Source organism: Taudactylus pleione, unplaced genomic scaffold, assembly GCF_031769625.1.
Source record: "Taudactylus pleione unplaced genomic scaffold, aTauple2 ptg000170l, whole genome shotgun sequence".
NCBI classification, from domain to species: Eukaryota; Metazoa; Chordata; class Amphibia; order Anura; family Myobatrachidae; genus Taudactylus; species Taudactylus pleione.
Genome location: NW_028284572.1, coordinates 8,278,971 through 8,423,149, shown reverse-complemented (window position 1 = coordinate 8,423,149; position 144,179 = coordinate 8,278,971). Strand labels below are relative to the sequence as shown.

Below are 144,179 nucleotides of genomic sequence, written 5' to 3'. Positions count from 1 at the left end.
TGCAGAGTCAGAGTAGTGATGTCAGATGCAGAGTCACAGTAGTGATGTCAGATGCAGAGTCACAGTAGTGATGTCAGATACAGAGTCGGAGTAGTGATGTCAGATGCAGAGTCACAGTAGTGATGTCAGATGCAGAGTCACAGTAGTGATGTCAGATGCAGAGTCACAGTAGTGATGTCAGATACAGAGTCGGAGTAGTGATGTCAGATGCAGAGTCACAGTAGTGATGTCAGATGCAGAGTCATAGTAGTGATGTCAGGATCAGAGTCGGAGTAATGATGACAGATGCAGAGTCACAGTGGTGATGTCAGATGCAGAGTCGGAGTAGTGATGTCAGATGCAGAGTCAGAGTAGTGATGTCAGATGCAGAGTCACAGTAGTAATGGAGCCCACACTTACACAGAGATTCTGCGCCTAGCATGGGGCTGGTACAAGTTTTAATGCACCAAGATGCACTAAGCAAGGTTGCAGTGTCTGAGGGTGCGCTAAATAGTGGTTCCCAGCCTTGCACAGTCATACACACAGGTGTACACCAGGGAAAGTGCTTGTAGCGGCATTAGCATAAAGTCACAGATGTGCTACTGGCAAAAGATGCTACGTCCGACTCAGAATCAGCCCTTTACAAAAGTCTCAAGTGCTTTGTGATAGTGAATATAGGGCCTGATTTGCTATGGATCGCTATTGCGATTGCGGCTGTGATTACGTACGATGGTCTGCTGTGTAAATATGCTAATGAATGCAATCGCAATGCAGAACTAGCACTATCTCACATCTGTAATACCTTGCAGTCCTTCGTATACATCGGGAACATCAAGTAACATCGGCAGGGCACGCACAATTACAGCAGGTCTGACCTTGCTCAGAAATTGCTAACCTCATCACACACAGTGAGTACTCAAGCTGCGTATGCCGTTGCAGTGGCTAATTTATGCACGTCCCTGTAATGGCTTTCAAGCAGACCGGCACATCTGCGTTTCTTCGACCACCCCCCCAAACTCTGACTACCTGTCCCTCACTCTGCGTGATCGCAATGCTGCCGTCATGCCCTGCGGTGCATACACATACAACAATCGGCCATCTGCATATGCTGTTGCAGTTGCGCTCTGTGCTGAATCAGGCCAATAGATCTTTACTCACTATTATTGAACCTGGTCAGATGTGCCCTCCATAGACACAGCTCTCCTTCAGAAGTTGGGGCAGATTTCCCCACTGCGGCTGACACATCCATTACGGAGTTGGCAGGCAACCCTGGCTTGGGGGGCCCCTGAGCAGTGGCGTAACTAGGGGGGGGTCGGGCAGGGTGCGTGCCCTGAGCACCGTGGGACCGGCAGTGCGGGGGGGCGCCGCCGGCCACGGTCTGGCCTGCCCTAGTTAGCCACCAGTGTAGCGCCGACTGCAATGAGTGCGGTCAGCGCTACACATTTAGACAGGACCGGCGCTAGTCTTCCAGCGCCGGTCCTGTGCTGCACGCCTGAGCCCATTCCCTCCCCATGAGCGCTTGCCCAATAGCATAAAACAAAGGGGAGGGGACTGCGCTCTACCACTGTAGTCAGGTAAAATATTGGTAGCTGCTGTGTGTGGTGAGGGCACTACGTACCCCACTTAAAATATGCACCAGTGAAAACCTAAACACTCAGCGCTTACCTTTACCTGATTTCTGTACCTATACAACCGTAGATAGTGTGTATGTCTACAGTTCTGTATGTAACCAAATGTAATTGTAATATATAGGAAATAAAAATAATAATAATAAGTATAAAACCAATGATATAATATATAGGATGTCAAGCAATAAGAATTTATGCAAGATAAACCAGCATACAATATATGGAAAAAACTAAATATAAACCATGTATCTGATAAAGGACAAATTTATTGAAGTTTATCAAGTAAACAGAAAAAATATTAAAAAATCCCAAGCATGCAAGGGAATGGAGTCTGTAGCGACAACTATTTCTAATCACAATTATGGAATAGAAATAATAAGGGAAAGTCCCTTAGTATAGGAGTATTCTATAGAGGGTATAAAATAGGGGGGGATCTGACGTAATTTAAATGTCTGTGCAATCCAAAAGACCAGACTATACTGGTACTAAAAACATAACATATAACATATAACATAGACGTATAGAAGACACTGTTAGTCAGTGCAAAGGGGGATACGCTGAGTAGCGTTTTACTCGCCCTGTAGTAAATATTTACATATACACAGTGAAGAGTTCCAATTGTGTCCAACAGGAGGATAAAGTCCTGTAATGTCTGTGGGGGAATGCCCCTTCAAAGCCAAACCCTGGGGTCTGTAGAGTGTGAAGTGGGGATGCGGATATGATCAGGGTCCTGATCTGCGTGTCCGCTATGGATCCTGGGTAAATTACCTTTCGTTTTGCTCGTGGATGTCTCTCCTGGACTCCGGAAATAAACCAAGGTCCCGAAGTTCTGGGGGTCTGCCGGCAGACTACCAGGACGGCCACGATGTGCACTGAGCGGCTCGTGCTGGGATCGATGATTCTGCAATCTACGCATTTCGCCTGATGGCTTCCTCAGGATAGCAGATAACATGATCCTCCAGCCTGGGCTCTATTTATGCAGTCTTACTATGATGCCATTTCGGACATTTTAAAAATGGGCTATTATAGCGTGGTTAGCCCTTCTCATGTTTGTTCTTATAGCAGTGTTGTACAGGTCGTTTTAACCAGGTGTTAAAGGCTTTATCTTCTTAGTTAGGAGAGTGCATGTATACATATATATATATAAAAATAGAAGACATAACTATACAAAGAGGACATTACATAAAATATAGAATGTGTTTAGCACAGAAATAATACATCAATATATTTAAAATATTATGCTATAAAATATTGGTCAGATTTTTTAAAAAACATCTCATAGAATACGCTCCTAGGGCTAATGAAATAATATATGAAAACTTTGTAGAGAGTACATCCTCCAATCTACAGGGAGGAGGGGGGGGGGTAATAGTGCTACTCTTAGCTCTATTGGTGGTCTAAAATATTGGTCTAGATCCTTAGGATGGGAGATGACCAACTCCCTGTTGGTGACTAGGATATGTCTAAATCACTGAACCCAAAGGGGGGGGGAAGGGGGTTATGATGTATATACGTATAATGTCTATGTGCATGTATTGGATGGTAATGGCATATCATAGTGCACACACTGACTGTGGAGTAAGTTATATGGAATATGGCAAGTGGGAGGTGGATAATGAAAAGGTTTGAAGTGAAGGGACCTATAGCAAATAGTATTACCTAAGAAATGGTGCAATTTCCATATCAATATTCAAGCCTCTTGGGGTGAGGGTTCCCATTTCGTATATGGTTCTAGTTTCTTCTCTACTGAGAACTTCATCTATATTCCCTCCTCTCCATGGTGGCACTATCTTCTTCAATCCAACAAATTGTAAATCTTTTGGGTTGCTATTATGCTTTTCTTTGAAATGTAATGGGACGCTGTGATTATCCTTTTTGTTTTGAATATTGCATAAGTGCTCCTGTATTCGGACATGTAACTTTCTTTTTGTTTTGCCCACATACTGTAGGCCACATGGGCATGTGAGCACATATATAACTCCTGTAGTTTGGCAATTGATCCTCTCCTTAATGTTGAAGATTTTATTATTGTGAAAGGATTTAATTTGTTTCGTAATCTGTGTGTTGTTCCACTTTGTCTTCTTGCATGCCGTACACATTCCGCATCTTGAAAAGCCCGTAGTTATAGGGGTCTTTCTAGAACCCGTCTCTTTTAGATGACTCTTGACAAGTGAGGATTTGATGGTGGGGGCTCTCCTATAAATTATCCTAGGGTATTCCAGTAGATGTTTTTCTAGGTCCTCTTCTGCTCGTAATATATGCCAGTGTTTTTTTATACTTTTTTCCAGTAAGGAACTCTGTGCGGAATAATTGCAGATAAACATGAGATCTTGTGGATTTTTTCTGGGTAAATCTTTGTGCGTGAGGAGATCTTCCCTATTAATGGCCGTGGTTTTCAACCTTTCTTCATCCAGATGTTGGCATTTGTTTTTTTTATCAACAAAATTTTGCATTAATGTTTCCGATTGTACTTCGAAATCTTCTTTTTTTGAACAATTTCGCCTGATTCTCCTCAATTGACCTCCTGGGATGTTTGACAACCATGTTTTATGGTGGTTGCTAGTGGCCTCCAGGTAGCTGTTACAGTCTGTGGGCTTGATGTATGTTTTCGTGTGAATTTGTCCGTCCTCTATATAAATCGTAAGGTCTAAAAAATTTATGGTGTCCTCACTAATCATACTTGTAAACTCCAAATTGACTGTGTTCTGGTTAATCTTCTGTATGAATAATTCCAAGTCTTCTTTCTGTCCCTTCCATATAATAATCACATCGTCGATGTACCTCACCCATAGTTTTAGCTGTATTCCGTAACTTTCATCATTCCAAATATTTTCTTCTTCCCACTGGGACAGGAAGAGGTTGGCGTATGATGGCGCAAATTTGGTACCCATTGCTGTCCCTTTGCATTGTATAAAGAATGTATCTCCATACCAAAAAAAATTATGACATAAAATAAAATTAATCGCTTCTATAATGAAATCAATTTGTAATATTAAGCCCTGAATCCTTTTCCATATGTTTTCTCACATTTGCACACCCTTTTTCATGCTCAATGCACGTATATAAAGCTTTAATGTCACATGTCGCTAAAATGCAATCTTTTACCCAAGTGATGTTCTTCAAGATATTCAGGATGTGGGTGGTATCCCTAATGTGTCCTTGTTGTTGTATAACTAAAGGCTGTAAACATTTGTCCATGTATCCGGATAAATTTGCTGTAAGTGACCCTATCCCTGCCACTATGGGTCTACCTGGTGGTTTCTTTGTATCTTTATGCACCTTAGGTAGGTGGTAATATACGGGAATAATTGGGCCTTCTTTTTTGAGAAATTGATATTCCTTGGTGTTTAGAATTCCTGAATCCAGACCTTTTTTAAGGAGTATTCCCAGTTCTTTTTTATATTCGGTAGTGGGATCTTTTTTGAGTGGTTCATAGGTTGATGTATCACGTAGTTGGTTCAGGGCTTCGTCATCATACATTGTCCTATCCATAACGACGATACCTCCACCTTTGTCCGCAGGTTTAATCACTAACTCATGGTTTTCCTTTAAAGATTTTAAGGCTTCTGTTTCCTTCTTTGTTAAGTTTCTTCTCTTCTTCTTTATTTTATTGGTCATGCTCTCTATGTCTTGTTCTACTAATCTTTGAAAGGTTTTTACAAGTGGTCCTTTCAAATATTGAGGATAGAACGTAGATTTTGGTTGTAGTTCTGTGTGCTTGAATATATCCCCTCGTTCTTCTTGTGGGGTATTCGGGGGTTTGTTAGACATCTGGTTTTGGTTAAAATATTTCTTTAAGGTGAGTTTACGTATGAACCTGTGTAGGTCGATAAAGGTGTCAAATTTATTAAGACTATTAGCTGGTGCATACTTCAGTCCTTTTTGTAAGATGTAAGATGTAAGATGTTTATTTCTGTCTCGTTCAGTGTCCGTTGGCTTAAGTTGAATATGCCTTTTGATGCTTTTTCTTTGATTCCCTCCTGTTGTTGTTCCTTCTTTTTGCTCTTAGTTCCTCCTCGCTTTCCTCGCTTGTATTTGAACTTGTTCTTTTTTTCCTTTTCCCCTTGTTCCTCTGTCCCTGGGAACTTTTTGGGATTGCTCCAGCTTGTTTATGTGTTCTGTTGTTGCTCTGTACCAGGTCTAAAAAAGCATCCATATATCCTTCTGCTTCATCTTCTTCATTTTCTTCATTCGAGGGCTGATCCCTCCGTGAGTGGAGACTGATGTTTTTTCCATTTAAGCGATTCATTAGTGTATGTTCTGACATCAATGATTCTTCTTCCACATTCCTTTTTCCTTGGTTGAAGCTATTAATGAGTTGTTGTTCACTTGGGTATCTACGTTCTTCCTCTCTCTGTTGTTTGTACATATGCCTGGTGGGATGTCCTTGTTCTACTTGGTGGTTTCTAAAAACTCTTGATTGTGTACTATGGTTGTATTGCCTGCTTCCTTCTTTTAAGTATGCCTCCCTATTGGTATATGGGCATTGTTGTTCCCTTCTTTTTTGGGGTTGATGTTGCTCCATATTTGGGTGATGGGGGTATCCATATTCCGCATATCTGGTTTTAAATGTTGGTCTTGTACCCTCTTTTTCCCAATTTCGCCAGTAAGTACAAGTGGATTAGGGTTTCTTTTCTCCATATTCCAATTCCTGTAATCTTTTTTGTAGTCCTCTACATCCCTTGCAAATTTCCTCTTCTTTTGTTCAATTACATCTTCTTCAATTTTCCTTAATTTGTTCTTTGTTAAGGCCTCTAATTTTTTGAAATCCTCAAGTTTTTTCAGAGGTTCCACTTTCTTGTTGATTCTTTCAATTTCTTTTCCCAGTATTTTCAGAGATTGTTCTCTGTCTTCTATAATTAACCTCATTAAATTGTGGGAACATACATCCAGAGTATCATTCCACCTTCTTTGAAAGTCCTCATTATTCGAGTGGAAGGTGGGTTTTTTAATTATTCTTAATCCCCTATGAATCATATTTTGTTCAAAATATCTGCTAAGGGTGGTACTTTCCCACCATTGTTTTATTTTGGTGGTTTCTAATCTTTCTAACATCAAATACAAACTGCAGAAATTCTCTTCTGATATTTGTGCATTATCTCTATGTGTTTGTATGTTTGATGGGATAAAAGATTCCAGGTGTTTATATCTTTCTTCTCTATTTAAGCCCATTCTACATTCTATCCTCAATATTTGTAAGGACCACTTGTAAAAACCTTTCAAAGATTAGTGAACAAGACATAGAGAGCATGACCAATAAAATAAAGAAGAAGAGAAGAAACTTAACAAAGAAGGAAACAGAAGCCTTAAAATCTTTAAAGGAAAACCATGAGTTAGTGATTAAACCTGCGGACAAAGGTGGAGGTATCGTCGTTATGGATAGGACAATGTATGATGACGAAGCCCTGAACCAACTACGCGATACATCAACCTATGAACCTCTCAAAAAAGATCCCACTACCGAATATAAAAAAGAACTGGGAATACTCCTTAAAAAAGGTCTGGATTCAGGAATTCTAAACACCAAGGAATATCAATTTCTCAAAAAAGAAGGCCCAATTATTCCCATATATTACCACCTACCTAAGGTGCATAAAGATACAAAGAAGCCACCAGGTAGACCCATAGTGGCAGGGATAGGGTCACTTACAGCAAATTTATCCGGATACGTGGACAAATTTTTACAGCCTTTAGGTATACAACAGCAAGGACACATTAGGGATACCACCCACATCCTGAATATCTTGAAGAACATCACTTGGGAAAAAGATTGCATTTTAGCGACATGTGACATTAAAGATTTATATACGTGCATTGAGCATGAAAAAGGGTGTGAAAATGTGAGAAAACATATGGAAAAGGATTCAGGGCTTAATATATTACAAATTGATTTCATTATAGAAGCGATTAATTTTATTTTATGTCATAATTTTTTTTGGTATGGAGATACATTCTTTATACAACGCAAAGGGACAGCGATGGGTACCAAATTTGCGCCATCATATGCCAACCTCTTCCTGTCCCAGTGGGAAGAAGAAAATATTTGGAACGACGAAAGTTACGGAATACAGCTAAAACTATGGGCGAGGTACATTGACGATGTGATTATTATATGGTAGGGACAGAAAGAAGACTTGGAATTATTCATACAGAAGATTAACCAGAACACGGTCAATTTGGAGTTTACAAGTATGATTAGTGAGGCCACCATCAATTTTTTAGACCTTACGATTTATATAGAGGTCGGACAAATTCACACGAAAACATACATCAAGCCCACAGACTGTAACAGCTACCTGGAGGCCACTAGCAACCACCATAAAACATGGTTGTCAAACATCCCAGGAGGTCAATTGAGGAGAATCAGGCGAAATTGTTCAAAAAAAGAAGATTTCGAAGTACAATCGGAAACATTAATGCAAAACTTTGTTGATAAAAAATACAAACGCCAACATCTGGATGAAGAAAGGTTGAAAACCATGGCCATTAATAGGGAAGATCTCCTCACGCACAAAGATTTACCCAGAAAAAATCCACAAGATCTCATGTTTATCTGCAATTATTTCAGACAGAGTTCCTTACTGGAAAAAAGTATAAAAAAACACTGGCATATATTACGAGCAGAAGAGGACCTAGAAAAACATCTACTGGAATACCCTAGGATAATTTATAGGAGAGCCCCCACCATCAAATCCTCACTTGTCAAGAGTCATCTAAAAGAGACGGGTTCTAGAAAGACCCCTATAACTACGGGCTTTTCAAGATGCGGAATGTGTACGGCATGCAAGAAGACAAAGTGGAACAACACACAGATTACGAAACAAATTAAATCCTTTCACAATAATAAAATCTTCAACATTAAGGAGAGGATCAATTGCCAAACTACAGTAGTTATATATGTGCTCACATGCCCATGTGGCCTACAGTATGTGGGCAAAACAAAAAGATAGTTACATTTCCGAATACAGGAGCACTTATGCAATATTCAAAACAAAAAGGATAATCACAGTGTCCCATTACATTTCAAAGAAAAGCATAATAGCAACCCAAAAGATTTACAATTTGTTGGATTGAAGAAGATAGTGCCACCATGGATAGGAGGGAATATAGATGAAGTTCTCAGTAGAGAAGAACCTAGAACCATATACGAAATGGGAACCCTCACCCCAAGAGGCTTGAATATTGATATGGAAATTGCACCATTTCTTAGGTAATACTATTTGCTATAGGTCCCTTCACTTCGAACCTTTTCATTATCCACCTCCCACTTGCCCTATTCCATATAACTTACTCCACAGTCAGTGTGTGCACTATGATATGCCATTACCATCCAATACATGCACATAGACATTATACGTATATACATCATAACCCCCTTCCCCCCCCCTTTGGGTTCAGTGATTTAGACATATCCTAGTCACCAACAGGGAGTTGGTCATCTCCCATCCTAAGGATCTAGATCAATATTTTAGACCACCTATAGAGCTAAGAGTAGTACTATTATCCCCCCCCCCTCCTCCCTGTAGATTTAAGGATGTACTCTCTACAAAGTTTTCATATATTATTTAATTAGCGCTAGGAGCGTATTCTATGAGATGTTTTTTTAAAAATCTGACCAATATTTTATAGCATAATATGTTAAATATATTGATGTTTTATTTCTGTGCTAAACACATTCTATGTTTTATGTAATGTTCTCTTTGTATAGTTATGTCTTCTATTTTTATATATATATATCTATGTATACATGCACTCTCCTAACTAAGAAGATAAAGCCTTTAACACCTGGTTAAAACGACCTGTACAACACTGCTATAAGAACAAACATGAGAAGGGCTAACCACGCTATAATAGCCCATTTTCAAAATGGCCGAAATGGCATCATAGCAAGACTGCATAAAAAGAGCCCAGGCTGGAGGATCATGTTATCTGCTATCCTGAGGAAGCCATCAGGTGAAATGCGTAGATTGCAGAATCATCGATCCCAGCACGAGCCGCTCAGTGCACATCACGGCCGTCCTGGTAGTCTGCCGGCAGACCCCCAGCACTTCGGGACCTTGGTTTATTTCCGGAGTCCAGGAGAGACATCCACGAGCAAAACAAAAGGTAATTTACCCAGGATCCATAGCGGACACGCAGATCAGGACCCTGATCATACCCACATCCCCACTTCACACTCTACGGACCCCAGGGTTTGGCTTTGAAGGGGCATTCCCCCACAGACATTACAGGACTTTATCCACCTGTTGGACACAATTGAACCTCTTCACTGTGTATATGTAAATATTTACTACAGGGCGAGTAAAACGCTACTCAGCGTATCCCCCTGTGCACTGACTAACAGTGTCTTCTATACGTCTATGTTATATGTTATATGTTATGTTTTTAGTACCAGTATAGTCTGGTCTTTTGGATTGCACAGACATTTAAATTAGGTCAGATCCCCCCCCTATTTTATACCCTCTATAGAATACTCCTAAACTAAGGGACATTCCCTTATTATTTCTATTCCATAATTGTGATTAGAAATAGTTGTCGCTACAGACCCCATTCCCTTGCATGCTTGGGATTTTTTAATATTTTTTCTGTTTACTTGATAAACTTCAATAAATTTGTCCTTTATCAGATACATGGTTTATATTTAGTTTTTTCCATATATCGTATACTGGTTTATCTTACATAAATTCTTATTGCTTGACATCCTATATATTATATCATTGGTTTTATACTTATTATTATTATTTTTATTTCCTATATATTACAATTACATTTGGTTACTTACAGAACTGTAGACATACACACTATCTACGGTTGTATAGGTACAGAAATCAGGTAAAGGTAAGCGCTGAGTGTTTAGATTTTCGCTTGCCCAATAGCGCCAGGAGGCGGGCTCAGGCTGTGCATAACACACGCATTGCCGCCAGCGCTGGCGGCGATGCATGTGTTAAACAGCAGCCAATGAGTGTCAGATAGACTCTCATTGACTGCTGCAGCACCCACTGCAAGAGCCGGACTTCCGTCCGGCTCCTGCAGTGGGTAATGGGACAGACGTCATGACATCATGACGTCTGTCCCATTATGCTGAGCGCACCAGCCCGGGAGGCGGCGGGAGCGGCGTCGCGGACTGGAGTAGCAGCAGCAGCGTGGATTCAGGTAAGTATGTTTTTATATATATTTTTTTAAAAACCTGTCAGCACTACTGGGGGCACAACGGGGGTGGCTACCACTGGGGGGACCGCTACTGGGGTGGGGGCACAACTGGGGGGGGCTACTACTGGGGACACCCTTATTAGGAGGACCTCTACTGGGGGGGCTATTACTGGGGGCACCATTATTAGGAGGACATCTACTGGGGGGGCTGTTACTGGGGGCACCATTATTAGGAGGACCTCTACTGGGGGGGGCTATTACTGGGGGCACCATTATTAGGAGGACCTCTACTGGGGGGGGCTACTACTGGGGGCACCATTTTTAGGAGGACCTCTACTGGGGGGGGCTATTACTGGGGGCACCATTATTAGGAGGACCTCTACTGGGGGGGCTATTACTGGGGGCACCATTATTAGGAGGACCTCTACTGGGGGGGGCTATTACTGGGGGCTCCATTATTGGGAGGACCTCTACTGGGGGGGCTATTACAGGGGGCACTTAATCGGGAGGGGGAACCTCAACTAGGGACCACTACTTGGGGGGGGGAACTACTACTGGGGGCATTATAAAAGGGGCCTACTACTAGGGGCACTGCACTGGGGGGACCACAACTGGGGGCAATAACAGGAAGGACCACTTCAGGGACCACTGGATAGGGGGGGTCACTACTCGGAGCCTGCATCAGGGGGACCACTACTGGGGGCACTGCATGGGGGTGGGACTACTGCTGGGGGCACTATATAAGGGGCTTACTGCTAGGGGCACTGTGGGGACCACTACAGGGGGCACTAGATAGGGGGGATCACTACTGGGTGCCTGCATGGGGGGGGACTACTGCTGGGGGCACTATATAAAGGGCACTGCATAGGGGGGGACTACTACTGGGGGCACTATATAAAGGGCACTGCATAAGGGGATACCACTACTAGGTGCACTGCATTGTGGGGACTGCTACTGAGGGTACTGCATAAGGGGGAACACTACATAGGGCACTGCAGCATTTGGGGGGACCACTACTGGGGGCACTGAGTAAGGGGAACTAATTGTGGGCTGTATAATGGGGACCACTACTGGGGATACTGTATAAGGGGCACTACTATGGGCCTGCATAAGAAGAACCACAACTGCATACTGGGGGTACTGTATAAGGGGTACTACTGGGGTTAAGGTACATATGGATAGGAATGTTCAGCGTGAAAATAAAGGGGTGTGTCATGTTGACACGCCCCATTTTTAAGTGACCACGCCCATTTTTTTTCTGCACGCGTCTTCGGCGCACGCACATATCGGGGTGGTGGTGGTGGGGGGGCTCCCTTTTCAAATTTGCCCTGGGCTCCAAATACCCTAGTTACACCACTGCCCCTGAGAGAGGGGTAAGGGGCAATTTAACAGCATTCAAGCTGACTGCAGTTGCAGCAGGGATCCCCGAACTTCACAGAACTGCTCCCGGGGTTAGGCTCTGCCCCCTGCATTAGGCAGGCAAGGTGCAATGCCTAGGCTAGTACTGGTCGTGGGAGGGCATGGGGCACTTCCACAGGCTGGGCAGCAACCCCTCCCCCTTTCCTGATTGTTGGCTGATAAGACCTGCCCCTCTCAAAAAGGGGAATGATCTCAAACCAGTGGGGCCCACCGGGGAATTACCTGACTCCCCAGCTGCCCAGTCCAAGCCTGAGTGGGATGCAGCAATGCATCAAGCCCTAGAATGCTATACATTCAGTGGATAACGCCATCTTCAGACGGTGTTGCCCCATAGAAGGCTATGGACTTCCATCTCCGATGACCCACCTGGCGGAGCAGTGTGACAAGTGCACATGCATGACCTACAGGTCACGAATGCGCACAAGAGCCCCAACAGAAGGAGACGGTTGCGAGCCCCAAGCGGGAGCTGGCGAATGCTCCCTCACTCATGCTCCAAAAATATTGTATTTTTGGAGCTTGATGAATTCTGTCCCCATCTGGGTCGTAACTAGGGTAGTGCGACCTGTGCCATGGCACAGGGCGCCGCAGGGCAGGGGACGCTGTTTATAATCATTCTCACTTGTAGCTTCCTCTTCTTCTTTTATCCCCAGCATCTCCTGGCCTCCCCTATCTCTTCCCTGGTCCTTCCCCATGAGGCCATGGCCCTTTTTTTGGGTGTTTTGTCTTATGTCTATATTTGAAAAATAGGAAGGGGGGCGCCAATGCTCTTTCTGGCACAGGGCACCAAAAAGTTAAGTTACGACTCTGGTCCCCATACTAGTGTATGGGGACAGCGGGCCATTCTGCAACAGGAAGGTAAGTAGGAGATATCTGTGATATCTCCTGCTTTACCTTCTTGATGAATAATCTGATAATTTAATTTCTACAAAAGCAGTTGAAAATTAACATGTTCACCTGCTTTTGTAGAAATTAAGTGATGATGAATAGGCCCCTTAGTATCAAAATTAATTTTCACAAAAGCAGGTGAAAATGCACATTTTCACCTGCAATTGTAAAAATGAAGTTATCAGGCCATTCATCAAGAAGGCAAAGCAGGAGATATAACAGATATCTCCTACTTACCTTCCTCTTGCGGAATGGCCTGCTATCCCCATACACTAGTATAGGGACCAGAGTCGTAACTATACTCTTTGGTGCCCTGTGCCAGCAAGAGCATTGGCGCCCCCCCCCCCGCCTATTTTTCATTTTCCATTCGGACCCCGATAATTAACATAACATTAAGGGCCTGATCTGCATTGATCGAAATTGCAACAGCGTATGCTGATCAGCCGTTTGTTGCGTACTGTGCCTGCATACGCACCATACGCAATGTTCACTAATTTCTCCTCTCCTATAGGAAGCGCTCTCTCTTCTAATTGTGGTCTGGACTGTCAGTCCCAATGGGAGAAAACACCTCTCCCGGGCAGTGGCATAACTAGGACATTTGGAGCCCAGGGCAAGATGAAAAACGTCCCCCCCCCCACTATGTACGTGCGCCAACAAAGTGTGTGTGGTCACATGTCTCAAGGGGGGTGGGCACTGAAAAATAGGGGTGTGTCATTTCTCGTCACTCTGGAAACATTCTTTTCCATTCCATATGCATCTTAATGCCCCCAGTAGTAGTGCCCCTTATGCAATGCCACCAGTAGTAGTGTCTCTTATGCAATACCCCTAGTAGTAGTGCCCCTCATGCAATGTCCACTGTAGCAGTGCCCCTTATGCAATGCCCCCTGTATTAGTGGACCCTTATGCAGTGCCCCTTATGGAATGCCCCCTATTGTAGTACACATTATGCAGTGCCCCCAGTAGCGCCACTTGTGCAGTGGCCCCAGTAGTGCTCCTTATACAGTGCCCCCAGTAGTGCCCCTTATGCAGTGCCCCCAGTAGTGCCCCTTATAGTGCCCCTTATACAGTACACCCAGTAGTGCCACTTATACAGTGCCCCCAGTATTGCCCTTTTACAGTGCCCCAGTAGTGCTCCTTATACAGTGCCCCCAGTAGTACCCCTTATGCAATGCCCCCAGTAGTGCCCATTATACAGTGCCCCCAGTAGTGCCCATTATACAGTAGTATATCAAGAAGATTATGTATTCATTTGTTCTGACACTTTTTAGGATAGGTACAGATGTGTACACATACAGCTATCCTCAAATTGCTATAAATAGCCTAGTTCAGCGCCATGAAAAATGTGACTAAGCCAAACCATTCTTCTTTTATATATACTGAATATGCATTTTGCACTGCTAGTGCGATTAAAGCAAGGGTTAAAGTGGGCCAGAATGTGGCGGAACTGTGTTCCGTCAGTTCTATTTGGGGACGGAACCAGTTCCGCCTCCACCAGCCCACCTAACCCGGCCTGTCAGCCTGGCACCGCTGGGAGTTGCTAGGCGCCCGCTGAGGTTTTGTTACCAGTAGGCATCTGGCTCCTTCCCTACAGCAGCAGCAGGAAGCTGGAGTCCACTCTTGAGCTCTGGATTCCAGCTCCTGCGTCATGACGTCTCTCCCATAGTTCAGAGGAGCGGGCGGGTTGAAAGACAGCAGCAGATGCAAGAGCTGGTCTTAAGGTAAGTATTGTTTTTTTGTGTAAGGGGCATCATTACTGGGGGCATTACTACTGGGGCATTACTACAGGGGGCACTTCTACAGGGGGGCATTACTACTGGGGGAACTACTACTGGGGGCACTAGGGGGCATTACTACAGGGGCATTACTACTGGGGGCACTACCACTGGGGGCATTACTACTGGATTCATTACTACAGGGGGCACTACTACTGGGAACACTACTACTGGGGGCATTACTACTGTGGGCACTATGGAGCATTACTACTGGGTTCATTACTTCAGGGGGCACTACTACTGGGAGCACTACTACTGTAGGCATTACTACAGGGGACATTACTACTGGGGTGCACTAGGGGGCATTACTACTAGGGACTTTACTACTGGGAGCATTTCTAATGAGGGCACTACTACAGGGGGTACTAGGGGGCATTACTATGGGGGCATTACTACTGGTAGCACTACTACTGGGGTCATTAGTGGGCATTACTACTGGGAGCATTAATCCTGGGGCACTAGTACTGGATTAATTACTACAAGAGGCACTTCTATTGGGAACACTACTACTGGGGGCATTACTACTGTGGGCACCATGGGGCATTACTACTGGGGGCACTACTGCAGGGGGCACTAGGGGGCCATTACTACTGGGTTCATTACTATGGGGGGTACTACTACTGGGAGCACTACTACTGGAGGCATTACTACTGAGGACTTTACTACTGGGGGCATTTATACTGAGGGCACTACTAGAGGGGGCACTAGGGGGCATTACTACTGGGGGCACTACTATTGGGGTCACTAGGGGGCATTACTACTGGGGACATTAATCCTGGGGGCACTACCACTGGTGACACAACTAATGGGGGAACAACTAATGGGGGCATTACCACTGGGAGCACTACTAATTGGAGTATTATCACTGTGGGCACTGCATAAGGGGCTCCACTCCTGGAGGGAACTGCATAAGGGGCACCATTACAGTAGGAACTACTGCTGTGGGCATTGTATAAGGGGCATTACTACTGTGGGCATTGTGTATAAGGGGCACTAATGTGTGTCATAACATGAATAAGAGACACTACTATGTGGTGTAATGTGAATCAGGGGCACTATGTGTGGTGTAATTGAATAAGATTGTGCTACTGTGCGGTGTAATTTGAATTGGGGATACTATTGTGTGACCATGCCCCTTTCTTTCGAGACCATGCCCCTTTATTAAGATGGCACCGAAGATGGAGGGTGAGTTCCACCACCTCTCTAGGACCACTTTAAGGACTGGATAAAAGCACAAGTTACATGTACCGTGTACGCTACTAGTGGTATTTTGTGCTATAGCAGTGCGAAAAAGAAGGTAATCTGAGAAAAAAGGCAGGAGCCTGGGGACTGATAAAATTTAGCCGTGCCATGCATCTCGCCATGCAACTTCATGAGAATTTATACTGCCATGTTTGTGAGAAAACTACAAATTATAATCCCTCAATGCACTACAATCCTGTTTGTGACCAGCTGCAATGCGAAAAAGACACTAAAATGTGAAAGTCCAAAACTAACTATCCATGAGGCAACATCTATATCTGGCCTTGTGCCTCATGTCACACGGAGCAAAAACTCTAGTCCATTAAGGTAAGTACTACTCATGAGAAAAATGAGGCAAGCTTCTTGCCCAAGAAGCTGATTAATGAGATCACCGTCTTGGATATTCCCATACATTTTTTCATAGTTACAACTTTAAAGTGATTAGGATCACTGTTGTAATAAGAAGTGTTTGGCCACAATGCTTAGAGTCCTGAAACATTATATCTTTCAAATTATTGGATATCTGACCCCCTAATTAGTAACTTGGTGATCAGTACAATGACCAGCAACTATCCACCTACTGTCACACTGCGGGTACACAGACTCTCTTACCTCACCTGGCTCTGCCGATTCACTGGCTGGAAGGTCTCCAAAGGCAATTCATTACATTCATTATTGCAGCCATTCACAAGAGGATTACTTCTTACATGAATCACATTAAGGTGTCCAATATAAATGTTTTGCAGACACCTGTGCTTTGACACTAGTCCAATTCATCCTCAAGCTACTCCTGTATCTGCAGCTCCAATTTTCAATCTTTTGCTGTTTCCTCACTGCAAGCATCCACTGCCCCATTCTGCAATTTCTTGTGGTTTCCTCACTGCAAGCATCCAGTGCTCCATTCTGCAATCTCTTGTGGTTTCCTCACTGAAAGCATCCACTGCTCCATTCTGCAATCTCTTGTGGTGTCCTCACTGCAAGCATCCACTGCTCCATTCTGCAATCTCTTGTGGTTTCCACACTGCAAGCATCCACTGCTCCATTCTGCAATCTTTTGTAGTTTCCTCACTGAAAGCATCCACTGCTCCATTCTGCAATCTCTTGTGGTGTCCTCACTGCAAGCATCCACTGCTTCATTCTGGAACCTCTTGTGGTTTCCTCACTGCAAACATCCACAGCTCCATTCTGCAATCTCTTGTGGTGTCCTCACTGCAAGCATCCACTGCCCCGTTCTGTAACCTCTTGTGGTTTCCACACTGCAAGCATCAACTGCTCCATTCTGCAATATCTTGTGGTTTCCTCACTGCAAGCATCCAAAGCTCCAATCTGCAATCTCTTGTGGTTTCCTCACTGCAAGCATCCACAGCTCCATTCTGCAATTTCTTGTGGTTTCCACACTGCAAGCATCCAAAGCTCCAATCTGCAATCTCTTGTGGTTTCCTCACTGCAAGCATCCACTGCCCCATTCTGCAATCTCGTGGTGTCCTCACTGGAAGCATCCACTGCTCCATTCTGCAATCTCTTTTGGTGTCCTCACTGCAAGCATCCACTGCTCCATTCTGCAATCTCTTGTGGTTTCCTCACTGCAAGCATCGACTGCTCCAATCTGTAATCTCTTGTAGTTTCCACACTGCAAGCATCCAAAGCTCCAATCTGCAATCTCTTGTGGTGTCCTCACTGCAAGCATCCACTGCTCCATTCTGCAATCTCTTGTGGTTTCCACACTGCAAGCATCCACTGCTCCATTCTGCAATCTCTTGTGGTTTCCTCACTGCAAACATCCACAGCTCCATTCTGCAATCTCTTGTGGTGTCCACACTGCAAGTATCCACTGCCCCATTCTGTAACCTCTTGTGGTTTCCACACTGCAAGCATCCACTGCTCCATTCTGCAATATCTTGTGGTTTCCTCACTTCAAGCATCCAAAGCTCCAATCTGCAATCTCCTGTGGCTTCCTCACTGCAAGCATCCACAGCTCCATTCTGCAATCTCTTGTGGTTTCCACACTGCAAGCATCCAAAGCTCCAATCTGCAATCTCTTGTGGTTTCCTCACTGCAAGCATCCACTGCCCCATTCTGCAATCTCGTGGTGTCCTCACTGGAAGCATCCACTGCTCCATTCTGCAATCTCTTTTGGTGTCCTCACTGCAAGCATCCACTGCTCCATTCTGCAATCTCTTGTGATTTCCTCACTGCAAGCATCGACTACTCCAATCTGTAATCTCTTGTGGTTTCCACACTGCAAGCATCCAAAGCTCCAATCTGCAATCTCTTGTGGTTTCCTCACTGCAAGCATCCACTGCCCCATTCTGCAATCTCGTGGTGTCCTCACTGGAAGCATCCACTGCTCCATTCTGCAATCTCTTTTGGTGTCCTCACTGCAAGCATCCACTGCTCCATTCTGCAATCTCTTGTGATTTCCTCACTGCAAGCATCGACTACTCCAATCTGTAATCTCTTGTGGTTTCCACACTGCAAGCATCCAAAGCTCCAATTTGCAATCTCTTGTGGTGTCCTCACTGCAAGCATCCACTGCTCCAATCTGTAATCTCTTGTGGTTTCCACACTGCAAGCATCCAAAACTCCAATCTGCAATCTCTTGTGGTGTCCTCACTGCAAGCATCCACTGCTCCAATCTGTAATCTCTTGTGGTTTCCACACTGAAAGCATCCCAAGCTCCAATCTGCAATCTCTTGTGGTGTCCTCACTGCAAGCATCCACTGCTCCATTCTGCAATCTCTTGTGGTGTCCTCACTGCAAGCATCCACTGCTCCATTCTGCAATCTCTTGTGGTTTCCACACTGCAAGCATCCACTACCCCTTTATGCAACTTCTTGTGGTTTCCTCACTGCAAGCATCAACTGCTCCATTCTGCAACCTCTTGTGGTTTCCTCACTGCAAGCATCCACTGCTCCATTCTGCAATCTCTTGTGGTTTCCACACTGCAAGCATCCACTGCTCCATTCTGCAATCTCTTGTGGTTTCCACACTGCAAGCATCCAAAGCTCCAATCTGCAATCTCTTGTGGTTTCCTCACTGCAAGCATCCACTGCCCCATTCTGCAATCTCGTGGTGTCCTCACTGGAAGCATCCACTGCTCCATTCTGCAATCTCTTTTGGTGTCCTCACTGCAAGCATCCACTGCTCCATTCTGCAATCTCTTGTGGTTTCCTCACTGCAAGCATCGACTGCTCCAATCTGTAATCTCTTGTGGTTTCCACACTGCAAGCATCCAAAGCTCCAATCTGCAATCTCTTATGGTGTGCTCACTGCAAGCATCCACTGCTCCATTCTGCAATCTCTTGTGGTTTCCACACTGCAAGCATCCAAAGCTCCAATCTGCAATCTCGTGTGGTGTCCTCACTGCAAGCATCCACTGCTCCAATCTGTAATCTCTTGTGGTTTCCACACTGCAAGCATCCAAAGCTCCAATCTGCAATCTCTTGTGGTGTCCTCACTGCAAGCATCCAAAGCTCCAATCTGCAATCTCTTGTGGTTTCCACACTGAAAGCATCCACTGCTCCAATCTGCAATCTCTTGTGGTGTCCTCACTGCAAGCATCCACTGCTCCATTCTGCAATCTCTTGTGATGTCCTCACTGCAAGCATCCACTGCTCCATTCTGCAATCTCTTGTGGTTTCCACACTGCAAGCATCCACTGCCCCTTTATGCAACCTCTTGTGGTTTCCTCACTGCAAGCATCCACTGCTCCATTCTGCAACCTCTTGTGGTTTCCTCACTGCAAGCATCCACTGCTCCATTCTGCAATCTCTTGTGGTTTCCACACTGGAAGCATCCACTGCCCCTTTATGCAACCTCTTGTGGTTTCCACACTGCAAGCATCCACTGCTCCATTCTGCAACCTCTTGTGGTTTCCACACTGCAAGCATCCACTGCTCCATTCTGCAACCTCTTGTGGTTTCCTCACTGCAAGCATCCACTGCTCCATTCTGCAATCTCTTGTGGTTTCCACACTGCAAGCATCCACTGCCCCTTTATGCAACCTCTTGTGGTTTCCACACTGCAAGCATCCACTGCTCCATTTTGCAACCTCTTGTGGTTTCCACACTGCAAGCATCCACTGCTCCATTCTGCAATCTCTTGTGGTTTCCTCACTGAAAGCATCCACAGCTCCATTCTGCAATCTCTTGTGGTTTCCTCACTGCAAGCATCCACTACTCCAATCTGTAATATCTTGTGGTTTCCTCACTGCAAGCATCCACTGCTCCATTCTGCAACCTCTTGTGGTTTCCTCACTGCAAGCATCCACTGCTCCATTCTGCAATCTCTTGTGGTTTCCACACTGCAAGCATCCACTGCTCCATTCTGCAATCTCTTGTGGTTTCCACACTGCAAGCATCCAAAGCTCCAATCTGCAATCTCTTGTGGTTTCCTCACTGCAAGCATCCACTGCCCCATTCTGTAATCTCGTGGTGTCCTCACTGGAAGCATCCACTGCTCCATTCTGCAATCTCTTTTGGTGTCCTCACTGCAAGCATCCACTGCTCCATTCTGCAATCTCTTGTGGTTTCCTCACTGCAAGCATCGACTGCTCCAATCTGTAATCTCTTGTGGTTTCCACACTGCAAGCATCCAAAGCTCCAATCTGCAATCTCTTATGGTGTGCTCACTGCAAGCATCCACTGCTCCATTCTGCAATCTCTTGTGGTTTCCACACTGCAAGCATCCAAAGCTCCAATCTGCAATCTCGTGTGGTGTCCTCACTGCAAGCATCCACTGCTCCAATCTGTAATCTCTTGTGGTTTCCACACTGCAAGCATCCAAAGCTCCAATCTGCAATCTCTTGTGGTGTCCTCACTGCAAGCATCCACTGCTCCAATCTGTAATCTCTTGTGGTTTCCACACTGAAAGCATCCAAAGCTCCAATCTGCAATCTCTTGTGGTGTCCTCACTGCAAGCATCCACTGCTCCATTCTGCAATCTCTTGTGATGTCCTCACTGCAAGCATCCACTGCTCCATTCTGCAATCTCTTGTGGTTTCCACACTGCAAGCATCCACTGCCCCTTTATGCAACCTCTTGTGGTTTCCTCACTGCAAGCATCCACTGCTCCATTCTGCAACCTCTTGTGGTTTCCTCACTGCAAGCATCCACTGCTCCATTCTGCAATCTCTTGTGGTTTCCACACTGGAAGCATCCACTGCCCCTTTATGCAACCTCTTGTGGTTTCCACACTGCAAGCATCCACTGCTCCATTCTGCAACCTCTTGTGGTTTCCACACTGCAAGCATCCACTGCTCCATTCTGCAACCTCTTGTGGTTTCCTCACTGCAAGCATCCACTGCTCCATTCTGCAATCTCTTGTGGTTTCCACACTGCAAGCATCCACTGCCCCTTTATGCAACCTCTTGTGGTTTCCACACTGCAAGCATCCACTGCTCCATTTTGCAACCTCTTGTGGTTTCCACACTGCAAGCATCCACTGCTCCATTCTGCAATCTCTTGTGGTTTCCTCACTGAAAGCATCCACAGCTCCATTCTGCAATCTCTTGTGGTTTCCTCACTGCAAGCATCCACTACTCCAATCTGTAATCTCTTGTGGTTTCCTCACTGCAAGCATCCACTGCTCCATTCTGCAAAGCACCTGCAGCTGAAAACCAATCTCCTAACCAGTGGCAGCTCCAGATGTGGTGCTCAGCGCAGTCCAAGATTCAAATAGGGGAGTCACACTAACTGTCATTTCAACCACTGCCAAACATTGGTGGCTGGGACTCACTGACAGTTGGTGTGGCTCCCCTATTTGAATTTTGGACAGCGCTGCAGCCCCACCCCTGGAGCTATCCATTGCAAGCCTGAATCATTGCTTCACTGCTACAGCTTACCAGGTGCATATTATTATTTACCAGCCTGCAGTCTCAACCACAGCTTCCTAGTGCCCATCATTATCACTCTGCAGTATCAGTAGTGCCACTCTTCATGTAACGCTGCTGTGTGCATCCTGAAGTGCTCTTGTATCCTTAGCAGCCCTCCTTACGCCAGAGCTGTTCTCACATCTGCAACTACATCACCACATTCGAGCATCACAGTACTGATCATACATTCCAGCCCTGCTGGTAACCAGAGACTGTTCCTGTGTCTTAAGTTATAACTGCCAGCTCTACTGATGATCAAGAAGTGTTGATGTATCTTTAAGATATATCTGTCAGTCCTAATGATATCACTACCATAACTATTGCTGTACCTTAAGTCTTACCTCCCTGCCAAACCTGTTGGAATTCAAAGATTATTGTGTATATTTAGGTTGTATTCTGTTTCTAATAAATTCCTATTTTATGAAGAGAAACCTGCTCAGACCACCACGTTTTCCCCATATGTCCAATCATACCTTGGTCCCTGCTTCAGAACCACAAAACAATAACATATCCTGACACCTACACTACATAAATCATGATCTCCCCTACCCTGGCTTCAATAAATTCAGGGGTACCCTTATTTGAAAGAGAAGATCTTTCAAATCATGTGGCTCCTTAGTGGTTATTGACTGTGCTAGATGACAGAAGCTGATTGCTTGCTTTGGGCAACTTTTCCACTGAATCTCTCTTCAAAGCTTGATACATCTCCCCCATTGTCTGGTGATTACCTGTTATGAACAGACAATAACACCTTGCACTACAGAAATACTAGTAGAGCCAGAGGGTGAGGAGGGCACTTACAGCTTGGTTCAGAGATGGACTTTAATGCAACTTTCACACAGATCGAGAGATTAATTGCCATTGTGCATGCATATAAGCCGTACTGCGTGTGCACAGTGATCGCAATGCGATTGCTGGCGCACACTGGATCTTATCACAAAGTGACTGACAGGTTGTCAGCGTTTGGGGGTGGTAACAGGGAGTGGTCATGAAAAACGCAGGCCTGTCTGTCCGTTAAAAAAAACTCTGTTACATGGGAGTGCATAAATTATTCACTGCGAGTGCATGCGCAGCTCTGCGTTTCAAATAAGCACCCCAGGGTGTGGCAGGTCAGACCTGTCGCAAGGATAAGATGGCTGCCGATGTGCTTCGATGTTACCGATATTTACGCATGTATTTGTCACACGCACGTAAAAAGGCAGCAGTGGGTATGCTCCAGGTGATCTTTGCTAGCAACATATTTTCGCTGCTGCATTGCATATGTTATAGCAGCTGCGATCGCATTTGTGTACATCTCTGAATCATGCCATTAGTGTGCAAGATCTTTATTCTGGCATCTACACACTCGGTGGCAGACACAAATTAAAGAGTGGTTACCAGACAGTAACACCCTATACTACAGAAAAGGTGCCTACACACATAGCGATATTTTACACGATCTGTCCGATTCCAACACATTGGAATGACAGATCGTGTAAAATATGGCCAAACCATGAGGAAATCGTGAGTCCCCACTCACGATCACGATGCGATGCGCATCCCCATTGGTTGCACATCGCATCTTCAGATCTGCTGTGCAGTAGGGCAGATCTGACAATCTAGGACGCGATGCACTGTAAAATGTCTGACTGCAGGAGAGATCGTTTGCAGATTGGACACCAAATCGTGTGCAGATCGTGTGGAGATCGTGTGCAGAGCTGCCGGGGAGAGTTTCAAGGGAAATCGTACACAAATCGTACACATCGGCTGATCGTGGGCAGATCGGTATGTGTGTGGGCACCTAAAGAGTTAAGAAGTCTACAGATCTGGTGGGTGGTCTAGTTTTAAATTGGTTTGAATTGCTGGGCTACAATACTATTCCTATACATGTGATTCATTAAAAGAAACTATCTAAAAAAACAATGCTTAGAATTCTCAAGTACACATTTTATTATAAGACCTTATGTTTAGAATCTTGGTTTAGTATCAGAAAGTATTTTTTTTTGTTGTGGGCAGAAAAATAAATCGCACGCATATGCTTTTAGTTCATTTCAATGACAAATATCAACAACACTTTTCTGGACACTTTGATTGTAGTGAATTCAAAGCTTTCTGGAAAAAACAGGTTTATTTTGTGTTTATACTGCATAAAATAATAACTGATATTGATTTTGGAATGTAACAAGCCTGAAAAGTGCCAAAATATGCTCAGAACAGGGGTATAAAAAGCCACAGTAGCAAAGGAGTTAAGTCAATATTAGTGAAATTTGCTAGAGAAAAAAAACTGTGTCTAAGTAAATGAATGAAGGACTTATGTAACATTTTATGAAGGGAAAGTTTATATTTAACTTTTTCCAAAATGCCTCCTTACAGTACGCGCTCCCAATTTCAACTCTGCATTCCTATTTGCCTCATGTCCCAAATATAAGGAAGCAGAGGGGACATGCTCATCATGGGTTTGGATTATCTCTTGGGCCCCATAGCAAAATCTACATGCCCCCCACCCACCCCCCTGATCCTCAATGGGTGGATTTTCATTTCTTAGCAGTGTGCTGCTGCAGGCACCTCTGCTGTCCCGTTTCTCCTCTCTGAAGCTTGGAGTGGCCCTGGTCCGAGGATGTCCCAGTAAGCTCAGCACAGCCACGTCTCCTCCCAGCATCAGTGAGGAGAGATGGAGCCAGCTGGGACAGCAGATTCAGATCAGGAGGTGAGCGCCACCCAATGGCACTGTAACTGGGTGCCGAGCTCCAGAGACGGGCTGGACCTGTAGCAGCAGAATCCCCTGCACCTACTATAGCTACACCCTGTTTTCTGCATTCGGAAAGAAACATATATTGTTTGGTGGTAAAAATAGTGCATTTCTTAAAACAGACATTTTTACCAGGGGCGTATCTTTAATGGGTGCAGGGTGTACTGGGCACGTGGGCCCCAGGGTCCAGAGAGGCCCACACCTCACACTCTGCACCCATGTAGTCTTTATACTTGCAAATCAGATGATTGTGTGTGACTACGCGCACACAAACTACTGTATCCCACTCTTGGTTTGGGAGCGACTTCTGGTATTCGAGGTCTCCAACCTCAATCAAATGACAGAATTTTAATATATATAATACACCTAGCGCTCAACCATTATGTGTATACACGATGAACCTGCAAGTGTACAATGGGCCTGATTCAGACCCACTCGCGAGCGGCTGTACGCTCGCAAGTGGGTCGATGGTCTGCACTGAGCATGCGCACGAGGGAGGGAGCTCCGTCGTGCGCATGCGCCAGACACGACGAGCGAAGGACTTTCCTTCGCTCGTTGTGTCCGATCAAAGGGGGCGTGCTGTCAATGTTGATTGACAGCACGCCCCCTTTGGTGGGCGTGCCGGGGGCGTGCCTCCCTGACGGGGGCGTTCCCACGGGAACGCCTCCCGTCAGAAGCCGGCCCACTGACATCACTAGTGATGTCAGTGGGAGTGATTTTGGCTCTGATAGAGCCAAAATCACTCCGGAGCTTGCGGTTGAAAACCTCAACCGCAGGCTCCGGCTCGCAATTTCGATGGTCGCGATGGTCACGACCATCGCGGCCATCAAAATGAACGCTCGTATAGCCTGTGGGTGGTGACCCACAGCTATACGAGCGTCCAGGAGGACGCTCCATGAAAATGGAGCCCGGCCCTCATGCAGAGCGTGCGCTCTGCTCAGAGCGTACGGCTCTGAATGAGGGCCAATGTGTGCGAATCCTCCCATGAAAAATCACAGACACTTTATGTATAAAATCAAAGGTAATGTATTGAATAAATAACTATTGAAGGTACTATGTTTATCAGAATTGATGCTTAAAATGGCAACAATAGAAATCCTATTCTGTATTGCATACAAAAATGCACTAATATATATTGCAACTGTTGCTGATTCTAAATAAGAATATCAATAATGGATTGTTACTATATCCCAACAACTAAATGCACTAAGACATAACTAACTACAGAGGTATAGGGAATGTGTGGATTGATTATGTATAGACAAGGACACAAGTGTATTTGTGCTGTGTGGGAGGGAAATAGGGGTTAAGGGAGATTGGAGAAAAAAAAAAAGAAAAATTAGTTAACGCTGCAGAGTAGCAAAAATCACTGGGAAAATGGCGGTGGTCATTTTCCCTGTGACTCGTGCATGTGCAGTACTGCTGTCCCTAGGAAAATAGCATGGGCACCATTTTCCCAGAGAACCGCACATGCTCAGTAGATTCTGGCAGTAAGCCAGAATCTACTGCACCCCGGCACTGCTAAAGAGAAGAGGGGGCTCGCACTGAGTCTGCACATAGGCCCCCTCCTCTCTTAAAATGCCTGATTTGTACTCTATATTTGAAAGTAACTTTAAATAGCATTATAGTATCATGATTTGTATTTATTATACAGTACGTCTCATGCTGCATTAAACTAAATCTGGCCATGGGATTGATACAAATTAAAAGCTACCCTTGCTATTCTTTTGTAGAAAATATTAATAAAACACTCACAAGAAGAATATAAACCGTCATATTCCAAACCTATGGAGAACCATCTTTTTTCAAAACTAATTGAATGATTTTTTAGGAGCAAGCAAAGGGATTGTCACGAGAAAATCAGGACAGATGGTACCCCTGGCTGTCTTGTATCTCTGCTAATCACATATTGTAATTCTTATATTTTAAGCTTAAAATAAATTTAGACAATTCCCATGGGCACATAGCATCTTCCTATGTTACATTAGTCCAGAGTCAGAGGTGGATGCAGTGTCGCTGTTTGCACAGTTGAGTGATTTTTTTGCTACTGCGCATGTACAAAAAGTCAGAGAAACCCCTATGGTACATGGGTATCACTGAGTGTACGCAGAGAGCGCTGTTGTTAAATAGAGTAGCTTGCAATAGAGCTGGCGGTGGACAGCCAAGGGCATTCCTGGGCGGTGTCTCGGAAGAGGCCCGAAGTGCGAAGTCCAGCTCAGGGGCATGTAATGGTGTTAGGACACTGGGCCTGATTCAGCAAGCAACTCAAAAGAGAGAATGCACGCACTTGGCCAATGTTTCTTTGCTGCGCATGCGCAAGCATCGCACTGCGCGTGCGCAAACTAGCCAGTGCAGTCGGGTAAGCGTATGCAGACTACATGCAGCGTGCACGCAGACCTCTTCTGATATTGATTGATGGGAAGTGCCATTTGTGGGAGGTGACGGGAGGTGGTCGGGCAAGCGCAGGCATGTCTGTGCGTTGGGATGCCATTTTAGGGGCGTCCATAATTAAGCCAGTGCGGCAACAAACACAGTGATGAGACTCCGTGCACACAGAAAGTTTCCAAGATCCTGCACGAGGTCTGGTCAATCACTATTATGCAAATGTGGTCGATGGTTCTCGATGTTACCGATGTTTACGCTATCTTGCGTACTCATCAGGCTTTGAGTAAAGGGAGATGGGTGGCTTAATATAGGGCAGGGCGTCTGCATCTTGTGCTGCTGTCTCTGTGCGTATGCATTGATTAGCATATTCTCGCAGAGGACGGGTGCGTGCGTTCTCTCCTTTGCATTGCTTGTTGAATCAGGCCCACTGTCTGTTGTTTTGGTATCTGGCCTGCAGTACATTTGTGCTCTCAGATGTGCTTCTGTGACTTTCTGACATTTCCCCATACTGCAGGGGTTAATATATTTTTTCCCTGTAATCACCTGCACCTGTCTCATTACTACATAGGCCTGGCTCTCGCCATGCACAGTGCTGGTCATTATTTGTTATCCTTACATTGCATAATGTGTTCCAGTTCTGCCTGTCTAGTCATTGGAATCTTCCTGTCAGCAAAGCTAAGCTATTCATGCAAGTTCCCAGCATATGAATGTTTCAGGACTTATGTACATGTGAAGCATAAAATCAGTCAAGACTAAGGAACTTGTTTATATACTTGCTTACCAGTCTGCTATCTATTATCTATGCAGGGCTGGATTATAGGCGGGGTGGATGGGGCAGTTGCTCAGGAGACCCTACACATTGGGGGCCCCAACACTGCCACAAACATTGGCCAGAGCCAGTGACGTGCGGTGAGGTCAATGGCTGGGGAGGCACACATGGAGATGGGTCTGAGTGCTGGGAGCCTGTCTCACCCCCTACTCACTGTAACTCTCCCCTCACTACACTTAAGCTTCAGTGTCCATTGATTCTCCTACCTTCATCACTGTGTCTTCTTTTGCTGCTGCAGACTCCGATCCGATTTCTAAACACTGCAGGGCACTTCTGGGTCACATAACACATCCAAGGTGTCCATCAGTGCTCAAGACACACACCACCATACTCAGAGTCATGCCTCTTTTAGCTCTCTATCTGTGGAGCTTACTACCTGTGATGTAGAAGTGAAGCTGAGCTGTTGCTGCCTCATCTCTTGTATCCCTGCAGTCCCAAGGAGCTCCACAAAGCTGGTGTATGTTAACTATAAAAATAATTACAATAAACAAAGAAGAGGTTTATAGTTTATAAATATTTGTTTGTTTTATTCTTATCATTTTTATATCAAATCTCAGGAGTATGTCAGGGGAGGCTCTGCCTCCACTGCCTTCCCTGACTGCAAGTCACTGGCCGGAACCTGGTCAGTCTGGTCTCTCCCTGGACGGCTCCTGTAAGGATCACACAGCAGTGCACACCCACTGATAGACCCGACCGTGGCTGACGATAGAGCCAAAATCACTCCAGGGCTTGCGGCCACGAGACCCTACCGCAGGGTCTCGTTGCAAGCCCGATGGTCGCGATGGTCTTGACCATCGCGACCATCATCATGGACGCTCGCATTAGCTGTGGGTGGTAACCCACAGCTATGCGAGCATCCAAGAGGCCGCTCCATTTTTAGGTAGTGGGGCCCTGATTCAGAGCGAGCGCTCTGGTCAGAGCGTCCGTCTCTGAATCAGGCCCTCAGTCCCTTCCTCCCTCTGTCCTTCATTTTCTCTCCTTCCCTCTCTGTACCCTTGAAACAAATTACTGCAGCTAAAATCAGCACAGTGCATGCGCCGCTTTTGTGATCGTAACGATGCATGGGCAGCACTGATTATAGCTGCGGTAAGTTAGAGCAGGTAGCGAAAAGTATCTATTTTCTGAAAAGCTGTCATCGCAAAAATGACAGCTTTTCGGAATAGATACTTATGGGGAGGAGGAATGATGAATTGATCTGGTAATTAGGTAGAACTCCATGCGAGTTCTAAACCTAATTACCTCCATCGATTTTTTTAGTTATGATGAATAGGTCCCAGAGTCATCTTGGAGTAAGCATCAAAATTACTTCTGTTCATGATGACCCTTCTGCATATTAAAGACAAAAATTACATGGGGTCTATTTACTAAGCAGTGTTAGGAGACAGAGGGCCTGATTCAGACCCGCTCGCGAGCGATGAGCGATCGCAAGCGGGTTGATGGTGCCCAAGTGCGCATGCGCACGATGGAGGCGGCTCCGTCATGCGCATGCCGGAGACCCGAATAACGACGGCCAAGCCGTCGTTAAGGGTCTCGCACCAAAGGGGGCGTGCTGTCGATGGTGATTGACAGCACGCCCCCTTTGGTGGGCGTGCCGTGGGCGTGGCTGCCCAGAGGGAGGCGTTCCCATGGGAACGCCTACCATCTGGGTCCGGCCCCACTGACATCACTAGTGATGTCAGTGGGAGTGCTTTAGGCTCTGATAGAGCCAAAAGCACTCCTGGGCTTGCAGAAGCGAGACCCTACTGAAGGGTCTCATCGCAAGCCCGATGGTCGCGATGGTCTTGACCATCGCGACCATCATTTTGGCCGCTCGCTATAGCTGTGGGTGGTCACCCACAGCTATGCGAGCGGGCAGGAGCCCGCTCCAAAAAGGAGAAGGGACGGCCCTGATTCAGAGCGAGCGCTCTGTCAGAGCGTCCGGCTCTGAATCAGGGCCAGAGTGAAAAGTGATAAGGTGCCAGCCAATCAGCTCCCAACTGTCATTATTCAAACACAGCCTGTGAGATGGCACCTTATCACTTTTCACTCTGTCTCCTAACACTGCTTAGTAAATAGACCCCATAGACACTGCTGTGAGGGAAGAACAGTGTTTGTCACAGTGGAAAATGTCAGGACACATTGGGCCTGATTCAGACCCACTCACGAGCAGCTGTCCGCTCGCAAGTGGGTCGATGTTATGGACTGAGCATGCGCACGACGGAGGGAGCTCCGTCGTGCGCATGCGCCAGACGCGACGAGCGAAGGAAAGTCCTTCGCTCGTTGTGTCTGATCAAAGGGGGCATGCTGTCAATGTTGATTGACAGCACGCCCCCTTTGGTGGGCGTGCCGGGGGCGTGCCTCCCTGACGGGGGCGTTCCTAAGGGAACGCCTCCCGTCAGAAGCCGGCCCACTGACATCACTAGTGATGTCAGTGGGAGTGATTTTGGCTCTGATAGAGCCAAAATCACTCCGGAGCTTGCGGTTGAAAACCTCAACCGCAGGCTCCGGCTCGCAAATTCGATGGTCGCGATGGTCTCGACCATCGCGACCATCACAATGCACGCTCGTATAGCCTGTGGGTGGTGACCCACAGCTATACGAGCGTCCAGGAGGACGCTCCATGAAAATGGAGCCCGGCCCTCATTCAGAGCGTGCGCTCTGCTCAGAGCGTACGGCTCTGAATGAGGGCCATATAGAGGAAAGGAACCAGTCACTTCTATGTGTTATTATTGATCAGAGATCTGTTTCTTCCATCTCCCCTTCTTCCTTCAATAATTTGGGATATCGCATGGATAATCAATTAAACATCTAATTTATAGATTGTGGCCCTCATTCAGAGCCACTCGCAAACAGCAGTACGCTCGTTGAGTTCCGATGTTGACTAACCGCGCATGCGTCGGTGTAACACTGCGCATGTGCGTACGGCAGATTGCAAGTTTTTTTGGTCTCGTTCGTCAAATAGCGTACAGGAAGTGACCTGTCAAATGTGATTGACAGAACAGGGCGTTTTTGGGTGTTGACGGGGGTGGAGATGGAAAAACGCAGGCGTGGCGAGGCGTTTTTGGGGCGTACATACATTAGCAGATGCGAGCGTAAAATGTGTATGGACCGACTCATACGTCACTGGATGATCCTATTTCCCTTCAAAATGCTCGCACAGCTTAGGGTCTGGATTACTCGACCACATTGGCGATGGCCTTCACCTCCATCCCGACACTCCTCAATGTTGCTGCGATTAATCGTGGGTGGTCTGAACAGCAATTAGTGGTGGATTGAAAACCGGCTTGGTATGTGTATTGAAAGTAGTTTTTTGTGTTAGCACAAAAGCGTACGCAGGTGGAAATCATAGCTGCTAATGTGATGATTACACAATCAATTTACGTACATTTGTGGTATTTTCTTTGGGGCTCAATTTGTTGGTTAGGGCCTATTGTAACAATAATGTCATCATGTTTTTTTGGTTTTTCCCTTTTTCTTTTGGCCTGTTGAATTTGCCTCGTTATGTTAAATTTGAAACGTTTCTTAAAGAGCCCTTTTTTGGGGGGCCATGTAAAATGTGGTTCTTGCCAGTTTGTGCCTTTTGGCCCAGGATTAAATGTAATCCATTGTGACAATAATGTGAGATTACAATGTCAGTTTTTTTTTTTTTTTTATTGCTCAAAGAAAAAATCACAATTCAAAAATTTTTGCCCAAAGTTTTTTTGCAGGGTTCAATTCCAAAGTTACAATAATTGGGCCAAAATAAAAGATTTTTGAAATGTAGAACACAAAATTAAAAACAATTCACAAGAAAGGAGAGGGAAGTTTTGACCAGAAAGGAATATGAGCCAAGCACAGAAGGAGTGTGGGAAAAGTCGCCATTGCTGTCACCGTTTTTTCACCCATTTGGCTGGGGGAGGGATGGCGCCAGACCGGGTCCGGGATGTCATCGGGCTGGCCTGTCCAGAGGCAGATGTTGTGGCCTCTGGACTAGGCACAGGGCTAGGCACATTTGGAGGATTGGCTGAGGTGGAGGATCCTGATGTTCCGGCAGGAAGGGAGGTCGGCTCCACCATGTGCTGGTGAACGAGCTGCTCCAGGGCATTGGCGATGCAGATGTTGGCCCTGGTATTTTCCGCCAGGGCCTGACCAATGGTCACGTTGGCCGCAGCATTTTGCTCCAGGGCCTCAGCCACCCGTAGCAGACTGGCGTCCATCCTCTGCAGAATCTCCGTATGGAAATCTGATTTGAAATTGAGTTCTGTGAGGAGGGCCACTGCCTGCGAGGGGGATTGCCCTGGACTGGCTTCTGCAGGGTCCTCAGCCGGATGTACTGGTTCCTCCCCTGCAGAGCCAGCAGAAATTCGGCGGCCAAGGCTCCCCTCTGGAGCAGACTCATCCGCCTGTGTCTCTGTTAGGAAAAATGAGAAAAGACTCACATTAGAATCTACATATTGGCCCACTAACATTTCAGAGTTGGTGACATCACAAGATTTACCTGGGACAACATGAGGAGCCGCAAAGTCTGGCATGTCCGTATCCATGTTGGACACGCCAAACACCTCCACAGGCTGCACACACCCCTGTGCCAGCTCTTCTAAATCCGTCAACTCCAATGACACAGGGGTGGGACCCCCACCTGTCCCCCTTGCATGCCTAGCCCTGTCCGCGAGTTTTTGCTTTAGGCGATATTTGAAGTTGCCCCATCTGTGGGAAAAAATGGAAGCCTTTATCCTTTTGTTTAAAATGGTGTTTGTTTTTAGGGGGGGCAAGTGTTTACTTACCGCCGTTTGACATCCCGGGCTAGACGGACATAATCACCCACCCTATTGACAGCAACGGTTACCTCTTCCCACATTCTCCACTTCTGGCTTATACTCATATTCCTGTCTGCCTGTGGCAGGATGTCCACACACTTCTGAATCAAAACCTCCATCTCCTTTCTTGTGAAATGTGGCTGCCTTTTTTTTTTTTGCAGCTTTGGCCGGAATACTGGGCCCAGCAGCCTCTTCCATGTCATCCTCCTCACCTATTTGTGTAAATATTCAGATTTCTCTAATTCACAACTTGCCCAATCTTATGTTTCAAATTAATCATTGATACAAAATGCATGAAAGACTTACCGCCTGACTCTTGGGCATTGTTTCCCTGGTCTGTAGCCATGTCTGAGGTCCAAACAAGAAATACACCAGAATTTAAATGTGTTTTCGTGACGTATTTATACATGCGTCCTTATTTTGCGGCCGCATCATTGATTGTGCGTTCCTATGATCCCTCCTTAATTTGTGCGGGAAACGAAACACTATTTATGGCTTGGTGTGTCTCGAGTCGAGGTGGCATTTTTGGATTGTTGGAGGTTACCTTGGTTGGAGTTTCTTGTTTGCAGATAAAAGAGTTGGCATTCGGAGTTTATTTTGTTTGCTAGATTTGCGTTTTTATTTTCTGTTCGCTTTTTTTGTATATTTTTTTTTGGCCTCGTTTCTTGATTTGGTAAGTTTTGTGAAGTCTAACTTTGGTTCAATTGGTGTCTCATTGTGTTTCTTCTTGTTATTAATTTTGTGATCCATAATTTCAAATCTTTTAGCATTTTTTTAATTTCGGACCCAAAGACCTTTTGATTTGATTTGAATCTTATATATTTGATCTTGGTAATTCCATTTTTTATCTTGTATTTGCGAACTAATTAGCGCATTTTTCTCAGTTTGTTTATTAACTTGTATTTGCGAACTAATTAGCGCATTTTTCTCTGTTTGTATAGTGACTTGTATTTGCGAACTAATTAGCGCATTTTTCTCAGTTTGTTTATTAACTTGTATTTGCGAACTAATTAGCGCATTTTTAAATGCTTATTAATCCTGTAAAATTTTTGGTGGTTGCCCTTTCGCTTTTTTGGCTTACATTTCAACCCATTTTGATGTACTGTGTGCAATGTCGTTTTGCTCTTTGGCCAAATGTGTGTTTCGCATATTTTAAGTTTTGTCTAGCACCAAATTTAGAAACATAAATGCACAGACTAAAATTTTTCTAATTATTTTTGGGATTAATTTCAGTTTGGGCGTATCATGACAATACCCCGGCATGTAAGCAGCAATGGATGGTATCATCAAGCTAAGTTGTTCTTAATTTTCTTTTGGGGTGGGTCCAAAGCCTTACATTCCAATCTTGCCATTTCAGGTTGATCTGGGGCGGATTGTTCTGGCCATGCTCCAGGAAACAGACCAACCTCAATCTCGTCCCAGGCGTAGGCATCGTAGGCGTGCAAGGCCCCAGATATTTCGAACACGTGTCACCCTTTTTGGAATGCCCGATGATGAGGTTTTAAGATGCTACCGTCTTCCTCCCAAAATCATCATAGACACTCTCTCATTAATAGAGAGTGATCTTGAGCGGCAAATTGACAGTCCAACAGCAATACCACCACTTACGCAATTTATGGCGGTGTTACATTTCTGTGCCTCAGGATCGTTTCAAACAACGGTGGGAATAGTGGCGGGCATCTCACAATCCTCCTTTTCCAGGATCCTGAGGGCAGTGATGGAGGCACTTTTCAAGCACCTCCATCATTTTATTAAAATGCCTTTGGATATGGGTGCCCTTAGTGTGGCCAAGGCCAATTTTTACCAAATAGCTGGCTTCCCACACATCATAGGGGTTGTGGATGGTACTCACCTACCACTTCAGCCTCCAGCACGGCTGGAGGCAATATTTCGCAACCGAAAACACTATCACTCCCTGAATGTAATGGTGGTATGTGATGCCTCCCTCCAGATCCTGTCCCTGAATGCAAAATTACCAGGAAGTGCACATGACTCCTTCGTCATCCGGCAATCAGGGATATGACACAAATTAAGCAACCTCCAAGCTGGTGATGCGTGGCTTCTGGGTAAGTGTAGACCTTTAGTACATAACAATGTTAAGCTTGATACACAGTGATCCTGATGTTGTCTATTCTTTTTCACAGGAGACAGTGGATACCCTTGCATGCCCTGGCTGCTCACTCCTTATTTGGCTCCCACACCAGGTCCACAAAGTGAGTTTAATACCGCACTTACAGCCACCAGGCAAGTGGTGGAGCGCTGTATCGGCCTTTTAAAAGGCCGATTCAGATGCCTCCACCGCTCTGGTGGCGAGCTCATGTATTTGCCGGATATGGTTTCAAAAATTGTGGTCCTGTGTGGGATCTTTCACAACATCGCCATAAGGAGTGGTGTTCCAATGCAGCCAGATGCCTTACCTGAGGATGGCCCCCCCGAGGTTGGTCGGAGGTCAGTATGTGGGGGGGCCATACGCGATGATGTGGTGGCCCGATATTTTAGGTAATTATTGACCAAACAACAGTGTGTATACCCAATGTGTTACGGTTTTTTAGCGTTCATCTTTTTTGATATTAATTCTTGCACCATCTTCTGTTTGTTTGAATAATCTTTGGCACTCCCACGATGACTACTTCCTGCTACCCTTCAAAAACCTTTATGTGGAAACTTCTGGAATATATTCTGACACCAATATTGCAACGCCATATTTTTGAAATCATGTGGGCATGGACCTTCGTCAACCAGTTCTTGATTTGTTGTGTGTTTGTTTCGTGTTTTTGGTATGTGGTGTATTTCTGATTATCACTGTGTGTTTTGTTTGTGAGTGACCACTTTGTATTTTGATTGCTGTTGTGAATAAATATTTGGAGAGTGTAATTTGTTTTCTTTTTGGGCACGTTAGAAGCAAGTGTAAACAAACTCCCAAACGTTAATTTTACCTAAGGGGTAACCCAGTAATGAAGCAAGTGGAGCTAAAATTTAATATGTTTTCGGGGTACTAACCAACACACCAAGGAATCCTGTACAATCAGTTGCCTTCGTAAGATTGTCCTAAGCAGTTTGGCCACCAAATAGGAACCTGAAAAATGGTGTAAACTATCATGTTGACCACCACAAAAAAGGAAAATGACATTGGTACTGGGAGGTGTTTCTTGTGCCTGTTTGCATTCAAAATACAACACACAATCTGTAGTGAGATTCTGTGGCAATCCTTGCTTGAAGAGTCTACTTATGTCAGTGTAAAGAATCTTGGATTTACTCCAAACGCATGAGACAGAGCTTGATTTAAAACTGATTTATTATGAAACAATTAGAAAAAAAAAAAAAAAAAATACTAATTCCTAAGGAGGACCAACAGATGGTCAAGGCCCTGCAGAAGCCCTGCTCCCGCATACGGCCCACACAATGAAATATTTGTTCCCGACGCCTCTGTTCCTCTGTGGGTGACAAAAGTTTGGGGATTAATAAATCGATAATGAAGCAACATTCTAAAAAAACACAAAACAAGCAAACCAAAACTTACAAGCTTGTGGGCCAAAAAAACATTACACGGATAAAACCCAGCACCCCAAAATGTCGTAGGCCAAAAATACAAGGGCCCTAAAAAAATACACACAGGTGTGATATGTGTATGGTGACATCAGCAGGAACAGGTAAAGACAACCCCCAAAAATACCCTAAGGCGACAGAAAGCCAACAAAAATGGGGACGACACATGATTACATACAAACAGTTTGTGGTGGCCAAAAGAAAATTTAAAAACATACCGTTCTCCAAAACGCCAGAGCCAGAAGCCACTCCCTGGACCACCTCGGAGGTGGCTACATTCCCCAATCCTAGGGGCAGGGTGTTTGAGGAATCCTGGGAGGGGGTATTTGGAGGAGGGACGGATGGAAGAGAGGGGGAATTGGGCTGGAGGGGAAGTAGACCTGAAATCTTGGCCACAGGGTCTGGGGAGGAGGGGGTAATTGAGGAATTGGGGGTTGGAGAGAGGGGCCGGGATCGGCGTCTTGTCTGGCGATGCCGCCGTAGTCTTTGCTGTGCCCCTAAAAAAATATTGTGGTTAGTTTCAACAGGAATCCAAAAAAAAAAAATGACTAAATAGGACAGACTTGAAAACATGCACATGCAGATATGACTACAATGACTCAATAGGACAGACATGAAAACATGCACATGCAGATATGACTACAATGACTCAATAGGACAGACATGAAAACATGCACACGCAGTTAGGGCCCACAAGATAAACTTGAAAACCACAGTCCAGAAAACTTACTTTCCGCAATCTGCATGCGAAAGCATGCCAGCAAGCGGGGCGTCCGCCGGTGCAGGTCCGACCACCTGCGCTCCAGCTGGCCAATATGTCGGCGTGAGCCGAAGGAGCGCAGGCGGCGACGTACCTCCGCATATGCGGAACGCTTTTGCCTATTTGAGATGGGTGGAGGCTGACTGGTAATCCGCCTGTCCATCACCTCCGTCAGTACCAGCAGTTCGCGCCTGGTGAATGCGGCGGATCTCATGATGGCAATGGTGTTTTTTTGGCAAAATATTTTTAATAAAGCACCCAAAAAAAATTTGATTGGCTAATGTATTTGGGAAATTAACAGGACAAATTCTATTGGTTAGTGTATGAGTCATGTGTTCGACAGGGCCACAAATCTCTTGAGAGTTATGATAGGCTTGATGCAGTGACATGCGTAAGCAAATTTAAATAAAGAAATGAACCACAGAAAATTTGTGGGGATACAAACAAATAGAACAATTATTTAATTGGGGCTAACATGTCTTTTGAACAATAAAAGCGAAGGTTTCAGCCGTACGTATTCTGCGAGCAAATACAAACACGGACAAGATTAAAGTTTATTGCATTGTGTTGAAAAAAAAAAAAAACAATTAAGCTAATTGATACATTGATTGGCATGATACGATTGAGGGAGGTAGGCAGAAAAAACGAGCAGGTCATCGGAATCTGACAGTCCCACTTCAGGTTTGTACTTGTGCGTGCGTTCCCTTCAAGCCATTTCGGGGATGTACGCTTGCTATTTGGCATGCTCATTAGTTAGAGGAGGGGTCGGCTGAGTTTGGGGCGGATTTTTTGCTGCGTACGAAAATACGAGCGAGTGCTTGAATTTAAATATTTTTTTACGTACGCCGAACGTACGTACGCCCAATTGCGAGTGGGTCTGAATCAGGGCCTGTGTTTTATAAGGAATACACTGTAAATTTATTTCTGTCACCTGCCAAATGGATTATAATTGCTGAAACCAGACTTTCCCATAGTCATGGTTAATCATCATGTTATGATCTAGATTTATCAACAGGTGACACAGTATTCTGTTATCACTCATTACTAATCTTAAATGGTGCTCCAAACTGTCCAAACACATGTCAGGAGCTGATTGGTTGAAGCACCATTTAAGATTTGTAACAAGTGATAACAAGAATATCAGTCGTTGATAAATCTGGGCTTTGATTTAAAAAAACATAGTTGATATTTTGGCTGATTCTCAACCCTAGGGTCCCATTTAATAACAAGTAAAATGTATATTATCACTCATTACTAATCTTAAATGGTGCTCCAACCGATTAGATTGTAACTGTCACTTTACAGGCTGTATTTGAAAATTGACATTTAGGAGCTGATTGGTTTGAGTGCACCATTTAAGATAAGTAAGGGTGATAACAAGCATATCACCCGTTATTAAATGGGGCCCTTAGTTCATATAATTTATGGCCCAGTGAACATCATCCACTTACAATATAAGAATAGGCAAAGGACATGATAGAGCTTGGAACAGGGGTGAGGTTGTGATCAAGATCAGGAGTGTACTAATTTTTTCTCATTTACTGTAAAGATTATGACAGATGATTGTTAAACCATGTGTAACCACTAAAAAGAGAACCTCAATACCACTAGACCAAAAACATAACAAACATATAAACAATATTTAGGTTACAAATATTTAGCAATAATAAGTGACATCTAACTGCCAATTTTCTAGGAATATATTAATCATATATTAATGGACTCTACTATTCTAATAGTCTTATGAGGGGTATTCTGTGTTAAATACCTCCAGCGACAAATAACAGGCAGATAAATCGGAACACATAGGAGTCCTAACACGACATTGCTCTACAGCACTGCAATAGGGAACTTAAGAGGTAGAGTTCCCCAGATCCTTTGCGATAAACAAAATATGGATTTAAAACTACTGTAGCACTGTTATTTCATATCCAGTAAAATGGAAAATGTTTGACAAATCTAGGCTGCGACTGGGAACCTGTGTATGAAAATAACATTGCAACATCTCAAGCACTCAAAGTAAACATCAAAATGACTTCTTTTTCCTGAGGAAGCTGCTGAGAAAGTAGGCGGAGAAACGTGTAGAAGATGTCCTACAGTGAAGACAACAGACCGGTCACCAGAGGATTACAGTGCTAAAGTCATGAGAGCATTAAGGAGCAGTGGTGAGGGTATGCAGTCGGGAAGCCGGCAGACCTAATCCCGACAGCCGGCTTCCCGACTGTCATATCCCGGCAAGGGTCTAAAAACAGGCGTCGATATGCCGTCATTAGACATATGCTGGGAGCCCGATGTCCTGCATCCCGATCGAAGGGACGCCGGGCACTGGTAGCCTGGTAGCCACGGTGGGGGGGGAGAGTTAGGTTTAGGGTTCCTGGGGTGACTTAGGGTTACGCACCCCCCTGGGAGGTTAGGTTTAGGCTAGGGGAAGGGGGGGTTAGCATTAGGCACCCGCGGGGGGGTCTTAGGGTTAGGCACCGGGGAAGGGGGGGTTAGGTATAGGCACTGAGGGGAAAGGTTAGGGTTAGGCACCCCTAAGGGAGGGTTAGGGTTAGGGGGTAGAAATAGGTTAGTATATACTTACCTTTGATGATCGGGATTTCCTCCTCTTCCGGGATGCCAACCTCCAGGCATGGGTCCGGCGGTAAATTATACTGATTCCGCGGTGAGAGATACACTTGGCCCGGCTAGTAGTGCAAAGGGCCTGGAGTCACACACATGGGGAAAGGTGCTTAATTGCACATGCTGCCGAGGGACATAGCGAATACTGCTTACCAAATAAAATCTCTCCCCCTCCTGTGAAAGGATTCATAAGCGGCTCTCTATATATACTGTATTATAAAACAAAGGTACCATGCTGGTGATCAGAGACTGATAGTCTGTGTCTTCACTAAATAGCGAACCTGTGTTAATCTGTACACAGTAAAAGGTAAGGACTCATTTTAGTCCAATCAATCAAACTGTTTTGGTTTAATTTTATAATTTCCTGTATAGGATCATCTGTGTGGTTGTACCATATTATGGATGAACAGTGATTGCTGTGAAACAGCTCAAATTTGTGTCTTTTATATGGATATTCATTGCACTTCATAAAAGGGACGTAATTACATTTCCAGTGATGAAACAAATCATGTTATAAAAACAAGTTTCTATTGGATAGTAAATTGCTACAAAATTCAAGAGACTGGATACTAACAATTCAAATTATCTCTGCTTGCTGAAATCGCTACATAGTAATATAAGCTGTGTTAGAAGGATGTATTACACAGCCTTTGAATAAGGAGCTTTCTCTGTGCATTTTTTTATGTTTGGTAGGAATACTGTTCAGTATATGTGAAAATGTATTATTGTATTATGTGATTTTATGTGAATTAAAATATTGGTATATGCCATTTAAAAGTGTATTAATTGACAGCACCTTGAATACTTGCTGTTGTTCTCAAGCGCTCAGCCTACTTTATTCACAGCCATACCAAGGCCTACAGTAAATGACTATGCAAAACAGGTATTTATTGGAATGTTATGATTTTCTATTTACTTTATAGAGTTTTAGTTGCACAACAGTAATAATATCACTTTGACACAACTAATTTCCCCAACTCTCTGTTTCTGTTAATAACATCTCAAAGCCTGTTGCCCCTCAAAGTCCACTGCCTGGGTGTCATCTTAGATCCCTCATTCTCATTTGCCCCTCAAATTCAAAATATAGATATCTCACTCCTGCTGTTTCCACCCCTTGCAACATCTTTAGGATGAGGCTTTTTCTTATAAATGATGAGAAAGCACGCATCTCCTGGCACATGTCATCTCCTGGCGCATCTCCTGGCACAACTGTCCTCGCCTTTTCCCTCAAGCTATCCTGAATGTAACTGCTTGTCTAATCTTTCTCTGTCGTGACTTCAATGGCTCCCCATTCCGCTTAGAGAGCCTGATACAGCAAGGATTGCTGTTGCAATTACGCACGCAGATGGGTGATTGTTGCGTACGGCGCATGTGTATGCATCGCCGTGCACGTGCGCAAAGGCTCCACTGTGATAACACTGCAATCGCAGTGATCACGCAGACCCTTCACAGAGTGATTGACAGGAAGTGACTGTTTGGAGGTGGTGACAGGGGGGGGTCGGGGAAACGCAGACATTTCAATGCGTTTGAATGCTGTTACAGGGGCGTGCATAAATTAGCCACTGCGATGGCATATGCGGTTGATTACTTACTGCGTGCAATATCTAAGTAAGGACAGAGCTGCTGTAAATCTGGGAAGGACCGATGGTACTCTGTTACCAATGTTTATGAAGGTTCGCAAGGTATTACGGATGTGAGATAGCAGTAGTGGGAGGCAGTGTGACGGCATTGCGATTGTATTCATTTGCATATTTTCGCAGCAGATCTGCAAGCGATTACAGAGCTGCAATTGCAATAGTCATCCTTGCAGAGTCCTTTAATAACTTCTCCCTCTCCTATATCTCCAACCACACTCCTGTCCACACTTATCCCTCCCCCACCACTATTCTACTCACCACTTCCCCTCTAACCTGGTTACCACATATCTTCCTCCAACTCGCCCCTATCTCCCTCTCCTCTGTAATTCATTCCCTCACCAAGGGGCATATTCAATTAGCCGTGAAAAGTCAAGTACTTTTCGCATGCCAGACTTTTCACTGTCTTTGCTGGTATTCCATGTGAAAAAGCATCGCGCATATCATCGCTTATCCCCGTATTCAATTAGAAAGCAGTGAAAACGGCACACGGCGAATTCAGAACTAGCGAAAAGTCCTGTCAAAAATGGGGAAAACAGTCTGTAACCCCCGAAAAGCTGCACTAACATAGGGGATCACTAGAGCGGTGTTCTAGTACCCCTAATAAGGCTATTCTGGGTACATTAGTTCTCTCAATTGCTTGCTATTAATGTCTTTGCATAAGAGGTGAAGAATGGAATTAAGCAATATTTTTTCAGCAAAATAACTAGTCCCAGCAAATATGGGGTACATGCAAATGGGTGCTAGCATATTTTGAAGTTGCTAAAGTGAAGTTTTTTAAAAAAACGTAAAAATTCCACCTGCAATCTTAAAATCACCTGGGGCATACTTGGGGTCCCTCTCTAGTCTATTTTAAATTTGTCCCCCAACTTTGTTTTTATTTTCACCCCCAAATTGAAAGTACTTTTTTGGGGTGTTAAGTTTTTATTTTATTTTTTACACAGTTTACCTTTGGGGAGCTGTCCCATGGGTGCAGGGTGGTTCCCGCAAGTTTGCACCCCAAAACACCAATTCTGCACTTTTTTATGCCAGCTTTCATAGGCAAATCATTTTCGCCTATTCCAAGCATTGACTTTCCACACCAGTGAAAAGCCTTTGGAATTGAATACGGGGATAAGTTTTCGCCTGGCAAAATGATGTAATCGGCAAACTTTTTAGCAGAAAATGGTTTTTCGCACCTAATTGAATATGCCTGCAGATGAGACTTTCACAAAGTTCAAACCTGCACTCAAAATACACCATTTCATTCAAGACTCCCAGCCCTCCTCCAAAATCCTCACTTACCTCTCTGCCCTTGACCTGCCCTTATTCCTAGAGTAGTTCACAATCCAACTGGTTATCCCTCCCCTTAGCATGTAAACTCTCATAGGCAGGGCCATCTTTGGTTCAGTTCCCCTCTCCTGGTCTTATGTCTCCAACTCTGGGCCTGATTCAGAGCCGGACGCTATTTGCACTCGCTCGTTCAGAAAAAGGGACCGGCTATTTAAATTGAGCGCTCGCTCTTTGCGGTTTGTTGACGGCTCTATGTCTGAGCGAGCAAACGAAACATGCGCTCGCTATTTTGTAAAAACGCCCCCTGGCCGCTCGCATCCTACGTCATCTCCGCTATTTATTAGATTAATCGAGTACATCGAAAGGCGTCTGAACTGCTCGCAGTGCTTGTGGTAGGATTTTCCTACCACAAATATGCGAACAGTTCAGGCTAAGAGACAACCAAGTGACGTGGTCGATGCTGCTGCTTTGTTGATTATGCACACCCTTAAAATGCCCGTTTTGACCTTTTGGCATGCCTGCGTTCGGATCACCACTCCCTGTTTTCAAGCACCTTCCCCTGTTACCACCCACAAACGCTTCATCCTGTCACTCAAATTAGCAGGCACTCGCTATTTTGCGAGCGCTCGATTTCTGACCGCAATGACTGGTTGGCGCATGCGCATTATGACCCATACCCATGCGCAGATGTGCGAACATCGCTCAGAGCGAACGAGCGGCCGCTTACGAGCGGCTCTGAATCAGGCCCTCTGTTCGGTGACTTTAATAATGCATCCTTACTTTGTGTACAGAATCATCGAGTGCAAAATGTGAATCACATGCATTCTTAATTGGTACTTTATTTGGTATTTAAAGAAAAAAGAATTATACATGGGATTGTTGCTGTAAGATACATGGCAATTTGAGCTGTGATGAAAATAAAAACATGCTTAAGCAGACACAGTAATAATGCTTTGTAGAACATGTGAGCCATGCTGGGCCCTGCATGGAATAGGATTTTAATAAAATGGATAATGCTGTTCATAAGACTGTGTACTTGGCAGTTTAATCCTCCTGGCAATTTGATTGCAGCATGGTCACATAATCTGCACACTGTAAATAAACGATTGGATTTTATATCTATGTATTGTGTATTTGGCAAGAGATATGCATCGATTTAAAGATGAGCACATAATTTATTATTAATTAGGGTATAGAGTGAATTCGCTAAAGGGGAAATGGAGATATAGATGATACTGTAATTTATGAAGAGGCAATTATGAAGAGACAAACTATCTCAGACAGTAACAAGTAATGTTGTACAGTACAGTTCAAGATACATTTATCATGATTTAGCTTAGCGCAATGTATGGATATTTTTCTTTAGAAACCTGATAACAAGTGTACAGTACAGTAAATCATTAGGTAATGTAATATTCAGCCTGTCTCTATGTCTTAATAGCTGGATCATTCGTGTGTGTGTGTGTGTGTGTGTGTGTGTGTGTGTGTGTGTGTGTGTGTGTGTGTGTGTGTGTGTGTGTTTTCAAACAAAGGACTTTAATTGTACACTTCTAAACTTCAAGTTTTTTACCCTTTTTGAATTAGATTAGTCTAACATTAATATCTATCCATCTATATATAACTATAATATATATATACAGTATATATATATATATATATATATATATATATATATGTATGAAGTAGGGTAAAATGTATATTCTGCCATTGTGATGCAGCATAGTGCTATGTATATGAGGACTGAGGGTTTGATTCAGACCCGTTCGCTAGATGCTGTCACACACAGCCAAAGTATGCAAATCCCATGATCGCACAGCAAGGCATTAGCACGCCCACTATGTCTTGGCGTGCGATTGCGGTATGTATTTATACGCCCATTAGCCTGTCTTAAGGCGCCCACTTATGCACGTCATCTCCAGGAAGTGTATGCAAACATCGGTAACATTGAATACCATTGGAAGTGATAGCAGCACTTTTGGTTGACCGTGCCCCACCGCAAGCACTGCGAGTGCTTCAGTGTGAAATTCAACCAAGCGACGTGTACTATGACGCTCCGTAATAATTATCCATGCCTCTGAAACGGCGTTGAGACTCTCAGACACGCCTGCGTTCGCACCACAACTCTCCCATTTCCTTTAACCACCCCTGTTAGCACCCACAAGCGGCTTGTCCTGCTACTCAGTCTAGCGAGCAGTCTCTGCTTAAGGGGCGATCCCCTTGGACTGGTTCGCGCACGCGCACTTCGATGCATATGCATGCGCACATTGCAAACGCATCCTAGGGAGCGGGTCTAAATCGGGCCCTGAGCGAGGTCTATGGGATATCACACAGCCTAGTGATTGCCCTGGTAAGACAAAAGAATCAGCACAAGCTGTAAATATTTTTGTTTATTTAGGTTTATTGTTTTTAAAATAATTTATAGAAATGCAACTCTTATGAAATAAGCTTATTATTTGTAGTTACAATGTACAATAGCGTACAGCTTATTTTTGCTTAAAAATTACAGAACTAAAATAAAATATTTAGACATTAAAATTGAAAACAGCCTAGAAAAGCATGGGAAAGTCACTGATTGAACTTTAATGAAGACCTCAGGGGTATTAGTCGTTACTGCTGCACAGAAATCCAGAAGGGAAAGAAAACGCTCAAAGCTCTAAATAAGGTGGTGCTGGTAATGTTCCTGTACCCACTCCTCACCTTCCACAGGGTTGCTGTGCAGCCAGGGGCTGGTGGGAGGAGGATGCCTGTCAGAGGCAGTGACTCTGTTCTGCGTCCCTGACTCCCAAGGTCTTTAATTAGCAGCTTTTAGTGCAGGGGAAGAGATCTGCGCTGCTGACTGGAGAAGAAACCAGTGTGCTGCTCCCTGCTGCTGGCAGCGCTTACTACGCTCCCTTCTTCCCTGCATCCTACTGCTGGGCTGACACATCCAGGAGAATGTGGATATTGATCTGCACAGACTCCGGGAGGCAGCATCTTATCTGACTTGGAAGAATAAAGGGAAATACGGAAAGGAAACTTTTATTTCCAGTTTTTCACAAGAAACAGAGAAAGCTGACTTTGTAAGTTTTAAAGAGTAAATATTTTTGTTGTCCTTATTTGTTATAAGCTAGGTACTGGTGTACCAGATACAGTATCTGTGCATCTTATTTCAACAGCAGTGCAATACTGTAGGTCTCGAATGATAACAGGGTTAGTGTGGGCAGCATCCATCTGCCTGTACTAGCAGTTATTTTGTAGGTTTTCTCCTAAATTATGACAATATTATTTTTTAATCACATAGACATAGAATATTAATCATATGGACAGTGTTCTTTTACTGTAGTCATAGACACTTGGGAAATAAATATTGCAATATGAGAGTCAATTAGATTAATAGAATGCAACTTACATAAATATGTAGCTATATCTGTTCTTACTTTTGCACCATACTATAGATTTACAATGTCACCATTTATTACAATCAGCCTTCATGACATGTAAATTAACAATATACACAAAATATTAATTGTGCTATCAGTAATTTGCCCAGAGTATAATTAATACTGTACTGTATGCTTCTTTAATGAGTTGTATCATGTAAGTTCTGATTAAACTGCCATAATGCACATTTATCTTGCTGACATACATTTCTGAAGCATTAAAACATTAGGAATGGAACACATCAATGTATCACTTTAATGAGCTGTGCAAAACTTAAACATAATGAAATGTAATTTTGTCATTTATGTTTGTACTGTAGGAGAAAAATCCTAACTTTGCCTACTGTACATTTATTATCAGGCTATATGTGTGTTGTACTCATTAGAGGTTACACTAATACGTTGAATCCTATGCATGTCACAGTTACTGTCTTATTTACAACATGGATTATAGTCAGATAAAAGTACTCCAAGAGCAGCAATAGCAAATGAGATCTGTAAAATCGGTGAAAGTGCCACAGCATATAAACTAAAAGTCTAACGTCTTTATAAAATAATGAGTCCAATCTACCTGGCTACGCTAATCATATTCCACAGCATAGGCAATGTATTAGCTCTGTAGTGAACTGTACATAAGTGGAAAGATGTTTCTAAGTTACAGTATAATAGGATTGTTATTTACCTTTATTGTTATGATGAAGTCTACATACACTACATGTATATTTGTGTGTGTGCCCTGTAACACTTAGATATATTTTTCATCTATAGAGAGGGTACAGTTTTTTCTAAAAAATAAAAACAGTGAACTTTGAAGGTGTGACTCTAAACAAATAAATGGAAGCATGACCAATGCATGGTACCAGTGGAGGCTCCAGAGGTGGGGCTGCAGCAGAGTTCAAAATTCAAATAGGGGAACCACACCAACTGCCCTTGCCAAACAAACAGGCTGGGACTTACTGGCAGTTGGTGTGGCTCCCCTATTTGAATTTTGGACTGTGCTGCAGCCCCACCTCAGGAGCCGCCACTGCATGGTACCATTATCAAAGCTTTACGAGACATAAAGTGAATGGAGATGATGTACTATCGTCACTTTACAGGCTCTGTTTGAAAAATGACAGTTAGGAGCTGATTGGTTGGTCCTGTACTTAAGCTCTCTTCACTTTGTCTCGACAAGGTTTGATGCTATGTCAGATCAAATACAGGATTCCTTACACTTACCGCTATATGCATTGTGTGTGTGTGTTAAATTGATCTTAACACATCTTTGATTTTTGAGCTGTTGAATCCAAGTTGTGCAAAGACTACTACATTACTTTCATATTACCTCCTACTCAGCATCATTGTGTGGATAGCCTTGCTCATTTTTGTTCCCACCCCGTAGAGTTGCAATCAAAAACTAGCAAGGGTTTCTCTCTCATGATGACCCACATTGTGTGCAGTGTGAGGTTCCAATGGTACCTGGCTCTCTATTGTATCTGCCCCTTACAGTCAGGACCAAATTAAGGTAGAATGTATTATTTTAACACTGCAGTGTAGACTTGATCTAGGACGTGCTCCTTTCCAAACTCTAAATGTGTCTGAACATTTTAAATACAGCAAAACATGTTATCACCAGGGTGATCGCCAGCAACTGTTTTGTCCACAGTACCAGAAATCTACTACAGGAGAAATAAACAGACAAGACCTTTCTCATCTGCAAGACTCCTGTAATAACCCAGCGAGACAGTGGACAGATGAGTTTCTAGTCAATAGTATTGGTAGACTAAAACTTCAAATACTTGACAAGAGTGTAGACCCTTGGGCTCATTCGCTATCATTGTATATTAGAACAAAATTTGCACTAAATCATAGCAACCAATAAAGAAATTTGTTATATTTTCCAACTTGCCCTAGAGAGATTAAAGTTATTTGTTATCTGCACTTAAATGCAATGTTTGTGAGTGATTCTCTAATGTGCAATAAGAACAAAATCCAAAGCTACAATATATTTGTATAGCTTCACACTGTATGGAAATGCACAAAAGCTAACATATTACATCTCTTTTGAACATCCATTAAGTAGCACTGGACAGTAATAGAAATAGGAATGTCATTACCATTCCATTAAATATCAGTTGATTAGGTTAAAAATTAGGACACCAGCAATTGGTGTTTTCTATCAGAACAGATTCTACAGAAAATAAATCTCAGGCTGTTTCAGACAGTCTATTGCAATATGTGCTTACTGCTAAATGGGAACATTATTATGTACCAGTTAGTCAATTAACACTTATGTTTACAGTTAATGGACTTTTAACATTTTCCTAGGCATTGACCTAGTTATATGCAAAGTACAGTATGAAAAAATAGGTTATCCAGTTATTTGTATTTCTGTAAGTAGGACTTTACATAACAATTAAACATTTTGAGGCTCAACGTAATGTATTGCCTAATTTCATCATGCATCAGTCACGTCACCCTACACAATGTAAAAGTTGAGTTGTGCATTGAGTTTTTTTCCATTAAACCATATTCCTCCACCAAGGACTTTTCAACAAGTTTACTTTAACTTTTGACTCCACAGAACTCTAAGGGCTAGTGTACACAGGGGTTGGGTATGTGATCCGGAGCTGGTTATGCCGGCAGTCAAAATCCCGGCCACGTTATCCCTACGGTGGAAATCAGGGGCAGAACTATGGGAGAGAATGGAGGCGCCTGCTGCCAGGCTCCAGCTTTGAAGGGGCCCCTCCTCCATTGTCCACAACATAATCACCCCACTTGGGGCTTTAACTATGTACCCGGAGTCTACCGTCACAGCCGCCCATTACATGGCACTACTTCCTGGCACCTGAGAAGCTACCATAAACTAGTGGAGAGCTCCATGTCAGACCATCAGCTGCTGCCTTGCAGCACGATGGGGGATTCGACGTCCGACATATCTGGCGGTCCCCACACACGGTGCGATCGGGTGGCCGACAGCCCAATATGCAAGCTCCCCCACCTGCATAGCGCTGCATGTGATTGCACATCGCATCCCCTGATCATATGAACCTGCAGTAAGTTCTGCGGATGCGATGTACGACCCCACTGGTGTGCGTACTAGCCGATATCATGCCCATTTATGGCATGGTAGAGCAGACAAATCGCACCAATCCGTCGGATCGGCTGATTTATTGCATGGTGTATTGTCACCTTAACCCTAACTACCCCCCCTGCAGCCTGAGTCTAGCCCTCCCCTCCCTCAACCTAACCCTAACCGTCCCCCTAGTGCCTAATCCCTAACCCTAATACCGTCGCAATCGCAGCCACTAGAATTCTGACCGCTGGCATTGTGTGTGCCGGGATGTCCAGTGCATCCCGTACATGGGTTTTTTTTTTTTTATCGCCCCCATGCCATGTTTTGTCTTTCTTCTGCAATCTGAAGAAGGGATGAAGGTAAACACAGGAGAGACACACACAGGTATGGATCATTTATCTCTATGAGAAAATGTGCAGCCAACTCATACAGGACACTTTACATAACCCATACAAGATACAGTATTGACATTAGAATGCAATCCTATATTTTTTTCTTCCATGTTCCATCCTGCATTAAGTATAAAAGTCCAAGGCTTAATGTTTTTCCATATAGGTGATTAATCCATAGAGTGTCTTCCCCTCTTTCTATCTTCCATATAGTGAAAGAAAATCAGTAAAACACATTATGGGTGGATCAAAACTGTCTATATTCATTTAGCCTATACAGAATATGGATTGTAATATAAATCATTCCATGTCCAATGTCAAGCTGTGAATACTAGAAGAAACTGATAAAATCTTTTCCTTGAAAAAAGGAAATGTACGACATAGTATATGATTGCGTCTATGTCTTGGTGCATGTCCACCTTTCACACTTCATCAATAGTTCTCAAGGTTTCTTACATTTCAACTGTGTGTTAATCACTCTGTCCCACACACACAAAACAGTTAGGGGACATGAGATAAAGGAATGCAGTTTAATGGATGCAGCTTAGAAATTAAGGTAATTGTTGTTATGGGGAGATTGACAATATTTATTGGAAAATTGATTTTTTTCTGGCATAAGCATGTGTGAGCAATATTGCATAGTGTTGTATGTGCAAATGCAGTTCTAGAGAAAATGGACTGGTTATTATTTCACTATTGACAGCCCAAAATAATCAATTTATTTCCTGTTATCTTCCAACCCTGCTGCATCTTTAATAATTAAACTTTTAAGAGACATTTATTATGATCACAGTTCTTTTTGTTAGTTGTGAAGACAGTTATTATGTTAGATTAGAAAGATATGCTGTGTTATTGTGAATTTGTATATAGCATCAATCTTATTACCATTCCAACAAGGGTGCAGTGCCATAAGTAAGCCAAATATATTCTCTTTAGCTAGGTACACACTAGGTACACACTGACGGTGCCACCTAGCGATGCAGCGTAACGATATATCCAATCGCTGCACACACAACACAATCCGTCGTACGATAACGTGATATATAGTAATTTTAAATACTTCATGTAAGAACATCACATCGTCCGTGGAATTGTCCCAAAGGAGGTGCAGAACATCCAAAGGGACAAGGCAATGAGCGTCGTGTGAAACGATGGATTGGGGTACACACTATAGAATGGTCGTACAGATAGTCTAGACTAGGTACCAAGATTGCACAAAACATTGTCTAGTGTGTACCCAGCTTTAGGCTTTCAAGTCACATGGCATAACTAGGGCGGGCCTGATGTGTGACTCTGACAGCGCTGCAGATCCTTGTGACTCACATGACTGGCTCACCACACTTTTGTACACTTCCAAACCTTTGTACATTTTTGAGGTGGGAGAAGAGAAAAATAAAGTCTCAGCCCATTAGCTAGGATATTAAGTATGGCAAGTATAGAATTTCCTACCAAAGGTTTTCTCTAGCTCCCAGTGGCATGGTCACGTACTTTAACTGTGTGGGAGGAGAACTAAGATTATTCCTGAGCCAATTAGACTAAGGGAATGACTTACAAAAGGTACACGTTTTCTTGGCATTGTTGTCTGTAATTTGTTTGTCTTCCTCTTCAACACCATTTTAAATTTAGACATTAAATTGATGGCCATGTTTTATTTTCACTCTCCCAACCTATGTAGCCATACATACTGCAAATAACCAATAAGGGAAATATTAGTCAAAGCACCATGGAACCAACAATAAATGATTTGTTAAAGTGCAGGACTACTAACAGCACCTACAAATACTATGTAAGATTCCTCAAGTCTAAAGCCGCGTATCCACTTGCAGATATAAATGAGCGATTGAACAATTACGACATAGTAATCATTCAATCACTCATTAATTATGCATAAGTCGGGCAGTTTTATGTCGGAAACGACCAGCGATGGTCATTTCCAACATCAATCATCGCCTGAACTTGCCGGTCAAACTGCCGGTAATGACAGATTGGCCATGTTCAGGGATGAGGGAGGGTGCCTGCACTGAATGACATATCGTTCAGTGTAGGCACTACAGGGGAAAAGGAATGACTGTACGATTACAATGTAATCATACTATCGTTCCACTATCTGCAAGTAGATATGCGGCATAACTTTCTAGCACACTTCCCAGCAGTAAATGTTCTCTAAAAGCAGATTCTGTTTTACTAACTCCTACTAGGCCTCCTCTCTAATTCAATTCTCCTCCCCAATTTTTCTTCATCCCAGTTCACACTCCAACTTAGGGCCATTGAAGGGCACAATTCAATTGCTTTCTAGCATTTCTGCCATGTCATCATACCTTTCAATGGTATGTGACCATTGTTTCTATACCATTTGATATATGAAACTATTGAGAGAATAGTTGTGCACATGTACAGGAGGCAAAGCTGGTGTGCACATGCACAAAGAAGGGGAGGTAGTCTGCATCTCGGGAGACGGGATCCCAACTGTCAAAATACCGACACCAGAATCCTGACAGCAGTCGGGATCCTGGCCCCAGAATGCCGACTGCCGGTATCCTGTAGGTAAGTATCAGGGGTCAGGCACTAAGGGGAGGGTTAGGGTTAGGCACAAATGGGGGAGGGTTATGGTTAGGGTTTGGGGGTGGTTAGGTTTAGGTACTAGGGGGAGAGGTTAGATTCAGGCACCGGGGAGGGAAGGTTAGAGGTGGGGGTAAGCGTTAGCATACTTACCTAATGGTTCCGGGACTCTGATTGTCGGGATGCTGCGGTCGGGATGCCAGCGGTCAAAATACCGACAGCTGCATCCCGGCAGTCAAAATCGGTATGTCGGTATTTTGACCGCTGGCATCCCAAATGCTGGTATTCCATACCCAACCCCAAAGAAGTGCTACCGCTGGGTCAGTGTTTCTCCCTGTAGTGTACTATATTGAAGAACGGTATGCATTTGGTATCCTGGTGATCTGGATGCTGACGCTCCTATTACTGGCGCTGAAATCCTGACGCCGGTCAGAATCCTGGCACCATCAACCCGACCACCTGGATACCAAAGGTATGTATCGTGTGTTAAGGGGGGTTAGGTTTAGTCTGCGGTGTTAGGCACTAGGGAGAGGGTTAGGGTTAGGCAATAAGGGTTAGGTGTCAGGGAGGGGGAGGTTATGGTTAGGCACCATAGAGGGGGGTTATGGTATGGAGAGGGGAAGGGTAGGCATACCGACCAACAAGTGTCGGTATGTTAACCCTTTCAAGATGCTGGCATCGGGATTCTAACAGCCGGGTTCCCGAGCGTCGGCATCTCATACCGATTCCTGAAGAACATACAATGAAAAGAAACAACCCTCATCATCAGATTTGAAACATTGATGGTCGTGAACTACCACCTCCACCCCCAGCCCACCCCCCGCCACCATGCACTCGCCTGTATAATCAAAATCAAAGGCCCATCATCTGTGCACCTTCCACATGTCTTCGGTATCCAAAGAGGAAAATGGAAATGACGCGTGCATTCCAACTGTGCGCTCCACCTGCCAGAAGTAATCTTCTGGCCGTGGAATGCAACTGACTGCTCACCTATGTCAGTCTCTACATTATGGATAAGTCCCTAGCAACACATGTAAACATCAACCAAACATCAAGATCTTATTGACAATCATTGCTATTGTAAGGGCCCTATATAGACACATACAGGATGTGCACAAATGCCAGGATCCAATACAACAAAATAAATAAAAAATTAAAGGGGTGCTCGGTGCTGTGGCAGATTAGGTAGAGTGCAGTGAACAACCACACCCGAAATACTGTAATTTATACAATATATACAAAACATGGACACACAAAAAAATTAACATACAATATACTATATAAAAGATCAATCCATATCAAGCTACTGCTTAGAGAAAACAGGTAAAGTTTAATTCTTCATTAAGGCCATTTGGAGTCAATGATTGTAATTCATAGATCAATCTACTTTCTAGCTGCAGAAGCTGCCTATTCCGATCAATCGCTCTTAAGTGGAGAGATATGGTCTATTGGCATTACTTTAAATTTCAAGGGATTATGACCAATTTCCACAAAGGAGAATTTCCATCTATACTTTAAAAGGCCTTCGTGATAGAGGAACGATGTAATGCTCTATGTTCCTTAAGAATACGGATCATTTTTCCCACATATATACGGTTACAGGGACACTTGATGACATAAATGACAAACCTGCTTTTGCAGGTTAAACGATACTTAATCTTAGCATGCTGTTAGTTCTCAGGTCCTGAAAAAAATCACCAGTTAGTAAAAATCTGCAATTTTTTGCAACCCAAACATCAGAAAAAACCATGTTTCAAAGATAACCAACTTGTCAGGCCCTTGGCCCCCACATCGTACTTAGTACCCAAGACTTTAATAATGCTGCTACACCTGTAATTGAACAAAGGCGGTTCTTAAAAAAAGGGTCTGCCAATGATGTTACATTGCACGTTTCAAAATGTGTGAACTGATGAAATACATTGTGGAGAAAAAAATGCGCTCAAGTGTCTCTTTATTTTTGCGCGGCGCAAGCAGTGTAGATCTTTCTAACTTCATATATCTGTCAATAGCTTCATGTACTTCAAATACAATATATCCCCTTTGTATAATTTGCTGCCTATTAGTTTCAGGATGTAATCCCTGTGTCTCGTATAAATTGGGAATAAGGAATGCTTTTCTTTAGTGGAAAGGGGTGAAAGCTATCTGCAGCTAATAGAGTATATTTATTGGTACTTTTAGTTAAGGTAGAAGTTTGGAAATGTCTTTCAGAGACTTGTACTGTAACATCCAAATAATGGATTATACATGGACTAAAATTTAATAGTGCTGGCATAAGGAATTGTAAGAGATTTTGATCTCCCCCAGTCCAAACCATAAATTGTCAATAAAACTTACATAAAATAAAATGTATTTGGACAATAGATGTGACATAATGTGTCTTTTCTCATATGTATACATGATTAAATTTGCATACACCTGGGCTACATTGTTGACCCATTGCGGTCCCACGGCATTGCAAATAAAATGTATTATCCAAGAGGAAATAATTTTTATGTAGAATAATATTAACCAATAACATCATATAATCCACGGGTGGACCCCTATAGTAAGGACTTGAGGAGATCGCCTCTCATACTGATTCCATTTCCTCCTCATAAGGAATGTTGATATACAAATTTATAATGTCTAAAATTAACAATAAGACAATGCTTGAGGGCAAGATGAGTTCACTCAGCTTGTTGAGAAAATGAGTAGTATCACACAGATAATATTCAGTTTCCTCTTTGGATGCCAAAGATGGCGTTGAAGGTGCACAGATGCCAGACCTTTGATTTTGATTATGCAGGTGAGTGCACAGTGGCGGTTCGTAAGTAGCAGGCTGGGGGAAGAGGTGAGTGATCACAGAGGTATATTAGCCCCTGTGGGGCTCAGTAATTGGTATGCTGCCTGTGAGCACCGAAACGGGTGTTGCGAAATAGCTGAATTCATATACAATGTTTGTATTTTGATATTATTATGAAATTTAGCATTTATTCTGATGTTCTGATTGTCTATTTGAACAGACTGAGAACATTGTTACAATTTTGGTAAATTGAATCAATAAAAGTCCTTTATTGGTCTACGGAGTTTTGGCTCTTATACCCTCATCTTCAGGGACAGACAGGAACAAATAAAGTGCCATCCAACCCCTTATAATACCCACCCCACAACATTAATTGTCCATAACGAACTCCCCTGACGGACGCCGCCTGACGAAAGTCCTGACTCCATGCTGCAATCTAGCCTCAAGGCGGGTGTGACATCACCAGGCGCCATCCAATGAGGTGTCACAATGTTGTATACAATTCAGAAGTTACTTAGCAACCGCCTGACAACGTATTGCTGATGGGATGAAACTGAAACATATAATGCAGGTGTATTTGAGTCCATATGGGTAACTACAACAAAGCATCTCCCTCTAACTAAAATGTAAAAATGTTAACGTACAAGTTAAAAATAATAAAAATAGCCACTTTATCAATAGAGTGCCTTACTCAGTTATAACTAGGCAGTATGAGCACATTTATATTATATTTCAACTAATAAATGCACCAAAATTATGCCGCACCTGGATATTTATACAATATGTGAGCCAATAAGTCCCTATGTAGCTGAGTTTCATATATATTTAATTAACAATAGAAATCACTCTAATGATGTTTTGCCTTCATTTACAGGAAACATTGTAATCCCAAATTTTCATTCAATCCCTTGGGTGCAAGTGTATTTAACATGTGTATCCATCTGCTTTCTTTTGTAAAAGTATTTTACCACCCCCCCTCATAGTTTCAGGAACATGATCTATTTTAATGAAGCGGATATTTGTTGCCCCACGTTTAGCAGCAACCCAGTGTCTTGCGACTGGTTGCTTGCCATTTCCTGATATTAAGGCCTGTTGTATGGCATTCCATAAACTGGCACTGGGTCTTACCCACATATGCTAATGCATAATGAAATAGGAATATATTAACCAGTGTGTGTTTTGCAGAGTACTGTATAATAGCAGTAAGAGATATGTACATATATTGCAGGAAGGAATAGCAACAGTACTCACCAATGGCTTGCAGAGTGGTTTTGCAGCGCAATGTATGTTTCCGGGTATACTTGCAACAGGTACAGGTAACACAAGGCAGAGCTAGGACAGGTATACCAAACAGCAGATACAGGGAACAGGGACCGGATGGCACGACTTCCACAATAAACTATCTCTGGCAAGGCAGGAATGGGCTGTCTGCCCTATAACAGAAGTCAGAGCCAATCCCGTGTGAGCAAACGAGATCAGTCTCTGGTAATTACCACTATGAGCAGCTGAATGCTGCATGTTTACAGAGGCTTCCCATCTGGGAGCAACTAGCCTGGACCAAACCTCACTGTGGCTGCCTTGCTTGTTAACCCTCTCAGCTCTGACCAGGACCTGCAGCAGATATGAGTTGTCACGACAGCCCATAACAGTTGGGAGAGATGTTGACTCATTCGTATGGATAGCTTTCCACAGCTTACTGACATTGGTAGGTGCATGGCCTTGGGTGTGAATGGACCTCTCCACCAAGTCCCATAAATGCTTGATTGAGTTCATTTCGGATGGCCACACCATTCGTTGGGGCTCTTCTGAATGCTTCTTGAACTAATTCTGGACAAATTGGGACCGATGACATGGTGCATTATGCTGCTGGAATATTCCATCATTGTGGGGGTATGTGAATGGCTGCAAATGGTCATCAAGCAGTGCAACGTAGCTGTTACCAATCAATGATGTGCAGGCGGACCAGCAGCCCCAACCTGTGCCACATGAATACACTCCACATCATTATAGAACCACCACCAGCCTGCATGGAGTCTTCTTGACAACTAGGGTCCTTGGCCTCATGGGGTCTGTGCCACCACCAAACCCTACCATCAGCCTAAAACAACAGGAACAGTGACTTATTGGACCACAAACATGTTGACATTCCTCCAGGATCCACTTAGCATTGAATGTGGGTATGGTTTGAGCCAGTTTCGCTTGTCCGCTACGACAGACAATTCTGGCCAGATGCAACTGGTCATGATCATTAAGCACCTGTGGTCTACCACTGTGCTGTCCATGGTGGGTGGTAGTTCCTTCCATGAGGTACTGTACTCCCGGTACATATGTGAAACTGTAGATTGAGGAATGTTGAATGTCCACACAACTTCGGAACTTGAATGTCCAATCCATGCCAGTGTTTACACTGACTCACAAGATACAGGTCTGGGCATTTCCATGATGTCACAGTGTGCCACCTACCATTACCTTTACATACTGCTATCCCATGACTTTTGGCATGGGGTGTAGAGATAACAACAGGCAGGTACTTGGTAAAGCAGTGTCTTTAATGGTAGCAGACACTGCACTTTAGCATACATAGGCTTAGGCATGGACACACAGGTACATAACATAAGTAAACAAATGAAAGTAAAGATCCCAGCACTCCCAGTGCTTAATGGTCAGTCTGCTGCAATGGCCTGCAGCCACAGTCTGCCATGCTCTTCTAGCACAGCCAATCTCATCAGTCCCTGGCACTAAGGAACTTTAACCTACTAAACTGGTTGCTAGCTGGCTTCAGTGCCCAGAGCACTGGGTGTATGAGAGCTTTAAACCCTTTCTGTCTCTCATTGACGAGCTGCAGTTGGGCCTGTGCAACTGTAAAAACCCAAAGTTCCAAATCTCCCTTTCTGCTGCAAACTACACAGGCTTCACTCTAGCCTTCCCTGGAGAAAGCCCAGGAATGTGGGCAATTCAGATGAGAAACAACCCTTCTTACAACAATATTTATATATTGCAAAGTGAGTGACCACCCTATGCCTTCAAAACAGCATCAATTCTGTTTTTACACTTGCACAAAGTCAAGGATTTTGTAAAATTATAGTCAGGTGAATGATTAACCATTCATACCAAACAGGTGATAATGATAATAATTTTCATATGTAGGCTAAAACACAGTCATTAACTGAAACTGAAACAGCGGTGTAGAAGGCTTAAAACTGGATGAGCAAAACTCTGCTACAAAGGTGAGGTTGTGGAAGAAAGTTTCATGTCACAGGTCATATGGCAAGTCACATGGCAAGTCTGAGCACAGCAACAAGACATAATGTGGCTATAATGAATCAGCAAGGTCTCTCCCAGGCAAAGATTTCAAACCAGACTGGGGTTTCAAGATGTGCTGTTCAAGCTCTTTTGAAGAAGCACAAACAAACGGGCAATGTTGAGGAACATAGACGCAGTGGTTGGCCAAGGAAACTTAGTGCACCAGATAAAAGACATCATGCTTACTTCCCTTCAAAATTGGAAGATGTCCAGCAGTGCCATCAGCTCAGAACTGGCAGAAACCAGTGGGACCCAGGTACACCCATCTTCTGTTTGGAAAAGTGTGTCCAGAAGTGGTCTTGATGGAAGAATTGTGGCCAAAAAGCCATACCTTCTATGTAGAAAGAAGGGTAAGCAACTCAACTATGCACGAAAACACAGGAACTGGGGTGCAGAAAAATGGCAGCAGGTGCTGTGGACAAATGAGTCAAAAGTTTAAATATTTGGCTGTAACAGAAGAAAGTTTGTTCGCTGAAGGGCTGGAGAGCAGTACAATAATGAGTGCCAGGCAACAGTGAAGCATGGTGGAGGTTCTTTGCAAGTTTGGGGCCACATTTTAGCAAATGAAGTTGGGGATTTGGTCAGGATTAATGGTGTCCTCAATGCTGAGAAATACAGGCAGGTACCTGTACTTATCCATCTTGCAATACCTTCAAGGAGGCATCTGATTGGCTCCAAATTTGCTTTGCAGCTGGACAATGACCCCAAACATACAGCCAATGTCATTAAGAACTATCTTTAGAGTAAAGAGGAACAAGGTGTCCTGGAAGTGATGATATGGCCCCCACAGAGCCCTGTCTGGGGTTACATTAAGAGACAGAAGGAATTGAGCAAGCCTACATCAACAGAAGATATATGGTTAGTTCTCCAAGATGTTTGGAACAACTTCCCTGCCGAGTTCCTACAAACACTGGGTTTGATTCTGTAAGGATCGTAATTGCAAAGCTGCACAAAGGCAGCTTTGCAATGGCGATCCTTGCAGATATGGTAATGCAGCAGGAGGCGCCACGCCTTTTGTGCTGCGTTGTCCAACCCAGCATAAGTTAATCTGCATACCATTGGCTGGCTGCGGTGGCCCATGGGGTCCCGCAGCCGGCCGCCGCAGTTTAGGGGAAGAGACCAGGAAATCTCCATCGGCCGATGGAGATCTTGGCTTCCTCCCTCCCCCGCAACAGCAGAGACATGCCTCCGTTTCAGGAAATGGAGGGCATCGCCGCCCCCTACCCGCCCACATATGGCAGCAGAATGTCAGACTGTCAATCACTGACAGTATGTGTGCGGACTCGCAACCCAATTCTGCGCATGCACAGAACGGGTCTGGCGCCTGTGCAGATTCCCAAACATCAGGAATCTACGTTCAGCAGTGCACTAATGTGCACTCCTCAATCAGGCCCACTGTATGCAAATGTATCTAGAAGAATTGATGCTGTTTTGAAAGCAGAGTGGTCACACCAAAAATTGATTTGATTAAGATTTCTCCTCTGTTCATTCACTTTGAATTTTGTTAACTGATAAAAATAAACTATTAACACTTGAAAGCATTCTTACTTTGCAGCATTTTTTCCACACATGCCCAGGGGCACAGAGGGGGGGGTGTGGGTACACTTTACCCAGGCCTGGGCTTCCATAGGGGCCCGGCAGGGGCCCTGGACCGGCGCCGCCCCCCCTCCCTCCCTCGCAGCAGCCCAGCACCTGGGAAATTGCTAGCGGCTGCTAAGCAGCAGTCACAGCTGTCTCCTCTGCCTGAGGGGGGGAGCAATCACACTGATCGCGCCCCCCTCTGGCTTTGCGCCGGGCTGAGAGGCTCAAAGTGCAGCCTCTAAGGCGCGTAGCGCTGCTTTGCGGTGCTTCAAAAATTTATTTTTTTCTTCTTCAAGGGGGCGTGGCCACAGCTCCCATGATTAGGACATATCCCCTCTTTACCGATGTTTTTCAGATGTCTATGCACAATAATATATTATCTATATTTGTCATTCTTATATTGTCATATGCACTTTACAATACTTTAAATTTATATTTATATATTTCTTTGCGTTTATTGCACATATCATCGCAATCTTGCATATTTGCACATTTATTAATTTATTTATCTAATGATTTCTTCAGCACTGTATTATAGTATGTATTAGCACATTGGTCGCTTTGTATCAGCTTCACTTTCCCTATATATACTGTATATATATATATATATATATATATATATATATATATACAGTCAGGTCCATAAATATTGGGACATTGACAGAATTTTCATATTTTATCCTCTATTCACCACCACAGTGGCTTTGAAATTAAACAAACAAGATATGCTTTAACTGCAGACTCAGTTTTAATTTGAGGGTAATTACATCCAAATCAGGTGAACGGTGTACGAATTACAACGGTTTCTATATGTGCCTCCCACTTTTTAAGGGGTCAAAAGTAATGGGACAAACTAAACAATCCTAACATTAGGTGTGGCCAAATCAACTGTTTGGAACATTCTTAAAAAGAAAGAATGCACCGGAGAGATCAGCAACACCAAAAGACCCGGAAGACCACGGAAAACAACTGTGGTGGATGACAAAAGAATTATTTCCCTGGTGAAGAAAAACCCCTTCACAACAGTTGGCCAAATCAAGAACACTCTCCAGGAGGTAGATGTATATGTGTCACAGTCAACAATCAAGAGAAGACTTCACAAGAGTGAATATAGAGGATTCACCACAAGATGCAAACCATTGGTGAGCCACAAAAACAGGAAGACCAAATTAGAGTTTGCCAAACAACATCTAAAAAAGCCATTACAGTTCTGGAACAACATCCTATAGACAGATGAGATAAAGATCAACTTGTACCAGAGTGATGGGAAGAGAAGAGAAGGAAAGGAACTGCTCATGATCCAAAACATACCACCTCATCAGTGAAGCATGGTGGTGGTATTGTCATGGCGTGGGCATGTATGGCTGCCAATGGAACTGGTTCCCTTGTATTTATTGATGATGTGACTGCTGACAAAAGCAGCAGAATGAATTCTGAAGTGTTTCGGGCAATATTATATGCTCATATTCAGTCAAATGCTTCAGAACTCATTGGACAGCGCTTCACAGTGCAGATGGACAATGACCCGAAGCATACTGCAAAAGCAACCAAAGAGTTTTTAAGGCTAAAAAGTGGAATGTTATGCAATGGCCAATTCAATCCCCTGACCTGAATCTGATTGAGCATGCATTTCACTTGATGATGACAAAACTGAAGGGAAAATGCCCCAAGACGTCAGGCTGTAATTGCCTGCAAAGGATTTGCAACAAAGTATTAAAAAGTGAAAGTTAGATTTAGGATTGTTTAGTTTGTCCCATTACTTTTGGCCCCTTAAAAAGTGGGAGGCACATATAGAAACCATTGTAATTCCTACACCGTTCACCTGATTTGGATGTAATTACCCTCAAATTAAATCTGAAAGTCTGCAGTTAAATCACATCTTGTTTGTTTCATTTCAAAGCCATTGTGGTGGTGAATAGAGGCCAAAATATGAAAATTCTGTCAATGTCCCAATATTTATGCACCTGACTGTATATATATATATATATAATTGGTGCCATAGTTTGTTTTTTAAACTGTATAGAACATTTTTTTCAAAATATGTCCTCAAAGTTGTTGATTACCGTATATACTCGAGTATAAGCCGAGTTTGTCAGCACATTTTTTGTGCTGAAAAAGCACCCCCTCGGCTTATACTTGAGTGAAGTGTGTAGCGAGTGCTGACCGGACGGAGCACAAACACACAGCCGCCACAGCCAGCAGCTGTGTGTTTGTTGTAATCAGCAGCCGATGAGAGTCTGTCAGACTCTCATCGGCTGCTGCTGCTCCCACTGCAGGTGCCATCTTCTGGCTCCCGCAGTGGGTAATAGGAGAGACGTCATGAGTAATGACGTCTCTCCCATGCAAAGCGGCCGGAGGAGCTGTTAGCGGCGGGACCAGGAGACAGGGTTTCAGGTAAGTGATTTTTTTTTTATTTTTATTATGTCTCTCTCTACTGGGGGGGGGGAATACTGGGGGCACTACCAGGGGGGGATTACTACAGGGGCACTACCAGGGGGGATTACCACAGGGGGGACTAAAAGGGGGAATTACCACTGGGTGTACTGCCAGGAGGAGATTACTACTGGGGCACTAAAAGGGGGGACTACCACTGGGGGAACTACCAGGGGGGATTACTACTGGGGGCACTAAAAGGGGGGATTACCACTGGGGGCACTACCAAGGGGGGATTACTACTGGGGGCACTAAAAGGGGGGGATTACCACTGGGGGCACTACCAGGGGGGATTACTACTGGGGGCACTACCAGCTGCTGCATTTCCCACCCTAGGCTTATGCTCGATTCAATAAGTTTTCCCAGTTTTTTGTGGTAAAAGTAGGTACCTCGGCTTATATTCGGGTCGACTTATACTCGAGTATATACGGTATTCTTTTAAATCAAATTATGTAGATAATAGCTAGGTAAACTTCATTAAGTATAATTTTATTGACAAATCTACATATTTGTTAAAATCTATACTTAATCAGCTTACCTATTATTTACATAAATTGATAATAAAAAAATGTAAATTTTTGGGAGCATTTTTGGAAAAAATATTAGCCAGTTAAGTGGTTAAGGTGATTTTCCAAGTCCAAGTACAGTATTCAAACAAAAAACATTATACACATAATTCAGTCATTAAGAAATTATATATATTTGCTTTCAAATACAGACTTTAGCTATTTCCCTGGCTCTGTGGTATAATAACAAGACAAAACTTAAATTTGCAGTGGATCTCTCTAGATACTGTGGGATACAAACCAATGGGCTTTCTAGTAATACCTCTTTTCAACCAAAAATCCAGGTCCGACCTGGATTTTTGGACATAGTTCCAACTCTGGTCAGACCCAGGTCAGACCCATTTATAACCCTTTTACACCGGAGCTAAAACCCGGGTTTTTGAAGGGTTAACCCGGGCAGCTCCCTGGTGTAAAAGGGCAGAGGGTTGGATCGCCGGGTCGAGTGACCCGGCAATCCAACCCAGGTAACTAGCAGGGTTTAACACGGGCGATTGGTCCGGCTTCAGTGGCGCTTGGAGATGATGTCATCTCCAAGCGTCCACTTTCACTCCGCAAAAGCCGGGTCTATGCAGACCCCACTGCGGTGTGAGCGGCGCTGACTCGGGAATATCCTGAGTCAGCGCCGGCAAAATTCCGGGTCTGATCCGGATAGGAACTTTGTTCCAACTCCGGGTCAAACCCGGAATTTAGGTGGAAAAGGGGTATTACACTGCACCTTCGATCTGGGTTACTCCCAGGTCAGCCCTGTTCACACTGAACTCAGGTCTGCCCTGCTAAACCTGTGAGATCATAAAAAGTGGGATGTGAATACCCCACAACCACCAATCAGCTCATTTTAGGCATGACCCAGGTCAGATAACCCAGGTTGCACCGTTTACACTGCACCATTACCCGGGTCCATCCTGGGTCCAACCCTGGTAGCTACCTGGGTTGGAATTGCTGGGTCACTTGACCTGGGTTATTTTTCAGGGACCCTTTTACACTGAGCTGTGACCCGGGTAGACCCAGCAAAAACCCAGGTTTTTGCTCTAGTGTAAAAGGGGCATAATAGAGCCTGAGACAAGAAGCTTTAAAAGAGCTTCTCTCTACATTACCGGCTGTGCTAGGAAGGCAAAACAGATCTTGTTCATAGGCAAATGCCAGGGGGGTTTCTGTCTGCCTGGAAACCCCCCTCCCCAGCCCACACCATGACCACAATAGAAATAGTAATGTAATAGAATTTTACTAGTGCTGCATGTTCTTCACAGTATCACAAATTAAATAAGTAGCACCACCTGTGAATCTTTTAACATGTATCAGTCAGTAATAAATAACATGTGCACCAACTAGGAGATCTGTAAAACATTCACTGTTAGGGATGTGCTGCTACAGAGCCCAATATGTACATATATGTCTAGGGCAGTGCTAGGTTATTCTGCTGCTCCACCAGACTCCCAGACTTGCTCTAATACTCTGGAATGGTGCCCACATCAAAAATAAAACCATTCAGCTCAGGCAGGATGGCCATACTGCCGCATTTAATGGCTTACTATGATTGCTGGTCCTCTATATGCTGTAATTATGACACACAATATACTTTGTATAACGTATATTATATAGCTGGTTAAGTTCTAATTCTTCCCTCTTCATGGACTGGCCACACTCACTCTAAAATCAAGATTTTGGAACCCCCCCTCTAGAAATCCTGCATTTGCCACTGTTGTTTCAAAAAGGGTTTTCTCCATATTCAGGTGATTGCAGGACCAATGTTCTCCTAAGAGACCCTAAAATACTGTACCCTTGGTTAAATAAAAAAAATGTATACAGTAACTCACACCAACCATAACATTAGCACAAAGAACCATTCCCAGATGCCATCCTGAGTAAACCTGTTATACCTTTTCTAGATAAATATAGCTGCCCCTCATGTTTTTTAAGTCAGAATGTGGGTCCTCTAATGTGATATTTGCCCTGGGACCACTGATGAGAGTAAGCAGCACTGTCTGGCTCCGGCACTTCCTTACATATACAAATGATATACATATGATTAATAAACCTACATTTAAATAGTGTATATATCTGTGTGTGTCATCGTTAAATAATAAGCTTAAACCTTGATTTTAGCAAATCTTTCAGATCAGTGTGATCGCTCCCCCCCACAGGCATAGGAGACTGCTGTGGGACCCACGAGCAGTCTCCAACTGTGGCTCAGCACACGCTGTGTAATCTGTACCCGCTCCCCCCCCTCTCGGCGCCCCTGCACATAACTGACCCTAATGGTGACATAGAAGCACAATTTACTTCTTTTAATTTTAGCTGAATTTCTCAGTAAGAATCTTTTGGCCCAGGGGTGCCGAGGAGAAAATGCTGATTCTCTAGGGCACAGTGATTCAAAAAAGCTGCCCGGGTTTTTGAAGGGTTAACCCGGGCAGCTCCCTGGTGTAAAAGGGCAGAGGGTTGGATCGCCGGGTCGAGTGACCCGGCAATCCAACCCAGGTAACTAGCAGGGTTTAACACGGGCGTAGCCCGTGAAACCCTGCTATGGGAACAGCGCACTCTGGGTCACGATGACCTGGAGTGCGCTGCTAGCCGGCCGATTGGTCCGGCTTCAGTGGCGCTTGGAGATGATGTCATCTCCAAGCGTCCACTTTCACTCCGCAAAAGCCGGGTCTATGCAGACCCGACTGCGGTGTGAGCGGCGCTGACTCGGGAATATCCTGAGTCAGCGCCGGCAAAATTCCGGGTCTGATCCGGATAGGAACTTTGTTCCAACTCCGGGTCAAACCCGGAATTTAGGTGGAAAAGGGGTATTACACTGCACCTTCGATCTGGGTTACTCCCAGGTCAGCCCTGTTCACACTGAACTCAGGTCTGCCCTGCTAAACCTGTGAGATCATAAAAAGTGGGAAGTGAATGCCCCACAACCACCAATCAGCTCATTTTAGGCATGACCCAGGTCAGATAACCCAGGTTGCACCGTTTACACTGCACCATTACCCGGGTCCATCCTGGGTCCAACCCTGGTAGCTACCTGGGTTGGAATTGCTGGGTCACTTGACCTGGGTTATTTTTCAGGGACCCTTTTACACTGAGCTGTGACCCGGGTAGACCCAGCAAAAACCCAGGTTTTTGCTCTAGTGTAAAAGGGGCATAATAGAGCCTGAGACAAGAAGCTTTAAAAGAGCTTCTCTCTACATTACCGGCTGTGCTAGGAAGGCAAAACAGATCTTGTTCATAGGCAAATGCCAGGGGGGTTTCTGTCTGCCTGGAAACCCCCCTCCCCAGCCCACACCATGACCACAATAGAAATAGTAATGTAATAGAATTTTACTAGTGCTGCATGTTCTTCACAGTATCACAAATTAAATAAGTAGCACCACCTGTGGATCTTTTAACATGTATCAGTCAGTAATAAATAACCTGTGCACCAACTAGGAGATCTGTAAAACATTCACTGTTAGGGATGTGCTGCTACAGAGCCCAATATGTACATATATGTCTAGGGCAGTGCTAGGTTATTCTGCTGCTCCACCAGACTCCCAGACTTGCTCTAATACTCTGGAATGGTGCCCACATCAAAAATAAAACCATTCAGCTCAGGCAGAATGGCCATACTGCCGCATTTAATGGCTTACTATGATTGCTGGTCCTCTATATGCTGGAATTATGACACACAATATACTTTGTATAACGTATATTATATAGCGGGTTAAGTTCTAATTCTTCCCTCTTCATGGACTGGCCACACTCACTCTAAAATCAAGAATTTGGAAACCCCCCCTCTAGAAATCCTGCATTTGCCACTGTTGTTTCAAAAAGGGTTTTCTCCATATTCAGGTGATTGCAGGACCAATGTTCTCCTAAGAGACCCTAAAATACTGTACCCTTGGTTAAATAAAAAAAATGTATACAGTAACTCACACCAACCATAACATTAGCACAAAGAACCATTCCCAGATGCCATCCTGAGTAAACCTGTTATACCTTTTCTAGATAAATATAGCTGCCCCTCATGTTTTTTAAGTCAGAATGTGGGTCCTCTAATGTGATATTTGCCCTGGGACCACTGATGAGAGTAAGCAGCACTGTCTGGCTCCGGCACTTCCTTACATATACAAATGATATACATATGATTAATAAACCTACATTTAAATAGTGTATATATCTGTGTGTGTCATCGTTAAATAATAAGCTTAAACCTTGATTTTAGCAAATCTTTCAGATCAGTGTGATCGCTCCCCCCCACAGGCATAGGAGACTGCTGTGGCACCCACGAGCAGTCTCCAACTGTGGCTCAGCACACGCTGTGTAATCTGTACCCGCTCCCCCCCCTCTCGGCGCCCCTGCACATAACTGACCCTAATGGTGACATAGAAGCACAATTTACTTCTTTTAATTTTAGCTGAATTTCTCAGTAAGAATCTTTTGGCCCAGGGGTGCCGAGGAGAAAATGCTGATTCTCTAGGGCACAGTGATTCAAAAAAGCTGCCCGGGTTTTTGAAGGGTTAACCCGGGCAGCTCCCTGGTGTAAAAGGGCAGAGGGTTGGATCGCCGGGTCGAGTGACCCGGCAATCCAACCCAGGTAACTAGCAGGGTTTAACACGGGCGTAGCCCGTGAAACCCTGCTATGGGAACAGCGCACTCCGGGTCACGATGACCTGGAGTGCGCTGCTAGCCGGCCGATTGGTCCGGCTTCAGTGGCGCTTGGAGATGATGTCATCTCCAAGCGTCCACTTTCACTCCGCAAAAGCCGGGTCTATGCAGACCCGACTGCGGTGTGAGCGGCGCTGACTCGGGAATATCCTGAGTCAGCGCCGGCAAAATTCCGGGTCTGATCCGGATAGGAACTTTGTTCCAACTCCGGGTCAAACCCGGAATTTAGGTGGAAAAGGGGTATTACACTGCACCTTCGATCTGGGTTACTCCCAGGTCAGCCCTGTTCACACTGAACTCAGGTCTGCCCTGCTAAACCTGTGAGATCATAAAAAGTGGGAAGTGAATGCCCCACAACCACCAATCAGCTCATTTTAGGCATGACCCAGGTCAGATAACCCAGGTTGCACCGTTTACACTGCACCATTACCCGGGTCCATCCTGGGTCCAACCCTGGTAGCTACCTGGGTTGGAATTGCTGGGTCACTTGACCTGGGTTATTTTTCAGGGACCCTTTTACACTGAGCTGTGACCCGGGTAGACCCAGCAAAAACCCAGGTTTTTGCTCTAGTGTAAAAGGGGCATAATAGAGCCTGAGACAAGAAGCTTTAAAAGAGCTTCTCTCTACATTACCGGCTGTGCTAGGAAGGCAAAACAGATCTTGTTCATAGGCAAATGCCAGGGGGGTTTCTGTCTGCCTGGAAACCCCCCTCCCCAGCCCACACCATGACCACAATAGAAATAGTAATGTAATAGAATTTTACTAGTGCTGCATGTTCTTCACAGTATCACAAATTAAATAAGTAGCACCACCTGTGGATCTTTTAACATGTATCAGTCAGTAATAAATAACCTGTGCACCAACTAGGAGATCTGTAAAACATTCACTGTTAGGGATGTGCTGCTACAGAGCCCAATATGTACATATATGTCTAGGGCAGTGCTAGGTTATTCTGCTGCTCCACCAGACTCCCAGACTTGCTCTAATACTCTGGAATGGTGCCCACATCAAAAATAAAACCATTCAGCTCAGGCAGAATGGCCATACTGCCGCATTTAATGGCTTACTATGATTGCTGGTCCTCTATATGCTGGAATTATGACACACAATATACTTTGTATAACGTATATTATATAGCGGGTTAAGTTCTAATTCTTCCCTCTTCATGGACTGGCCACACTCACTCTAAAATCAAGAATTTGGAAACCCCCCTCTAGAAATCCTGCATTTGCCACTGTTGTTTCAAAAAGGGTTTTCTCCATATTCAGGTGATTGCAGGACCAATGTTCTCCTAAGAGACCCTAAAATACTGTACCCTTGGTTAAATAAAAAAAATGTATACAGTAACTCACACCAACCATAACATTAGCACAAAGAACCATTCCCAGATGCCATCCTGAGTAAACCTGTTATACCTTTTCTAGATAAATATAGCTGCCCCTCATGTTTTTTAAGTCAGAATGTGGGTCCTCTAATGTGATATTTGCCCTGGGACCACTGATGAGAGTAAGCAGCACTGTCTGGCTCCGGCACTTCCTTACATATACAAATGATATACATATGATTAATAAACCTACATTTAAATAGTGTATATATCTGTGTGTGTCATCGTTAAATAATAAGCTTAAACCTTGATTTTAGCAAATCTTTCAGATCAGTGTGATCGCTCCCCCCCACAGGCATAGGAGACTGCTGTGGCACCCACGAGCAGTCTCCAACTGTGGCTCAGCACACGCTGTGTAATCTGTACCCGCTCCCCCCCCTCTCGGCGCCCCTGCACATAACTGACCCTAATGGTGACATAGAAGCACAATTTACTTCTTTTAATTTTAGCTGAATTTCTCAGTAAGAATCTTTTGGCCCAGGGGTGCCGAGGAGAAAATGCTGATTCTCTAGGGCACAGTGATTCAAAAAAGCTGCCCGGGTTTTTGAAGGGTTAACCCGGGCAGCTCCCTGGTGTAAAAGGGCAGAGGGTTGGATCGCCGGGTCGAGTGACCCGGCAATCCAACCCAGGTAACTAGCAGGGTTTAACACGGGCGTAGCCCGTGAAACCCTGCTATGGGAACAGCGCACTCCGGGTCACGATGACCTGGAGTGCGCTGCTAGCCGGCCGATTGGTCCGGCTTCAGTGGCGCTTGGAGATGATGTCATCTCCAAGCGTCCACTTTCACTCCGCAAAAGCCGGGTCTATGCAGACCCGACTGCGGTGTGAGCGGCGCTGACTCGGGAATATCCTGAGTCAGCGCCGGCAAAATTCCGGGTCTGATCCGGATAGGAACTTTGTTCCAACTCCGGGTCAAACCCGGAATTTAGGTGGAAAAGGGGTATTACACTGCACCTTCGATCTGGGTTACTCCCAGGTCAGCCCTGTTCACACTGAACTCAGGTCTGCCCTGCTAAACCTGTGAGATCATAAAAAGTGGGAAGTGAATGCCCCACAACCACCAATCAGCTCATTTTAGGCATGACCCAGGTCAGATAACCCAGGTTGCACCGTTTACACTGCACCATTACCCGGGTCCATCCTGGGTCCAACCCTGGTAGCTACCTGGGTTGGAATTGCTGGGTCACTTGACCTGGGTTATTTTTCAGGGACCCTTTTACACTGAGCTGTGACCCGGGTAGACCCAGCAAAAACCCAGGTTTTTGCTCTAGTGTAAAAGGGGCATAATAGAGCCTGAGACAAGAAGCTTTAAAAGAGCTTCTCTCTACATTACCGGCTGTGCTAGGAAGGCAAAACAGATCTTGTTCATAGGCAAATGCCAGGGGGGTTTCTGTCTGCCTGGAAACCCCCCTCCCCAGCCCACACCATGACCACAATAGAAATAGTAATGTAATAGAATTTTACTAGTGCTGCATGTTCTTCACAGTATCACAAATTAAATAAGTAGCACCACCTGTGGATCTTTTAACATGTATCAGTCAGTAATAAATAACCTGTGCACCAACTAGGAGATCTGTAAAACATTCACTGTTAGGGATGTGCTGCTACAGAGCCCAATATGTACATATATGTCTAGGGCAGTGCTAGGTTATTCTGCTGCTCCACCAGACTCCCAGACTTGCTCTAATACTCTGGAATGGTGCCCACATCAAAAATAAAACCATTCAGCTCAGGCAGAATGGCCATACTGCCGCATTTAATGGCTTACTATGATTGCTGGTCCTCTATATGCTGGAATTATGACACACAATATACTTTGTATAACGTATATTATATAGCGGGTTAAGTTCTAATTCTTCCCTCTTCATGGACTGGCCACACTCACTCTAAAATCAAGAATTTGGAAACCCCCCTCTAGAAATCCTGCATTTGCCACTGTTGTTTCAAAAAGGGTTTTCTCCATATTCAGGTGATTGCAGGACCAATGTTCTCCTAAGAGACCCTAAAATACTGTACCCTTGGTTAAATAAAAAAAATGTATACAGTAACTCACACCAACCATAACATTAGCACAAAGAACCATTCCCAGATGCCATCCTGAGTAAACCTGTTATACCTTTTCTAGATAAATATAGCTGCCCCTCATGTTTTTTAAGTCAGAATGTGGGTCCTCTAATGTGATATTTGCCCTGGGACCACTGATGAGAGTAAGCAGCACTGTCTGGCTCCGGCACTTCCTTACATATACAAATGATATACATATGATTAATAAACCTACATTTAAATAGTGTATATATCTATGTGTGTCATCGTTAAATAATAAGCTTAAACCTTGATTTTAGCAAATCTTTCAGATCAGTGTGATCGCTCCCCCCCACAGGCATAGGAGACTGCTGTGGCAGCCACGAGCAGTCTCCAACTGCGGCTCAGCACACGCTGTGTAATCTGTACCCGCTCCCCCCCCCTCTCGGCGCCCCTGCACATAACTGACCCTAATGGTGACATAGAAGCACAATTTACTTCTTTTAATTTTAGCTGAATTTCTCAGTAAGAATCTTTTGGCCCAGGGGTGCCGAGGAGAAAATGCTGATTCTCTAGGGCACAGTGATTCAAAAAAGCTGCCCGGGTTTTTGAAGGGTTAACCCGGGCAGCTCCCTGGTGTAAAAGGGCAGAGGGTTGGATCGCCGGGTCGAGTGACCCGGCAATCCAACCCAGGTAACTAGCAGGGTTTAACACGGGCGTAGCCCGTGAAACCCTGCTATGGGAACAGCGCACTCCGGGTCACGATGACCTGGAGTGCGCTGCTAGCCGGCCGATTGGTCCGGCTTCAGTGGCGCTTGGAGATGATGTCATCTCCAAGCGTCCACTTTCACTCCGCAAAAGCCGGGTCTATGCAGACCCGACTGCGGTGTGAGCGGCGCTGACTCGGGAATATCCTGAGTCAGCGCCGGCAAAATTCCGGGTCTGATCCGGATAGGAACTTTGTTCCAACTCCGGGTCAAACCCGGAATTTAGGTGGAAAAGGGGTATTACACTGCACCTTCGATCTGGGTTACTCCCAGGTCAGCCCTGTTCACACTGAACTCAGGTCTGCCCTGCTAAACCTGTGAGATCATAAAAAGTGGGAAGTGAATGCCCCACAACCACCAATCAGCTCATTTTAGGCATGACCCAGGTCAGATAACCCAGGTTGCACCGTTTACACTGCACCATTACCCGGGTCCATCCTGGGTCCAACCCTGGTAGCTACCTGGGTTGGAATTGCTGGGTCACTTGACCTGGGTTATTTTTCAGGGACCCTTTTACACTGAGCTGTGACCCGGGTAGACCCAGCAAAAACCCAGGTTTTTGCTCTAGTGTAAAAGGGGCATAATAGAGCCTGAGACAAGAAGCTTTAAAAGAGCTTCTCTCTACATTACCGGCTGTGCTAGGAAGGCAAAACAGATCTTGTTCATAGGCAAATGCCAGGGGGGTTTCTGTCTGCCTGGAAACCCCCCTCCCCAGCCCACACCATGACCACAATAGAAATAGTAATGTAATAGAATTTTACTAGTGCTGCATGTTCTTCACAGTATCACAAATTAAATAAGTAGCACCACCTGTGGATCTTTTAACATGTATCAGTCAGTAATAAATAACCTGTGCACCAACTAGGAGATCTGTAAAACATTCACTGTTAGGGATGTGCTGCTACAGAGCCCAATATGTACATATATGTCTAGGGCAGTGCTAGGTTATTCTGCTGCTCCACCAGACTCCCAGACTTGCTCTAATACTCTGGAATGGTGCCCACATCAAAAATAAAACCATTCAGCTCAGGCAGAATGGCCATACTGCCGCATTTAATGGCTTACTATGATTGCTGGTCCTCTATATGCTGGAATTATGACACACAATATACTTTGTATAACGTATATTATATAGCGGGTTAAGTTCTAATTCTTCCCTCTTCATGGACTGGCCACACTCACTCTAAAATCAAGAATTTGGAAACCCCCCTCTAGAAATCCTGCATTTGCCACTGTTGTTTCAAAAAGGGTTTTCTCCATATTCAGGTGATTGCAGGACCAATGTTCTCCTAAGAGACCCTAAAATACTGTACCCTTGGTTAAATAAAAAAAATGTATACAGTAACTCACACCAACCATAACATTAGCACAAAGAACCATTCCCAGATGCCATCCTGAGTAAACCTGTTATACCTTTTCTAGATAAATATAGCTGCCCCTCATGTTTTTTAAGTCAGAATGTGGGTCCTCTAATGTGATATTTGCCCTGGGACCACTGATGAGAGTAAGCAGCACTGTCTGGCTCCGGCACTTCCTTACATATACAAATGATATACATATGATTAATAAACCTACATTTAAATAGTGTATATATCTATGTGTGTCATCGTTAAATAATAAGCTTAAACCTTGATTTTAGCAAATCTTTCAGATCAGTGTGATCGCTCCCCCCCACAGGCATAGGAGACTGCTGTGGCAGCCACGAGCAGTCTCCAACTGCGGCTCAGCACACGCTGTGTAATCTGTACCCGCTCCCCCCCCTCTCGGTGCCCCTGCACATAACTGACCCTAATGGTGACATAGAAGCACAATTTACTTCTTTTAATTTTAGCTGAATTTCTCAGTAAGAATCTTTTGGCCCAGGGGTGCCGAGGAGAAAATGCTGATTCTCTAGGGCACAGTGATTCAAAAAAGTTTGGGAACCACTGATCTAGAGCAAGATAGAAATTTAGAGCAAGTGTCTCATTCACTATTATTGATTAAAGCAATTTTGTCACTTTCTGATTATTCTGAACTCCATATTGCTGATAAAGCTGTGTATTCAGGGTGCACGGGCGGATACACAAAAACTAATGTATTGTACCCATAGCACACTCATTTCAAACTGCCGTGACCTCTGCATGAATATGTGTACAAAACAGAAATGGGCATGCCAAGTACAAAAGTTTTCTGCCCTAAAGGACTTTCATTCTTTGGTGACAAAACTAAACATAAGGAAGACTACTTGGAGAGCGCTTCATGTGTGGCATGTTATAAACAGGCACATGTTACTGTGGGGCTGATACAGAATTGAACATACTGTACACCCATTTGCATACTGTAGTCTATATTTCTGTGAATTTGCACTACTTAAGTTCATCACCATCAGCGCATACTTGCACCTGCTCTGGAGCAGAACTATGGGAGACAATGGAGGCACCTGCCACTGGGCACCAGCACTGAACCCCATTAACCCCACTTAGCGCTATAACTATGTAGCTGGAGTGTGCCGTCACGGCTGCCCAATACATGGCACCTCTTCATAGCACCTGAGAAGCTCAGTGTCAGACCATCAGCTGCCACCTCTGTCTATCTATAACCTGTCCCTACTCATTGGTGTTGCTGCTCCTCAGCAGCTTCTTTGGTCAGTGAGACACGTCTGGTACCCCCCTCACCCACAACTCTCTGTCTTACTCCTCCATGGCATGCCTATATTCTGTGTGCAACTACGGGTGTATCTGCTTGCTAAATGCTACATTACAGTGTCAGCAGCTGTGACAGGGAGGGGGCACCAAATTATAACTTGCCTCCGGGCGTCTGGGATGAACTTACGCCACTGCACCTGCTATAGGGAAGTGCCGATATACACGCAATGTACGCTGATATGTGAGAAAATGGCCACATATACAAAGGTGTGCAAAAATGCGCTTCTATTGTGAGAACTTATCTTTTGAGTAAATTGCACTCATTTAAGTCCAGCTCTGTATCAGACCTATGTCTGTAGTAGTATTTACATTTTTTTTGCTTTCAAATAAAAAAGTTTCACTTGGATAAAAAAGCTATTATTATAAGCGAATTAAATAGAATGTCCAATTCCTTATTAAAGGACGACAGTATAGTTCTTTAGAATGCATTATTTTAATACAAAATAAAGTACATTTATTCTTCATTTAAATAATTCTTTGGAAAAAATTAACAGTCCACTGTAATACAATCTTATATATAAAATTCATTGGTCTTTTTGTTTGTTGTCTGTCCAGACACCCCTGCACCGATTGGGATGAAACCCAGGTGAGGTGGTCCTGTTGAATCCTGGGCAGGCTTTAGGGAAGGGGGGGGTTAGGGTCCCGGTCTGACCTCTCGGCGTACGCTGGGCAGAACTTTGGATGAAAACTTCATAGAGTGGTAACATTGGATCCCAGAAGACATACTAGGGCAGTGTTTCCCAACCTCAGTCCTCAAGGCACACTAACAGTCCAGGTGTTAGTTATATCCATGCTTCAGCACAGATGGTTAAATCAAAATTACTGAGGTACTAATTAAGACACCTGTGCTCAAATATGGCTTTCCTTAAAACCTGGACTGTTAGTGTGCTTTGAGGACCGCGGTTGGGCACCCCTGTATTAGGGAGTTGAGCGTTGGTGTACGCTGGGCAGAACTTTGACCTGGGGACTCTGTTCTGGGCCTTACACTAGATGGATTTGGTTAAAAACTTTACAGAGGGGTGGCAATTTTTCTGAGATGCTAATGGAGTGGTTGGGGTCCCGGGTAGAACTTTGACCCAAGGAGCCTGTTCTGGGCCTTCCACAAGATGTATTTGGACGACATCACATAATAAAACTTAACTTGAAGATTTAAACCCAGGCAACATGATAAAATGGAATAAAAATAAACTTCCACAGACTTTCCCTCTGCGGTTTATATATAATTTTATATTTTAAATTATGATACTTTTTTTGTAAAATCTAAAATAAACAAGGACTTGGAAGTCTGCTAAAGCTCCTTATTTGCTGTAAGTTTCTCTAGATCTCTGCATGGTTGCCAACTGAACTGTCAGTAAATCTAAATAAATGTTTTCATTAAAAATACTTCTACAGTACAGTACTTCATTTCACCTAGCATCTGATTTTCTATTTTCTATTTTTGATACTTTATACAATATGATTACTATATTTCTAATTTCAGTTTGTGTCCTTGCCTTCAACCCATTATATCTTGTTACCTCCCACTATTTCTCTCAGGTGCTCATTTTCTATTAAATCCCACGATTTATAAATAACATATATATACCTACACAGGTTTTTCTCCATTACTTCAGTATTCAACTCAGGGTACTCACCCACACTTTCAAAGCCCTCATTAACTCCTCCACTTCAAAAATACCTTGCTCTATTAAACCTGGGCTTAACCTGGCCTCACCTGTTCTCTAATAACCACTTGTCACTCCCACCTCCAAGACTTCTTCCGGGGCTTCTCCCAATGTATGGAACCCTCATGCGTTATTTGACTCGAATCTTCCCTTACTTTCATCTTCCAAGTGCTTTCTTATGTACCACTAGATGTTGTCCCAATGCTACCTGCTTTCTCTCTCTCACTTTCAGCCTCTTTCTCTTCAGCACTCCACCCCCCTTATTTTTTCCTGCTGTTTCTCCCCATCTTATTCCATCTCTCTCTTCCCTCTTATTTGTCTATTTCCTTTTTCAGCACTTAATTTTATTATATAGATTATCCTTGGTATTGCATATTTTTCTTTTCATATTTACTATTGTCCTCTTTGGGTGTTTGAAGACTGGAAGTAACATCACTGGTAGGAGGGATCAGAGTTAAGATAATTCAGTCAGAATGTCGACACCAGCAGTCAGAATGTCGGAATGGATTTTAACAGTCAGAATGTTGGAATGGATTTTAGGTTGACAAGCAATATGTCGACATTCAAAAATGCCAATATGGATAAAATGTTACCATATTCATATCGTCGGCACCAGAATGCAGACATACATCTTTTTTGCTTGTACATGTCAAATGTCGACATTGTGAATTTGTAAAAACTTATGTCATATTGCTTGTTGACCTAGTCAATGTCAACATTCAGAACCTGTCGACATTCTGAATTTTGACTTTTCATACTATACCCGGTGTTAAGACCAACTGTTATTACATTCCAACATAATATATTTTTTATCCGTATATATATATATATATATATATATATATATATATATATTATACATATTTAGATAAGCTCCTATTGTCTCAACATTGCCATATTTGTCTAGACTGCAAATGCTTATGGCCAAGGCTCTGCTAATATCTGTACCTCCTTTGTCAACCTTGTATGTACTTATTCTGTTTGTTTTTTCAAGCAAGATTTGAATTCAGTATGATCGGACATTCCTACTGTTTGGCAATGTGGAGTTTTGTGTTAACTTACAAATACAGGTCGGATCTCCCATATCCAAAATTATGTTATTCAAAATATTCAGAATATCAGATTATTTCAGATCTGCTGTGATATCATGACGTGACCTGACACTACTGTGCCACTGTCCAACAACTGCCAGTGTGGGAGTGGCTTTGCAGCCATTCTCTCACCGGCTACTTCTCCTCCACAGCTCTGGACCCTCCCCCCCGCACCCCATCGCGAATCCCATCAGACCCTCAAGAACCTGTGCCGGATCCCCCTGTAGTAGCCTACACAGCTGGATCCCCAGGTATTCTAAATACCGAAAAAAATCCTATATCTAAAATGCTCCTGGCCCCGAGCATTTCGGATATGGGAGACTCGGCCTGTATATTATATATATAATGATGATGATGATGGCTGTTGTGATAAATTTATATACATACAGTACATTTAGTGACCCCAACTTTGTTAGGATTCAAATGAGCCAAGTTATGCATATATAGTAAAGTAAGGACATCTTTAGTAATGGCACATTACTGAAACCTGATCACATATAGATGAAGTAAGGTTAATTGATGCGATATTATCCAACATCATTCACATAGCATGTGCAGTGTGCTGCCTTCATTCTGATGCATCATGTTTACATATGGTATGTATGCAGAGCTATTTTTCTGGAAAAATAGGTTCAGGAACTGTGGAGCTACTGGGGGTGGAGCTATAGAAAACCAAGTATTATCTATATTATATATATATATATATATATATATAGTATTTAGAAAAGAAGGCACTCAAACGGGACTTTAAAATTAAACTTACCGTACGGAAAATACATTTTGGTCCAGGACATTACGTCATAGTTAATGAGAGGTTCAGGAACTGAGTTCCTGCTTGTTCCTGACGAACAATAGCAGTGTATACCTGTATATGCTCGTAATTACAAAGCACGTCTTCTTGTCATCATGCCAGTAAATGTCATGTCATTTTGTTTGATTTGGCTGAATACAGAAAGCCTTGTCTGTTATTTGTGGTACAGTATGTAACAGCCAAGCAATTATTCTGCCATTTCATAGCATAGTTTGGTCATGAAGGGCAGTTATCACTGAAGGCACACAAGTGTATTAATATATGTCGATATACTTTGCTGAACATTTGTGAAAAACAACAATATGAAAATAAAACATAGCTTAGGAAATATTTTTAAATAAGTTTGTTTTTTATTTGATCTCATTTTAAGAGGTTTTTAAGGCTATTGATTTGCTATGTTAATTATATGACTTAGATGCAAGAATGAAACTATGGTATTTTGAGACAAATGTAGTGCATCAGTATAAGGTATATCTACAGTATAAACAATATCATCCTGACTGTCCAATAATTACTGTCCTAAACTTCTTATTGTGCACAGGAGGGATCTCAGAATCTCTATTGTATAGCATTAAAATCATTTTACACTTGAGACTATATATAAATATTTCCAAGGGAAAGTGCTCACTGGTGTGTGAAATACTCGTACACGCTTTGAGAACCTCTCTCCCCACCATACACTTATCTAGCTACATTTATTACTGATAGAATTGTTCAGTATCTGTCAGGATGGTAGTTATAGTATGTTGGTGTATTTTCTTTTGCTTAGACATATACATTAGTGTCAAAATCATCTTTGTCTGTTGTTCAAGTCTAACCAACAATCGATGGATGTGTATGTATGTATAAAATAATAAACACTGAAGCAGGATACACATATGGTGGGTCTATGACATCTTTTGCATATTTAGACCATTTTGCCTTGAAATACATGTGTGATGCTTCGCTATTCTAGGGCAGATAATGACTGCAATCAGTGTTGGACTGGGACATTGAAGGCCCACCAGGGAAATGCAGATGCAGGGGCCAGCTGAAGGGGTGTGACTAACCATTGGGTATGTGTGGTCCCACAAAGGAAACAGCATAATTATGCATTCTTAATTTGTTTGCGGATAGTTCCCCTTCAGTAGATGTACCCTGATGTCATCAGCTACTATCCAACGTCATCAGTTACTGTCTGCATGGACACCAATTATTTATTTATTAACAGTTTCTTATATAGCACAGCATATTCTGTTGCGCTTTACAATTGGAACATTAATAGAACAAAACTGGGTAATAACAGACAGATATATAGGTAGGAAGGCCCTGCTCGCAAGCTTACAATCTATAGGGAAATAGGCATTGATACACAAGGATAGGTGCTATATATTGCAATTTGGTCCAGCCAGACTGCAGAGTTTCTTGGTGGGCTGCATGATCCAGTCACACAGTGTTGGCCAAATGTCAGGAGGATGTGAAAGAAAGACAATGTGTGAGGTTATGTGTGGACTGTGAAAGGGGATGTAATTAGACATGGAAGCTATGAAGGTTATGTGGGCGGTTCTGGAATCTGATAAGCTTGCCTGAAGAGGTTGGTTTTCAGGGAACGCTTGAAGGATTGGAGACTAGATGTAAGTCTTATTGTGCTTGGTAAGGCATTCCATAGAGTGGGTGCTGCCCGAAGAAAGTCCTGTAACCATGAATGGGAGCAAGTAATGCATGGGGATGAGAGATGCAGATCTTGTGCTGAGCGGAGAGGTCGGGTTGGGAGATATTTTCAGATGAGTGAAGAGATGTATGTTGGTGTGGTTTGGTTAATGGCCTTATGTGTAAGTGAAAGTGTTTTGTATTGAATACGGTAGAAGACAGGCAACCAATGGAGGGACTGCACAGCGGGGCAGCGGACGATGAACGTTTGGCAAGGAAGATAAGCCTTGCAGCTGCATTAATAATGGATTGTAATGGTGATAGCCTGTTTTTGGAAGACCAGTAAGGAGACTATTGCAATAGTCAATGCGGGAAATAATGAGTGCATGGATCAGAGTTTTTGCAGTGTCTTGTGTGAGATATGGTCGAATTTTGGATATGTTTTTTAGATGTATGTAACTTGATTTTGAGACAGATTGAATGTGGGGAACAAAAGACAGTTCAGAGTCAAGGATGACACCTAGGCAGCGAGCTTGTGGAGCAGGATGGATTGTCAATTTATCAACCGTGATCGAGAGATCAGGTTGGTAACTGTTCTTGGCCGGTGGAAATATAATTAATTTTGTTTTAGAAATATTAAGTTTCAGGTGGCGAGATGACATACAAGATGAAATGGCAGAAAGACATTCAGTGACACGGACTAATACAGACGGTGATAAATCTGAGGAGGATAGGTAGATTTGAGTTTCATCTGCATACAAATGGTACTGAAATCCAAAAGAGCAGATTAGTTTGCCAAGAGAGGTGGTATAGATTAAGAATAACAAGGGACCCAAGACAGAGCCTTGCGGTACTCCAACTGATAGAGGTAGCAGAGCCAGAAAAATTAACAGTAAAAGAGCGATCAGATAGGTAGGAAAAGAACCATGAAAGAGCGGAGTCCTTTAGACCTAGGGATTGTAGTGTTTGTATGAGGAGAGAGTGGTCAACAGTGTCAAAAGCAGCAGAGAGATCTAGAAGAATTAGGAGTGAGTAATGGCCTTTAGCCTTGGCAGTGACCAGATTATTTACTACCTTAGTCAGTGCTGGCTCTGTGGAGTGTTGGGAACAAAAGCCAGACTGAAGTGGGTCCAATAAGTTGTGTGGGTTTAGAAAGTGTGTGAGGCGGGTGTAGACAAGTCTCTCAAGCAGCTTGGAGAGGCATGGGAGCTGGGAGATAAGACGGTAATTTGAGAGAGTGTTGTAGTCAGAATTTTGTTTTTTCAGAATGGGAGTAATCATTGCATGCTTGAACAGTGATGGAAAGATGCCAGTAGCGAGAGACAGATTGCAGATTTTAGTTAGGGTTGGAATGAGCACAGGAGACAGAGCTTTACTGAGTTGTGAGAGTATAGGATCTAGAGGAGAGGTAATAGAGTAGGAGAATGAGAAGAGTGTAGATACTTCATCTTCGTTTGTGAGGTCGAATGAAGAGAATGAGCCAGAGGGTTCAGGTAGGGAATTGAGCAGGTCACTAGCTGAGAAAGAGCATACCATTTCATTTCAGATCTTATCAATCTTGTCCTTAAAATAGGAAGCAAGATCATGCACACTGATAGTAGCAGGTGGGTTGGGTGAGGGATGGGTAAGAAGCAGTTTAAATGTATTAAAAAGTCGCTTGGGGTTAGAGCCTTGAGCAGAGATAAGAGATTGGAAATATGTTTGTTTGGCAGCATCCAGAGCAGCATGATAAGAGTTGTAGATAGTCTTATATGTGAGGAAGTCACTTGGAGTACGAGACATTCACCGCTGACGTTCTACTTTATGTGAGAGTTTTTGTAGATGCCTTGTTAAGTTAGAATGCCACGGTTGACGTCTAAGTCTACGTGGTGTGTGATGAGTAGCTGGAGCAACTTCATCGAGGGCTTTTTCTAGAATCTGGTTTAGGTGTGATGCAGCAGTCTCAGGAGAAGTGAAAGCAGAAATTGGTGAGAGTTGTTGTTGTAGAGAGGTAGATAGTTGTTGAAAGTTAATAGCATTAATATTTCTATGGGTTTTAGGAGGCTTGGGTGATTTCAATGACATAAGGTTGATGTAATGGAGGAGAGTGTGCAAGTGATAAGGTTGTGATCTGAGAGAGGGAAAGGAGAATTAGTGAAATCAGAAACTGAGCATAGTCTGGTAAATACAAGATCAAGGGAGTGGCCCTCCTGATGAGTAGAGGAGTCAGTCCATTGGGAGAGGCCAAGGGAGGAGGTTACAGAGAGTAGTCTGGAGGCATGAGGCGATTGTGGGCAGTCAATGGGGATATTGAAGTCACCCATAATGATGGTGGAGATTTCTGGGGATAGGAAGTGAGGGAGCCAGGCAGAAAAATGTTCCAGAAATTGTTGGGGTTGGCCAGGTGGGCGGTAGATAGCAGCAACTCGTAGAGAGAAAGGGGTGAAAGTCCTGATAGAATGTACTTCAAAAGATGTAAATGTGAGTGATGGTACCTGTGGGAGAACTGTGTATGTGAAAGATTGGGAGAGTAATATTCCTACCCCAGCTCCTTTACAATTACCAGGCCTGGAGGTGTGTGAGAAGTGTAGGTCACCATTTGAAGGTGCAGTAGGGGAGACATTGTCTGATTGTGTGAGCCATGTTTCTGTAATTGCTATCAGGTTGAGGTCAGTTGAAATAAAGAGGTCATGGATGGATGTTATCTTATTGCAGACAGAGCGTGCATTCCATAAGGCACATTTTAGTGACTTGGAGGGTACAGGGAGGCACGCAATGTTTATGAGGTTAGCTGTTCGTTGTGGGTGTGGCAAGTGGGTTGGGCCTGGATTTGGTGATATGGCACCAGCTAATAGAAGCAGCAGGAGAGAAATATAAATATAGTTGTGGGATTTGTCTGAAAGTTTTTATGCCAACAGGTTGTGGATGTTATTGTCAGTGTGTATAGATAAGTTAAAAGCTCATGTGTGTTTGTAAGAGGAGAGTGGATTAATGAGGCAGCAATGTGTACAGAAGGATGAGCTGCAGGGAGAGTAAAGGATGCAGTAGTCTTAGAGATGATTCCATTGAGTGAGATTATTAAGAGAAGTTTATGATACATTGTTTTTTTTCAAAACATTTGAAAATATACAAAACACAAACTACTGTTAAGTAATGATATAGTAATTACCTGGTCTTAGATGTTGTTCAACGTTTGTTCATCTGTTGTATAACATAAATTACACTTGGTGTTCTAATATACTTAGTGCTTATAATACACGACTGCCATCATCATCCACGGCTGCCGCAATACTGATTCTAAATTTAAAGTAAGTCTGATTGAGACATGCTACAGCTGAGGACAAATGCTCACTAATCAAAGGAGAAATTTAGCACTGGGTTTGAGTAAACACAAGCACTATCCTACAATAAACTAGGCACCAGTGAACAACATCCCCCACCCAGGTAATACCAATTACAATCAAGTCATTACATCTAAATGTTTGCTAACAGACATAAATTCCATGAGGCAGAAATATAAGTATGAATATGCAGCTTGAGACTGGATTACATACGTTTTTAAAAACACAGCTGATCTAAGTGTTTGCAAGAAGTAGTATGAATATGCAGCTTGAGACTAGATTACATACCTGCAGGGATGAAAAGAAATAGAAGATGTTCAGTCCAGTATATGCAGATAACTAACTGTTGTATAACTGTTACATAAATTACACTTGGTGTTCTAATACACTTAGGCCCTCATTCAGAGCCACTCGCTAGCGGCAGTACGCTCGTTCCGAGCGATGTTCGCACATCTGCGCATGCGTACGGTTTTTAGTACGCATGCGTGAACCAGTCAGTGCGGCCGAAAATCGTTGGTACGCAATATAGCGAGGGCCTGCTATTTTGAGTGACAGAATGAGGCGTATGTGGGTGGTAACAGGGGAAGGTGCTTGAAAACGGGGAGTGGAGATCCGAACGCAGGCGTGCTTAAAGGTCAAAACGGGCGTTTTAAGGGAGTGCATAATTAATACAGCAGCGTCATTGACCACGTCACTTGGTTTTTTTTAACTCAGAACTGCTCGCAAAATAGCGGTTGAAAACACCAACCACAAGAATAGCGAGCAGTTCATACGCTGTACGATGTACTCGATTAATCTAATAAATAGCGGACATGACGTATGGTGCGTGCGGCCAGGGGGCGTTTTTATCAAATAAACGAGCGTATGTTTTGCTCGCTCGTTCAGACTTAGAGGTGGGAACAGACTGCAATTTGCGAACGGATCATTTGAATATCCACCCCTTGTTTTTGAACGAATGACCACAAATAGCGAACGGCTCTGAATCAGGCCCTTAGTGCTTATAATACACGGCTGCCATCGTCATCCACGGCTGCCGCAATACTGATTCTAAATTTAAAGTAAGTCTGATTGAGACATGCTACAGCTCAGGACAAATGCTCACTAATCAAAGGAGAAATTGGGAATAGTAACCTGGCGAGCGAAACAGAGTGAGCCACTATGCCCGAAGTGGGCCCGTGAGGGTACAAGTTTTGAAAATTTCAGCGCTTTAACGGCATGGAACTGCACTGCCGTCCTCACTTCACGTCACGTCCGGTACATCTACTGAAGGGGATTCATACGCAACCTTCTCAATTTAGTCTAATACATTTTATTTGTGCCCCCTTTAGTCTAATAATAATAATAATCAGTTGCAGCATTATTAAAATAATAATAATAATCTGTGCCACCTTTAGTTTAATGATAATACCGTGGAAAGTGGCAGAGGGCATGTGGGGAAAGTGGCAGTGGGACAACTGTGGAAGATGCAGAGAAACAGCGAGGAGGGTGGCAGAGGGATAGCTGAGGAAGGCAGACAGAGGGACAGCCATGGAAGGTGAACAGAGGGACATCTGGGGAAGGCGGACAGAGGGAATAGCTGGGGAAGGTGGACAGAGGGATATCTGGGGAGGGTGGACAGAGGGACAGCCATGGAAGGCAGACAGAGGGAATAGCTGGGGAAGGTGGATAGAGGGACAGCTGAAGAAGTTGGCAGAGGGACAGCTTGAGAAGGGGTCAAAAGGGTAGCCAGAGAGAGGGGCAAAGGGACAGCAGGGGAAGATGAGCAGAGGGACAGTTGGTGAAGGGGCAGAAGCACTGCTGGTAAGGGGGCCTAGAGACACACTGTGACTGTCCTTAGATGTTTACAGTGCATGCACATTCAAGGTCTGACCAATGGAAGTGGTGGGTGGAGGAGAGCTAGAGTCATATGGAGAGGAAGGAAGTACAGCTGTTCTGGAGGTCCCCCAGGGGTCTATTTACTAATCCTTGGATAGAGATAAAGTGAACAGAGATAAGGTACCAGCCAATCAGCTCTTAACTACCATGTCACAGGCTGTGTTTGAAAAGTGACAGTTAGGAGCTGGTTGGCTTTCACCTTATCTCTGTCAACTTTATCTCCATCCAAGGCTTAGTAAATAGACCCCTCAAAGAGATTAGATCCAACCCCTCCAACTTTCATCCCCATTTTGTCTCTGATTACGGGGTCCACTGATGCTAGAGGGCTGATGAGCAGAGAAGTGTAATGGTCAAAGTGGTGCAGGGATCATATTTGTGTAAGGGGCTGAAGAGTGTGGTTAAGAGACATGTGAAGGGATCAGTGGTGAGTAGAGATCAGAGACTTAGTTGGCACCTGGATACTGGGTCCACAGTCTGTTTGCTGCACCCAGATATGGGTGGTACAATAACTGCCATGCTGTGTGCTGATAGGTACAGTATATACTGGATGATGGCCACTAGGAGTTAAAAGCCCCAGGTTTATTATGGGCACAGCACATACTTAACAACATTCATGTCCCCTCCTCTGGGAGGGGGCAGTCAGGTCGGTAGAGAAGTGGTATGGTGGTTGGGTAAGGCGGCGGTGCAATCACGTCATTGTGGCCCTGCTCCCCATGGTACAGGGGTGAGCATACAGGCATCGTATTGCTGGGGCGGGGCTACAATAATGCGATTCACCATGAATTGCATCATTGCCCCCCCTTGGACCACCCACTTGTGCTCTGTAAGTTGGCAGCCGTGGGAGGGTTCAAGGTGGGGAGGTGAGTGCATGGAGGGAGGTAGTGGGGTTCCGGGAGACCTTACTATTTTTCTGGGTGGGCAGAGAGCACCGCCCAATTTTCGGGAGCCTCCTGGCCATTTCAGGCAAGTACGGCACAGCATGAGCTCTTATGTTGGTTGGTGGGAAAGCACATTAGCCATTCTGCAGTAATTAATATTTACTCACCAGTCCCTGTTGCTGTCCCACAACTCAGTGTAGGAAGGTGACGGTGATCAGGAACCAGCATATTAAAGTCACTCAGCAGAAGAGAGAAGCACAGTAGCAGCTCCCCTTGTCAAAATAGCACTATGGAGAGTCCAGCCGCTGCTACCTGTCGGGTGCTGGCTGCTGCTGGTACACAGGACAGAGAAAGCCCAATGCTGCCGGTGCTGTGGAGGGGAGGGGGGCCATTGCTGCTGCTGCCGGCACTCAAAATGGGGGAAGCCCACTGCTGTTGGCGCAGAGGATAGGGGGGGGGGCGTCCAGCTGCTGCCGGCACTCAGGACAGGGAAGCCTGCTGTAGCCGGTGCTAAGGTCAAAACAAGTGGGACCAGCTGTTACCGTGCTAATGACAGGGGTGGGGCCACACCTTCCGGCGCTCTGGACGGAAGTGCCCACTGTTGCCACGCTCTGTATTTATTTTTGCTGGAAATGCATTTAAGTCGCAATGCAATGAGACTAGGTTGCATCAGGAGACTGTGCTGTTTAATATGATGTGACACTTGTATATCTGAATGCAACTTAGTCTCTCAGTCAGCATGCAAAGGGCTACAGTGCAGCGGCCACAGCTTTTCTCCACACCAAGTTCCGATTTCAGTCTCAGTTGCGCACAGTTGTCCAATTGTCACATATCAAATTAATCAGCAGTCTCCTGGTGCATCAGCAAAAATTCCCATTTGGGCACCCAACGTGCCAACTTATCACATATTTCCACTCGCCTGCTCAGGTGGCTGTGAGCAATAATATGTGCTCCCGTGGCTGTATGAGCCTGAACAGAGCAACTGTTAAATAGCTCTTTTGGGCACCTGGTACTATCAGCCGTGGTCAAAAAGAATTGAATTCCCCCCAATTTATGCCATCTCTGTATGACTGGAGCAGAGGCACTGCTATTTTTCAGCAGGAACAAGCAGGAACTCAGTTCCTGAACCTCTCATTAACTATAATGTAATGTCCTAGGTCAAAATGTATTTTTCTATAAAATAAGTTTTATTTTAAAGTCTCTTTTGAGTGCCTTCTTTTCTTGCACTGTAATGTATGTAAGTTAAGGAAAGCTACAGTATATGGTATAGGAATACAAACACCATTAGTTTCCTTTACTAAAAATTTATGTTGAGCCAGAGAGTCAAGGGTTCATCTAATGGAGCAATGCTGCCCTTACTAGGATAAATCATTACTTCATAAAATGTTCTGATTTGTTGTTGACAATAATTAAATTTTTTGTGGACCTAAGTAGTTTATTTCTGGGTAAGGCATGAGCCTTAGAACTACAGCTGCCCCAGTCTGCTAGCAGCAGACAGTAGTTATCCTTCCTTTATATGGACTACTAGCCAAAGGTAGGAGATGGTTAGAGCTACAGATCACATGGTTCCCAGAAGAAAAAGTCAAACAATTAACATTATAGAAAGCATTTCAGAAGTACTGTGTGGATGCAACTTAAATGCATACGATTCTGTATCTCCTGTACTTGCATGCGCTTGGTTCTGGAGCATGTTTAGTGCTCACACACTCAAGATACACTCCTCAAACAGGTGAACATTCAGGCCCATTTAAATGGAGGTTTTTTAAAAACAGATATATTCAATAAAGTTATCATTTCTTCCACATTTTTCATAATGTTTCCTTAGAATCTTTTTGCAACTTTTGTGATTTTTAATATTTTTACATTTATTTGAAACATTTAATGTGTCTATTTATAACTGAGAAAGCTATAGTCTAAATGGGCTCATTAAAAAAGAATTGGTTAGAGCAACTCAAAAAGGATTAGTTACAAAATATAGTGTTTAGTAGTTTTTGATATTCTTAGAATTCATAAATGTTCAATGTTAATGTCAAACTGTTCTTCCAACAAATCTAGTTTCCAAAACATTAACAAAACATCTGTAATCTTTACAGAACAACTTCATGTAATTTTTCATTAGGTTGTCAATGTAACTGTAGTTAGATACTTTTTAAGGCACGTTTTTGGCAATAAAAACACCACTTAAGAGAATATGGCGTCTAATTTTTCTAACTTTTGGATGGAAGATCTCGCTAAAGATGCAACAATTAATCATGAATGAAGTTGGCAGAAAGTCGTAAAACTCTTTTAAAATTATGTTTCTATCCACCCATGCAAGAATGTTCCCCTTATATACTTATACTGATCCTTTTTACTTTAGTAAAGATTATACTACACTTTTGTATATTTACATTCATGTATACTAATGCTACTTTTACTTCAATGCTATCAAAAAAATAAGTGATCATCATTATTTTTCTAATGACTGTGATACAAACAGAAGTTTATCAGCTTTAGTACATGACTTACCTCACCTTTCACCATACAGTGCCATTCTTGGATAAGGGAATTAATGTTGCCACTGCATGTGTTATTGCACAACATCTGTTTCTGTTTTTAGAGTCAGCATTTATACAAGAGTACATTGAATTTTTATAACAATATTTGCTTTATGCTTACAAACAAGTATTACATGATCAGTAGCTTTCTTTTCATCTACCCTCTGGAAACAGTTTTTTATGTGCCTGTAAAAAGCAGCAGATATGTGCTGTTAAATCACATCAATAAAAGGATCTGCTCTTACTGGTTTTCAAAGCCTGTTCTCCGTGTGTAGCATTTTCAATTAACAGATTATAAATGCTACTGAAATTATCTGTTAATAGGATGCAAAAAAAATCTAGCCTGTCTCACACCAACTGAAAGACATTGATGCATCAAATCAGTGTTTTTCCATCAGATAAAATATACTCACAAATGCTCATGAAAATGCTCCTAAAACTATTAAGCTTTTTTCAAGCAGAAAAAATAGCCTACTTCTAAAAAGGCAGGTGTAACACAAGTCTAAGTGCCTTTTTTATCAATATGATCTGAAAAGAATGATTTGTTTTGCTTATTGTTGTAGCGATAGTAAATCTTTTTCTGGTCCTGTTTAACAAAAATGCATTGCCGGAGACACCTGACTTGGGCTTCCAGGTGCTCGGGATACCGGTGGTCAGAATCTTGATGCCGGCATCTTGACAGGGTTAGAATACCGACACTTTGTCGGACGGTATCCTAACCCTCCCTCTCTCCCTACCCTAACTCTCCCTCCCCATTGCCTGACCCTTACCTCCCCCCCTAGTGCCTAAACCTAACCTCCCCACACCCTAAACCTAACCCTCCCTCCTTAGTGCCCAACTCTAACCCTTCCCCTAGTGCCTAACCCTAACCCCTAACACTCCCCCCAACCCCGCTACTTACCTTCAGGATTCCGGCGGGTGGGATGCCGGCGCAGAGATTCTAACAAGTGTTGGGATTCCAGTGCTGGCATTCTGACCACCGGAATCTCCTCTGTCAGCATTTTAACCACATCCTTAAATATATATATATATATATATATATATATATTGTGGCAGTATTATTATTATTATCATTTATTTATATGGCGCCACAAGTGTTTCGCTGCACCTTACAAAGTACATAAACAAATAAGTAACCAGTGACTTACAATACAATACAGGACATGGATATTAAACATTGCTACTGTGTATTAGTGACCTTTACGCCCACATAAGCAGCCAAGTTTTAATTTCCCTAGTGGGGAGTAAGAGATAAATAAAATTACAGTAGGGAGAAGCACAAGAGGGTAGAGTGCCCTGCTCGAAAGAGCTTACATTCTTTAAGGGAGGGGAAGACGAACAGGAGTGACACAGAATGGGGTAGGTGGGGAGGAAGGAAGATGTAGCAGCAAGTTAGGATGAGGCTTTAATGAAGTAGTGGGTCTTAAGAGCTTGTTTGAAAGATTGTAGAGAGGTGCAGAGTCTGATGGGGAGAGGGAGGGAGTTTCAAAGGTGGGGAGCAGCACGGGCAAAATCTTGGAGGCGGGAGTGGGAGGAAGTAATGAATTGACATGAAAGGCGGCGTGTATTAAGTGAATGAAGAGGGCTGACAGAAGTGTGAAGGGAGATGAGATCAGAGATGTAAATGGGAGAGGAATGGGTGAGGGCTTTGTAAGTGAGTGTGAATACCTTGAATTGGGTTCTGAAAGGGAATGGGAGCCAGAGGAGGGCTTTAAAAAGAGGGGAGGCAGATGTAGAGCTTTTGGAGAGGAAGATGAGCAGAGCAGCAGCATTGAGCACAGACTGGAGAGTAGAGAGATGGGATTTAGGGATTCCAGCTAGGAGAAGGTTACAGTAGTCCAATCTGGACATGACCAGTGAATGTACAAGGGTTTTGGTAACATCCAGGGTGAGAAAGGGTCTGATCTTGGAAATATTCTTGAGATGGAAATGACAAGACTGCGAGAGATTCTGAATTTGTGGTTTGAAGGAGAGGAAAGAGTCCAGGATGACTCCAAGACAACGCACTTTGGGACTAAATGAGATAGTTATGCCATCTATTAATAAATAAATAGTGGGACATGATATGTGGGAGGGTGGGAAGACTATCAGCTCAGTATTAGAGATATTAAGTTTGAGAAATCGCTGGTGAGCAGCAGATTCTGTGTGGGGCAGGAGAGATCCGCCCATACAGAGAAGAAAAGGACTCTGGGAAGAGGTGTAAGGGCTGCTGTGTGAACTCAGTCCAGGGAGGACTGAGGCAGACCAGTCAGACAGAGCTCACTGTGCTAGCAAGCCAGTGAGGTCCAGGAGGCCTGAGCCTAGACCTGTGAGATACAGGGAAGGCTATCAAACTCTGGGAATGAGCTATGCTACCTGCAAGGAAGCAGGCCAGATTGTGAGAGGCTTCAGCCAACATGCTAAGGAAGCTATACCAGGCCAGGAGGCCAGTGTCCATTCCTGCATGTGGCAGGAAGGACCACCAATCTCAGAGACTGTGAGAGACTTTCATGCAGAGTAGCTGCTTCTGTAGAGAGGGTTCAAGAAGTGAGCTAGTGCCCTAAGAAAGGGCTAGGCATTTGTTATTTTCTGTTTGTTTCCTGATTATGAAGTAAAGCACCACGTTCATTTGTTTTACTGGAATGCCATGTGTGGAGTCTGATTCCGCACCTAACCACTGACACTGTCTACCAAGCTAATTACCCCAAGTTATCACAAAATATATATATATATATATATATAAAATCTGCTTTCTCCAGGGTTGTAGAATTCACTCCCAAGAGCTTACTTATTAAAAATTGTCTTTTCGCAAAGAAAGTGCTGTATCAATTTTTTTTAATACTGGCATTCCACTATCTTAAGGAAAAGCTAAAAAATAGTGATCATTATAATGAATAAGTTATATTAGCCTAGAAGACATTTATGTTCTATGGGGCAATGCAATAGCCCTAAACATTTGAAACATATTGAGACTTAAAAAGTAAATAGTAATAATATTTATTTTTCTCTTAAACTAACCTTATCATGACATATATCACTCATATATAATCAATTATTATTAGAGATATGCGCAGACCCACGTATTTTGGTTCCAATTCATCATCATGGTTTGTTTTTTTTGGTTTTGGAAAAACCATCCTCAAGTGTTTTGGTTTAGATTCTGTTTTGGGTTTCTTTAAAAATGTATAAAAATAAAAACAGCTAAAATCATTTAATTTTGACCTGTTTTGTTCCTTTAATATTAGTAACATCAATAACATTGATTTCCAGTCAATTTTGACCACCTCACAGCACCTGAAATCATGAGGGGAAGACGTAAAAATGCAATTCGAAACATGCGAAATCCGTTTTTTAAAACTGAGCTTCAAATTGCAAGAAGACTTCAGCTTGGACTCGGTTCCGCTCGGAACCCCAAAATGATTCCAACTTGGACTCGATTCGGAACCCCTAAGTTCAGGTGGGTTCATATTTCAAGAAAGCCACACATCTCTTATTATTATTATCTTTTAGGGGATTCATAGTACTAATAAATTATTTACAATGTTCTGTAATAGAAGGTAGAAATGGTTCCACCTACAGTAACTTAGTTTCATCTTATAATTAGATGCCAACAAAATTCAAATGGAATATATTTTACTAAGTGCTTTAGTTTAGTTTTACTATGATTGTTTTTGGTAAAAAAAATGAAGTCATAATCACTAGAGATGTGCACCGAACCCCGTGTCTTGGTTTTGGTTTTGAATCTGTATCTCCTCTTGTTTTGGATCTGGATTGGTTTTGCCAAAACCGCCCTTTTGTGTTTTAGTTTTTTGTTTTGTATTTTTCTAAAAAAAAAATCATAAAAACAGCTAAAATCACATAATTTAGGCCTGTTTTTGTTCCTACAGTATTATTTACCTCAATAACATTTATTTCCACTCATTTCCAGTCAATTTTGACCACCTTACAATATTGTTTTCATCCAGTTTAGTCCCAAAATTTGCACTAAGTTAGCTGGCTGACTAAGCTAAGCGGCAACAGTGGGCGGCACAAACACATGGCGGTTCAACTTTCAACATGGCACATCAGGAAACAAATGTTTTTATTATTCAAGTGGCCTGAGGGAGCTGGAGTATGTAGTTGAAGGCAGGGACAGGAGTGGTTGATTGGTAGTAAATTTAATTAAATTTTTTGATTCCAAAGTAAATTTATGAGGGAGAAGGGGAGGAGAGGAGGGGGGAATTTACAAAAAATAGTTTACTCATTCACATCAGTCCTTGCCCCAGAAGAATCATTGAGTGCCATGCCTGCTGCTGCTGCTGGGAGTGGATTTTCATCCCAGAAGGGGACCAGGAAGATTTTTAGTAGTGCTCTCCAAAACAATTGATTGTTAATCCTTTGCAAACTTGAAACTTTTTCCCAACATGTACAGGAACATTAAAAAAAACATAGTTAGTGGCCTTTAAACTGCCATTGTACCCACTGTCCACTTAACCAGCACAGATGTACAAGTGGCACAGAGTAAATGCAAACTTTCAGATTTAAGATATAAGTCTTACGTAGTGTCTTTCTTGAGAATCCTTGAGCACCATGCCTGCTGCTGGGAGTCTATTTTCATCCCAGAATGGATGAAGACATTGTTTTTCCTTCCCAATGGACACTGGGCCTGATTCAGAGCCGGACGCTATTTGCGCTCGCTCATTCAGAAAAAGGGGCCAGATATTTAAATTGAGCGCTCGCTCTTTGCGGTCTGAGTGAACAAATGAAACATGCGCTCGCTATTTTGTAAAGACGCCCCCTGGCCGCTCGCATCCTACGTCATCTTCACTATTTATTAGATTAATCGAGTACATCGAAAGGTGTCTGAACTGCTCGCAGTGCTTGTGGTAGGATTTTCCTACCGTAATCATGCGAACAGTTCAGGCTAAGAGACAACCAAGTGACGTGGCCGATGACGCTGCTTTGTTAATTATGTACACCCTTAAAACGCCCGTTTTGACCGTTTGGCATGCCTGCGTTCGGATCACCACTCCCCGTTTTCAAGCACCTTCCCCTGTTACCACCCACAAACGCCTCATCCTGTCACTCAAATTAGCAGGCACTCGCTATTTTGCAAGCGCTCGATTTCCGACCGCACTGACTGGTTGGCGCATGTGCATTACGACCCATACGCATGAGCAGTTGTGCGAACATCGCTCAGAGCGAACGAGCAGCCGCTTACAAGCGGCTCTGAATCAGGCCCACAGATCTGAAGAGATGTAAGATTGTTGATAAGCAAATTGTTAGCTCAAGTGGCACATGATGCAGCGATGGCTTCTCATTCAGTTTCTCCAGCAAGTGCATCTGCTGAGAAAAAAATAAACTTTCAAAACACCTACTGGTGATGCAGTTGAGTCAACACAACCAAGTTTTGACATCTGGTCAGTTCAGAATTGTCTACAATTAATGACACCTCTACTGTGACTCCATAACACCACACCACACATCTTCTGACCTGGGCTACAGGAGGAGCAGCTGCACTCTGGAAAACGGTTACATGGAGTTGCCCCTCTGACTCGCTGAATTTCAGGTAGAGGGGCCCTGGGTAACAAGTAGGGACACTATAATCAGAAAATGCAGTTTTAGCTGCTTTATTCAATTTTTTAAACCATAATCCTTTATTTTCACCTTTTGAAAATATGTTTATGTGAATCTCAGCTGAGGCGTTTGTGATGTCATTATGTTTAATATATTATGCACATTATTTAGCACTTTGTTGTGGTCTTGTAGTCGGCGTGTAGACTAATAATTTATTCATGATTGAGGAAAGAAGTGAAAAGTTGCATTTTTTTTATTGCTAACTTTGTGTTATTAAATTGTAAAATTGTGAAGTTTCCACTTAGTGTCACAAGTTTTTTTACGAATAAGAAAAGAATAACATACTGTGCTACCACTTACAGTGTGACAATATTTTTTATGAATACACTGCATTTCCACTTAGTGTCACAATATTTTTACAAATACACTGCATTTTGTACTAACAGTGTCACAATATTTTTTCTAAATACTCTGCGTTTTCCCCTTACAGTATGACAATAATTTTTATGAATATACTGTTTCCACTTAGAGTCACAGTATTTTTTACGAATACACTGCATTTCCACTTAGTGTCCCAATATTTTTTACGAATACACTGCGTTTCCACTTAGTGTGACAATATTTTTTGCGAATACACTGCATTTTCCACTTACAGTGTGACAATGTTTTTTACGAATTCACTGCGTTTTCCACACAATGTGGCTATATTTTTTATGAATACACTGCGTTTTCCACTTACAGTGTGACAATATTTTTTATGAATTCCCTGTGTTTTCCACTTACAGTGTGACAATATATTTTACGAATACACTGCGTTTTCCACTTACAGTGTGACAATATATTTTACGAATTCCCTGTGTTTTCCACTTACAATGTGTCAATATATTTTACGAATACACTGCGTTTTCCACTTACAGTGTGACAATATATTTTCCGAATTCCCTGTATTTTCCACTTACAGTGTGACAATATATTTTATGAATACACTGCGTTTTCCACTTACAGTGTGACAATATTTTTTATGAATACACCCCTGCAGCCCCTGCCCCTGGATGGACACAGAAACCCCTGGATGTACACAGCAGCCCCTACCCTCGAAGGACACAGCAGCCCCTGCCCTGGATGGAAACAGCAGCCCCTGCCCTGGATGGACACAGCAGCCCCTGGATGGACACAGAAACCCCTGGATGGACACAGCAGCCCCTGCCCCTGGATGGACACAGAAACCCCTTGATGGACACAGCAGTCCCAGCCCTGGATGGACACAGCAGCCCCTGTCCTGGATGGACACAGCAGCCCCTGCCTCTGGATGGACACAGAAACCCCTGGATGGACACAGGAGCCCCTGCCCCTGGATGGACACAAAAACCCCTGGATGGACACAGCAGCCCCTGCTCTGGATGGACACAGCAGCCCCTTGCTTTGGATGGACACAGCAGCCCCTGCGCTGGATGAAGCAGCAGCCTGTGGATGGACACAGCAGACCTCCTGGATGAAGCACAGTCCTGACAGCCCGGTACTCAGCAAGCAAATGGCGCCATTCACAGTGGGGGAGGGACTTTTATACAATCCAACAGCCGCAAGAATCTGACACAGCGGGATGATGATGTTTTGTCCTTGCTTTGAGAACCTGAGCCGGACTCAGATTTCGCCTCAGAACTGGAAATACGGGTGGGTCCGGTTCTCAGAGAACCGGTCCCGTTCATCTCTAATAATCACTAAATTCATTATCTCAAAGACCTAACTGCCCAGTGTTGTTATTTTGCCTAAGGCCAACTTTAAATATCTGGGCATGAAGATCTGGACAGCAGACCTTTTTGTATGAATCCAAAATCATTACTGCTGCCAATTTGCTGAGCAAGTATATATGCAATGAGTGGATATGGAGAGATTCATGTTATATTGAACATAATGATAATAATAATCATCATTATTATTATGCTTAATTTCCTTAGAAAACAATGCATATAAGTGTTAGGACAACAAAACAGTCATGTAAATTATTATTACTATCCTTTATTTATATGGCGCCACAAGGGGTCTGTATGGGGGTAGTTTAAGAGAGGAGGGGGCCTGTGTGTAGCCTCTGTGCAGGCCGCCTTCTCTCTGGCAGCGCAGTAGACTCTGGCTTTGTGCATGCGGAGGTAACCAGGAACATGGCGCCCATGCTATGTTACCAAAGACTTCTTTATTGCACATTCGCAAATCTCTGGGATAATGGCCACTGCGCTATTTTCCAGGTGAATTTTGTCTACAGCTTAAGCAGGACTCCGGAGAGGTAAGTATAATTATATGAGCGTAGGGTGTGCATTGTGCACTGCACACCCTGCATCCATTATAGACAGGCCAATGGGTATGTAAACAGAAACAGTGAGAACAAAACAATAAAAAAGTGACTTGCACTACAAAACATTAAAGGACATGGTTAATAAACATTTCTGCAGCAGCAGCCATAGTACCAAATAAGCAGTGAGGCAGCCAAACCCAAGGTTTGGTACTGTTGTTTACAGTGGGAAGGTTGTTGACTTTATAACTGAGGGATGCAAAAGCACAGGAGTGAAGAGGGCCCCGCTTATGAGAGCCTGCATTCCAAATGGGAATGGGAGACAGACAGATGTGACACAGAGGGGAGAGACAGTGAGCAGGGAGCAGGGAGCAGTGGGTTAGGATGAAAGCTGGAAAGCTTTGACAAAGAAATGGGTCTTAAGAGCACATTTGAATTTCTGAAACAAGGTGAGAATTTGATAGGGAGAGGGAGAGAGTTCCAGTGGTAGGTAGCAGCACAGGCAAAATCTTGGAGGCAGAAGTGGGAGGAAATAATCAGTTGGGAGGAGAGGCGGCATTCATTTGTAGACTAAGTAGGTGGGCAGGAGTGTGAAGAGAGATGAGGTCAGAGATGTAAATAGGAGAGGATTGGGTGAGGGCTTTATAAGTGAGCGTGAGGTGTTTGAATCAGTTTCTAAAGGGAAAGTGGAGCCAGTGAAAGACTTGAAGGAGAGGGTAGGCAGACGTAGTGTGTTTGGAGAGGAAGATGAGCCAGGCAGCAGCATTGAGGACAATTGGAGTGGAGAGAGGTGGGAGACTGGGAGGTCAGATAAGAGAGGGTTATAGTATTCAAGTTTAGAGATGACCTGTAAGTGTTTAAGGGTCTTAGTTGCCTCCAGTGTGAGAAATGGTCTGATCCTAGAGATATTTCTGAAATAGAAATGGCAGGACTTCGAAAGGTAATGAAAGTGATTTTTGAAGGAGAGGAAGAAATCAAGGATTAATCCAGGACAACATACTTGCGAGCTAGAGGATATGTTGGTGCTATCAATAAATAATGAGGAGGTAAGGTTATTTGTGAGAGTGGAAAGATTATTAGTTCAGTCTTAGGCATGTCAAGTTTAAGAAAGAGCTAGGACATCCAGGAGGAAATAGTAGAGAGACAGATGGAAATACGAGTGAGGAGACAGGGGCAAAGGTGAGGGGAGGAGACTTAGATCTGAGATGATATGGAGGCTGAAGAAGACAGATAAAGAACGATCAGAGAGGTAGAAGGACAGCCAGGAGAGGGCAGTATCATGCAGACCGAGGGAGTGAAAAATATGAAAGAGGAGAGGGTTGTCCACGGTGTCAAAAGCAGCAGAGAGGTCAAGGAGAATGAGCAGAGAGTAGAGTTCCTTAGATTTGGCAGCAAGAAGGTCATTGTTGACTTTAGTGAGGGCAGTTACTGTGGAGTGGAGATAATGAAAGCCAGACTGAAAGGGTCAAACAAGGAGTGGGAAGAAAGGAAGGTGGTGAGGATGTTGTAGACAATCTGTTCAAGGAGTTTGCAGGTAAAGGGGAGGAGACAGATTGGACAGTAAGGGGGAGAGATATAGAGAGTGAGGATCAAGGGTGGGATTTTTATGGATGCGGAGACATGGGCATGCTTGAATGCTGACGGGACAGTGCCTGTTGAGAGGTAAAAATGTAAGAGATTGGCAAAATGGGAACAGACAATGGGAGAGAGGGAGCAGAGGAGGTGGAGGGGAAAGGATCAAGGGGGTAGGTAGAATGCGGTGAGGACTGGATTAAGGCTATGACTTTATCTCCAGATACTTGGGAGAAGAAAGTCAAAGTTTGTAAAATGGATGGAAGAGATAAGAGGTAGGCTGGGAAAGAAGAAGTTGGGATGACAAGGATCTGGTGGGATGTCCTAATGGATGGATTCAATTTTAGAAGTGAAGTGGGTAGCAAAGTCAAGGGCAGAGTGAGGAGGGGAGGAAAGGGGAGCAGAGGAGGGAGTTGAAAGTGGGAAAGAGACAGTGGGGACTGGGAGGAATAAGGGTCTTAAAATAAGACTGTTTAGAGAGGGCAGCACTGTAGACTGGGAGCATAAATTTATAATGGAGAAAGTCTGCATTGAAGCACAATTTCCTCCACTGTCGCTCAGCAGTTCGAGGACACTTTTGCAGGTATCTGGTGCATTTAAAAGGTTTAGGCCTGGATTTGCAAAGGTGAATAGTTAATGCTGGAGCAACAGAGCCAAGAGCAGAAGTAAGGGAGGCATTATATAGGGAAACAACTTGGTCACAGCAGGAGATAGATAAGTGAGTCAAGCTGGGATTATAAAGACATACAGTCAGTAGCTTGCTTGGTGATGGTAGCCTTGGGTAGCGGAGGTGAAGAAGAAGTGAGGAATAAGTTAAAAGAAAGAAGATGATGGTCAGAGAGAGGGAATGGGGAATTGGTCAAATCGGATACATATATCACAACTGTGGGTGAAAACCAGATCGCGTGTGTCCATTCACATGGGGGTGAGGAAAACCATTGCGAGAGAACAAATTTTGATGTGAGGGTAAGGAGAATTGAGGCAGAGGTGTCAGTGGGGACATCAGTGGGGATAAGTCATCTTAGATGAGGGAGGGAAGGTCTGAAGAATGGAAATGGGGAAGCCAGTTAACTAAGTTGTCACGGAATTTGAAGATAAGGCCTGGGGGATGATAGATGATAGCTACTTTTACTGTAGGTGAACATGTTGGAAGAGGGTAATAGTATGAACTTCAAAAGGAAGATAATGCAAGAGATGGCTCTGGGTGTATGAGTTAAAAGGAGCAGGAGAGGAATAAAAAGATCCCTAAACCACCACCATGGTGACCTCCAGAGGAGAGACCAACGGAAGAAGTGGTGTCTGAAAGGGAAATTCATGATTCGGTCGGTGATAGCTAGGAGATTCAGGGAGTTGGTGATAAATAAGCTCATGTGTGGGGGCGAGTTTATTACATACAGATCTGGCATTCCAGAGGGTATAGGAGAGAGGGAGAGAGATGTAAATGAGATTATGATTGATAAATTGATGGAAGATAAGTGATTGAGAGTGGTGGAAGGAAGACAAAGGAAAGAATAGAGGAAAGGAGGAGGAGAGGGAGACTTGGGGGGAGGAGATGAAAACCGGTAGCAGAGGAGAGAATTATGTAGCAACTGATTAAAGGGGTAGGGGGTTGAAAAAAGAAAACCATGGTGTAGAAGAGGTGATTAGATAAATAGGGGATGGATAAATAGCAGTTAATAATGGAGAGTGTGAGATTCAGAAACAGTGCAGTCAAAATGTTAAAAATGCAGATAAATGTCCAAGCAGTTCAATAAGGAGAGTCTAGGACAGAGGTTCTCAAACTCGTTTCTCAGGACCACTCCAAACAATTCACATTTTCCAGGTCACCTAGCAGGTGCACCAGTTTACTCATTACTCACAGACACATTTTAAAAGTTCCATGGTGAAGCTAATTATTTCAGTTGTGATTCTGTGAAGAGATCTGGAAAACATGCACTGTTTGGGGTCCTGAGGACTGAATTTGAGAACCTGTGGTCTAGGATATTGAGAAAGCAGGTGTTTAAGTTGGAGGGAGTCCAAACACAAAGGTGTTTGAGAAAAGTAGCCACACAGTTGCAGATACAGTCAGGTGCATAAATATTGGGACATTGACAGAATTTTCATATTTTGGCCTCTATTCACCACCACAATGGCTTTGAAATGAAACAAACAAGATGTGCTTTAACTGCAGACTTTCAGATTTAATTTGAGGGTAATTACATCCAAATCAGGTGAATGGTGTAGGAATTACAACGGTTTCTATATGTGCCTCCCACTTTTTAAGGGGCCAAAACTAATGGGACAAACTAAACAATCCTAAATCTAACTTTCACTTTTTAATACTTTGTTGCAAATCCTTTGCAGGCAATTACAGCCTGAAGTCTGGAACGCATAGACATCACCAGACGCTGGGTTTCATCCCTGGTGATGCTCTGCCAGGCCTGCTAGTTCTTGGGGCATTTTCCCTTTAGTTTTGTCTTCATCAAGTGAAATGCATGCTCAATCGGATTCAAATCAGGGGATTGACTTGGCTATTGCATAATATTCCACTTTTTAGCCTTAAAAAACTCTGGTTGCTTTTGCAGTATGCTTTGGGTCATTGTCCATCTGCACTGTGAAGCGCCGTCCAATGTGTTCTGAAGCATTTGACTGAATATGAGCATATAATATTGCCCGAAACACTTCAGAATTCATTCTGCTGCTTTTGTCAGCAGTCACATCATCAATAAATACAAGGGAACCAGTTCCATTGGCAGCCATACATTTCCACGCCATGACACTACCACCACCATGCTTCACTGATGAGGTGGTATGTTTTGGATCATGAGCAGTTCCTTTCCTTCTCCATACTCTTCTCTTCCCATCACTCTGGTACAAGTTGATCTTTGTCTCATCTGTCCATAGGATGTTGTTCCAGAACTGTAATTACTTTTTTAGATGTTGTTTGGCAAACTCTAATCTTGTCTTCCTGTTTTTGAGACTCACCAATGGTTTACATCTTGTGGTGAACCCTCTATATTCACTCTTGTGAAGTCTTCTCTTGATTTTTGACTTTGACACATATACACATACCTCCTGGTGAGTGTTCTTGATTTGGCCAACTGTTGTGAAGGGGTTTTTCTTCACCAGGGAAATAATCCTTCTGTCATCCACCACAGTTGTTTTCCATGGTCTTCCGGGTCTTTGGTGTTGCTGAGCTCTCCGCTTTCTTTTTAAGAATGTTCCAAACAGTTGATTTGGCCACACCTAATGTTTTTGCTATCTCTCTGATGGGTTTGTTTTGATTTTTTAGCCTAATGATGGCTTGCTTCACTGATAGTGACAGCTCTTTGGATCTCATATTGAGAGTCAACAGCAACTGATTCCAAATGCAAATGTCACACCTAGAATCAACTCCAGACCTTTTACCTGCTTAATTGATAATGAAATAACGAGGGAATAGCCCACACCTGTCCATGAAATAGCTTTTGAGTTGATAGTCCCATTACTTTTGGCCCCTTAAAAAGTGGGAGGCACATATAGAAACCGTTGTAATTCCTACACCGTTCACCTGATTTGGATGTAATTACCCTCAAATTAAATCTGAAAGTTGCAGTTAAAGCACATCTTGTTTGTTTCATTTCAAAGCCATTGTGGTGGTGAATAGAAGCCAAAATATGAAAATTCTGTCAATGTCCCAATATTTATGCACCTGACTGTATGTCTGGTTGAATTTTCTCCTTCTGTTTTGCTCCTGTTTAATGCCGGTCTAACTCCAAAGTATGTTTTAAATTTAATTACACTTTAAAATAAAACATTTTGAATAAAAACACTACACAACTTATGAAGTTCTCCTTTAAAAATGGTTACTAAGAATGTGTATTCACTAATTATAATCAACCCCCAACCCCCACTACAAAGGCTGCAATAATATTCTACAAAAAATGATAGCTAGATAGCATTTAATTAGGAATTAAAAATAAAGTCCTGTCTTATACAGACTAATGACTGCTGAAATTGTGGACCATTTACAAAAATATTTTCAATACAGCACTTCAGATCCACAAGCAGCTTAAAGGTACAGACATAAAGATACAGACATAATTGGAGCAATTAACAAAATATATGTATTTTCAATACAGCAATTCAGATTCACTAGTATCTCTATTAAGGGTTTATAAAAATGTAAAAAGTTGGACTGGGGAAATAAAATTTAAAATGTAAATGAAGCAGTTGAAATGGTAGCACCGCATTGATAAAGTATATATATATATATATATATATATATATATATATATATATAACACATACAGTATACTGAAAGGCCACATGTGAGCATAGGAATGCAGGGAGAGTATTCCACTTCCAAATGTTTATATGGAGATCCGTATCCACAGCTGCTCGCTCATAATTACTGTTCAATTTTGGTTGGAAAAAAAAGGAAACTCTGTGACATTAAGCTTGTTATACCATGGCATGCTAAGTTGAAAAAAACATTTCAGAGAGATTTTGAAAGCAACATCTAACTGCACAGCATGAAAGATGGTGTATATTGCTTCCTGTTCAATGGATTGCATAAAATTGACATATATCTGACTGCAAATGAGCCACAAAAGCAGTTATATGTATTTTTTTCCATGTTATACCTCTTTTCCACCAAAATTCCGGGTCTGACCCAGAGTTGGAACAGAGTTCCTATCCGGATCAGACTCAGAATTTAGCCGGCGCCGACTCGGGATATTCCTGAGTCGGTGCCACTCACACCGGAGTCGGGTCTGCATAGACCCGGCTTTCCCGGCGTGAAAGTGGACACTTGGAGATGACGTCATCTCTAAGTGCCACTGAAGCCGGACCAATCGGCCGGCTAGCAGCGCACTCCAGGTCATCGTGACCTGGGGTGCGCTGTTCTCACAGCAGGGTTTCACGGGCTACGCCCGTGTTAAACCCTACTATTTACCTGGGTTGGATTGCCGGGTCACTCGACCCGGCGATCCAACCCTCTCCCCTTTTACACCAGGGAGCTGCCCGGGTTAAACCTGCAATAACCCGGGTTTTAGCTCCAGTGTAAAAGGGGTATTACATAACAGCTACATAATGGGGTTGAGGTGGTATTATGATAGGAGGTTGTGCTTTGAACAAAATATTTGCACAGCTGTCTCATGGTATAAGAAACTGTAATGGTCACATAAAGAGCCAGCACGGATGGCCAATAAGTCTGATATTTAGCCCATGAACCCACTAGCACAAGATGTTTTACCATAGGCATGTCTGTGTATTAAAATGATGGTGCACTCTAGTATTTTCTAGCATCTTAAATGACTGCTTCTAGCTCTCCCTTCCACCAGGTTCATACAATTCATCACATATCCCCTATAATTCACCATATATCCTTGGGCACACAGCCTCTTATGAAGCGATCAGTGTGCTGAGAGTAGTAGCCATTTTCTTGTAGCACACATTCCATCTCCACTTTATCTCCTGCCAAAGCTTGAAACATCTCCCCTTAATCTTCTGTAACTTCAAGTTACAGTACTTTTTCATCCTTTCCCTCTCATATGTGTTTCCATAAATGTTCACATCTCAGTATTTTTTCCCAATATGTTCTCAAATGATTTTCCTTATTTCAGCCTGTTTCCCTTCCTATAATTCCTTTCATTTGTTATATTGTATAAACTGTGTAACATAATCAAATATATAAATCGTTTTTCTGCTGCTTAGTTACAGTCATTATGTCGACAGTCACTTCAGTATGTGTTATATCGTCTGTGTGGATACGAGAACTTGGCTGTAATGCTACTTAAAGTATTTTAAGCATTCCAGCATTATAATTGTAAACATTATGGTAAAGCAGCATGTTTAAAGTTATAATGCCCATACAGTTAAAATGCATTAATTAGCATTACAATGTGTCAGGTTACTGGCACCTGTATTCTCATATACACGTAGTCAATATTTACATAGGGACTACTGACATAGCATATGTATACCGCTTCTTATATTGACCAGTACTGTTTCTTATTTGATTATTTTCCACTATTAACTAGACTCCTCCTTATCTGATAATTATATTACATTAAGCAAGAAGGTGATATGATCTCTATAGAAATACATTATAATTATTATCATTATTAGTATTAATATTATTACTTTTCCCTTTAGAATGTAGTATACTCATTGATATAATAACATGATACTTGACACTTTTATCTTATACTGATATCTTTGATCAAACATAAATATGGATAGTGTAAAAAATAGTTTTAGTTTGCTATGTATCTACTTTACTCTAGTGTCTTCTGTATACAGTACTGGAGATGGCTAGAATGATCTAATTGATATCCTGTAAGCACAAATTAACATACTCACAGCATATATTTGCAAACTTCTATCAAACCCATGATTAAAGGAATGTGGGCATGTGAAATCAAACTATCAAAGTATTCAGTCAGATGCCCCAGGCTCAGGCTCTTTGTTCTGCAGAAAAACTGTAGCTACAGTATAGCTTTCCCAAGCGCCAGAGAAGGATTGTGTTATGGAAATACATGATTTAGATGCCACTAGACCAGTGGTTCCCAAACTCGGTCCTCAGGACCCCACACAGTTCACATTTTCCAGGTCTCCCAGCAGGAGCACAGGTGTAGTCAATACTCATGGACACATTTTAAAAGATCCACAGGTGGAGCTAATTATTTCACTTGTGATTTGTTTAGGAGACCTGGAAAACATGCACTGTTTGGGGTCCTGCGGACCGAGTTTGAGAACCTGTGCGCTAGACCAATAAATATATATGCCATTAAACAGATTTATCATATGCACTTGTTGTACTGTAAATGAATACAAGCAGTAATCCAGTAGTGGAGCATAGGAGTAGCAGTTATACCAGCGCAGGGGCAAACACAGGGTTTTTAAGGAAGGTTTCCATACATTACAGTGTGTATATATATATATATATATATATATATATTTACACAGGGCTATTTTTCTGGTAAAATAAGTACACACACACCATACATAAACACACATAGCATATATACACACAAGCATACTTACTTTGTTTTACTGTAGTAGATTGAATATGCATTGGGCAGGCACTGCCATTAGTGAACCTAGATGGTTACCTACTATGCCAGAGTTTTTAAAACCCTCAGAGCACCCTTCAGACACACATACCACACACACACATCTGCATATAAACACTGATGACATAATTTCTTAAAGACGTGCCCCCCCAAAATTGTCCCCACATAAGAAACAATCACATTTCCTCCCACATTGGAAAAAAAACCATTGCACTGTCCCCACAGAAGGCAAAACAATACATTATTCCCACATAAAAAAAAACATAACCCCACTGGCTATAATATTTTATATTGGCCCTACCTGTTCGTGGCGAGAAAGGTGCTCCCTGCCCCTCAGCCGTGGAAGAGGGTACATCAGCAGGCTGTCATGGAGGACCTCTCATTGCGCAGCAGGGTGCACTGTGCGGGTGTGACGGGTGACGCGGCGGGCGTGACCTATGATGTCACGCCGCCGCATCTCCATTGGTCATGGTCCGGGCAGCGCCTGAGCCACCCGGAAGAGCCCAGCGCTGCCCGGACCCAAACTAAGTTAGGAGTTTACTGCGGGCATGGGATCTCTCACCTCCTTTCCAGCGGCACACCTGGAAACCTCTCGATATGAGGAGGCAGATGCCGCGTTACTGACACAGCTACCTCTTCATATCGGTCAGCTACAGCGATGGATCGGTGAGCAGGGGGGTTTCTAGGTACTCAGAAACCCCCCTTGCGTGTGCTAGTGCAGCCACAATGCAGTCCAGGGTTCTGTGGCTCCTCTGATACCCCAATATGCTATATAGACTTACATCTTATTGGTTATATCCTTTCCTTTTTTTAAATCTGTATTTATGCAGAAACTAATATTATGTATACGGCTGAATATTGTAAGCATGTCAAGTACGGAAAATATAAGCAATGATAATAAGAGACTTGGGTAAAGAATTCCACAAGTCAGAATAATGTGCAAGTAAAATATATAACATACAGAACACATAAACATAAATCTCTATTCACAAGCTTCAAACAATAGACTCAAGACTCTGTGTCAAAGAACATTGTCACCTCTTCTTGCTGGTCCAAGGAACCAACGGTGACATGGTTAATGATAGGGGATGCGGGCTGCAAGGATATGGTGAGAGTTAAAGGAAAAGTTCTAAGTGGGTGGGATCAGCATATATATAATTCTGAAAGGGTTTGTGTGCAGAAGGGAAAATAAAGAGTCAAGATGTTATATGACTTGGATTATAGGGGGTGATAGTGCATTGTATCTTATTTTGATGTACATAAAGAGTTGATGGTTAGCAAGTGCAGCTTTGTCCTTCAGAAATTAGAAAGGATGAATAGCACCACCTGCATATCCCCTATTTCACCAGTCAACAATCCCAGCATTTTTCAGACTGCAAACAAAGTGTGGATACCCCATATAGGGATGTAATTCCTGTTAAATTTTTTATTACCAAGTATGTATTCCCGGTAAGTATCCCTAAAAAGTAAGTTGTTCATAACTTGTTTTGGAATGAGTGATTTTGGTAAGTAAAGGAATCCAGCCAGGGAAAATGGGGAGAAAATCTCCTATTACAAGTGTGTGTTAGTAAAACATTCGTAGTTGAGAAGTTGATCAGAAGCATAACTGAGTAGCACAGCCATATTGAAGAAGAGGATATCAGAAAAACCAATGTCACCCTTCCATTACTGAGGATTAGCCATTCTTCAGTAATTTTAGGTTTTTGGTTCCGCTATAGAACACGAGGGAACAATGTCATACATGCATTGGTGATAGACTTCAACAGGCAGAGCTATAACATTTGAAGGGGGGTAGGTAAGTTTAGGGAAGATCACATTTGAGTATTGCGTTGTTTTTTATAAGGTAAATTATTAAATTACACCGTCTTCTATATGCTGTCTTCTGAAATCCTCTACTTTTCTTATAAGCTATGCACAAATGATTTTGGGGTAACAAAAATGGCACCCCTGGCCCTTGTAATGATGATGGCCCTCACTTAACTAGAAATGTTAAAATTACACTTAGTCCCAAAAGTAAGTTGTGTAACTGCAAGGGTCTTCTTTCCTATTTCTTCATTTGCAGTTGGGTACACAATACTTGATGCCTTCATGTTTCTTGGAAACTTGTTTTGAATTTGAGGACCTATAGTAGACTTTCACTCTTGCTAATCGCAATTTGGTTTAGGATCATTAATTTGCTTGACTTGTTCGCTATGTACATCTATGAGGTACACAGCGAACAAGACCTGCAAACTCCTCACTATACTTTCTTGGAGGTTCTCTATACTGCTCCTCATGGAACTACTGTTCTTGGTATGGTGGTTTATACTTGTTGTTTCACTTTCTGACTCTTTTCAGCTGTTGGATTATCTAGCAACACATGTCTCTGTGGCTGTATGATACTCTGGTTGACATTAGCTGAAGTAGTCTCATGAAACACAATGTCCCATGATAGTATGAGCTTCCTGTTGTTAGGGTCCCATAGATGGTAACAATTGCTCTGCTTACATGAACATGAGCCCTCCCAACATGAAGCACTGGATGGAATTATGATCAAGTTTGTGTCTTTTTTTTTTTTAGGAATGTGAGGATAAGCTCTACTTCCAATACACATAGGTGACTGATGTTTGGCTTTTTACCAGTCCACGTCTCCAATAGTGTCTAGCTGTGGCATCACAAGTGGGGGGCGGTTTGCACCTTGGTGTCACCTGCCGAGGGGTGACACCAAAGTGCTGACTTCTCCTCAGTGACAGGAGCCAGGAGTTGCACTATAGCATTACTTGGCTCTTGACACAGTGAGGGAGCCGGCACTTCACACAGATCGGTCCCTGGGGGCAGTCCGCATCTTCGGGACCCACAGAGTGACTAAAATGGGGGTTAGGGTGGGAAGGCCATGCCCCCTAACTGTGAAGCCACACCCCTACCTGTGAAGCCAAGCCCTTTTTTACCGGTGCACAGTTTCACTGCGCAGACTACTATACTCTCTGAACTTAGCTTGCACCAGATGTCACCAAGGTGATTGACGCCAGTGGTTTTTAGGTTAGGCACAAATAGTTTGTCTTCCATGTCTGTGACAATTTCCTTCCCTTTCAATTTTAAGCATAGAGTGATTGTCCCGACTTTAGTGGCATTTAGGACATTGCCATCACATACCTCTGATTAACTCATGCAACATAAATAATTTCAACCAACTTTCCTTACAGCTGAAATACTTTGTGGCTCCTGAGTCCATGTTCTAGTGCTCCTTATGGTGGCTATTGGCTACATTCTAAGCTAACTCATTCTCACTGTCACATTTAAGTAATGAGGTGCCACTTGATACATTTGATCTGCATTCTGAGGCCTTATGTCCCAACTTGTGACATTTGAAACATCTGTACTTAACCTTTTTGTGCTTTGAACTTTTTGAAAGTAAAACAGAATTTTCAGCATTTGTTTCTGTAGTAATGCTCTCTTGAAACTGCAATAATTAGCATGTACAGTCTCTTTGGATAGCTTTATAGTACTTGACTCTAATTCTACTACCAAAAAGTCATACTCTTATGTAAGATTTTGCAGCATCACCATTGTAACCTGCTCATCATCAATTATGATGTGCACTGAAGTCAATTGCTGAGATATGGATCAAATTATATGTATTTGTTCATGCTTTTACATGCACTAAGCTTTGTTACATACAATATGCACCTCAAGTTAATTTTTATCATTAGTCCTTTATCTTCAGTCATTTGCAGAGTTACCCACATATCATGTGCTGTTGCTTTACTGTGGATAATAGAATAAATGTGCGATTCCACTATGAGAACAAATGTCCTTATAGCTCTATCTATTTAATCAGAAATTTAATTATCAATAGGGTTGCTAGTAACCTTCCATAACTTCTCCCACTCTAACTGCATCTCTATGGCAAATATTTATGTCACAAAGTTTACAGCACCAACCAGCTTCTTAAAACTCATACTGATTCCTGCACTGTACATTTTTCTCATACAGGTGAATAAGGATCTGTCTGTACTCACTTACATCCTCTTGCTTTGTGTCTGCAGCTTTGCTGAACTTGGAATTGGCTTGTTTCACACTAAGGGTATTTGAAATTTCGGCAGCCGGATTCACGCACCCTTCTTCCTTGGTTCAGATCCCACTTGCACTAGCCTGGTGGTCAGAGAGATTTTTAATACACTGAGCCATTTCTTGGGTGAGGGCACTTCTGTTAACACATTGGTGCTGGGCCTATAACCTATTAGCAAAGTATCAGTAGGTGTATGAGGATCCAGAGCCTTTTATCTTGAGACTGGTGGGGCCCATAACCTGGTAGCAGTACTGTGTAACCTGTCCGCACTGAGGATGGAGGCAGCGCCAGAGTGATCCTCATTCACCAATTCTAATGCTCAACTGCACAAACACAAACTTAACAATGTACAGAGTGATTCAATTTATAGCATTAGGAATCAGCAAGATCTCTAGAGACTTGTTCGATTGAGTACACACACTAGACTGTTTGACTGTTAACAATGTGAATAAGTAGCATAAGAACATTATTTGAATTAATATTGTAATCTAAGATTCACAAAAGTATCATTTGACTGTTATAATGACAATATACTAAAACTTTTTCTCATTGGGTCATATTATATTAATTATATTAATATAAAAGAAAAATGAGCATAACAATGAATGTAAAAACCTTCTAACAGAACAATGATCAACTAAGAAGAAAATGGATTGAATAACTTAATAATACTGGCAATTATTAAAACATTAACAAATTTAATTTATTTGGGGTCAAGTAGACCTGAAAAAAACAGAAGAGTTGAAGACAAAATCACGTTGCGTAGTTGAATGGTTAGAAACAGTGATTTGTAGATTAGATTTATCCAAATATAACAAATTAGAATGCAACACTCTATGCTCATAAATATTAGTAAGTCTTTGCGTATATATTATGGCTATTCATTATACTACACAGGGAGGTGATCCAGCTGCGGATGCAGGCACTATCACAGCTGCTAACATAATAGCAACTGCAGTAGCTGTAATATTATAATGCAGAAGGAGGCGTCATGCCTCCTGCACACAATACTGATCCGAGCTGCGTTCTTGGCTGCTGCATCATATCATCTGAGTGACCGTGGGGTCATGCAAGCCAGCCATTGCAGATTCCCAAAAGATGCCAGGTAATTTCCGTCTGCCAGCGGAGATCCTGGCCACTACCCTCCCCCCAACAGTGCCTTGGGCATAGTATGTCAATATGGACAATATTAGGAATTCTAAGCATGTTTGTCAAACTCCTGATTAATGTGTTTGGCAATTTATTTGCATAAAATTGAGCAATACAATCTCCATAATCAAACTTTAGCTGTAGGATGGATCATATTGAAGAGCTCAGTATTTTTCAATATGGTATCTTCATAGGATGTCACCTTTCCAACAAGTCAGTTCATTAAATATCTGCACTTCTAGAACTGCCCTGGTCAATTGTGAGTGTTTTTTGTGATTTAGATATGTCTAGTAGTAACAATAGCTCAGACAGTACTAAAAACTAAGCCACGCAAAGTCACAGAGTACTGAAATGCATAGCTTGTTCATATCATTTGTTCTCAGTTGCAACACTCACTACTAAGCTTCAATCTGCCTCTGGAAGGAATGTGCACTGAAGAACCGTTTGTCAGGAGCTTCATGGAATGGGTTTCCATAGCTAAGCAGCCATATAAATCCTCAGATCACTATGTGTAATGCCAAATGCTGGCTGTACCGGTGTAGAGCACACCGCTGTTGGACTCTTCAGCAGTGGAAATGCATCTCTGGAGTGACAGCTCACACTTCACCATCTGTCAGCCTGACAAAAGAAACTGGGTTTGGGGGATGTCAGAAGACTGCTTCCTTCCTGAATATGTACTGCTAACTGTAAAGTTTAGGGATAGAGGAATACTGTTTTGAATCTGTTTTACATGTTTGGTCTGGGCAACTTAGTTCCAGTGAGGGGAAATCGTAATAGGACAACATACAGTTACATTATAGATACTTGTGGGTTAACATCTTTGTGGTAAGGGTTTGGTTAAAGCCTTTTCTGGTTTCAGAATCCCAATGCTACTGTTCACAGAACGAGGTCCATCAAAAAAAGGTTTGCTGAGTTTGGTGTGGTAACTGGCCTGCACACAGCACTGACTTCAATTATATTGCACATTTTTGGGATGAGTTGACTGAAAACCAGGCCTTATCGCCAAACATAAGTGTCTGACCTCACTATGGGGTCTATTCATTTGGAGCAGTGAAACTTAGCACTGCCGAGTCTGACTTGGTAGTGCTAGTGCACCTGCATGAACTAGAGTTCTGGTAAGCGCACAAGCCCTGGGGTTTGGTGGAAGGAGCCAGACAGGGGCGGAGGGATCTGGCTTCGCAACCAGGGATTCCTTCCCATAGGAAAGGAGCAGGTGTGCAGGAGAAAATGCCATCTGACGATGGCGAATGCTCCCACACATAATCTCCGAAAATATTGTATTGTCGGAGCTTGATGAATTTAGGTCCCCTCACTAGTGTATGGGGACAGGGGACCACATCGGGAGAGAAAGGTAAGTAGAAGATATCTGTGTTATCTCCTGCATTATCTTTATGATAAATGGCCCCAATTTCTCCAAAAGTACAGTATGGGAAAATTTTCATTTTCACCTGCTTTTGTAGAAATTAAGTGATAATGAATAGACCCCTAATGCTATTGGGGCTGAATTCCCAAAGTCATGTTCCAATGAAGAGTGGAGGATGTCTTAGAAGCCATATTAATGCATATTACATGGTTTTAGCATGAGATGTTCAGCAAGCAGGTTTAATGTTTGGGTTTCAATATACTTTTAATCGTGTAGTATTACTGGGAAAGCATGTTTTAAAAAATAAGGGGAATAAGTAAAGAAAATAATTAAAAAATATGTCTGTTCTGCTTTCTGAACAGTTCAGTCCTATGGAGATGCCTAGTTAAATTATATGATAAATATATTCCTGTATTAATCATAGTTATTAAGAAAATAAAAAAGGTCTAATTGAAGTACTAAACTAAATTTTAAAATACCCAATATTTCTTTCATTTTCTCTCTTTTACATAAAGTTCATCATATCTCAAATGTATGTTTATGTTCTGTGTTTACTTTTTATTTAAGTAAGTTATTACACCTTTGTGTTAGCTATTGCACCTTGTTTATATGTTTCCATCAGCCTTTTTCCTCTTATGCTTTTCCCAGTAAGCTCCATTACCACAATATGCAGGGGGCTCTGGTATGAGAGAACACAGGAGAATATCACTGGGGCACATGATGTCTGAAGCCGTTAGGGACTCAGTGTAAGTTATTTCAAGATGTTTCATTATTGTCTATGGAGTTTTTCATGCCCCCATAAGAAGAATATGTTTCATTTGGAAACTAATAACATAAATGACATTCATGACCTCATTGTAAGCAATGTGCGATTGAGCACTAAGATATATATCATAATGCATCATTACAAAGCATTAACTAATACAATTTATACTGGGTTCCATTCATGCTCTTATACATGATGTAAATATAATTATATAGACATTTATCTGGTCTCATTTGTCCGATGTGCTTTTCTGATCTCCAAAATCTTTAATCCTCTGCATTCTAACCTGACTGTGCAAATATTTATAGAATCTATAGGAAATTCTAGTCCTGTGCTTCCTGTGTGATGAGCTTTCATTACATTGAGATGTTTTAGAACTGTTGATAGCTAAGATTAATTATACTCTTTGTTCAAGTCATGACTTCTCTTTCATGTAAGATGTTTTGAGAATTTTAATTATCTATTTGTCAATAATGTGATCAGGGTTTAAAATCTCAATTCTACATTCGTAACTGAAGAAAATGCATTTAAATCATGACTTCTAGCCTAATTGTAATTATACCTTTTATGTTTTTTTAAAGGACTTTCCATTTATGCAGTAAAGAAAATTGCACAATGAAAATTGGAATGATTACATCAGGGAAAGAAGAAAATAGTACAGAGGACATAAGAATGGAAATGGGCACATGGCTATATGTTCCTGGCCTAACCACACCGTACAATGAGATGGCCCCCAAGCCAGAACTGATTGACATTACAAAGCTAATAGGTGTCCAGGTGATTCTTATATTGGCTTACAGTTCCATCATCCTCCTGGGTGTAATTGGCAACTCCCTTGTTATTTATGTTGTCATCAAGTTTAAAACCATGCGCACTGTCACAAACTACTTCATCGTGAATCTGGCCGTGTCTGACTTAATGGTGAACACGCTGTGTCTCCCATTTACATTGGTTTATACCCTACTGGATGAGTGGAAGTTTGGAACAGTATTGTGCCACTTGGTGACCTATGCTCAAGGTCTTGCTGTTCATGTATCCACTGTTACACTTATGGTAATCGCCCTTGACAGACATCGATGCATTGTATATCACCTGGAGAGCAAAATTTCTACCAAAATTTGCTTTATGATCATAGGCATTACATGGGTGTGTAGTGCCGTACTTGCCAGCCCATTGGCAATCTTCAAGGAATACTCACTTATTGTCATATCACCAGATTTTCAAATTCAAGTCTGTTCAGAAACGTGGCCAGGAGGACATCTTAGTTACAGCACAATTTACAGCATATCAATGTTGTTGATTCAATATATTTTACCTCTAGCCATAATCTCATATGCTTATGTAAGAATATGGACCAAACTGAAAAACCATGTGAGTCCCGGTGGAGGAAACGATCACTATCACCAAAGGCGACGTAAGACGACCAAGATGTTGGTAGCTGTAGTGGTGGTATTTGCTGTAAGCTGGCTGCCTTTCCATGCCTTTCAACTTGCAAGTGACATTGATAGCAAAGTTTTGGACCTGAATGAATATAAACTCATTTATACAATATTTCATGTTGTTGCAATGTGTTCCACGTTTGCCAACCCAATCCTTTATGGGTGGATGAACAACAATTACAGAACAGCATTTCTTACTGCTTTTAAATGTGAACAGAGAATGGATTCTATACACCCTGAAGTCTCTGTAGCCTATCAAGCCAAAACCAAACAATTACAAGTCAAAGAGATCAATGGCCCACTTGACAACTGTCAGAACACTTACACACAGCCTACCAATGTGTAATGCTAGGTAGCACTTATATCAGAAGACAGATGCCACTACATGAAGAATGTACAAATATTCTCTACGATGAACTACTCCATGTTGGTGGCATTAGCATTGCTACAAAGGAAAGAAAACATGCTAAAGACACACTATAAGGGCAAAATTGAATCTGATCCCGAGATTTCTTGAAAAAATAATCATTAGAAAAACATGTTTATGACCTAATATTACAGGGAAAAGCCATTTGAAAATGGCTGTTTTATGTTCAAACACTTTTTGCAAAGCAAGTTTAAAATAATTATATTGGAGTAATTTATCAAAATTATCCCACATTGTACCTGAAATACGTAATTAGTTTCTAAACAGCCCTTTATTTACCATAGCTGTGTCTGCTTGGTAATGTATTTGTGCTGTAGGTTTTCTGCTTACCTTAGCCATGGCAGTAGTTCAGTGAAATATACTTGCACTTAATTGCCCCAGTGTGGAAAAGGAGCCTGCTGGTCAACAGGAACATTGTTCTCTGTGTTTCTTCTAACAGATTGCAGCAACGTGGGGCAGCCACAGGTGCAGTGACTTTTAGTAAGCCGGGATTGTGCCCGGGTTCTATGTTACCAAACCTTGCCTGGTGATAAATTTGCTTTTATAAGCATTATGTCTCACTCAGCACCCATGATATTCAGTAATGGAGGTCCTGAATTATTTAATCAACAGGGTAATACAAATTTTAATTCTTTTGAAACCAGTAATGGTAAAATATCCCATATTTATTTTTTCCATTTTTCCTTTTACCAATGAGCAGTTTTAATATATAAATACAGTATATACATGTATATATTGTGTATTTTGACAGTATACTTGTACAGCAGTTCAATGTGCCATTATCTACATATGTTTATGAATGTCTTTTTTCATGAACTTGCATGTAGTGTAATAGTGATACATAAAACAAATATATTTACCTAGTATTTTTATAACATGAGATTGGTTATTTTATTGTAATACCGTTGTTAACTCATATAGAATTTCTCTTCTCTTTATGCTGGTGCAACGTTTGCATGAGTTTCTAAAATCAGTCAGTGCCAAAAAACCCTTTCAGTGTTGCTATTTTATTCATCTGTCATACAGTAGAGAATATACTTAACTGCAGACATTGAAGTTTTGTACACGAGCTGTCAGAGGATCATATTTGAATTATTCATTTGTACTAGACTTTAAATCCCAGTTGAGGTAAAATACACTTCTACAGTATGGAGTGAAATGCCCTTGAATAGTTTTTCTCAATAGCAATATACTGGTAAAGAGTATGAAATTAGGCTTCAATTGTTTTGCCCCAAAACTGCATGGCCTAATGTTTATGATATGAAGAAAGTTATACTGGCAAAGGGATATTCATTAGTAGGTGAAATATTAAATATAATTAGTGATGATTCAGAAATATGAATTATTATTAAACATTTATGTTCATTCATTACTCCCTTCATTTTCAGAATTCTTTTTTTCCAACATAGCTATCACTCCCAACCTGTCATCATTTCTTATTTTGTCTTCATTTTATACTGACTTTGCTCTGGTTGTAGAACTAATTGATTTACCTATCTCAATAATTCTAGTGCCAGCATACAGATGTGTTCTCACACACCCAGCCTCAATATGCCATGCGGCATGAGACACCTGGCGCAAGTGAGTCGCTCCAAGTGGTGTAGCATAGCGACTATTTCCTTAACTTAGTATCTTATTTGCACCGCAGATTCAGTGATGCATCACTCAATCTGTACCAGAGACACCGAGCTGTGTATTTAACTACACAGGAATTAGCTTTAAATATGTACAAAACCACAGATGAAGCCCAATTGGTTGGCGTGAAGAAATCTGCGGCTGCTGCATCGTAGCACAGTGTATATAGATTCAGATTCAGTCACACACAGATATACAAATGTTGAATATCAAATAAATTTGTTTGGTGAGTCTGCAACAGTATGTGAGGACACATCTGTATATATACTCCATCTGCCCTGTGATTTTAATAGGTCACATGTAGTGTCAGAAATTCTGCCTTTGCGTGAGTTCTGTTGCAGCAGCTAGAGGGGCCCCCTTTCTCTGGGCGCTGAAGCTGTTGCACCACGGGTAACACCAGTAGGTAGAATGTCTTTTTGTTTTTCATTCTTTTTTATTATTTTTTAACACATCCTTATATGTCTTAGCAGTTTTTTCCAATTTTTGTCTGAAACGTAACTGCCTTTCTTTTAGTCCATCCTTACTGATTGTCCCCCATCTCACTAATTGAAGGTGCAGCACAAAATCGTTTTTGGTGCATCTGTGTACCTTATGTTTTATTTTAGGAGAATTATTTGCTAGAAGGCACACAGCTATTTCCACTGCACATAAGCACATCATTTTACATCAGCAGTCTGTCCAGAGCAGACCTCATGCATTTCTAAGTGCTCTTTGCTCAATGTAAATCCTTAAAAACACAAAAGTGCCACATGTAACTAACAGCCCCATAGTCATCTCACTGTCATCACTATTTGAAGCCATAATTGAGGCTAAACTGAGCAGTACTTTGTTTTGGGCCTGATACAGACATGCACGCTATCGCAGTCACAACCGTGGACGTGATTCAGAGATGTACACTAATCAGGGCCAGATTAACAATGGGGCGTATGGAGCTATAGCTCCAGGCCTCAACATAAAAATAGGCCCATTGTCATGACATGCTGACGCTGACTGGCCATCTGCTCTCCACACGGTCAGCCATAAATCATAAGTAGTAAAACTGTATTTCTATTTACCTCACAAAATGAAGGATTTACATATTTAGGGAGACATTGGAGCAGAGAGTATAGGGGGTACACACCCACATGGCACTGGCCACACCCACACAGCACTGGTCACACCTACTCTGCTTCTCATAATAGGCCCCTTAGTCATTTTTAGCTCCAGGCCCATGTGGCCATCAATCCGGCCCTGACATTAACCGGTATCGGTATGAAATACAAATGGACAGGATGCCGACTGACAGTGGCATCCCGATGGTTCAAATCCCGACAAGGGAACAGAGAGTGATATTCCCCTGTCCTGTTTCCCCAACCCTAACCTTCCTTTCCTGTACCCTCATACTAAACTTTCCTACCCCGCACCGTAAGCCTCCCGGTAAGTGGCTTGGATTATAGATAGACAGTAATCAGATGGACAATGTCTAGATAGACACCAGTTGTTACACAGTAAATAGTTAGACAGGGAAAAATGGTCAACAGGGATAAAAGTCAGACACACTAAAGCTTGACATGTAAGAAGGTCCACAGGTACAAAAGGTCGACAGGGTCAAAAGTTGGACATGAAATTGTCGACACAAAATTGGTCGACACATTTAATATATTTTTTTTTTAGGGTTTGGCATTTTCTGGAGGGTTAGGTACTTACCCCCACGGTTAGTGTTAGGCACTTATCCAGATGGTTAGGGTTAGGCACCTGGAGGTTTAGGGTTAGGCACGAAGGGGTGGATTAGGGTTAGGGTAAAGATTAGGGCTAAAAAACAAAATTTTTGGACCATATTTGTGTCGACCAATTTTCAAGTCGAACTTTTGACCCTGTCTGCTTTTTGTACCTGTCGACCTTCTTACATGTCGAACTTTAGTGTGTCTGACTTTTGTCCCTGTCGACCTTTTGTCCCTGTCTAACTACTGACTGTCTACATCTGGTGTCTATCTGATTACTGTCTATCTCTTATACCACACCCGCTAAACCTAACCCTCCCCCTTAGTGCCTAAACCTAACCCTCTTCCCTTAGTGCCTAACCCTAACCCTCTGAGCATGGCAGAGTCACCTGGGACCTGGCGTGGAGAGAGAAGCTGTTTGGCACGACTTGGTCACAGAATATGAGGGCACATCTACATATAGAAGTTTATCTTTAGCATAACAGTCTTACATAAAAGCTTCTGCCAACTCATGTGCAGGGCCGCTGTGCCATTAGGCAGGTGCCGACAGTGCCAATGTTACAGGGGGCCATAAATCATTTTTAATGCCCCTGCTTAAAGAGGACCAACCACTGACATGGAGTATCAACAGCTGCATATACTGTATGTGAAAGAGCATAAGATGCTTAAGGTGCAATGCCTGTGGAATGTGCAGCTTCTGTCAAGAGGTGCGGTGCCACCCATGGCTAACCATGGTCATGTGTGATCCAATCACAAGGCAGGATAAAGAGAAGTTACCTGAAGTAGGATAGGCATTGTCATGGCTGAAGATCTATAATTTGCTTCTGTGCATTAAACTGAATGCAAAGATTAAATAATAATGGTAGCTGTCCTCCCGCAGCCACACGTGAAAATTTTGAATGGAGATAAAATTGTGGTTTCAAATACCTAATAATATACAGTAATAATATATATATATATATTTATATTTAAACCAAAAAAATACTACATTTTGCGCTTAGAAGATGTGCAGCACTACAGGAGGAATCTCTGTTAGAAGGAACCTGTACAACATAAACACATATAAAATTCCTAAGTGCGCTACGCGCAATCAAATTAAGAGAGTCTGAGTTAGCAGGTTGCTTGAATGTGAAAGTCTGTCCCCTAAACGTTTAAATAAGGTGTTCTCCTTTTGAACTGTTTGACATTAGACCATGAGGGATCCTGTGGGTATACCCTCCACCATTTTTGAGGAGCTTTGGACAGTTACCGCTGACTCACTAAATGTTGTAAATCTATTTGCGATTAACTGTGATATTTACAATGAACCCATTAGAAGTAGATATTTGATTATCAAACTTGGATCATATTTGGGCCCGATTGAGTCGTGATTAATCAGCTGAAGTACAGCGATACACATTAGCTTTCAATTATTACCTGTAAATCATACCCCTATGGGTTATCAATAAAAAAAATTTGATACCTACACCTGATGAAGTCAATTGCCCCTTTTGGCCTTCTGTTGGGTGATTTTCTGGTGGAGGGTATACCCATAGGATCCCTCATGGGCTAATGTCAGACAGTTCAAAAGGAAAACACCTTATTTAAACATTTAAGAGGACAGACTTTCACATTCAAGAAACCTGCTAACTCAACCTGTTTAATTGGATTACACATAGTTCACTTAGGAATTTTATATATATTGTGGTGAGAGGGGTTGTCTCTCACCTGAAGTGCCACATCTCTGTGGTATCTGCTCCCTCCAAGGGAGGCTAGAGTGAAGTCTCTGCATTCTGCAATAGCAGTGGAAGTGTGGAACTCCAAGGTTTTCACAGTTACACAGACCCAGCTGCAGTTCATCAGTAAGGGACAGGAAGAGTTTAAAACTCCAATACACCTAGTAATCTGGGCACTGATGCTGACTAGCAGCCAGTTTAGTAGGCTAGAATGTCATAGTGCCAGGGACCAAGGGCTATGGTGGGAGAGCATGGCCAATTGTGGCTGCAAGCCACTGTTGACTGCGAAGCATGAGGAGTGCTGGGACCTTTTATGTTAATTTGTTTATTTGTGTTATTTGCCTGTTTCCAGGCCTAAGCCTGTGCATGCTAAAGTGCAGTGTATGCTGCTATTACAAATCATTGCCATACCGAGTACCTGCTTGTCATCCTCATTTCTACACCCCATGTTACATTTGGTGGTCCATACCGGGAACTGCACTGCTGTCTTGCAGCACAAATGCCAGATGCCTCAGGCGTGGTAAAGGAACTGACAAAGCAGAACATTCGGTATACGGGAATACGGTTGGTGAACCAGAAAAAAAGCAGTTATATTAAGGACACTGTAACTTGCTGTGCACTGTAAGAAAGGCTGTTTGTGTATATACTTGGGGGAAAAAAAGATTTATTTCCTTTTTTTTCCCTACTGAGGTGCTTAAGACATATCAAATGTTGTATAATTAAGTTCACCTGCTGATGACTGAACAGAGCAGAACGCACATACTGAGAATTAATTAAGCACTACATTGCTGAAAGGATGTAGTGCTCTGTGTTCTGTTTAACCCCTGCATTGCTGAAAGGAAAAAAAAGTGTTTTGCCTCTGTTGTGCTGAACTTAGTTGACTGTGCATTTCTAAAGATATATTTATTTGTGTAAACTGGCTTGTCATTGCTCTTATTAAAAAGCCGCTAAGTACTTACATACACCTCCCACTGTAAAAACTGAGGAAGTTTTTTGCACTATAGTAAATTTGATAACCTCCCCTCAAAAGACAGAGGAGCAAATTTTACAATTAGTGACCCAGTCAGTGGGTACAGCTGCTGGCCATCTAAAGAAAATGTCTACCTCAGATGACCCAGAGGCGTATTTTTTAATATTTGACAGGGTGGCACAGTGCTTTAAGTGGCCAGCAGATACTGATAGACTTGCCCCCTATCTCACTGGTGAGGCTCAGAAAGCCTATGCTGATTTGTCCTTTGCTGATGTGGAGAAATATGACCTAGTCAAAGTGCCATTCTGGCCAGGTCAGGTCTCACTCCTTCTGAAAAAGCACAGCGCTTCCACGAATGGGCCCTATTACCAGGGGTCCCAATTCGAAAGCAGGTGGCAGAACGTGCAAGACAGGGGCGAAGTTGGCTCCAGCCAGAAAACCGCACTGCCACTCAAATTGTAGAGCCGGTAGTTGTTGACCAGTATATAAGAACCCTAGGGTGGAATATGCAGTGCTGGGTTATACACGCTGATCCTCAGAATTTAGAGGAATTAATTACAGTATTGGAACAGTATGAGACCACAGGAAATATGACAAAAATGCCAGAAAATAAAACAGGGAATGGGGGACCCGTTAAAATGGCACCCCATTGGCCTGTGACCCCCACTGTCACCCCTTCTCAAGGAAACACCACTTGAGATGCCAGGGTTATTTGCTATGAGTGCGAAGAGCCAGGTCATGTAAGGTGAGACTGTCTCAGAAAAACAGAGCTTATGGAGTGTGGGGTTGCTAGTATGGGTGCTACATACCCAGCTTTTTGCATGATGGTACCCCTGGATTCCAGACCCCTGTTAATGTGGGAAACTGTGTTACTGAATGGCTGAGAACTCCCAGCTATTATAGACTCAGGGAGTAAACTAACCTTGATCTCAGAGGCTATCCTGCCCAGGCCAGTGGAAAAGGTGCCTGGGTTAGTTGAAGTACTCTGTGTTCATGGATCCACATAAAACTTCTCCCTGGTGCGAGTGAGCCTCACCCTAAAGGGGCGCATTTATGAGGTGGTCACCATGGTTAGTCCTAAGCTCCTCTAACCTATCATATTGGGATGCAATTTTCCAGGATTTGTTGAGCTCATAAAGGAGCCATAGAGACAATGCCAATGTAAAGTCTCCAAGACCCTACCTCAGAAAAGGGATGAGTGGAAAATCATGGCCAGTCTTCTTTGGAGCTTTGGAGAGGGAAACTCTGTGCAATTAATGTCTGAGGAAAGAAATCCACAATACTTTGCCTGGTTACGGGCAGACAAAAATATTGGCCAGGTCAGGTCTCACTCCCAAAACAGATGTTGCCATGGATCTGCTGGAACCCGTCACCCCTGGGGGCCGTTCTAGTTCTCCTAGCCCTACAGAAGTTCTGCTGGTGGACACTTTGTCATCAGAACAGGGAAAAGAAGCAGAAGCCTTAGTTTGCAATAATCAAGATGTGTTTTCTTCCCTGCCAGGGTGCACTGCCTTAGGTGAGCATGAGATAAATACACCTGAAGGAGTGGTTGTAATGCAGCGACTGTATTGCATCCCTGAGGCGTGACGGCAAGCAGTCCAAGAGGTGAAAGAGATGCTTCAACTTGGGGTCATTAACGAGTCCAGAAGTAACTGGTCAAGTCCTTTTGTGTTGGTCCCCAAGCCATCAGGAGCCATATGTTTTTGTATCAGTAGAAATCAGTAGAAAATTTGGCAAGTAGCCTATATCTTACTACCCTGGACCTCACGAAGGGATATTGGCAAATTCCCTTAAGTGAGATCACCAAGGAGAAGACTGCCTTCTTGACGCCTGATGGCCTGTATCAGTATAAATTTGCTCCCATTTAGCCTTCATGGGGCACCAGCAACATTTCAGCGTGCCATGGATTGCCTGCTGACGCCACACTAGGGGTATGCTATAGTCTATCCAGACGACATTGTCATCTATATAGAATATTGAGAACACTTGCCCAAAGTCCAGAAAGTGCTAGACAGCTTTAGAAAGCACGAGGTTTACAGCTAAACCAGCCAAGTGTGCCATTGGACTTTCAGAGGCCAATTACCTTGGGTATGTGATTGGTAATGGGCAAGTGAAACCCCAACTGCAGAAAGTGGAGGCGATTCACTCCTTCCCAACACCATCCACCAAGAAACAAATGAGAACTTTCCTTGGTCTACTAGGATATTACCAACGTTTCATTCCAAATTTTGCATCCAGAGCTTTACCCCTGACTGAGACCCTTAAAAAAGCTCAACCAGAAAGATTTCTCTGGGCCAAAACAACTGAAGCAGGCTGGGAAGATATGAGGATGGCTTTGTGTTCCAAACCGAATCTACAGGCATCGGATTTCTGAAAACCCTTTGTCAGGCAAACCAATGCATCCACAACAGGCTTAGAAGCTGTTTTATCACAGTCCATTGTGGGCAAGGAAAGCCAATCATCTACTTAAGTAGAAAGCTGTTGCCATGAGAAACAAAATATGACATAGTAGAGTTAGAGTGTTTGGCGATAAAGTGGGCAGTAGAAGACCTGAAGTATTATCTTCTGGGATCAGAATTTGTATTAGTCATGAATCATGCACTTCTGAGGTGGATGCATCTCAACAAAGAAGTTAACCCCAAAAGATGTCAAGTAAGTCCTGTATGGGCGGCTCCCTCCAGGTGAAGATGCCGTGGAAGTCCTGGGTGAGGCAGCAGCCATCTAAAAGAGCTTAAAAGCTGCCGCCCACCAGGAGAAGCTGCAGGAAAATAAATTATTAAAACAATCAGTGTTCTTGGGGGTACTATAAGGTACCAGCGGGTCCTTAATCCCCCGCTTGCTGGTACTTGTGGTTCTCCAAGTACCAGCATGCGGGGGAGGCTTGCTGGGACCTGTAATTTGCTGCGCTATATAAGAAACTGTTAATAAATAAATAAATAGTCCTACTGTAAAATACAATATTTTAACTTTCATATACACCACACTACACTATTAACCCAGCACCCACCGGCCAGAGGTGCCGGGGATAGCCCCAGGCTATCAGTCCAGGCCTGGGGTACCCTGGAGAGGGGGACCCCTTTATGGGGGTCCCCAACTCCCCAGGGATTACTGGCCTGGGCTAACTAGCGGTCAGGGGTAATGCTTTGACTGGAGGACCCAGTGAATGGGCTCCCCTGGCTGGGCATTACCCCCCCGCTACAAAAAGTTTGGTGCTGGTTCTGGAATTTGCAGTGGAACCCTACGCATTTTTTCCCGTTTTTCAAGAACCAGGACCAGCTCGGAGCCCAGTGCTGGTTGTGCTTAATACAGTGGACCCCTACATCTTTTGTCCCCTGTATTTTGGCAACTAGGACTGGTTCTGAAAAACCCGGTGCTGGTCGTGCTTCATACGGGGGACCCCTACATCATTTGTCCCCTGTATTTAGCACAACATGTACTGGGTCTCCAGAGCCCGGGGCTGGTTGTACTTTTTTTGGGGGGGCACGCGTGTTTTTTTTTTACACAGGTTTTAATTTTTTCTAAACACAGAAGCACAGATGGAGCTCAATGATCCTGTCCATGCTTCTGTGTTTATTTATACACAGATGCAGGCATCATGGATGTTCCTGATCCGAGCCTGAATCTGCCTGCCACTAACGCCCGCTTCCTCCCCCGGGTCCTGCAGCACGCACCACCACCGCTAGTGCCTGCTACCTCCCCCGGGCCTGCAGCCCACACTGCACGCCCGCTTCCTTCCCCCAAGTAATACCTCCGCTACCGCCCGCAAAGGACCGCCATCTTTGTGCATCCAAGTGAAGCCACAGTGAGTACACCCCCTGCAGGAAATCTCCTACTGAGGCTGCGCAACAAGTTGAAGCTTCCTATCTGTATAATTTCTCAATTACCTGAACCTCAAAAGCACCTACTCTGGAACAATAGCTACCTAATAAAACAAACCCCAAGTCTAAATTTGCCCTATACCCTGACTTATGCCATCCCAAAAATCTCCCATAGAGAACAGCAGAAAAGTGGTCCTAACTGAGAGTGTCAGAAAAAAACTGACAGTTGGAACTTTAGATTACTCCCAAATCCTCAATTTAATTTTTTTGCCCTGAAATTTGGCATGCAGCACCAAGCAACAGTTCCACCCGTCCATGCCAAATTTCAGTTTGGTAACTCCAATAGCTTTTGAGGTGTAGCCCCTTAAACACAATGCCCCTCCCCCCATATGGAGTTCTCTATGGGAGAGTGCCGTTTTTTTCGATTCAGCCTTAATAGAAGGGCACGACTGTGCCCTTATAATATATATATGAAAGTGCTTCTGCATGGAAATGGCAAATTTATTGACTGTTGTGTCGTCTCATTATTCAAAACCCTGAGTGCCACTGTTAAGTGAGTACTACATATATATATATATATATATATATATATATATATATATATATATATATATATGAGGTATGTGCATATATATATTTATATACATATATATATATATATATATATGACTAACATATTTTTGATGGCTTTAGGATTAATTTCCAACAAAAACTAGTTGAAGATAGAAAACTATACTCCTTAGCAACTCATTGTTACACAGGAGTAAACACGTATGCCCTTTCATTCTCATTAATGGAAGAATGAGGTGTAAATGTAAATATCATCAGTCAGTCAAACACAGAATTCAAAGACAGTGATAATGTTACAGTGCTGTTGATATCCAATTATGTTAACCCGCTATGTAAAATATAGGGATCTATTTGTTAGCAAGCAATGATAACGCAGATTTCTTTTTGTTGCTGTACTGGAGTGGTAAGAGTTAACTTTTCAACTTTTGATAAATATACCCCAACTTGTTCTATTGTAGATATCAATGCATCTCAAAAGTGACTTGAAATGTTGAAGTATTACTTGTGCTATTTTTTACAGATTGTCAACAATTTCAGATTTTATTAGTTGAAATCTTGACATACAGTAACTGTTAGACATAATAAAATACACATATTTTCACCTCTTGTTTTTAGCAGGGACTAAGGGCCTGATTCAGAGCCGGACGCTACTTGCGCTCGCTCGTTCAGAAAAAGGGGCCGTCTATTTAAATTGAGCGCTCGCTCTTTGCGGTCTGTTGACGCCCCTATGTCTGAGAGAGCGAACGAAATATGCGCTCGCTATTTTGTAAAGACGCCCCCTGGCCGCTCGCATCCTACGTCATCTCCGCTATTTTGACCTTTTGACATGCCTGCGTTCGGATCACCACTCCCCATTTTCAAGCACCTTCCCCTGTTACCACCCACAAACGCAGGCATTCGCAATTTTGCAAGCGCTCAATTTCCGACCGCAATGACTGGTTGGCACATGCGCATTACGACCCATACGCATGCGCAGATGTGCGAACATCGCTCGGAGCGAACGAGCGGCCGCTTATGAGCGGCTCTGAATCAGGCCCTAATATACAGTATAGTATGTGTCAAATGTGCCCAAAGGTGGCAAATTCATACACAGCACTTAATTCTCCATTGCTATCTATATTGTTCTTTATGCTGTTGCCTACTTTCAGAAATGTTTTAGTTGCTGAAAGCCAAATAAATACATATTTTAACAGTGTTGAGGGTTGTGCTGCAGGTTTTGTTTTTTAATGTTATTTGGACTTTGGGCCTGATTCATTACGGATCACAACTGCAACAATATACGCAGATTGGCTGATGGTGCGTACTTCGCATGCATTGCAGTGCGCGTGCTTGAGTTGGCATTGCGATCGCACTGTGAACACCTATTCAGATACAAAGCCATCATAGATCAAGGGATGGGACGTCACCTTTTGGGGTGAGGTCGGGGGAGTAGCAGGAGAAACACAAGCGTGCCTGTCCGTTGTGCATGCATAAATTAGCCATTGCGACGGTATACGCAGCTTGAGTTCTCACTGCGTGTGACGAGGTTAGCAATTTCTGAGTAAGGTCAGACTTGTTGTAATTGTGCTTGAGGGGCCGATGTTACTCGGTGTTCCTGATGTATACACAGGACTGCAAGTTATTACGAATGTGAGATAGCGGCAGTGGGCGTTTCTATGCTGGCTGTGCGACAGCTTTGCGATTGCATTCATTAGCATATTTTCGTAGCAGATCTGCTTGCGTAATCGCAGCCGCGATCGCAATTGCGATATCTTTATCTTGATCCTAATTAGGAGTAAGTGCTCCTATTCTCTTAAATAGCTCCAGTTCCCATTGTTTCTTTACCTTCACATTATAAAGCTGAACTGATTATGCAGATACTACTGTATTTGAAATTAGGGATGGTTTTGGATATTTATTTATTTTATTTATTACCAGTTATTTATATAGCGCACACATATTCCGCAGTGCTTTACAGATAATATTCGGCCATTCACATCCGTCCCTGCCCCAGTGGAGCTTACAATCTATGGGCCTGATTCAGACCCACTCGCGAGCGGCTGTCCGCTCGCAAGTGGGTCGATGTTCTGGACTGAGCATGCGCACGACGGAGGGAGCTCCGTCGTGCGCATGCGCCAGACGCGACGAGCGAAGGAAAGTCCTTCACTCGTTGTGTCTGATCAAAGGGGGCGTGCTGTCGATGTTGATTGACAGCACGCCCCCTTTGGTAAGCGTGCCGGGGGCGTGCCTCCCTGATGGGGGCGTTCCCACGGGAACGCCTCCCGTCAGAAGCCGGCCCACTGACATCACTAGTGATGTCAGTGGGAGTGATTTTGGCTCTGATAGAGCCAAAATCACTCCGGAGCTTGCGGTTGAAAACCTCAACCGCAGGCTCCGGCTCACAGTTTCGATGGTCGCGATGGTCAAGACCATCGCGGCCATCAAACTACACGCTCGTATAGCCTGTGGGTGGTCACCCACAGCTATACGAGCGTCCAGGAGGACGCTCCTTTTTCATGGAGGCCGGCCCTCATTCAGAGCGTGCGCTCTGCTCAGAGCGTACGGCTCTGAATGAGGGCCTATATTCCCTACCACATGCCCACACACATACACACTGGGGGTAATTTTTGTTAGGAGCCAATTAACCTACCAGTGTATTTTTGGAGTGTGGGAGGAAACCGGAGTACCCGGAGGAAACCCTCGCAAGCACAGGGAGAATACACAAACTCCACACAGTTAGGGCCGTAGTGGGTATCGAACCAACGACCTCAGTGCTGTGAGGTAGTAACGCTAACCATATGTATCTCCTTCGAAGTTCTGGATCTGGATTTGGTTATGCAAAACCGGCCTTGCGTGTTTTGGTTTTGGATCTGTATTTTTATTAAAAAATTATAAAAACAGCTAAAATCACATACAGTAATTTGGGCCTATTTTTGTTCCTACAGTGTTATTAACCTTAATAACACTAATTTCCAGGCATTTCCAGTCATTATTAACCACCTCACAGCTCACAATATTGTTTTCACTACTTTTTTTCACCAATATAGGCCAAAGGCTGCAGCGAGCTGGCTGGCTAAAGTAAGCGACTTAGCAGTGGCACAAATGCACGGCAGCTTAAAAAAATATAGGACATCTGTGAAACATTGCCACACAGCAGTAGCAGATAGGATAACAGTTTAATAAACTATAAAAATGTCAGTCGGCAATGCCCCAAATTGTGCAAAATGTACAGAAAAGATGTGCAAGATGGAATTGTCCTTGGGCCCTCCCACCTACTCTTATGTGGGATATTAAAAAGGACATGCACAGTTTAACAAATCACTTTAACGACAAGGACTGAAACTTTTGTGGCTGAAGTCCTTGGTTTGTTTTGGCCCCCACAAAATAATATTTTGGAAGGACTACCTGCAATCATTAAGGAGGAGGTTGATGATAAGAGAGTTGGTGGTGGAGATTGCATGTGCTGGTCCAAACTGCTGGTAGCTGATACTGGACTGCTTGTTATTAATTTACAAATTATTAGAATTTGAACATGCTGCAAATGACATAACAGGGAGGAGGTGCCTAGATGGTTAACATCCCTACCTCTGCTAACTTTGGCTTCACAAATGGTACAGATGCCTTCACAACTGTTTACAGGATTTGGGTTAAAATAATTTCACACCCAAGACGTGGCTTTTCTGGTTTTATGCCCAGGCGTCACCCAAGCCTATAATACCAGTTTATATCATTACCACAGCCTATACTATCACCCCAGATTATACCAGCACCCAAGCCTGTACCGTCACCCCAGCCTGTAACCCCATTTTATATTGTCATCCCAGTTTATATAATCTCCCCAGCCTATAACCCCAGTTTATATTGTTACCCCAACCTATACCATCACCCCAGATTATACCAGCACCCAAGCCTATATCGTCACCCCATCCTGTGTTGTGTATAAATTACAGCTGCGCTCCCTGTTAGATTGGGGATTCATTAACCACTTTACTGGGTGTGAGCTCCACTTTAATCCAAATCACCACACCCTCTATACATCTTCTGACCTGGGCTACAGGAGGAGCAGATGCACTCTGGAATACAGCTGCATGGAGTTGCCCCTCTAACTCGCTGGAATTCAGGTAGAGGGACCATGGGTAGGAACACTATATCAGAGAATGCAGTTTTAGCTGCTTTATTCCATTTTTGAAACCATATTCCTCTAATTTCATCCATTGAAAATATGTTTATGTGAATCTCATCTGAGACGTTTGTGATGTAATAATGTTTTATATATTACGCATGTTATTTAGCACTTTGTAGTCGGTGTGTAGACTAATCATTTATTCATGATTGAGGAAAGAAGTGAAAGGTTGGATTTTTTTATTGCTAATTTTGTATTATTAAATTGTAAAATTGTGAATATTACACTGCGTTTCCACTTACAGTGTCACAAGATTTTTTCTGAATAAGAAAAGAATAACATACTATGCTACCACTTACAGTAACACAAGATTTTTTATGAATAAGAAGAAAAGAATAACATATTGCGCAACCACTTAGTGTCAAAAGATTTTTTATGAATAAGAAAAGAATACCACACTGTGCTACCACTTACAGTGTCACAAGTTTTTTTATGAATAACAAAAGAATAACACTCTGGGCTACCACTTACAGTGTCACAAGATTTATTATGAGTAAAACACTGCGCTACCACTTACAGTGTCACAAGATTTTTTATGAATAAGAAAAAAATAATAACATTTCTATTGCACAGCGCTAATGGTAGTTATATGCAAATTTAGCAGCTCCACTTTAAAAGTACATAGTATGATATAAAATAAGGAGTGCTTGTAAATATGTGTAAAGTGTATGTGTGTGCAATACCTGTTAAGAATAACAATAATTGTTAGTACATACATGTTTAAAAGCTCTTCTTGTTGCAGTTATAAATTAGTCCATACTGGGAGGCTAGGGGTTCCGATAGTGCCGACTAATGCCCGCATCTAAAAAGGTTGCAGATGAGAGCTAACTAACTGGCCCTAATACTGCCTACCTTCTTTTTCGTATTCTGCCGTTCCCAACTGGTTTACACTGTGTGTGTCTCTTATGCCCAGTTGTTACAAGCTGGTTCTCTCCATGTGCGTCACCTTCATTTGTTTGGCGGAGCAGTATGGTGACATTGCTTCCGGAGCTGTGGTATGGTCTTGTCGCTTCTAACACGTTTCAGGCTTATGCCCTTTGACAAGGATAGCGTCTGAGCTCTTGGGTCTCCTTTTTGTTAGCAAATCTTTATTGAATAATTAGTCTGATTAAAAGAATAATTTGTATTATTATCTTTTAAAAAGGTATTGTGCTACTATATGTGAATATATAAAATGAATTAAATACTGATAACATTAATGAGATTAAAAATCAGTGGTGTGTAATTTGTCTGTTATAATATTAAAAAAAATAGTTAAAATGGACATGATTTTTAAAAAAATTATAAGAATGCATTAAATTATATATCTTTGTTTAAACCTGCAGGTTGTAGGGTTTGCATCAAATAAATCCATTTTGTCTCTTTTTTTTTTAATTCCTGGGAGATGTTTCCTCCCCTCCAATTCTTTGGTACTATTTGGAACCCCATAAATTTAAGTCCAGCGGGATCTTTTTTGTGATGATCCATGAAGTTTTTTGAGATGCTATGGGTTTGTATACCCTTTTTAATGTTAAAAATGTGCTCTGCAATCCTAATTTTCAGCTTTCTTTTCATTTGTCCAATATATTGGTGTCCGCACGGGCACTCTAATAAATAAATAAGTCCTTCCGTCAAACAGGAGATTTCGACTTTTATTTCATATTTCTTTTTTGTTACGTTTGATTGAAACTCTATTAGCGGTTTTGTCATTTTTTTCTTTGTGGTTTTACATGCCAGACAGTTCAGGCAATAGAAATAATCTTTCTTATCTGTTCCTGTATGGTTTTTTTCCTTTTCTTTAATTTAGCTTTTCATTCATTCTAGTTTTAAACTTTGTGCCTTCCTATATATAATCCTTGGTCTTTCTTGAATGAGTGGCTGTAGTTGTTTATCCAGCTGTAGAATATGCCAATGTTTTCTTAGTATTGCCTCAAAAACATGATGTTGACCTTTGTATTGTGTTATGAAGGCTATTTCGGGACCGTCCTGGTTATTTTTTTGTTTATATAGAACCATCTCTCTCCTATTTAATAGACCTACTTTTTCTATTTAATTCTGTAATTCAACTTTATCATATCCCTTCTGCATGAATTTCATTTTCATTTTTTCACTATGTTGCAAATATGTTTTGCAACAGGAAACATCTCCTAGGAATTAAAAAAGAAAAAACCCTACAACCTGAATGTTTAAACATAAATATATAATTTAATGCAATCTCATAATTAAAAAAAACATGTCCGTTTTAACTAATTTATTAGATCTTATAACAGACAAATTACACACCATTGTTTTTTACTCTCATTGATTTTATTAGTATTTAATTAATTTTATATATTCATATATAGTAGCGCAATACCTTTTTAAATTATTTAAAATATATATTTTTATAACCATAGAGTATTTTAAAACATGGCAATCATCTGTTTTAAATGAAAAAGGATTGAACCAAGGTCCGCTTTTAATCAGACTAATTATTCAATAAAGTTTTGCTAACAAAAAGGAGGCCCAAGAGCTCAGATGCTGTCCTTGACAAGTTGGAAGCGACAAGACCGTACCACAGCTCTGGAAGCAATGTCATCATACTGCTCCGCCACACAAACAAAGGCGACACACATGTCGAGAACCAGCTTGTAACAACCAGGTGTAAGAGACTCACATGGAGGGAACCAGTCAGCAAACTGGCAGAACGCAACAAAGAAGGTAGTCAGAATTAGGGCCAGTTAGTTAGCTCTCATCTGCAACCTTTTTAAATGTGGCCATTAGTCGGCACTATAGGAAACTTGGGCCTCCCAGTACAGACTAATTCAAAACTGCAACAAGAAGAGCTTTTAAACATTTATGTACTAACAATTATAGTTATTCTTAACAGGTATTGTGCACACATACACTTTACACATATGTACAAGTGCCCCATATTTTATATCAAGAAACAAATAACACACTGCACTATCATTTACAATGTCACAAGAATTTTTATGAATAAGAAGAAAATAATAACACACTGTGCTACCACTTACAGTGTCACAAGATTTTTTATGAATAAGAAAAGAATAACACACTGCTCTACAATTTACAGTGTCACAAGATTTATTATGAGTAAAACACTGCACTACCACTTACAGTTTCACAAGATTTTTTATGAATAAGAAGAAAAGAATAACACTGTGCTACCACTTACAGTGTCACAAGATTTTTTATGAATAAGAAGAAAATAATTACTCAATGCGCTACCACTTACAGTGTCACAAAATTTTTTATGAATAAAAAGAAAAGAGTAAAACACTGCGCTACCACTTAGTGTCACAATATTTTTTATGATTAAGAAATGAATAACACACTTCGTTACCACTTACAGCGTCACAAGATTTTTTATGAGTAAGAAGAAAAGAATAACACACTTCACTATAACTTACACTGTCACAAGTTTTTTTTATGAGTAAAACACTGCAGTACCACTTACATTTTCAAAAGATTTTTCATGAATAAGAGGAAAAGAATAACACACTTCGCTACCACTTAGTGTCACAAGATTTTTTATAAATAAGAAGAAAAGAAAAACAAACTGTGCTACAATTTAAAGTGTCACAAGATTTTTTATGAATAAGAAAGAATAACACACTTCACTACCACTTACAGTGTCACAAGTTTTTTTATGAATAAGAAGAAAAGAATAACACACTGCACTACCACTTACTGTGTCACAAGATTTTTTATGAATAAGAAGAAAAGAATAACACACTGCGCTACCACTTACAGTGTCACAAGATTTTTTATGAATAAGAATAAAAGAATAACACACTGCTCTACCACTTACAGTGTCACAATATTTTTTATGAATAAAAAAGAACACACTGCGTTTCCACTTAGTGTCTCAATAATTGTTATGAATACACTACGCTATCCCTTACAGTGTCACAATACATGTTGAATATTACTCTGCATTCCCACTCAGTGTCACAATATGTGTATATTACACTGTGGTTATACTTACAGTGTCACAATATTTTTTATAAAAACTGCGCTACCACTTACAGTTACTCAAAATACATGTTGAATATTGCACTGCATTTCCACTTACAGTGTCACAGTAATCATTATTTTTTATGAATACACTGCTCTTTTCCTTACAGTGTCACAATACATGTTGAATATTACACTGCATTTCCACTTAGTGTTACAATATGTGTATATTACTCTGTGGTTACACTTACAGTGTCACAAACTGTGCTACGATGTATAGTGTCACAATACATATATGAATATTACACTGTGGTCTGACTGGCAGTGACACAGTAAAATAATATAGTACACTGGGGTACAGCACAAAAAAAATTATATTATTTAGCTTTCATTACCTTTTTTTTCTTTTACCATGGACACCATTGGATTAACAGAGCAACCCCTGGATGGACACAGCAGCCTTTGCCCCTGGATGGAAACAACAGCCTCTGGATGGACACAGCAGTGCCTGCCCTGGATGGATGCAGCAGACCCTGGATGGACACAGCAGCCCCTGCCCTGAATGGACACAGCAGCCACTGCCCCTGGATGGACACCGCAGCCACTGGATGGACACTGCAGCCCCTGTCCTGGATGGACACAGCAGTCTCTGGATGAACACAGCAGCCCCTGTCCTGGATGGACACAGCAGCCCCTGGATGGACAGCCAGCCACTGCCCCTGGATGGACACAGCAACCTCTGGATGGACACAGCAGACATTACCCCTGGATGGACACTGAAGCTCCTGTCCTGGATGGACACAGCAGTCCCTGGAGGGACACAGAAGCCACTGACCCTGGAAGGACACAGCAGACACTGCCCCTGGATGGATACAGCAACCCCTGATGGACACAGCTGCCTCTGCCCTGGACAGGCACAGCACCCGTGGACAGACACAGCACCCCTGGATAGACACAGCACAACTGCACAGACATAGCACATCTTCTCACTTCACTCACCACAGCCAAAGTGAAATGGTGCAGATGACCGGGTACCTTTATAATATCCAAAACCCACAAGAATCAGACATCGGGATGATGACATTTTGCCTTGTTTTGGGATCAGAGTCTGGTGGGAAAACCCGAGCTGGATTCGGATTCCAGCCTGGATTGCGAAGTCCGGGTGGGTCCGGTTCTCTGAGAACTGGATCCGCTCATCTCTTTTAGAAATATTTCCTTCTTTAATTTCTATAGACTATTTTAGACTAAATATTCCTATAGTGAGAATATATGGGATCACAAAAAGAATCTACCAACCCAGAATATGGGGCCTATTCATAATCGGAGGCAGTATGGCCTCCGATGATGAAGAATTGAACTCACTGCGAGTGATACTTAAGTCCAATCCAACTCACAACGGGGAAAATGTGACACTGGAGCAGTTCATTATTGCTCTGGTACGGGGACAGCTGCTGAAAAAAGCAGCTTTCCCCTTGGTTAGTATCGTAGCTAAAGATGTAGCCGCATTACTTACCTCCTCCCCGTCGTTCGAGCTACACATGCGTGACCCGAGGTCACCGAGGAGGTAGTGAGGAGGCTGTGGAGGGATCCGCTTGAATCCTTCTTCGCATCCCTGGAACTCCTTCCCATATGAAGGAGCGGAGATCCAAGAACAAGCACCGTCTGAAGATGGCGCTTGTTCTCGGCAGCAAACTCCAAATCTTTCAGTTTTCAGAGTTTGCTGAATATCAGGAGGTCCTTTTCGGACCCCTGCTGATGAATGGCCCGTTAACTAAAATATGTGGAGACTAGCCCCTCAATCTCAATAAGAAAAGTTTGAAAAAACCTTTGGTGCTACTAGTGTTTTATGGATCCAGAGTAAAGAAAAATCTCAAGTTCCTTAGTGAAGTTTCCCACGTGATTGATCTTTCAAGATGAAGTCCTCTATCAGCTGTGAGATATTACTCTCAATCCAAATGGTTAAGTCTCACATGGGATTTCATATAAAGAAATAGATAGCTCATATAGTGTAGTAATTTTAATAAACTTTGATATCAATTTATTCACATATATCTTTTAAAAAAAATGAGCATACATATAAATAAAGTAATTGTCCTGTCATTTTTGATAATATGAGAAAGCGTACCATGTGGAGCTCCTAACGAGAAGCAACAAGGTGAGTATTAACTAGGGAGTTTCTGGAATCCTCCTTTTCCCCTTAGTGGCAAGTCGCTGGGGCATTCACAGGGTGTCCACTGTGTGGTTTAACAGGTGAGTAGCCAAACAACCAATGCGTTTCGAATCCATGGATTCTTCCTCAGGGCTGGATATTCTCATATGCATGACTAGTGTCTATTTAAGAGGGATTTGACCCGGACGTGATCCGAGTGCCCATTCATTGCATACTGTTACATAATAGTCAAATATTGCGGATACTTGATCAAATTACATACATATAATATACACATTATAAAACAATATCATAAAAGTGGTTAAAAAAGATGAATGTTTTACATTATTTTAAATATTTCCGGTTCAGTAAAGCTTTATATGAGCTATCATTTTTATGAAATCCCATGTGAGACTTAACCATTTGGATTGAGATTAATATCTCACAGCTGATAGAGGACTTCATCTTGAAAGATCAATCACGTGGGAAACTTCACTAAGGAACTTGAGATTTTTCTTTATTCTGGATCCATAAAACATTAGAAGCGCCAAAGGTTTTTTCAAACTTTTTCTTATTGACAGTGGTGGTTGGGTGCCATCCAGAAATCACCTGGCTGCTACATTAGGGATTTCTGAACTATCCTCTTATTGTAGCCCCTCAATCTGTTTGGAGCAGAATGGATTTTTCAGCTGGATAGTGAATTATTTCACTTACTGACTAGAGATGCTTAATAACTGAAATTGCATGCTTGGAAATAAATGTGGATCTTCGCCTGTACAAAGTGCTGTCTGTATCTAAGCGACTGCACCGCCATCTGCTTTTGAAAGTAGCTTTTATCACTATTAGGGGCAAATGTAATAAGCTCAGGAAAGTGATAAATTGGATAGTGATAAATTACCAATTAATCAACACCTAACTGACATTTTTCAAAAGCAGCCTGTAATATAACAGTTAGGAGCTAAGTGGCTGGTAGTTTATCACTTTCCAATTTATCACTTTCCAGAGCTTAGTGCATCACCCCCTTAGTGTGTTTTTGCACTAGCCCTATACCTGATGCATGAGATCCGTCTGAAATCAGACAAATGTTTGCATTGCTCATAATTCTGCCTTCGGAACACTTAGCCTTCATTCAAACACCAAGCCGCCGCCCAGTAAAACCTGCAAGTGGAGATGAAGCATGTATGACTCTGGATCATCTGTAGTTTCTTATTGTTGTGTATGCTCAGCTCAAAAGCATGCGCCATGTGAAATTACAAGACTCATCAGCAAACGGACATCTATGCAACACTGAATCAGCCCCTGAATGAATACTAATTTAGTGGTTTTATTATTTCCTGGTCCTGGCAGTATAGTGAACGTTGGTTGCCCAGGAAATACAATTAAACATACTGGCTGACAATGGAGAAACTGAGAATATGTTATAACTGAGTCTATCCTTCCATAATGGATGCTGCTCCTGTTTCAGTTATAGGCTGGTAGTAATGCACTGCACTGTGATGTCACACACAGTGTCACACTCCCAGCCTGTTGGTACTGACACAGAGGAGCAAGCTCTGAGACTGACATACCCCTCATCTGTCTGTCAAACTCCACTTGGCTATAGTGACTTATATGTAGACATTGTAAAGGGGGAGGGTCTAATGTGCCTAGTAACCATGAATGGGTTCTGTCCTTTTTATTTATCTTATGCAGTTAATACAACTACATTAATTTGTTCCTAAATTTATTCTGCAGCTTGAAAACTTTATAGACAACATGGGACTGGCTCTGAGTCGGAAGCAAAAGGCTTTTGCATAGAGCCTATGCGTAAATGTGAGTCAGACAAAACTCAAATGCAACTGTCTTTCCATGAAATTGGGCATTTGTGGCAGTAAGTGGGCGGGCAACAACAATGCAAGCACACAGAACCACCTTGTCTTGTAATAGGGCCATGAGACAGTCATGGTAGTGTCATGGGCCTGTATCAAACTCTCTGAGCTATTCTGAGCCATGCAAACGAGGGAGGAAGCCCATTTCTGATGAATCTCTTGCACCTAGCATGGGGTCTAATGCAAGTGCAGATACTATTGAATCATGATGGTTGCTTTGGCTGACATACAATCATATGGCAGTGTAGGTTTCCACTTGCAGATGCACAAACTCCCCCGCATTAGACCTTTGGAATCTTGCGTTACCATAAATAGTAAATCAGCCTGCAGCTACAGCCACTGTGCTTGTGACTTAGAAACAATCCCCAAGGGACTGAAGCATGGTTGATCGCAAGTTAGTTGTAATTGCTCCCACAGAACTAAATGCATATAGTCGCCTGTATGCAAAGTTGTGTACTTATTATTCTTGTTTCATTCATTTAAAAAATATACACTATATTTTAGGGGTGAGCGGGATCGGATTTCTGAAATCCGAACGCCCCCGAGCCCCCCCGATCCGAGGCCGATCCGAGTCAGGCTCGACTTTTCCCGCCTGACTCGGATCTGAAATCGAGGCAAAACGTCATCATCCCGCCTTCCGGATCTCGTGGGTTTTGGATCCTATATAAGATACCCGTGTCGGCGCCATTTTCTCACTCGGCTGTGGACAGTGAAGAGGGAGGGTGGGAGTTAGGGCTGGCTGGGCTGTGTAGTGTAGTGTAGTGCAGAGTAGTGTTGTGCTGTGCTGTGCTGCGCTGTGCTGCTGTTGTCCATAGGGGTTGTGTCCACTACTTCAAAGTCCATAGGGGCTGGCTGTGTTGTGCTGTGCTGCTGTTGTCCATAGGGGCTGTGTCCACTACTTCAAAGTCCATCGGGGCTGGCTGGACTGTGTTGTGCAGTCAGTTGTCCATAGGGGCTGTGTCCACTCCAAAGTCCTGTGCAGTGTCCCAGTCCTAAAGGGGTGCTGTAGTGTTGTCCAGGGGGTGCTCTGTCCATCAGGGGTGCTCCCCCAAAGTGCTAAAAAAAATATTTTTTTTCTGTGTTTTTGAATTGTGTGCGCAGTAGTTGCACGTGCATCAACAAAGTAGTGCCAAGCGTGCGCCTGTGTCATAAGTAAAGGGCCGGCTGGCTTGACCGTTAAAGGGTGCTGTAACCAACAAAGTACACTCCAAACCAAATAAAAAAATATTTTCTGTGTTTGTGAATTGTGTGCGCAGTAGCCGCACATGCATCAACAAAGTAGTGCCAAGCGTGCGCCTGTGTCATAAGTAAAGGGCCGGCTAGCTTGACCGTTAAAGGATGCTGTAACCCCCAAAGTACACTCCAAACCAAATAAAAAAATATTTTCTGTGTTTGTGAATTGTGTGCGCAGTAGCCGCACGTGCATCAACAAAGTAGTGCCAAGCGTGCGCCTGTGTCATAAGTAAAGGGCCAGCTGGCTTGACCATTAAAGGGTGCTGTAACCCCCAAAGTACACTCCAAACCAAATAAAAAAATATTTTCTGTGTTTGTGAATTGTGTGCGCAGTAGCCGCACGTGCATCAACAAAGTAGTGCCAAGCGTGCGCCTGTGTCATAAGTAAAGGGCCGGCTGGCTTGACCGTTAAAGGGTGCTGTAACCCCCAAAGTACACTTCAAACCAAATAAAAAAATATTTTCTGTGTTTGTGAATTGTGTGCGCAGTAGCCGCACGTGCATCAACAAAGTAGTGCCAAGCGTGCACCTGTGTCATAAGTAAAGGGCCAGCTGGCTTGACCGTTAAAGGGTGCTGTAACCCCAAAGTACACTTCATACCAAATAAAAAAATATTTTCTGTGTTTGTGAATTGTGTGCGCAGTAGCCGCACGTGCATCAACAAAGTAGTGCCAAGCGTGCGCCTGTGTCATAAGTAAAGGGCCGGCTGGCTTGACCATTAAAGGGTGCTGTAACCCCAAAAGTACACTCCAAACCAAATAAAAAAATATTTTCTGTGTTTGTGAATTGTGTGCGCAGTAGCCGCACGTGCATCAACAAAGTAGTGCCAAGCGTGCGCCTGTGTCCCATAAGTAAAAGGCCGGCTGGCTTGTCCGTTAAAGGGTGCTGGAACCCCCAAAGGGCATTCCAAACAAAATAAAAAAAAATATTTTTTGGGGTTTGTGAGTTGTGTGCGCAGTAGCCGCACGTGCATCAACAAAGTAGCGCCAAGCGTGCGCCTGTGTCCCATAAATAAAGGGCCGGGTGGCTTGACCGTTACAGGGTGCTGTAACCCCCAAAGTACACTGCAAACCAAATAAAAAAATATTTTCTGTGTTTGGGAATTGTGTGCGCAGTAGCCGCATGTGCATCAACAAAGTAGTACCAAGCGTGCGCCTGTGTTCCATAAATAAAGGGCCATCTGGATTGACCACTAAAGGGTGCTGTAACCCCCAAAGGGCACTCCAAACAAAATAAAAAATTTTTTTCTGTGTTTGTGAATTGTGTGCACTGTGGCTGCACGTGCATCAATGAAGGAGCAGCGCCAAGCGTGCGCCTGTGTCCCATAAGTAAAGGGCCAGCTGGCTTGTCTGTTAAAGGGTGCTGTAACCCCCAAAGTACACTCCAAACAAAATAAAAAAATATTTTCTGTGTTTGTGAATTGTGTGCACTGTGGCTGAACGTGCATCAGCAAAGGAGCAGCGCCAAGCGTGCGTCTGTGTCCCATAAGTAAAGGGCCGGCTGGCTTGTCCGTTAAAGGGTGCTGTAACCCCCAAAGGGCACTCCAAACAAAATAAAAAATATTTTCTGTGTTTGTGAATTGTGTGCACTGTGGCTGCACGTGCATCAACAAAGGAGCAGTGCCAAGCGTGCGCCTGTGTCCCATTAGTAAAGGGCCGGCTGGCTTGTCCGTTAAAGGGTACTGTAACCCCCAAAGTACAATCCAAACAAAAAAATATATATATTTTCTGTGTTTGTGAATTGTGGGCACTATAGCTGCACGTGCATCAACAAAGTAGTGCCAAGCGCGCGCCTGGGTCATAAGTAAAGGGCTGGCTGGCTTGACCGTTAAAGGTGCTGTAACCCCCAAAGTGCACTCCAAACAAAATAAAAAATATTTTCTCTGTTTGTGAATTTTGTGCACTGTGTCTGCACATGCATCAACAAAGGAGCAGCTCCAAGCGTGCTCCTGTGTCCCATAAGTAAAGGGCCAGCTGGTTTGTCCGTTAAAGGGTGCTGTAACCCCCAAAGGGCACTCCAAACAAAATAAAATAATATTTTCTGTGTTTGTGAATTGTGTGCACTGTGGCTGCACGTGCAGCAACAAAGGAGCAGCGCCAAGCGTGCGCCTGTGTCCCATTAGTAAAGGGCCGGCTGTCTTGTCCGTTAAAGGGTACTGTAACCCCCAAAGTACAATCCAAACAAAAAAAATATATATTTTCTGCGTTTGTGAATTGTGTGCACTGTAGCTGCACGTGCATCAACAAAGTAGTGCCAAGCGCGCGCCTGTGTCATAAGTAAAGGGCCGGCTGGCTTGACCGTTAAAGGGTGCTGTAACCCCCAAAGTGCACTCCAAACAAAATAAAAAATATTTTCTGTGTTTGTGAATTGTGTGCACTGTGGCTGCACATGCATCAACAAAGGAGCAGCGCCAAGCGTGCGCCTGTGTCCCATAAGTAAAGGGCCGGCTGGCTCATTTCTTAAAGGGTGGTGTAACCCACAAAGTGCACAAGTCTCCAACAAAAATAAAAAAATATTTTTTGTGTTTGTGTGCACCTTAACCGCACGTATATATCAAATCAATATAACATAAATAAAGGACCAAACTTTCTCCGATAAAAATAAAATAGGGAAAGATCAAGACCCACTTCCTCCTAGTGCTGAAGCTGCTGCATCAACATCGTCTGCCAAGGCCGATGCCCAATGTCATAGTAGAGGGCACATACAATCCCAAACGACAAAGTTCAGGAAAATGACCTTAAAAAAAACATTTAAATCATCTGAAGAGAAACATAAACTTGCCAATATGCCATTTATGACACGGAGTGGCAAGGAACGGCTAAGGTATTTCCCTATGTTCATGACTAGTGGTTCAGCTTCACATGACGATGGAAGCCCTCCTCCCGCTAAAAAAATCAAACGAGTTAAGCTGGCAAAAGCACAGCGAAGAACTGTGCGTTCTAAGAAGATATCACAAATCCCCAAGGAGAGTCCAATTGTGGTGGTGGTTGTGATTCCTGACCTTCCCAGCACTGGACGGGAAGAGGTGGCTCTTTCCACCATTTGCACGCCCCCTGCAAATGCTGAAAGGAGCACCCACAGTCCACTTGCTGATATGCAAATTGAAGATGTCACTGTTGAAGTACAACAGGATGAGGATACTGGTGTAGCTGGTGCTGAGGAGGAAGTTGGCGAGGAGGATTCTGATGGTGATGTGGTTTGTTTAAATCAGGCTCCGGGGGAGACAGTTGTTGTCCATGGGATGAAAAAGCCCATCACGGTCATGCCTGGGCAGAAGACCAAACATTCCACCTCTTTGGTCTGGCAATATTTCTATCCAAATCCGGACAACAACTGTCTTGCCATATGTACCATAGGTAAAGGTGAAATAAGTAGGGGTAGGGACGTTAACCACCTAGGAACATTCTCCCTTATACGGCACCTGCAGCGCGTTCATAAAAAGTTACTGTCAAATTCAGAAACTTTGGCTAAGACCGTAAGCAGTCCAGGGACACCTAAATCCCGTTGTCCTGTTGTATCCAAGCGCCTGCAAACCACATCGTCAACTCCCTCCTCGTCAATTTCCTCCTTAGTCAGGATCGGAAGTAGTCCTGCAGACCATGTCTCTGGCATGACTGACTCTCCTATCTGGGATTCCTCTGGAGGATCCTGTTTTGCTACGCCTCCTGCTGCCACTGCTGCTGTTGCTGGGAGTCGTTCATCATCCCAGAGAGGAAGTAGGAACACCACTACTTTTACTAAACAATTGACCCTCCAACAGTCCTTAGCGAGGAGGATGAAGTACGACAGCAGTCATCCTGAAGCAAAACGTATAACTGAGGCCTTGACTGCTATGTTGGTGTTAGACGTGCATCCGGAATCTGCCATTAGTGCAGTGGGATTTAGACAATTGATGGAGGTAGTGTGTCCCCGGTTCCAAATCCCGTCTAGATTCCTCTTTATTAGGCAGGCGATACCGAGACTGTACAGAAACGTCAGAAAAAGTGTCCTCAGTGTCCTGAAAAATGCGGTTGTACCCAATGTCCACTTAACCACGGACATGTGGACAAGTGGAACAGAGCAGACTAAGGACTATATGACTGTGACAGCTCACTGTATCAGTGATGTATCACCTTACGCAGCAACAACAGCAGCGTCACCAGTAGCAGCATCTCAGAAACGCCAGTAGCAGCATCTCAGAAACGCCAGATCTTTCCAAGGCACTCTACGCTGTGTATCACCGGTTTCAGTAAGAGGCACACCGCCGACAACCTCTTAGAGAAACTGAGGGAAATCATCGCCCAGTGGCTTACCCCACTTAGACTCTCCTGGGGATTTGTGATATCTGACAATGCCACCAAAATTGTGCAGGCATTACATCTGGGCAAATTCCAGCACATCCCATGTTTTGCTCACACAATAAACTTGGTGGTGCAGATTTTTCTGAAAAGTGAAAGGGGCGTGCAGGAGACGCTTTGGGTGGCCCGAAAAATTTCTGCCCACTTTCGCCATTCAGCGACTGCGTGCCGAAGACTGGAGCGCCAGCAAACACTCTTGAACCTGCCCCGCTTTCACCCGAAGCAAGAGGTTGTGATGCGGTGGAACTCAACCCTCTATATGCTTCAGAGGATGGAGGAGCAGCAAAAGGCCATTCAAGCCTATACATCCACCTATGACATAGGCAAAGGAGGGGGTATGCACCTGACTCAAGCGCAGTGGAGAATTATTTCCGTGTTGTGCAAGGTTCTCCAGCCCTTCGAACTTGCCACACGTGAAGTCAGTTCAGACACTGCCAGCTTGAGTCAGGTCATTCCCCTCATCAGGCTTTTGCAGAAGCAGCTGGAGAAAGTGAAGGAGGAGCTAAGACGGAGTGATTCCGCTCGGCATGTGGGACTTGTGGATGAAGCCCTTCATTCGCTTTGCCAGGATTCCAGGGTGGTCAATCTGTTGAAAACAGACCACTACATTTTGGCCACCGTGCTCGATCCTAGGTTTAAAGCCTATGTGGTGTCTCTCTTTCCGGCTGACACAAACCTGCAGAGGTGCAAAGACCTGCTGGTGAAAACACTGTCAGCTGAAGCGGAATGTGACACGTCAACAGCTCCTTCATTTGCTCCCGCTACTGGGGCTGCCAGGAAAAAACTTAGGTATCCTAAGCAACCCGCTGGCGGTGATGCAGGGCAGGCAGGACCAAGTTTGGACATCTGGTCCAGACTGAAGGACCTGGCAACAATTTCTGACATGTCTACTGTCACTGCATATGATACTGTCACCATTGACAGAATGGTGGAGGATTACATCGGTGACAGCATCCAAGTAGGCATGTCAGACAGTCCATATCTGTACTGGCAGGAAAAAGAGGCAATTTGGAGGCCCCTGTACAAACTGGCTCTATTTTACCTGAGTTGCCCCCCCTCCAGTGTGTACTCCGAAAGAGTGTTTAGTGCAGCTGGGAACCTTGTCAGCGAAAGGCGTAGGAGGTTGCTTCCACAAAATGTGGAGAAGATGATGTTCATAAAAATGAATTACCAACTCTTCCAGGGAGACCAGCCTCCAGAACGTACAGAGGGACCTGTGGTGGTGGATTCCAGTGGGGACGAGTTAATAGTCTGTGAGGATGAGGATGTACACAACACTGAAGAGGGTGAGGAATCGGTGGATGAGTTGGATGAGGATGACATCTTGACTCCGTAGAGCCAGTTTGTGCAGGGACAGATTAATTGCCAGCTTGTTTTGTGGGGGCCCAAACGAACCAATCCTTTCAGCCACAGTTGAGTGGCAGACCCTGGCGCTGAAATGATTGGTTTGTTAAAGTGTGCATGTCCTGTTTATACAACATAAGGGTGGGTGGGAGGGCCCAAGGACAATTCCATCTTGCACCTCTTTTTTTTCTTTGCATTATGTAGTGTTTGGGGCCTAGTTTTTCAAACTGCCATCCTGTCTGCCACTGCAGTGCCACTCCTAGATGGGCCACGTGTTTGTGCCGCCCACTCGTGTCGCTTAGCATAGCCTTTTGGACATAAAAACACTATTGTGAGGTGTGAGGTGTTCCGAATAGACTGGATATGAGTGGAAATTAAGATTATTGAGGTTAATAATAGCATAGGAGCAGAAAAACAAACATATTCTGTGATTTTAGCTGTTTTTATTCTTTATTTAAAAAAAATACAGATCCAAAACACAAAACCCAGAACCCAAAACACGGAAGGGTGGTTTTGGCAAAACCAATCCAGATCCAAAACACGAAGAAAGATCCAGATCCAAAACTAAAACACAAAACACGAAAAGTGGCCGGTGCACACCCCTAATATGAATCAACACTATATTCTTTTATACATGTATTTTCATGGCCCTACACAAATGAGGAGAAACTTGCTATTAGTAGTTAATAATGTAGCCATGGTTCTGCACACAATATTGTACCTTGCTGAGCACTATAAGAAGCTCCCGTCACCGCTTAGTGCTGGCCTTAATCTGTAAAAATAACTGAACTGGGGGAATTAACCTTTTGACACTCAAGGCCTGGGCAGACAGTGCCAACTGCCCTAACATTCACTCCCTAATTTGTTGTGAAGGTAAACTTATTAATTCTGACCCACATACATCAAAATAAATCTACATGTTGGATGCAGCAGGTGCATCAATGATTGGGAGAAAAGGAAATAAATTATGTTAAAAAATAAAACACAGGAAAAAATGAAAAAAAAAAGACACCAGGAGCAGGGCTGGGCCCGGGGACTTTTGAGGGTGTGGCCTAATCGGGGAGGCTTGGCCAAGTCCCCTTAGCAAAAAATATAAAAAACAGTATTTGCATGGGGCACCTTGAGCCCCTCAGCCAGGGGCAAATCGAGGAAAAGGGGGTGATTAGTGTGACTGTTTCCCCTGCATAGGCAGAGGATACTGCTGCTGCTAAGTGGCAGCAACCTCCACAGCCCCGCTGCC

The 144,179-nt window shown here is 43.0% G+C and overlaps 1 protein-coding gene across 3 annotated transcripts; it reads left to right on the top strand.

The window, feature by feature from the left end:
- Nucleotides 1–45,345: 45,345 nt before the first annotated feature.
- On the top strand, nucleotides 45,346–114,271 carry NPY2R (neuropeptide Y receptor Y2). 3 transcript variants are annotated; one of them, XM_088475361.1, is made up of 3 exons: nucleotides 45,346–45,557; nucleotides 111,517–111,614; nucleotides 112,216–114,271. In XM_088475361.1, the coding sequence occupies exons 2-3, from the start codon at nucleotides 111,553–111,555 to the stop codon at nucleotides 113,417–113,419; spliced, it is 1,266 nt and encodes a 421-aa protein (XP_088331487.1). In that variant the 5' UTR covers nucleotides 45,346–45,557; nucleotides 111,517–111,552; the 3' UTR covers nucleotides 113,420–114,271. The 3 variants fall into 3 exon arrangements, with proteins under 3 accessions (XP_088331487.1, XP_088331489.1, XP_088331488.1); XM_088475363.1 differs by lacking the exon at nucleotides 111,517–111,614; XM_088475362.1 differs by lacking the exon at nucleotides 45,346–45,557 and having other exon boundaries at nucleotides 111,406–111,614.
- The last annotated feature ends 29,908 nt before the right edge of the window (nucleotides 114,272–144,179 follow it).

Excerpts from the sequence above, each read along its gene's own strand:
- NPY2R (XM_088475361.1), top strand. The coding sequence starts at position 111,553 with ATGAGAGAACACAGGAGAATATCACTGGGGCACATGATGTCTGAAGCC. Across the intron at positions 111,615-112,215 it reads GAAGCCGTTAGGGACTCAGT|GACTTTCCATTTATGCAGTA; the intron begins GTAAGTTATTTC and ends GTTTTTTTAAAG.